Here is a 121,896-nt window from a genome sequence, read left to right as displayed (position 1 = left end):
CTGTAAGAAAATTCAGAATTTAGACTCAGGTGAAGATAATAAGATTTGAAAAATTAAATACACGAAGGGAAAAGAGAGTCTCTTCAGTCAATAAGTGGTTTGGGAAAACTGGACCACTTTCTTAAACCATATACCAAAATAAACTTAAAATGGATTAAAGACTTAGGTATAAGGCCTGAAACCATGAAACGCAGGCAGTAAGCTCTTCAACATTGGTCTTAGAAATTTTTTTTTTGGATCTGTGTCCTTAGGCAAGGGAAACAAAAGCAAAAATATTAAAATGGAACTACATAAAACTGAAATGGTTTTGTACAGCAAAAGAAACCATCAACAAAATGAAAAGGCAACCTACTGAATGGGAGAAGATATTTGCAAATGATATATCAGTAAGGGGTTGATATCCAAAATATATAAAGAGGGACTTCCCTGGTGGTCCAGTGGTTAAGACTCCACGCTCCCAATGCAGGGGGCACGGGTTCGATCCCTGGGCGGGGAACTAAGGTCCCACAAACCACCCGGTGCAGCCAAAAATAAATAAATAAATAAATAAACAAAAATAATCTAAATAATAATAATAAATAAATAAAAAGTATGAGCTATTTGCTGAAAAAAAGCAGTTACATTAAAAAAACCCCAAAAACCCCCAAAATATATAAAGGACTCATACAACTCAATATAAAAAAAAAAAACCTGATTAAAAAATGGGCAGAGGACCTGAATAGACATTTTTCCAAAGAAGACATACACACAGCCAGCAGGCACATGAAAAGGTGTTCAACATCTCTAATTATCAGGGAAATGCAAATCAAAACCACACTGAGATACCACCTCACACTTGTCAGAAAAGCTATTATCAAAAAGACTAGAAATAACAAGTGTCGGCCAGGATGTAGGGAAACGGCAACACTCGTGCCTGTTGGTGGGAATGTAAATTGGTGCAGCTAGTATGAAAAACAGTATGGAGGGTCCTCAAAAAGTAAAAAATAGAACTACCATGTGTTCCAATAATTTTATTTCTGGGTATTTATCTGAAGAAAATGAAAACACAATTCAAAAAGATATATGTACTTCTGTGTTCACTGCAGCATTATTTACAATAATCAAGCTATGGAAGCAACCCGTGTCCCTTGATAGATGAATGAATAAAGAAGATGGAATATTCCTCAGCCATAAAAAGGAATGAAATCTTGTCATTTGCAAAAACATGGATGGCCCTAGAGGGTATTATGCTAAGTGAAATAAGTCAGACAGAGAAAGACATATACCATATGATTTCAGTTATATGTAGAATCTAAAACACAAAATGCACAAACAGGACAAGACAGAAACAGACTCAGATACAGAGAACTGGTGGTTGCCAGAGAGGAGGAGAATGGGGAGATGGGCAAAATAGGTGAAGGGAGTGAAGAGGTACAAACTTCTAGTTATAAAATAAATAAGTCACAGGGATGTAATGTACAACATAGGGAATATAGTCAATAATATAGTAAATAATATTGTATGTGACAGATGGTAACTAGATTATTGCAATCATTTCATAATACATAAAAAAATATATATATATATATATATTTTTTGCGGTACGTGGGCCTCTCACTGTTGCGGCCTCTCCCGTTGCAGAGCACAGGCTGCGGACGCGCAGGCTCAGCGGCCATGGCTCACGGGCCTAGCCGCTCTGCAGCATGTGGGATCTTCCCGGACTGGGGCATGAACCCGTGTCCCCTGCATCGGCAGGCGGACTCTCAACCACTGCACCACCAGGTAAGCACTATTTTAATAACTTTTTATTTTATTTTATTTTTCTTTCTTTCTTTTTTTTCTTCCTTTTCTTCTGAGCTATATGGCTAAGAGGGTCATGGTGCTCTGGCTGGCTGTCAGGTCTGAGCCTCTGAGGTGAGAGAGCCAAATTCAGGACATTGGACCACCAGAGACCAACTGGCCCCACATAATATCAATTGGCGAGAGCTCTCCAGAGATCTCCGTCTCAACACTAAGACCCAGCTCTACTCAACAACCAGCACGCTCCAGTGCGGGACACCCCATGCCAAACAACTAGCAAGACAGGAACACAAACCCACCCAATAGCAGAGAGGCTGCCTAAAATCATAATAAGGTAAAGGACACCTCAAAACACACCACCAGACGTGGTTCTGCTCACCAAAAAGACAAGATCCAGACTCATCCAGCAGAACACAGGCACCAGTCCACTCCACCAGGAAGCCTACACAACCTGCTGAACCAACATTACCCACTGGGGGCAGACACCAAAAACAATGGGAACTATGACCCTGCAGCCTGCAAAAAGGAGATCCCAAACACAGTAAATTAAGCAAAGTGAGAAGACAGAGAAATACACAGCAGATGAAGGAGCAAGGTAAAAACCCACAAGACCAAACAAATGAAGAGGAAATAGACAGTCTACTTGAAAAAGAATTCAGAGAAATGGTACTAAATATGATCCAAAATCTTGGAAATAGAATGGAGAAAACACAAGAAAAGTTCAATAAGGACCTAGAAGAACTAAAGAGCAAACAAACATTGATGAACAACACAGTAAATGAAATTAAAAATTCTCTAGAAGGAATCAATAGCAGAACAACTGAGGCAGAAGAACGGGATAAGTGACCTGGAAGATAAAATAGTGGAAATAACTACCACAGAGCAGAATAAAGAAAAAAGAATGAAAAGAATTGAAGACAGCCTCAGAGACCTCTGGGACAACATTAAATGCACCAACATTCAAATTATAGGGGTCCCAAAAGAAGAAGAGAAAAAGAAAGGGACTGAAAATATTTGAAGAGATTATAGTTGAAAACTTCCCTAATATGGGAAAGGAAATAGTGAATCAAGTCCAGGAAGCACAGAGAGTCCCATACAGGATAAATCCAAGGAGAAACAAGCCAAGACATATTAATCAAACTATCAAAAATTAAACACAAAGAAAAAATATTAAAAGCAGCAAGGGAAAAGCAACAAATAACATACAAGGGAATCCCCATAAGGTTAACAGCTAATCTTTCAGCAAAAACTCTGCAATCCAGAAGGGAGTGGCAGGACATATTTAAAGTGATGAAAGGGAAAAACCTACAACCAAGATTACTCTACCCGGCAAGGATCTCATTCAGATTCGATAGAGAAATTAAAACCTTTACAGACAAGCAAAAGCTAGGAGAATTCAGCACCACCAAACCAGCTTTACAACAAATGCTAAAGGAACTTCTCTATGCAGCAAACACAAGAGAAGGAAAAGACCTACAATAATAAACCCAGAACAATTAAGAAAATGGTAACAGGAACATACATATCGATAATTACCTTAAATGTAAATGGATTAAATGCTCCAACCAAAAGACACAGACTGGCTGAATGGATACAAAAACAAGACCCATATATATGCTGTCTACAAGAGACCGACTTCAGACCTAGGGACACATACAGACTGAAAGTGAGGGGATGGAAAAAGATATTCCATGCAAATGGAAATCAAAAGAAAGCTGGAGTAGCAATTCTCATATCAGATAAAATAGACTTTAAAATAAAGACTATGACAGGAGACAAAGAAGGACACTACATAATGATCAAAGGATCAATCCAAGAAGAAGATATAACAATTATAAATATTTATGCACCCAACATACGAGCACCTCAACACATAAGGCAAATGATAACAGCCACAAAAGGGGAAATCAACAGTAACACAATAGCAGTAGGGGACCTTAACACCTCACTTTCACCAGTGGACAGAACAACCAAAATGAAAATAAATAAGGAAACACAAGCTTTAAATGACCCATTAAACAAGATGGACTTAATTGATATTTATAGGACATTCCATCTAAAAACAACAGAATACACTTTCTTCTCAAGTGCTCCTGGAACATTCTCCAGGATAGATTTGTGATTTGGGTCACAAATCAAGCCTTGGTAAATTTAAGAAAATTGAAATCATATCAAGTTTCTTTTCCGACCACAACACTATGAGTCTAGATATTAATTACAGGAAAACAACTGCAAAAAATACAAACACATGGAGGCTAAACAATACACTATTAAATAACCAAGAGATCACTGAAGAAATCAAAGAGGAAATCAAAAAATACCTAGAAACAAATGACAATTAAAACATGATGGCCCGAAACCTATGGGATGCAGCAAAAGCAGTTCTAAGAGAGAAGTTTACAGCAATAAAATCTTACCTCAAGAAACAAGAAAAAATCTCAAATAAACAACATAACCTTACACCTAAAGCAATTAGACAAAGAAGAACAAAAAACCCCCAAAGTTAGTAGAAGGAAAGAAATCATAAAGGTTAGATCAGAAATAAATGAAAAAGAAATGCAGGAAATGATAGCAAAGATCAATGAAACTAAAACCTGGTTCTTTGAGAAGATAAACAAAATTGATAAACCATTAGCCAGACTCATCACGAAAAAAAGGGAGATGACTCAAATCAACAGAATTAGAAATGAAAAGGGAGAAGTAACAACTGACACTGCAGAAATACAAAGGATCATGAGAGATTACTACAAGCAACTACATGTCAATAAAATGGACAACCTGGAAGAAATAGACAAATTCTTAGAAAAGCACAACCTTCTGAGACCGAACCAGGAATAAATAGAAAATAGAAACAGACCAATCACAAGCACTGAAATTGAAACTGTGATTAAAAATCTTCTAACAAACAAAAGCCCAGGACCAGATGGCTTCACAGGCAAATTCTATCAAACATTTAGAGAAGAGCTAACACCCATCCTTCTCAAACTCTTCCAAAATATAACAGAGGGAGGAACACTCCCAAACTCATTCTATGAGGCCACCATCACTCCGATACCAAAACCAGACAAAGATGTCACAAAAAAGAAAAATACAGGCTAATATCACTGATGAACATAGATGCAAAAATCCTCAACAAAATACTAGCAAACAAAATCCAACAGGAAATTAAAAGGATCATATGCCATGATCAAGTGGGGTTTATCCCAGGAATTCAAGGATTCTTCAATATATGCAAATCAATCAATGTGATACACCATATTAACAAATTGAAGGAGAAAAACCATATGATCACCTCAACAGATGCAGAAAAAGCTTTCAACAAAATTCAACACCCATTTATTTATTTATTTATTTTTTGCTGTACGCAGGCCTCTCACTGTTGTGGCCTCTCCAATTGCGGAGCACAGGCTCTGGACGCGCAGGCTCAGCGGCCATGGCTCACAGGCCCAGCCGCTCCGCGGCATGTGGGATCCTCCCGGACCGGGGCACGAACCCGTGTCCCCTGCATCGGCAGGCGGACTCTCAACCACTGCGCCATCAGGGAAGCCCTCAACACCCATTTATGATAAAAACTCTCCAGAAAGTAGGCATAGAGGGAGCTTACCTCAACATAATACAGGCCATATATGACAAACCCACAGCCAACATCATTCTCAATGGTGAAAAACTGAAACCCTTTCCTCTAAGATCAGGAACAAGACAAGGCTGCCCACTCTCACCACTATTATTCAACATAGTTTTGGAAGTGTTAGCCACAGCAATCAGAGAAGAAAAAGAAATAAAAGGAGTCCAAATCGGAAAAGAAGAAGTAAAACTGACTCAAAATAACTCAAAATTGAGTTATTTGTAATGAGGTGAATGGACCTAGAATCTGTCATACAGAGTGAAGTAAGTCACAGAGAGAAAAATAAATATCATATGCTAACACACATATATGGAATCTAAAAAAATAAATGGTTCTGAAGAACCTAGGGGCAGGATAGGAATAAAGAGGCAGATGTAGAGAATGGACTTAAGGACACTGGGAGGGGGAAGGGTAAGCTGGGACGAAGTGAGAGAGTGGCATGGACATATATACACTACCAAATGTAAAATAGATAGCTAGTGGGAAGCAGCCGCATAGCACAGGGAGTTCAGCACGATGCTCTTTGACCACCTAGAGGGGTGCGATAGGGAGGGTGGGAGGGAGATGCAAGAGGGAAGGATATGGGGATATAAGTATATGTATTGCTGATTCACTTTGTTACACAGCAGAAACTAACACAACAATGTAAAGCAATTATACTCCAATAAAGATGCTAAAAAAAAGTTAATGATTATGAAATGTGAAGATGTAAAAACAAAGAATAGCTATATGTTGGGCCAGGAAACTGGTAATAATTTAGACTACAAACCAGTCACATAACAGAGTCACTGAGCTCCCAGTTCCCTGAAGATATTGATAAAGGCCTAACACATATTCCTCAGTTGTTTTTACAGGAAGCAGACCCCCCTCAAATGAAAACTGCTATGCAAGCACAAAGAACCCAAACCAATTAAAGCCAGAGGATTGGTGTTGCCTGAAACTTTACCTTGATACCAACCAATCCGAGATTGTGCACAAGCCATTCACACACCCTGCAGCCCCCTCCCCCACACTGATTTTAAAACCTTTGTCTCCTAACCAACAACTTGGAGATGGTCCTAGGACATTGGTCCACCATCTTCCCAGGTTGCTGGCCTCCCAAATAAAACAACTTTTCCTTTTCCACCAACACTTGTCTCTTGAGTATTGGCCTTTCAATCAGCAAGAAGCCAAACTTGCTGGCCTCATCCGGTTACAGTCAATACATATTTGATCAATATAGAGTAATAATATATTAGATATTAATATTTTTCTATAGGATAGTCAAACAATCTGAGCTTTCTTTATATTTCCTAAATGTATATATTGGCATATCAATCAAATACAAGATACAAGGACAAATAAAGATTGATAGAAAATAAAACCATATATCTCTTAATTTTAGTATTTGGAATACTCACCATCAACTGTTGCTAATTTCAGTGCAGCTAGGAATTCGTCTTTTTTTAAATTAGTTTTCAAACTAGACAGAGTATTCCACAGGTCAGGAGCACTCATCTTCTCTTTGCTAAGATTGTGGAGGTTTTCAATAGCATCAGGCAATACTAAAGGGTACATAAAACACAAGTTTTACAACATACTTGTCCAAGAAGTTAATACAGTAAATTATTATCTGGAATAGTTAGGAATTGAGATTTTTATGGTTAAGAAGAATAACAAATACAGTATAAATTAATTGCCAATTTTCAAATATTAAAGCAGAATAAAATAACACAAAATTAAGTATATCTTTGAAGATTCTAAAATATTTCAAGAACTTATAGTGTCTGCACCCCTAAATAATCATTATAAAGAATAACTTTCATTGAACTATAGATTTACAAAAGGCTGAATTCACAAACATGTCCAACTGATAAAACCATGAATTAAATAGCTTTTGCTCTATATTTCCCCCCAAAATTCTTTCCTGGATAACTACTTCCTCTTTAATATACCACCGCAGACCATGGAAGGAAATTTTGTTTGATTAAAATTCCAATAGAAAACCTTTGGAAAGTTTTAACAGGGGAGTGAAGTTATCATATTACAAAAGTATAAAAGACCACTCTGGGGCTTCCCTGGTGGCGCAGTGGTTGAGGGTCCGCCTGTCGATGCAGGGAACATGGGTTCGTGCCCCGGTCTGGGAAGATCCCACATGCCATGGAGCGGCTAGGCCCATGAGCCATGGCCGCCGAGCCTGCGCATCCGGAGCCTGTGCTCCGCAACAGGAGACGCCACAACAATGAGAAGCCCGCGTACCGCAAAAAAAAAAAAAAAAAAAAAAATCACTCTGTTGCTATGTAGACATGAACTTTCTGTAGATCAAGCAGTTAGGAAGATATTGTCGTAGCTCACACACAAAAAAAAGGATAGTGGTTTCAACAAGGGTGAAAGTGATAGAGAAAAGGAGAACTGGACAAATACAGGATACATTTTGAGCATGAAGCGGAGAGTATTTAATGATGAATTGAATAACAGTCTAAGGGGGCGGGGGCCACGAAGAACTTATAGGTTTGAGACCTGAGCAACTGGGTGGAGAGTGGTATCAACAGCTGATACAGGAAGACCAGGGAAAGAATAAGAATTCTTTTTCATACACATTAAGTTTGAGATAAATAGGGTATCAAAAGGATACAGATATTATTTTAAAGCAATAAGATCACTCAGGAAAAGCCTTAGAGAATGGGACTCAGAATGGAATCTGGGGTCACACTAATATTTAAAAGTCATCCAGAAAAGAAGCAGCCAGCAAACAAGACCAAAAAGGAAGGGGTATATATACAATGGGATATTATTTAGCCACGAGAAAGAAGGAAATTCTGCCATTTGCAAACTTGAGGGTATTACTTTAAGTGAGATTAGTCAGACAGAGAAAGACAAATACTATAAGATCTCACTTATATGTGGAATCTAAAAAAGCAGAACTCATAGAAACAGAGAATAGAATGGTGGTTACCAGGGGTTGGGGAGTGGGGTAACTGGGGAGATGTTGGTCAAAGGATACTAACTTGCAATTAGAAGATTAATGAGCCCTGGGGATCTAATGCACAGCATTGTGATTATAGTTAATACTGTATTATACACTTGAAAGTTGCTAAGAGACTAAATCTTAAATGTTCTCACCACAAAAAAGAAATAATATTTATGTGATGTGATGGAGGTGTTAGTTAAACACTACGGTGGTAATCATACTGCAATGTATAAGTGTATCAAATCAACAGATTGCACACCTTAAACTTACACAATGTCAATTATATCTCATTTTTTTTTAAAAGGAAGAGCCAATAAGATGAGAGGGACATTAGGAGACTACAGTGTCACAGAAGACAGGAGAAGAGAAATTTTTAAGAAGAAACATATTAAAACCTGCTAGAGGTAAACAAGATGAAGACAGAAAATTGACCCTTGGATTTAGCAAGATGAGATTTAACTTTTCGTAAAAAGCTAGTATGAAGTGGCAAGGTCAAAAACCTGAATGAGTGCTTTTAAAGAGAGAACTGGCAATATGGTAGACTGAGAACAGCGAGATTCCCCTTCAACCTCAAAAATAAAACATATTCTAATGCTAAATTAAGAATATCAATAAATATAATATTTGCTGGTGCTTACGCAAGCAACACATCAGGAACAGTCCAGTTCTTTGAGGGTGGCCACTCTACCACAGCTCACCCCCAATACACCCTGAGAGTCCACACAGGCCCCGCCTGATGTGGCTCCACAACAGGGTGGGGGCAGTGGAGGCTGGGGGCAGTGATCGGATGTGAAGGACAAAGTAGACTTGCACCCAATACTGCATCTGAGTGGAGTGACGGAAACAATTGCTGGCCCCTGCACAGGTAGCATATTGGAGATACCTCAGACCTCTGTCTGCGACAGATACAAGCTGAGAACCTGCATGGACCCCACTTGCTTCAGCTCTCCTCCCCTTTCAGGCAAGGGTCCCGGAGCAGGAAGAAGGGAAAGCACACACTTAAAGGGAACAGAGCCAGGCCTGGCCCAACCCTCAGGGCTTCTGCTTCAGCAACTTGGGATCAAACCCCGCCCTGATAGGGCAGGGATGGCCACTGAGCAGAGAAGTCCTGCCTCACACCTCACTCCATCTCTAGCCCCACCCCTACCAGGTGATAGCTGCCAGCACACTCTGAGAAAAGATGTGACCTGTGTCCATGCCAAATCCAGCTCTCCCACCAAAGGTACTGTGCACACCCTGTCTGTATAGGGATGCCCCCACATAAGAAAACCCCTTCAAGACCACAGTAGGTAACTGTTTTACCTAAAAAGAGGCAGAGAAAGTTAAGCAAAATGAAAAGGCAGAGGAATTGCTCTCAATTGAAAGAGCCAAAGAAAACCCCTGAAAAAAATTAATAATGAAACAAATAAACAATTTACCAGATAAAGAATTCAAAGCATTGGTAATAAAAATGTTAACTGAATTAGGGAAAAGAATAGATGAACAGTGAAAATTTTAATAAGGAACTAGAAAATATAAAAAAGACTTAATCAAAAATGAAGAATTCAATAGTTGAAATTAAAAAAAATACTAGAAGGAATGATTGGCAGACTAAAGTGATACAGAAGGATACCATTTGGAAAGAAATGTAATAGCAACTGTAAGTACAATAAACAGTTGAGAGATAAACATGAAGGTGCAAAATATGACATCAAAAATACAAAATGTGGGGGAGGTGAGTAAAAACTGTAGACCTTTTAGAATGTGTTTGAACTTAAATGACTACCAGTTTAAAACAACCCAATCAAAAATTGGGCAGAAGCCCTGGATAGAGGTTTTTCCAAAGAAGACATACAGATGGCTAAAAGGTACGTGAAAGAAGCTCAACATCACTAATTATTAAAGAAATGCAAATCAAAACCACAGTGAGATATCACCTCACACCTATCAGAATGGCTATCATCAAAAAGTCCACAAATAACAAATATCGGCAAGGATATAGAGAAACTGGAACCCTTGTACACTGTTGGTGGGGATGTAATTTGTTGCAGCCACTGAGGAAAATAGCATGGAGGTTCCTCAAAAAGCTAAAATAGAACTACCATATGTCCAGCAATTTCACTCCTGGGTATGTATTTGGAAAAACAGAAAACACTAATTTCAAAAGATAGATGCACCCCAATGTTCATAGCAGCACTATTTACAATAGCCAAGATATGGAAGCAACCTAAGTGTCCATCAACAAATAAATGAATAAAGAGGAAACGGTATGTGTGTGTATACACGCACACACACACACACACACACACTGGAATATTACTCAGCCATAAAAAAGAACAAAATTCTGCCATTTGCAGCAATTTGGATGGATCTAGAGAATACGATGCTTAGTGAAATAAGTCAGACAGAGAAAAACAAATACTGTATGAAATCACTTTTGTGTGGAATCTGAAAAAATAAAACAAATGAATGTATACAGCAGAACAAAACCAGACTCACAGTTATCGAAAACAAACTAGCGGTTATCAGTGGGGAGAGGCAAGAGGGAAGAGGGGATGGGACAAGACAGCTGTATGGGATTAAGAGATACAAACTAGTATGTATAAAATAGATAAGCAACAAAGATATATTGTATAGCACAAGGAATTATAGTCATTATCTTGTAAACTACAAAAAATAAAATTAAGTAAATGATAAAAACCAAGATAGGGTCTCCCTGGTGGCGCAGTGGTTGAGAGTCCGCCTGCCGATGCAGGGGATACGGGTTCGTGCCCCGGTCTGGGAGGATCCCATATGCCGCGGAGCGGCTGGGCCCGTGAGCCATGGCCGCTGAGCCTGCGCATCCGGAGCCTGTGCTCCGCAACGGGAGAGGCCACAACAGTGAGAGGCCCGCGTACGGAAAAAAAAAAAAAAAAAAAAAACCAAGATAAAAGAATAAAAACTAAAATTCTATGACAGCCACATGGAATGATCAAGTGGCTTACATAAAATCTGAATGAGTTCACAATGTAAAAATATATGTCCAGTCATTGGATGTGCTTGAAATGGTTTTATTAAAATTATTTTCTATTGGCATTTACTTTAATTAAAAAAGTACTTGAAGAAAAAGAGTGAGAAAGGAAATATAACTACAGATATGAATAAGATATTATACAACCCTGTGCTAATAAAATTTTTTATCTCCATGAAACTGAAATTCCTAGGAAAAGTGCCTGACAATGCAAATAATCCTTTCATCCAATTAATCAATTGTGTTTCCTTGTATAGGAGACAAATTAAATTTATATATAAGGTAAAAATAGCTGTTACTTAAAGTGCACTATTACCTAATATGTGGCACAAAACAACGCAATCCTACTTTTAGCCCCAATCTTCAAAGTACTAATTTCACTCCAATATACATATATGACCTTACATTTTTTTTACAGTGAGCTTCTTAGTGACAAAGACTGTCTTCTTCATCTTAGCACTCTCACAGCTTAACATATAATCTGGTACATAGTAATGGCTCAATAAATGTTATTGAATAAAGTGGAAGATGAAAAAAAATATGAACAGCTGAAACCAGAAATTCTGCATTATAGTACTCAGCTATGGTCACTAGATGGCATCACTTTCCCAAAGTAAGAAAACATTTTAAACCTTCCCAAAATATGAATTTCATATATGTGGTTCTAGCTCTTTATAATAAAGTATGAGGTTGAACAGTAAGATTATGATAGCTTTCAATTCATTTGCATGTGGAAGTTCTAGATTTAGGAATCAGTAATGGAGAAGATTAAGATCAAACATAGCACAAAGCCAGGCATTTATTTGCCTGATGATCTTTAGGATGGCTAGCTCTTTTAATACATTATACTTTTCTAAAATCTGTCAAACCATTTAGTCCACAAAAAGCACAAGATACGATGTTCTAACATAATTTTTCAGAGAAGCATTCCGTGTTGCTCATCATAGTATCAACGAATTCTTTAAAATTCACTTTTTTTGTTTCTGAAGGGAAAAGAACACATTTTCTTCAGTATCTTCAAGTATTAAATTATTATGATAAATACTGAATTATATAAAACAAGTTATATATTCAGGGAGATAACATAATTATATCCAACAGCTAATACTAACCACTAAAGATATATGGGTATAAGGGGGAAAAGCAATTCAATTTACAGGCAAAAGCTAAACCCTGAAAATACCAAGAAAATTTATCAAAATCCTTCTAGCCACAAGTGTACATTTTTAACTTTAAACTTATATTATCTTGTCTTGGTCTTGTAACAACTCAGTAAAATATGTAGGTAAAGAATTAGTATGTTATTTTACATGTTAAAAAATACATACGTGGTGTGATTTTTTTTCTACGTTCACAGTAGGAAATGCAAGATCAGGAATTAGAAGCGAGCTCTCTTGACTCTCTGTTTCTTCTACATCAGGCTAACATTCACATTGATATCTTTAGTATACTGTTGAAAACATTAAACATCTTAATAGTAATTTTATACCTAGACAATGGCTTTCCTTGATTATGTATAACTCTTCATAATATCCCAATGTTAGAATGGATAAAATATTTCTAAGAATTTTCTAAGGCCAGATATAAAGGTTTTATATAAATATAATGAGCTTTTGATAACCCTAGTCCTTTGCTTACCCCACTGAGAAAAAAAATTCTAATGCACTGTAAAAAATACAGCACAGGGCTTCCCTGGTGGCGCAGTGGTTGAGGGTCCGCCTGCCGATGCGGGGCACACGGGTTCGTGCCCCGGACCGGGAGGATCCCACATGCCGCGGGAGCGGCTGGGCCCGTGAGCCATGGCCGCTGGGCCTGCGCATCCGGAGCCTGTGCTCCGCAGCGGGAGAGGCCACAACAGTGAGAAGCCCGCGTACCGCAAAAAAAAAAAAAAAAAATACAGCACAGTATACTTCCTATTCCCAGTATTAAATATCTTTGAGAATTTACTTCAAAGAGCACCAAATCACTTTGTATTCTTAGCCAAATTTTTGGAGACAAAAAAAGTGAGACCTTGAAAAATTCTGGGGGAATTATAGAGTTAGTTAAGATTTACATTCCCCAACAGGAACATACTACTCTCTAAATATTTGCAACATATATTCGTCATGAAGCGTGATTATACACCAAACCACTGGGAAGCCACCACCCAGCTGAAGAAGATTATTAATACCATTGCCTCTATGCTTTTCCCATTCCATTATCCTGCTTCCCCCACAAAGAGGATATTACTGAATTTTTAAAATGTATCAATCTTTTGCTCTTTTACATATAATTTGTAACTGGATAAATAAATTATTTTTAATTTTGTTTTGAAGCTTTTGTTACACTATAGCAATCTGAGACTTGCTTTTTTCATTCAATATTATATATCCAACAATCATCCATATGCTATATTGCTATGTTCATTTTCACTAATGTGTACACCATTAGTATTCCATTATACAACAAAGGTATATACCACAATTTATACATTCTGCCACTGATCATGTTGTTTCTTTTTTTGTTGTTATTATTAAGATCAGTGTTGCCATGAACATTCTTGAATATGTCTCCTTGTAAATCAGTGCAAGAGATTTCCTTGAATTTATAGCTAAAACTGGATTTTTCTAAGCCACAGGGATATGAAAACCTTACAAAATACTACACGTTTTTCAAAGTTGTTTTATCACTTTCACCATATTTACCAACACTTAGATTAACAGACATCTTAATTTTTACCAGTTTAGTGGGTATAAAAAGTTGTCTCACTGTGACCTAAATTTTGCATTTCCCTGATTACTAATGATGTTGAGAAGCTTTTCATATGATTATTAGCAATTTGTGTTTCTTCACCTGGAAATGGCTGTTCTTGAAATTTAGCCATTTTTCTATTGGGTTGTTAATTTATAGGGGTTCCCTATATATTCTCTACAACAATCCTTTGCTGTTATAAGTGTTGCAAATAATCTTTACTCCGTTTGTGGCTTGTTCTCCTTGTAGTATGTTTTAGTAAAGAGAAGATCTTAATTTTAACGTAACCAAATTTATCAATCTTTTCTCTTCTGCTTAGTGATTTTGTATTTTTTTTAAAAATCCCTCCGAACTCTAAGTCAGAAAATTTTTCTTCTTTTTTTCCTAAAACTTTTACTGTTCACATCTGGAAATTATTACTGAATATGGTATATAGATAAGGATCCAATTCCATTTTTTTCCATTTGAATAGTTAATTATTCCAGCACCATTTATTAAGTGGTGCTTCTTTTCCCTGCTGTGATCTAACACCTCATTATATATGTTGCCATATGTGTATGTAGATAGATTTGGAAGTTCCTTATCTTGTCCTATTGGTCAATTTCTCTATCCCTGTGCCATTCTCACACCGTTTAAATTACTATAGCTTTATAACGAGACTTGATATCCAGGAAAGCTGGTCTCCTTCAACACCACACACACACACACACACACACACACACACACTCTCACACACACACACCCCTACTTTTTATTATGAAAAATTGTAAATATATACAAAATAGAAAGTATATGGTGGACTTCCCTGGTGGCACAGCGGTTAAGAATCCACCTGCCAATGCAAGGGACACGGGTTCGAGCCCTGGTCTGGGAAGATCCCACATGCCACGGAGCAACCAAGCCCATGTGCCACAACTACTGAGCCTGTGCTCTAGAGCCTGCGCTCTAGAGCCTGCGTACCACAACTACTGAGGCCATGTTCCACAACTACTGAAGCCCACGCGCCTAGAGCCCGTGCTCCACAATAAGAGAAGCCACCGTAGTGAGAAGCCCGTGCACCACAACGAAGAGTAGCCCCTGCTCACCACAACTAGAGAAAGCCCACGCATAGCAACGAAGACCCAACAGAGCCAAAAATAAATAAATTGATTAATTAAAAAAAAAAGTAAAAGGCTGACCTGTATCTACTGACATGGAAAACTTTCCAAGACATATTACTTAGTTTAAAAAAATCATAGTAAAAAATAATGTATATATTATGATCCTTTTCTCTTAAAGTATAAGATATTTCTATTTTTTCCATTTTTGGAGGGTCTCTTGATTCCTAACTGTATGCTTGGTCTTTTTACTAGACTCTGTGAGATCTAGGTCCTCTGCCTAAAAATCAATGACTTATTTCATCTTATGAAACATATATATATTCACAATTGCATATAAATATGATTCTAAGGTCAACATTAAACTATAAAAATCTAGGAGAAATTAAAGAGTGTCTTCCACATCTTTATACACTTAAATATTGCTTGGATATTTTATAAAAATAACATATTCAAGAATTATGTGTATTGCTTTAAGAGGAAAAATAAAGAAACCTGGGACTTCCTGATTGGTCTCAGAACACATGGCCATAAACAGAAATAAGGTCAAAATAGGAAACCAGGACTTGAAAAACCAAGGAATGTAAGAGAGAAAATAAGCTGGTTCAACAAGTAGGCAGTACTTAGGAGTCCAAGCAAACATATAAATCTATAGTCAGGAAAAAGCTATAAGTCAAAAACCAAGTAGATAAAGGAGAATCCCAGTGTCACAGGAGTTAATCAAAATGCCAAGTAGGAAGTAAGGAATTAAAAAAGGAAAAGCAAACCAAGCATCATATCTATATTGTTCATTGCTGCATATGGTAGGCATTTAATAACATTTATTACATTAATGAATAAGTAAACATTAAAGAGTTTTTCTTGCCTCTTGTTTGCTTATTCAGGAATATTGACTATCACATTCATATATCCTTGATTCTAATATAGTCTGGTTGACAATAAATATATATAATCCCAAGGACTGAACATTGGAACTTGATCTTGCCTAATGGAAAACCCAACAAACTGCTAAAATTAGATCATGAACACTAGAGATCTCGGATTTTTGGAAGCACTGTTTCTATCTTTAACATGAATAGTCCAACCACTTTCTTTACAATTTATATGTAGTGTAAACTAAAAGTTACTAGGAGACCCTTCAGCACCTGAAATTTTTAGGGAGAAATTCAAGCAGATTCTAGACAGTGAAAAACGTACTGTTAAGGGTAGAGAAGAAAACGGATGTGAGTTTTCAATAGAGGAAAAAAAACATGAACAAAGGCATGGAAGTAAGAATGAAATTGGCATATATGGAGATTTATGATTCACTGGAGCATGGGGTTCTTGCCGGGGAAAGATTTATGGAGAAAGGAGGAGCAGCAAGCAAAATTATGAAGAAGTGAGGACGTCAAGCTTAAGAGTTTGGACTAAGAAGAGCAGCTAAATTTTTGAGATAATGACATGACAAAAACTTTGTTTTAAGAAAATTGGTCTATCAATTGTGTAAAGGAAAAAGTGGAGATTGAAGATAGAAAATTAGGACAGGACTTCCCTGGTGGCACAGTGGTTAAGAATCCGCCTGCCAATGCAGGGGACATGGCTTCAAGCTCTGGTCCGGGAAGATCCCACATGCTGCGGAGCAACTAAGCCCGTGCGCCACAACTACTAAGCCTGCACTCTAGAGACTGTGAACCACAACTACTGAGCCTGCGTGCCACAACTACTGAAGCCTGCGCACCTAGAGCCCATGCTCCACAACAAGAGAAGCCATAGCAAGAAGCCTGCACACCACAATGAAGAGTAGCCCCTGCTTGCTACGACTAGAGAAAGCTTGCATGCAGCAACGAAGACCCAACACAACCAAAAACAAACAAACAAATAAATAAATTCATTTTTAAAAAAACAAAAGAAAATTAGGATAACATGGCAGTGATCCAGGTTTTTTAGTGCTTTTTATAGAATAACTCGTGTCTAATTTTTCTCAACCTAGACTACTGGGGCAAAAAGGAGTTAAGAGATTCTGAAAAAGCATAAATTCATATAACCACCCCACCCTAAAATCAGTTACTATCAAAATCATTCTCTTCTATAATTTTGAAGAAACATCTTTTTACCTGGATCCTGAGAGACCAAATAACAAACTTCATTCACAGCCTTAAGGTAATTTGAAAAATCCATCATTCCATTAACTATAAGAATGATTGAGAAACAGAAAGAAAAAAACTCCATTAGCAAACTTATCAGCAAACTCACTGAGAATATAAAAGGGCAAAACAAAAAATGTAACTAGAATTAACTGATATTAGAATACCATGGTCTATATTACAAAAGCTGTCAAGGTTAACATTATAGAATGTAAAAAGAAAACTTACCAGAAAGTATTTACATATCATAATTATGTAGTAAATAGTGCTGCAGCAATAATAAGAATGATATATAGACTAGAACTGGAGATATTACACTTCTCTTTGCTCAAGGCTCTAATTTTTATATTTGTAATTAGGTGCAAAAAATACATGCAACATGCCAATTTTACATACACAGTGGTTTTATCTTAAAAGGATAGGACTGATTTCATCATGTTCTAGAAAAATCCTCTATACCTGTGGTTTGGGGGTAGATTATGGATCTTGTTGAGATTCTAATGAAAGCTTTGCCTCACACCATTCCACCTTTCTCTCTCTCTCTCATCACACACACACACACACACACACACACACAATGCATTAGAACAAATGTACACAATACTGCACAATATTAAAGTAATCCTTATCCCCAAAAAAGTCTCATTTTTCATGCAAAAAGTAATGGCTATTTCTTAAAAGAATAATATCTGAATTGTACAAATGAAAATTTCAGTAAGAATTTTTGTCTGGCTTGAATGAGAAGTTGAAATTATGTAGTGGGTTTTTGAATGATATTGCACAGGTCATCTCTGATAGCAACTAGAGCTGAAAATCCAGACTTACAAATTGTGCCAAACCACAGAATCAGGGTTCTTAAATCTCATTTTCTAGACAAGCATAGATCTGTGTTAAGGAACATCTGAATTTTTCAAAATTCTTCAAGTTAATTATCTATGAAGTTATTTTCCTCTGTCTTTAAATAAATGAGGCCAACTTTGAAAGGATTTACATCAATGTTATCTATGTCCAGAAGAAAATTATTATAAATCCACATTTCAATTTAATGTCATCTGAACAAAGTAACCTTTAGAACAATTCAGTGCTTCCAGTGGTCTGCAGGCTTCTACCTGCAGAGAAGTTGACAAGGCTTGGTTGTTCTCATTTCCAAACAACAGAAGCACTTTCTCCAATTTTGGAAAATTTATTAAGTTGTCTACCTCAAAAATTCTTTTTCAGTGTAACAACTTGAAAGTGGTTTCTCCTTTCCTTCAAAAACAATAAAATGTCTGTACAAATTTCAGTCAACTACTTTGACTTGTTTTCTGACTTCTATGTGACACTGGGTTAAGCAAAACTCCTTTAGATAAAACATCAAGAGTACAAACCACGAATAAAAAAATTGTAGACTAGATTTCATCAAAAGTATGAACTTATGGCTCACTTATAAATAAAATAAACAAATTTATTTAAAAAATAAAAAATAAAATTAGCCAGGCAGAGAAGTTTTAAAAAAAAAGAGGAAAAAAGAGTAAAGAAAACCTATGGAAGTTATAGGAAATAATCAAAAGAAACAATATCTGCATTACAGGAATTCCAGAAAGAGAAGAGAAAGAGAAAGGAACAGTAAGTATATTTAAAGCAATAATGGCTGAAAACATCCCAAACCTGGGAGAGAAATGGACATTCAGATCCACAAGCCCAAAAGGATCCCCAAATAGGTTGAACCCAAATAAGGCTACAGCAATACACTTTAAAATTGTCAAAAATCAAAAACAAAGAAAGAATTTTGAAAGCAGCAAGAGAAAAAAGACAAGAGAATCCCATAAAACCATAGGCAGATTTTTCAACAGAAACTTTTCAGACCAGGAGAGAATGCGACAATATATTCAAAATATTGACAGAAAAAAAAAAACTGTCAAGCAAGAATTCTATACCCAGGAAACCTGTATTTCAGAAAGGCATAAGAATTGGAAAGAAATAATTTAAATTGTCTCTTTGAGAACATAGGCAAAACATTCTCTGACATCAATTGTAGCAATGTTTTCTTAGGTCAATCTCCCAAGGCAATAGAAATAAAAGCAAAATTAGGGATTCCATGGTGGCGCAGTGGTTGAGAGTCCGCCTGCCGATGCAGGGGATGAGGGTTCGTGCCCCGGTCTGGGAAGATCCCGCATGCCGTGGAGTGGCTGGGCCCGTGAGCCATGGCCGCTGAGCCTGCGCGTCCGGAGCCTGTGCTCCGCAATGGGAGAGCCACGGCAGTGAGAGGCCCGCGTACCGCAAAAAAAAAAAAAGCAAAATTAAACAAATGGGACCTAAACAACCTTATAAGCTTTTGCACAGCAAAGGAAACCATAAACAAAACAAAAAGATAACCTATGGACTGGGAGAAAATATTTGCAAATGATGCAACCAACAAGGGCTTAATTTCCAAAATATACAAACAGCTCATACAGCTCAATAACAAAAAAAAAAACAACCCTATCAAAAAATGGGAAGAAGACATAAATAGAGATTTCCCCAAAGACATACAGATGGCCAATAAGCACATGAAAAGCTGCTCAACATCATTAACTATTAGAGAAACGCAAATCAAGACTACAATGAGGTGTCACCTCACAGCGGGCAGAATGGCCATCATTAAAAAGTCTACAAATAACAAATGCTGGAGAAGATGTGGAGAAAGGGAACCTTCCTACACTGTTGGTGGGAATGTAAATTGGTGCAGTCACTATGGAAAACAGAATAGAAGTTCCTTCAAAAACTAAAAATAGAGTTACCATATGATCCAGCAATCCCATTCCTGGGCATACATCCAGGAAAACTCTAATTCAAAGAGATACATGCACCCCAATGTTCATAGCAGCACTATTTACAATAGCCAAGACATGGAAGCAACCTAAATGTCCATCAACAGATGAATGGATAAAGAAGATGTGGTATACACACACACACACACACACACACACACACACACAATGGAATGCTACTCAGCCATAAAAAAGAATTAAATAATGCCATTTGCAGCAACATGGATGGACCTAGAGATTATCATACTAAGTGAAGTAAGCAGAGAAAGACAAATATCATATGATATCACTTATATGTGTAATCTAAAATATGATACAAATGAACTTATCTACATAACAGAAACAGACTCACAGAAATAGAAAACAAACTTATGGTTACCAAAGGGGAAAGGAGCAGGGGAAGGGGTTTAGCATTAGCAGGTAAAAACTACTGCATATAAAATAGATAAACAACAAGGTCCTAATGTATAGCACAGGGAACTATATTTAATATCCTGTAATAAACCATAATGGAAAAGAATATAAAAAAGAATATATTGTATATATAACTGAATCACTTTGCTATACACCAGAGACTAACACAACATTGTAAATCAACTATACTTCAATAAAAAAAAATTGTCTCTTTGCAGATGATATGATTTGAAAATTCTAAAGACTCCATCAAAAAACTGTTAGATCTAATCAATGAATTCTGTAAAGTATCAGGATACCAAATTAACATACGAAAGTCAGTAGCATTTCTATACAACAAATTACCTGAAAAAGAAATAAAGAAAGCACTCCCACTTACAATAGCATCAAAATGATAATGTACTTAGGAATAAATTTAACCAAGGAGTTGAAAGACCTCTATACTGAAAACTACAAAACATGATTTAAAAAAAAACAAAGAAGATACAAAGTATCCCATGTCCATAGATTAGAATAATTAATATTGTTAAAAGGTCAACACTACCCAAAGCCATCTATAGATTCAGTGCAATCCTTATCAAGATTCTAGTGACATTTTTCACAGAAATAGAAAAAATTTTTTAATCCATACGGAACCATGAAAGACTCCAAATAGCCAAAGAAATCCTAAGAAAGAACAAAAAAGCTGGAGGCATGGCATTTCTTGTTTTCAAACTATATTACAAAGATATAGTAATCAGAACAGTATGGTACTGGCAATAACAATACACATATAGACCAGTGGAACAGAATTGAGAGACCAGAAATAAACACATGTATATAGTCAACTAATATTTGGAAAGGAAGCCAAGAATAATCATGGAAAAAAGACAGTCTCTTCAATAAATGTTAATGGGAAAATTGGATATTCACATGTAATAGAATGAAATTAGACCCCTATCTTACACCACTCACAAAAACTAATTCGAATACAGTAGTCTGTGGCTATTGAGTTCTGTCTTTTAATTGGTGCATTTAGACCTTTGATGATCAAAATGATTATTGATATAGTTGAATTAATATCTATCTTATTTGTTGATGTTTTCTATTTGTTGCCCTTGTTCTTTGTTCTTATTTGTCTTTCACTCTTTTTCTGCCTATCCAAGGATATGGTATTGCTCATACCCATTTTGACTAATAAATGAGCTACTAATGCCAATACAATAAAACAAACAAACAAAACTAACTCGAAATGGATTAAAGGCTTAAATGTAAGACCAGAAACCATAAAACTTGTAGAAGAAAACACAGGAAAAAAGATCCTTGATGTGGGTCTTGGCAATGATTTTTTTCTCTATTACACCTAAAACATAAGCAACAAATATCAAACTAAAATGTTTCTGCAGAGCAAAAGAAACAATCAACAAAATGAAAAGATAGGGCTTCCCTAGTGGCGTAGTGGTTGAGAGTCCGCCTGCCGATGCAGGGGACGCGGGTTCGTGCCCCGGTCTGGGAAGATCCCACATGCCGCGGAGCGGCTGGGCCCGTGAGCCGTGGCCGCTGAGCCTGTGCGTTTGGAGCCTGTGCTCCGCAATGGGAAAGGCCACAACAGTGAGAGGCCCGCGTACCGCAAAAAAAAAAAGAAAAGATAAACTATGGAATGAGAAAAAATTTGCAAATCATTAACCTGATAAGGGATTAATATCCAAAATATATAAAGAGCTCATACAACTCAATAGCAAAAAAATAATAATAAAATAAAATAACCCAGTTTAAAAAATGGGCAAAGGACCTGAATAGACATTTTTCCAAAGAAGACATATGAATGATCAACAGGTACATGAAAAGCTGCTCAATATCACTCATCATCAGGGAAATGCAAATTGAAACCACAGTGAGGTATCACCTCACACCTGTTAGAATGGCTATCATCAAGAAGACAAGAGACGGGCTTCCCTGGTGGCGCACTGGTTGGGAGTCCACCTGCCGATGCAGGGGACATGGGTTCGTGTCCCGGTCTGGGAAGATCCCGCATGCCACGGCTGGGCCCATGGGCCATGGCCGCTGAGGCTGCGCGTCCGGAGCCTGTGCTCCGCAATGGGAGAGGCCACAACAGTGAGAGGCCCGCGTACCGCAAAAAAAAAAAAAAAAAAAAAAAAGAAGGCAAGAGATAACAAGTGTTGTCAAGAATGTGGAGAAAAGGGAACCCTTGTACACTGTTGGTGGGAATGTAAATTGGTGCAGTCACTATTGAAAACAGTAATGGAGAGGTTCCTCAAAAAAATTAAAAGTAGAACTACCATATAATCCAGCAATTCCATTTCCAGGTATAAATCTGAAGGAAATGAAAACACTACATCAATGAGATATCTGCACCCCCATGTTCATTGAAGTTTTATTTACAATAGCCAAGACATGGAAATAACTTAAGTGTCCATCTAAGGATGAACAGGTAAAGAAAAAGTAGTGTGTATAATTATATACAATATAATATTATTCAGTCATTAAAAAAGGAGAAAATCACGTCATTCATGACAACACGTGTGGACCTTGAGGGCATTATGCTGGTGAAATAAGTCAGATGGAGAGAGAAAATACTGTATGATCTCACTTACACATGGTATCTAAAAAAAGCAAACATAACTCATAGAAAAAGAGGTCAGATTTGTGGCTACCAGAGTTGGGGAGTGGGTGAATTAGATGAGGTGGTCAAAAGGTACAAACTTTCAGTTATAAAATAAATAAGTACAGTGGAGGTACAATATGACGACTATAGTTAACACTGTTATATGGTATATTTTAAAGTTGTTTAGAGAGCCGATCCTAAGAGTTCTCATCATAAGGAAAAAAATTTTTGTATCTGTATTAGATGATGGATGTTAACTAAACTTATTGTGTTAATCACTTCATAATATATGTAAGTCAAGTCATTACACTGTACATCTTTTTTTTTTTTTTTTTTTTTTTTTTTGCGGTACGCAGGCCTCTCACCGCTGTGGCCCCTCCCGTCGCGGAGCACAAGCTCTGGACGTGCAGGCCCAGCAGCCATGGCTCACGGGCCCAGCCGCTCCACGGCACGTGGGATCCTCCCAGACCGGGGCACAAACCCGCGTCCGCCGCACCGGCAAGCGGACTCCCAACCACTGCGCCACCAGGGAAGCCCTACACTGTACATCTTAAACTTACACTGTATGTCAATTATATCCCAATAAAACTGGGGATTAGGAGAGATGCCTAATACAATAACCAGAGTTAAAGTAGAGAGCAAAAATATGCCAAATGACTCCATAAATATAAAGGAGGAAAAAAACTACACACACACACACACACACACACACACACACACACACACACACACGAGAAGCCCAAGATATGGGAGAGCTCAGTGTCAAGAAGTGAAAGGTACTATAAGCCCTAATGTTAAGGTACCAAGGACTCGATTCCAATAAAATCAGTGCTTACTAATTCATTCATCATATGTAATATCCAAACCTTTTCCCCCAAAAAATTGAACTAGAATAAGCATATATATTTTGTCTATCTTACTAATGCAACCAAAGATATTTATGAATTAAATTACTTATGCTTGCTCACAGCATGCAGCATTTGCCATATCATGTAATATTAGCTGATAACTCCTCAGGAATAAAGAAAGAGACACTAACTACTGAAACAATTTTTAAAAAGCATACAATCAGGAAATTTATTCAAGAAATTCTGGAACCTATTATTACCACTTAATTCTTGTAAGTAAAATTGTCCTTCAGGTACTTCATCATATAATGTCTGGTAAAGGTTAGAAAGCTTTTCATCTTTGCTGTCAAAGAAACAGCCACATTAGAAAGCAGGAAAACAAAAATAAAAACAGAAAACCCATAAAACATTTTTGTCACTTTGCCATATATAATATTTTGTCATTAAAATTTAGCCTGAGATTCTCCAGTTCCTTACACTTCATAAGAACCTTTCTTAAAGAACTGTCCAAGTGATAATCAAGTACATACTCTTCACTCTAGAATTCCCACCTTGTTTCTTTTAGGCATCTCTCTATGGAGCAGATTTATCTTAGGCAGTAAGTAGTGCACATGACCCATTATCCTTTGGCTGTGGTCCAATTTTTCCTACTCCTAATTCAACTTACAGCAAATTTTACAGAAAGTTATTATAATAAGATAAACAAGAATATCTTTAAGTAGCCAAAGAATCTCAGATCCCATAACCTGTTAATAAAAACATCTTAAAAAGATGATTCATCTGATTCCATAACATGAAAATAACTGAAACCATAGAATGTTAATGTTGGAAGAAATTTTAAGAGTCCACCTAGTATAAGATTCTTGTACAGATGTGGAAACTGAGGCACAGAAATATAAATTGTACAAGAGCCTAAGCCAGCATGTGAAGTCAATCAGGACTCAACTCTAAGTCTTTCAATTCCACATGCAATGCTCTTAGCTCCACACCATCCTTCCTAAAAGCAGAGTCTCTTAGTTAGCACAAACTATGTGGCATACTTTCTGTAGAAGGGATAGATGAATCTTGAAGAAAAATCTCAAATCTGAATCCAACATTTAAAGAAGAGAATACAATGGTTTAAATACCGAATAACTGAGGAAGAGGTACCAAGAGGTGATAAACTCTTGTGAACGCTGTACTGACTTGACAACTCACATAAAGAGCTTTCTTTTCTAGTCATCTTGTCCTTCACAGAAGTAGAAGAAATCTAGAGCCAAGTGCAAGAATGTTCGTGCCTCAGATCACATTGGTAAACCAGCATTCTTGGACAATAAACCCCTTAAAAGATAATTAATCATAACAAGCCTCTGCACTTAGCTATGCTTCTAATGTAAAATTGCTTTTTATAATTAAATTACATTTTATATCTACTAAAATTTTAAATGAACACCATATTCTTTTGCAAAGCCACATTTTTCTTAAGTATGCAACTTATCATCTCCTAATTAATATTTTGTCAATTTATAGTAATGTGTCACTTTAGAAAATGAGAACTGAATTATAGGTGTCTTCAGTTTTACATGGCTCTATGGAATCTAGAGCCTTGACTTTTAAAGACCATGCAGGACGTAAAGAGGATTCTCAAGCTATACAAGATTGACAGGAATTGGTACTGAGGTCCCACACAGAGCCAAAAATCTTCAAAAGGCAATGTTCTCAGCAAGAGTAGGCTAGAAAAAATTGTATCCCCCAACAGAAGGAGTACATAGAGTAAAATCTGTCTTTGTCTCAGCTCCAGGTTGGAAAAAAAGAAAGAGAGAGAAAAGAGAGTACTCCTCTTGATTAGTTATAGCCTTAGCTCTACCCACACATGAGTTTAGAATTCAAATCTATACTAAATATATGGGCCCCAAAATTGAAACCAAAAATTCATTTAAAGTGATCCCATATTTATAACACCTCTGAAGTGCATGGCAGAAGCAAATTCAAACTCTCTTGGAAGAGGACTCTCTAAACCCAGACTCATCATAAGATTCCTACAGATTTAGATCAATAATACATGAAAGAATGAATAAAAAGTATAAGGCACACAAGGACATCAGTTAATATGAATTAATGAGTGAGAATCAGACAAAACAACAAACAGAAGATTTAGATTCCCCCAAGGACTTCATATATTAGATTTATCAGGTATCAATCATGAAATAACTATAGGACATGAGCAAATAACATGACATAAGGCAGATTTTAATTTCTAAATAAAACTTCAAGAAGTAAAATATATAAACACTGAAATAAAATTTCAATAGATAGGTTAAACTGCAGATTATATTCAGCTGGAGAAAGAAAAAGTAAACTAGAAAGTAGATGGGAGACATTACCCAGAACAAAATACAGAGAAAAAGATGAAAAATGTGAAGCAATGTTAAAGAACATCGAAAACAGAATGATAAGGTCTAACATACATCTAACAGAAGATCCAGAAGGACAGAATGAAGAGATTGAGAGAGAGGAAATACTCTAAAAGATAATGGATTAGAATTTTCCAGAATTGAAGAAAGACATGTATTCTCAGATTCAGGAAGCACACAAATATCAAAACAAAGGAATATATACTTAAGTATATCATATAGTGAATGTAGTAGGTTGCATAACCCCACCAAAAGAGATGTCCATATCCTAATCCCTGGAACCTATGAACATTATTTGGACCTTATTTGGAGAAATGGTCTTTGCAGATGTAATCAAGTTAAAGATCTCAAGATGAGATATGCAATGATGTGCTTATAAGAGAAAAGTAGAGGGAATCTTGAAATATAGATACAGGGGAGAAGGTCATATGAAGAGCAAGATGGAGGCCAAGATTGAAGTTACCCTGTCAAAAGCCAAGGATTGCCTAGAGTCATTGTTACAACAGCAGAAATTTAACAGAGAGCATAATAATAAAAATACTGGTCTAATGGAGAAAGAAGGGGAAAAATTCATATTCTTCTGAAAGGGTTCCATGTTCTATTTTTTTAAAACGAGGAGGAGGGCTTCCCTGGTGGCGCAGTGGTTAAGAATTCACCTGCCAATGCAGGGGACACAGGTTCGGATCCCACATGCCGTGGAGCAACTAAGCCCGTGCGCCACAACTACTGAGCCTGCGCTCTAGAGCCCATGAGGCACAACTACTGAGCCCACAACTACTGGAGCTTGCTTGCCTAGAGCCCGTGCTCCACGACAAGAGAAGCCATCGCAATGAGAAGCCTGCACACCACAATGAAGAGTAGCCCCCGCTCACTGCAACTAGAGAAAGCCTGCGCACAGCACAGCAATGAAGACCCAAACGTGGCCAAAAATAAATAAATAAATGTATAACAAAAAATAAATAAATAAAAGGAGGAGAAGGAAGAGGGGACGGCACAGGAAGAGTAGGGGAAAGGGGAAGAAGAAGAAGAAATATTTAAGATTGTGACATTTCAATACTTGGACTAAAATGGAATGGAATGTTTGAGGGCTAAAGACAACACTTGAAAGCAAAAATATTCCCAGATCTTTATTTACCTCAGTTCTTTTAGTATGCAATTGTACTTGTAAACTCTTCTTTCTCCTGAAAAATCAGAGGATTTTTCTTCTCCAAATAGGAACATTGATGTTTCATACATAAAGTGTACAGAAAATTGGAATAATTCCTGAATTGGTTTCTTCTTGATTCTTCTTCTTTTCGTCTTTTATTTATGGAAATTTTCAAACATAGACAAAAGTAGACAGAATAATGTGATGATCTCCCCATGTTTCTGTAATGACTCATCACCCAGCTTCAATAATGGACAATCTTATTTAATCTATATTCTTATCCCTGCTCTCAGTCCTTATTACTTTAAGGCAAATTCCAGTATCATATTACTTATGTGTAAGGATTTTAACATGCATTTCTACAAGGTGTTTTTCTTTTAAAAAACATATTTAAAACACAGTTATAACACCAAAAAACAATAATTTCTTAATGTCATCAAACACACTACCTATGTTCAAATTTCCAATTCTTTCATAAATGTCAAAATTTTTTAACACTTTACATCAGGATTCAATAAGGTCCCCACATTACAGTTGGTTGATATGTCTTTTAGAGCTCTTTTCACCTATAGGTTCTTCCTCCATGTCTTTTTATTATTATTATCATTATCATCATCACCACTATCATCATTACTGCCAGTTGTCCTATAGATTTTTCACAGTCTAGATTTTGCTGATTGTGTCACCAAGGTTGTAGGAGTCTAAAGACTTGATCAGATTAACATTCTACTTTTGGGGGGTGGGGGAGGGGTGGTTCAAAACCATGTAGGTGGTGGCATTTTCCCATCAGGAGGCATATAATGTCCAAGTGGCTCTCTATTTACGATATTAGCAGCTACTAATACATAATAACTAGATCCAGTAAATCATAAGGATCTGCAAAATGGCTGTGTTCTAAATCTATCATTCCTTCTTCACTCATAATATTTCCATAAAGAGAAAATTCCTCTAGTGTACCATTTGCTTACCCTTTGATATAGTTCATATAGAAAAGCAGGATAATTGCCTTATTCTTTCCCTTTTCATAACAATGACTTGGCTCACTTGTAACCTTCAACAGTGACAAAATAGTTTTTATATCATTTTGAACACATTGATTTAAATATATTAAATTCTTTTTTTTTTTTTTTTTTTGCGGTATGCGGGCCTCTCACTGCTGTGGCCTCTCCCGTTGGGGAGCACAGGCTCCGGACGCGCAGGCTCAGCGGCCATGGCTCACGGGCCCAGCCGCTCCGCGGCATGCGGGATCTTCCCAGACCGGGGCACGAACCCATGTCCCCTGCATCGGCAGGCGGACTCTCAACCACTGCACCACCAGGGAAGCCCTAAATTCATTTTTACTCCCTGCAATGATTATCCTTATTGATGCTCTAATTTTCTCGTGTGGGGTAGGAAGGGGTGGAAGCCTCTTCAAGTGGGCTCTTGATGTATCTCTGGTAGCAGTCTGAAGACAAGATGCTCCAGGCTCATCTGTACACTTCCTTTCCCAGACCTGCAATCAGCCATTTCTCCAAGGAAATGGTTCCTTTTAATAAGAAATGGTACTTTAAGACTAAAGTCTGGGCTAGATTCTGAACTGTTTTTTAACAATTATCCTGCTTTCTTATTTCTTGGTTTTCTCTTTTTATGCTTCTTTTCCCTCCTCTTCTTATTGGACTGTCAAGAACTTTTCTAACACAAACATTCCATAAACTATACAACAATGAGATCAGTACAATAAGCCTGAAATAAATTTGAAAAAGAAGATCTCTTGGAAATTTCATACTTTGTTTCAAGTAATCTAGGGTAGACCTAAATTTCAAGGAAAACCCTAAAATTATTTTGTGCTCTGAGATCCTGTAGACTAGGAATAATTCTGAGATAAACTAGATCCCAAACTTGTGTGCACACTGGAATCACCTGAGAGCTTGAAAAAATGCTGATGCCTGTGTCCCATCCCCCCAAATTGTGATTTAATTATTTTGGGGACTGAACTGATATTTGGAATTTTTTAAAGATAGCCAGGTGATTCTAACACACAAATTGAGGATCACTATGGCAATACCCCATAGACTTGATTCTACCCAGAACTCACATCAATTGGGCTGTGACTTAGTACTTTAGAAGTAACACCTTATTCTTCCTTGTATGTAAAACTAAAAGCTCTTTAGCAGAAATGGTTCCTTCCTCTTAGAATAACCTGCTATGCAAGGGCTGCTTAGGTGATACATTAAAAAAAAATGACTAGATTGAGTCTATAACATCTCTAGATAAACTTAGCCCTAAGCAAAATTGTGAAATAAGGGAAATTTTTATCATGCACCTCACTCCCCTTTCTTAGTAGGTACTTTGCCCTTTTGACATTATATCCCTTTAAATCCAACTCCCAAATTCCTACCCTGAGAGCCCTATTACCTTGTTCTTATCCCCCCTGAAGCTGCCCTATAGTCAGTCCCCTCTACAGTCCTCCCCTCACAAAGGCAATGGCTTTATTTTTATTATGTCACAGAGCATAAAATACATTTGAGATGTGGTACACATATACAAAGAGACAGAAAGAGAGAGAGACAGAGAGAGACAGAGAGACAGACACAGACCAAGAGACAGAGAGACAGAGAACTGAAACTATTTCACAAAATAATACTTATCCTTATTATATGAAAAGCACTATAATGTCTTCAATTCTATTCTAATTTCTTTTTTTAAAACAAAATACTAGTAGCTAGTTCAGTTGTGGGGTAGTTTAGTTATGTTTAGCTGTCCTGAAATTTTATGTTCAGATGCAGTTTTTACATACTCTTTTTTCCCGTTCATTTACTGAATGATGGCTAGAGAAGAGAAATAATCTTTTTTCTTTCCTCAGTGATATTAACTTCATTACATTCACTTTTTAAAATGTCATATACCTACTACTCTACACGTCTTATTTCTAAAATTTTGTTATATATATTACTTAAGACTGATTAGCATTTGCCCCTGCCTACTGCATACACATCCAGTGTTTTTGTTTTCTTTTCAAATCTTTCAGACTGGGAAAAAATGTACTATTTGTGAGCAGATGATTTAATTTCAATGAATGCCTTTTTATTTCTCTCAAAAAAAAATACTAGTAGCTACCTCTTAAGTTGATTTCATGACACATGAATGAATCACAACCTACAGTGTACTGCTACTTTATATCCCCTATCCCCCTCCATATATCCTCACTGAAATTGATCTTCATATTTCTAGAATAATTTTGACTTATACCTCATTACATCATTTTTTATCTTTTATCATTTTTAAAAGTATAATAGTGTTCACTTAATTATGAGATGCCTCAAATATTTTATGGAATAGGGATGATCTGATATAAATAACGAATAACTAAAAACATTTGTTTTGTATTCTATTCCTTTGGTGCATTGTGTCTCCGCAGGTGTTAACTATTTTAAAGAAACACTCCTACTACCTCCCATTTCTTCCTAGGTAACAAGCTTTATTGTGGTGGCCTAGAAATAATTGCCTTGCCTTTTGTCATATAACTCAAAGGAATAGTGGGAACCCCCACATGACTCTCAGCAGATTTGTCAACAGAAACCTTGCAAGCCAGGAGGGAGTGGGGTGATATATTCAGAGTGCTGAAAGGAAAAAAACCAAGAACCAATAATACTCTACCCTGCAAAGTTGTGATCAGAATTGAAGGAGAGATACAGAGTTTTCTAGACAAACAAAAGCTGAAGGAGTTCATCACCACTAGACTGACCTTATAAGAAACGTTAAAGGGAATTCTTCAAGCTAATATGAAAGTAAGCTAATTAGTAAGATGAAAACATATTAAAACATACATTTTACTGGTAAAGGTAAATATATAGTTAAATTCAGAATACTCTAATATTGTAATGGTGGTAGGTAAATCACACAGAACTCTAGTATAAAGATTAAAAGACAAAAGTATTAATAACTATAACAACAACAGTTTGTTAATGGATATACAATATAAAAAGATGTAAACTGTGACATCAAAAACAAAATGGGGTGGGGGGTGTTGAGAGATACCTCAAATAAGTAAAATTAGAAATGAAAGAGGAGACATTACAACTGATAACAGACAAATACTAAAGATCATAAGAACTACTATGAACAATTATATACCAACAAATTAGATAACCTAGAAGAAATGGATAAATTCCTAAAAACATATAGCCTACCAAGACTGAATCATGAAGAAGTACAAACTCTGAACAGACCAATTATTAGTAAGGAGACTGAATCAGTATTCAAAAAACCTTTCAACAAAGTCCAGAATCAGATAGCTTCACTGGCACATTCTACTAAAGATTTAAAGAAGAATTAATGCCAATCCTTCTCAAACTCTTTCCAAAAACTGAAGGGGACACTTCCAAACTCATTTTATGAGGACAGCATTACCCATACCAAAGCCAGACAAGGACACTACAAGAAAAGAATATCAGGCTAATATTCCTCGTGAACACAGATGCAAAAACTCTCAACGAAATATTAGCAAACCAAATTCAGCTGTACATTAAAAGGATCATATACCATGATCAAGTGGGATTTATTCCCAGGATACAAGGATGGTTCAACACAGGCAAATCAATAAATGTGATACACAACTATGTAGGGGAAAACCCAGTCTTCCTCCTGTTTCTCCTTTACTCTCACACTACAACCACACTCACATCTGACACCAGATGTGTGTGAGGTTTGCCCCCACAAAGCAACTCTCTGCAACACCAGCTGGGTATCCTACAATTTAACTCAATTCTGACACTGTCTACCTGGAGATACTTTCAGATTCCACAGGGTAAAGGCTCAGTTCCACAAGACTGCCCCACCCCACCTCAGATGTCAACTGCAAGCCCAGTTTGTCACCTGTGCTTCTGACCAATTGGCTATAAATCAGAGGTTCCCACAAGCCCCTACTTGGGTTTGATTATTTTGCTAGAGTGACTCACAGAACTCAGAACAGTTACTTATGCTTACCAGTTTATTAAAGGATGTGAAAAATGATACAGATGAACAGCCAGATGAAGAGATATATAAGGTGAGGTGTCGGAGGATCCTAGGTGCAGGAAATTATGTCCCCATGGAGTTAGGGTGCATTACCCTTCTGGTATGTGGATGTGTTCACCAACCTGAAAGATCTCTGAACCCCACAATATTGGGATTTTTTATAGAGGCTTCCTTATGTAGGCATGATCAATTATTAACTCCATTTCCAGCCCCTCTGCCCTCTCTGGAGAGCTTCTAGGTTGTATGAACATGTCCACATACTGGGAGGGTGATGCACCCCAACTCCATAAGGACAGAAGCTCCTGCACCTGAGACCCTCACAGGCCTCTCTCAATGTATCTCTTCATCTAGCTGTTCATCTATATCTTCTATCATGTTTTTTAATAAGCTGGTAACTATAAGTAAGTGTTTCCCTGAGCTCTGTGAGCCATTCTAGAAATTAATTGAACCTCAGTAGGGGTCATAGGAACCTCTGATTTGTAGCCAAGTCAGACAGAAGTAACCTGAGGACCTACCACTTGAGATTGGAAGATGAAGTAGGGGGGACAGTCTCATGGGTCTGAACCCTTAACCTGTAGGATCTGGCACTATCTCCAGGTAGATAGTGTCAGAATTGAGTTAAATTGTAGCTGGTGTCACAGAATTGCTTGGTGTGGGGAAAACACACATCTGGGGTCAGAAGTATGAGTGTGGTAGTAGTGTGAGAGTAAAGGAGATAAACAGGAGGAGAACTTAGGTTTTACCTAACACAATAATTAAATGAATTAAATAATTAAATTTCAATTAATAAAATGAAGGATAAAATTATATGGATCATCTCAATGGATGCAGAAAAGGAATCTGACAAAATTCAACATTTACTCATGATAAATACTCTCAACAAAGTGGGTATAGAAGGAATGTACCTCAACATAATAAAGGCCATATATGACAAGCCCAGAGCTAACATCATACTAATGAAAAGTTGAAAGCTTTTGCTCTAAGATCAGAAACAAGACAAGAGTGCCCACTCTCATTACTTTTATTCAGCATATTACTGGAAGTCCTAGCCAGAGCAATTAGGCAAGAAAAAAAAAGACATTCAAATCAGAAAAGAAAGTTAAATTGTCTGTTTCCAGATGGCATGATCTTATATACAGAAAACCTTAAAGACTCCACCAAAAAAACTGTTATAACTAATAAACAAATTCAGTAAAGTTGCAGAATACAAAACCAATATACAAAAATCAGTTGCATTTTTCTTCACTAATAATGAACTATCAGAAAGAGAAATTAAGAAAACAGTCCCATTTACAATATCATCAAAAGGAATAAAATACTTAGGAATAAATTTAGCCAAGGAGGTGAAAGATATGTACACTGAAAACTATAAAACATTGATGAAAGATATTGAAGAAGACACAAATAAGTGGTAAGATATTCTGTTTTCATGGTTTGGACGTATTAATATTCTTAAAATGTCCATATTACCTAAAGTGAACTATGGATTCAATGCAATCCCCAACCAAATTCCAATGGCATTTTTCACAAAAATAAAACAAACAATCCTAAAATTTGTATGGAACCACAAAAGACCTCAAAGAGCTGAAACAATCTTCATAAAGAAACCATAGAACTCCTAGAAGAAAACAAATGTCTTTGACATCAGTCTTAGCAATGATTTTTTCATGGACACCAAAAGCAAAGGCAAAAGAAACAAAAATAAACAAGTGGGACTATATCAAACCAAAAAGTTTCTCCTCAGCAAAGAAAACTATCAGCAAAATGAAAAGGTAACCTAGGGAATGAGACAAAATATTTGCAAACCTTATGTCTGATGAGTTAATGTTCAAAATATACAAGCAACTCATACAACCCAACAGCAAATAAAGAAATAACTCAATTAAAAATGGGTAAAGGACCTGAATAGACATTTCTCCAAAGGAGACATACCAATGGCCAACAAGTACATGAAAAGGCGCTCAACATCACTCATGACTGGGAAATGCAAAGCAAAATCACTGTGAGATACCATTTCACACCCGTTAGAACTGCTATCATCAGGAAGACAGGAGAGAGGGAGCTTCAAGATGGCGGAAGAGTAAGACGCGGAGATCACCTTCCTCCCCACAAATACATCAGAAATACATCTACATGTGGAACAACTCCTACAGAACACCTACTGAACTCTGGCAGAAGACCTCAGACCTCCCAAAAGGCAATAAACTTCCCACGTACCTGGGTAGGGCAAAAGAAAAAAGAAAAAACAGAGGCAAAAGGATAGGGACGGGACCTGCACCAGTGGGAGGGAGCTCTGAAGGAGGAAAGGTTTCCGCACACTAGGAAGCCCCTTCGTGGGCAGAGACTGCTGGTGGCAGAGGGGGGAAGTTTCGGAGCCACGGAGGAGAGCACAGCAACAGGGGCGCGGAGGGCAAAGTGGAGAGACGCCCGCACAGAGGATCGGTGCCGACCAGCACTCACCAGCCTGAGAGGCCTGTCTGCTCACCCGCCGGGGCAGGGGCTGGGAGCTGAGGCTCGGGCTTCGGAGGTCAGACCCCAGGGAGAGAACTGGGGTTGGCTGCGTGAACACAGCCTGAAGGGGACTAGTGCACCACAGCTAGCCGGGAGGGAGTCCGGAAAAACATCTGGAGCTGCTGAAGAGGCAAGAGGCTTTTTCTTGCCTCTTTGTCTCCTGGTGCCCGAGGAGAGGGGATTAAGAGTGCCGCTTAAAGGAGCTCCAAAAGGAGCTCCAGAGACGGGCGCGAGCCGTGGCTATCAGCGCAGACCCCAGAGACAGGCATGAGACGCTAAGACGGCCGCTGCAGCCACCAAGAGGCCTGTGTGCAAGCACATGTCACTATCCACACCTCCCCTCCCGGGAGCCTGTGCAGCCTGCCACTGCCAAGGTCCTGTGATCCAGGGACAACTTCCCTGGGAGAACACATGGTGCACCTCAGGCTGTTGCAACGTCACACTCACGCAGGCCTCTGCCACCACAGGCTCGCCCCGCATTCCGTACCCCTCCCTCCCCCCGGCCTTGGTGAGCCAGAGTACTCGAATCAGCTGCTCCTTTAACCCCGTCCTGTCTGGGCAAAGAACAGACGCCCTCAGGCAACGTACATGCAGAGGCAGGGCCAAATCCAAAGCTGAACCCCAGGAGCTGTGTGAACAAAGAAGAGAAAGGGAAATTTCTCCCAGTAGCCTCAGGAGCAGCGAACTAAATCTCCACAATCAACTTAATGTACCCTGCATCTGTGGAATACCTGAATAGACAATGAATCATCCCAAATTGAAGATGTGGACTTTGGGAGCAACGATATATATATTTTTTTCCCTTTTTCTCTTTTTGTGAGTATGTATGTATATGCTTCTGTGTGTGATTTTGTCTATAGATTTGCTTTTACCATTTGTCCTAGGGTTCTGTCTGTCCGGTTTTTTTTTGTTTCTGTTTTTTTTTTTAGTATAGTTTTTAGCACTTGTTATCATTGGTGGATTTGTTTTTTGGTTTGGTTGCTCTCTTCTTTCTTTCTTTCCTTCTTTATTTTTTATTACTTTAAAAAAGTTTTTTTAATAATTATTTTTTATTTTAATAACTTTTTTTTTTTTTTTTTTTTGTGGTACACAGGCCTCACTGTTGTGGCCTCTCCTGTTGCGGAGCACAGGCTCCGGACGTGCAGGCTCAGAGGCCATGGCTCACAGGCCTAGCTGCTCCGCGGCATGTGGGATCTTCCCGGACCAGGGCACGAACCTGTGTCCCCTGCATCGGTAGGCAGACTCTCAACCACTGTGCCACCAGGGAAGCCCTCTTTTAATAACTTTTTAATTTAATTTAATTTTACTTTATTTTATTTTCTTCTTTCTTTTGTTTTTTTTTTCTCCCTTCTATTCTGAGCCGTGTGGATGACAGGCTCTTGGTGCTCCAGCCAGGCATCAGGGCTGTGCCTCTGAGGTGGGAGAGCCAAGTTCAGGACATTGGTCCACAAGAGACCTCCCAGCTCCACATAATATCAAATGGTGAAAATCTCCCATAGATCTCCATCTCAATGCCAAGACCCAGCTCCACTCAATAACGAGCAAGCTACAGTGCTGGACACCCTATGCCAAACAACTAGCAAGGCAGAAACACAACCCCACCCATTAGCAGAGAGGATGCCTAAAATCATAATAAGGCCACAGACACTCCAAACACCACCAGACATGGACCTGCCCACCAAAAAGACAAGATCCAGCCTCATCCACCATAACACAGGCACTAGTCTGCTCCACAAGGAAACCTACACAACCCACTGAACCAACCTTAGCCACTGGGGGCAGACACCAAAAACAACGGGAACTACGAACCTGCAGCCTGTGAAAAGGAGACCCCAAACACAGTTAAGTTAAGCAAAATGAGAAGACAGAGAAACACACAGCAGATGAAGGAGCAAGGTAAAAACTCACCAGACTTAACAAATGAATAGGAAATAGGCAGTCTACCTGAAAATGAATTCAGAATAATGACAGTAAAGATGATCCAAAATCTTGGAAATAGAATGGAGAAAATACAAGAAACGTTTAACAAGGACCTAGCAGAACTAAAGAGCAAACAAACACTGATGAACAACACAGTAAATGAAATTAAAAATTCTCTAGAAGGAATCAATAGCAGAATAACTGAGGCAGAAGAACGGATAAGTTACCTGGAAGACAAAATATTGGAAATAACTACTGCAGAGCAGAATAAAGAAAAAAGAATGAAAAGAATTGAGGACAGTCTCAGAGACCTCTGGGACAACATTAAACACACCGACATTCGAATTATTGGGGTCCCAGAAGAAGAAGAGAAAAAGAAAGGGACTGAGAAAATATTTGAAGAGATTATAGTTGAAAACTTCCCTAATATGGGAAAGGAAATAGTGAATCAAGTCCAGGAAGCACAGAGAGTCCCATACAGGATAAATCCAAGGAGAAACATGCCAAGACACATATTAATCAAAGTATCAAAAATTAAATACAAAGAAAAAACATTAAAAGCAACAAGGGAAAAACAACAAATAACACACAAGGGAATCCCCATAAGGTTAACAGCTGATCTTTCAGCAGAAACTTTGCAAGCCAGAAGGGAGTGGGAGGACATATTTAAAGTGATGAAGGGGAAAAACCTACAACCAACATTACTCTACCCAGCAAGAATCTCATTCAGATTTGACAGAGAAATTAAAACCTTTACAGACAAGCAAAAGCTAAGAGAATTCAGCACCATCAAACCAGCTTTACAACAAATGCTAAAGGAACTTCTCTAGGCAGGAAACACAAGGGAAGGAAAAGACCTAGAATAACAAACCCAAAATAATTAAGAAAATGGTAATAGGAACATACATATCGATAATTACCTTAAATATAAATGGATTAAATGCTCCAACCAAAAGACACAGACTGGCTGAATGGATACAAAAACAAGACCCATATATATGCTGTCTACAAGAGACCCACCTTAGACCTAGGGACACATACAGACTGAAAGTGAGGGGATGGAGAAAGATATTCCATGCAAATGGAAATCAAAAGAAAGCTGGAGTAGCAATTCTCATATCAGACAAAATAGACTTTAAAACAAAGACTATTACAAGAGACAAAGAAGGACACTACATAATGATCAAAGGATCAATCCAAGAAGAAGATATAACAATTGTAAATATTTATGCACGCAACATAGGAGGACCTTAATACATAAGGCAAATGCTAACAGCAATAAAAGGGGAAATCGACAGTAACACAATCATAGTAGGGGACTTTAACACCCCACTTTCACCAATGGACAGATCATCCAAAATGAAAATAAATAAGGAAACACAAGCTTTAAATGACACATTAAAAAAGATGGACTTAATTGATATTTATAGGACATTCCGTCCAAAAACAACAGAATACACTTTCTTCTCAAGTGCTCATGGAACATTCTCCAGGATAGATCATATCTTGGGTCACAAATCAAGCCTTGGTAAATTTAAGAAAATTGAAATCATATCAAGTATCTTTTCCGACCACAACACTATGAGAATAGATATCAATTACAGGAAAACATCTGTAAAAAATACAAACGCATGGAGGCTAAACAATACACTACTTAATAACCAAGAGATCACTGAAGAAATCAAAGAGGAAATCAAAAAATACCTAGAAACAAATGACTATGAAAACACGACGACCCAAAACCTATGGGAGGCAGCAAAAGCAGTTCTAAGAGGGAAGTTTATAGCAATACAATCCTACCTTAAGAAACAAGAAACACCTCAAATAAACAACCTAACCTTACACCTAAAACAATTAAAGAAAGAACAAAAAAACCCAAAAGTTAGCAGAAGGAAAAAAATCATAAAGGTCAGATCAAAAATAAATGAAAAAGAAATGAAGAAAACGATAGCAAAGGTTAATAAAACTAAAACTGAGAAGATAAACAAAATTGATAAACCATTAGCCAGACTCATCAAGAAAAAAAGGGAGATGACTTTTAGAAATGAAAAGGGAGAAGTAACAACTGACACTGCAGAAATACAAAGGATCATGAGAGATTACTACAAGCAACTATATGCCAATAAAATGGACAACCTGGAAGAAATGGACAAATTCTTAGAAAAGCTCAACCTTCCAAGACTGAACCAGGAAGAAATAGAAAATAGAAACAGACCAATCACAAGCACTGAAATTGAAACTGTGATTAAAAATCTTCTAACAAACAAAAGCCCAGGACCAGATGGCTTCACAGGCAAATTCTATCAAACATTTAGAGAAGAGCTAACACCCAACCTTCTCAAACTCTTCCAAAATAAAACAGAGGGAGGAACACTCCCAAACTCATTCTATGAGGCCACCATCACCCTGATACCAAAACCAGACAAAGATGTCACAAAAAAAGAAAAATACAGGCCAATATCACTGATGAACATAGATGCAAAAATCCTCAACAAAATACTAGCAAACAGAATCCAACAGGAAATTAAAAGGATCATATGCCATGATCAAGTGGGGTTTATCCCAGGAATGCAAGGATTCTTCAATATATGCAAATCAATCAATGTGATACACCATATTAACAAATTGAAGGAGAAAAACCATATGATCATCTCAATAGATGCAGAGAAAGCTTTTGACAAAATTCAACACCCATTTATGATAAAAACCCTCCAGAAAGTAGGCATAGAGGGAACTCACCTCAACATAATAAAGACCATATATGACAAACCCACAGCCAACATTGTGCTCAATGGTGAAAAACTGAAACCATTTCCACTAAGGTCAGGAACAAGACAAGGTTGCCCACTCTCACCACTATTATTCAACATAGTTTTGGAAGTGTTAGCCACAGCAATCAGAGAAGAAAAAGAAATAAAAGGAATCCAAATCGGAAAAGAGTAAAGCTGTCACTGTTTGCAGATGACATGATACTATTCATAGAGAATCCTAAATATGCTACCAGAAAACTACTAGAGCTAATCAATGAATTTGGTAAAGTTGCAGGATACAAAATTAATGCACAGAAATCTCTTGCATTCCTATACACTAATGATGAAAAACCTGAAAGTGAAATTAAGAAAACACTCCCATTTACCATTGCAAAAAATAAAATATCTAGGAATAAACCTACCTAAGGAGACAAAAGACCTGTAGAAAATTATAAGACACTGATGAAAGAAATTAAAGATGATACAAACAGATGGAGAGATATACCATGTTCTTGGATTGGAAGAATCAACATTGTGAAAATGACTCTATTGCCCAAAGCAATCTACAGATTCAATGCAACCCCTATGAAACTACCACTGGCATTTTTCACAGAACTAGAACAAAAAATTTCATGAAACACAAAAGACCCCGAATAGCCAAAGCAATCTTGAAAAAGAAAAACGGAGCTTGAGGAATCAGGCTCCCTGACTTCAGACAATAGTACAAAGCTACAGTCATCAAGACAGTATGGTACTGGCACAAGAACAGAAATATAGATCAGTGGAACAGGACAGAAAGCCCAGAGATAAACCCACACACATATGGTCACCTTAATTTTGATAAAGGGGGCAAGAATATACAGTGAAGAAAAGACAGCCTCTTCAATAAGTGGTGCTGGGAAAACTGGACAGCTACATATAAAAGAATGAAATTAGAACACTCCTTAACACCATACACAAAAATAAACTCAAAATGGATGAAAGACCTAAATGTAAGACCAGACACTATCAAACTCTCAGAGGAAAACATAGGCAGAACACTCTATGACATAAATCACAGCAAGATCCTTTTGGACCCACCTCTTAGAGAAATGGAAATAAAAACAAAAATAAACAAATGGGACCTAATGAAACTTAAAAGCTTTTGCACAGCAAAGGAAACCATAAACAAGACAAAAAGACAACCCTCAGAATGGGAGAAAATATTTGCAAATGAAGCAACTGACAAAGGATTAATCTCCAAAATTTACAAGCAGCTCATGCGGCTCAATATCAAAAAACAAACAACCCAATCCAAAATTGGGCAGAAGACCCGAATAGACATTTCTCCAAAGAAGATATATAGATTGCCAACAAACACATGAAAGAATGCTCAACATCATTAATCATTAGAGAAATGCAAATCAAAACTACAATGAGATATCATCTCACACCAGTCAGAATGGCCATCATCAAAAAATCTACAAACAATAAATGCTGGAGAGGGTGTGGAGAAAAGGCACTGTTGCACTGTTGGTGGGAATGTAAATTGATACAGCCATTATGGAGGACAGTATGGAGGTTCCTTAAAAAACTAAAAATAGAACTACCATACGACCCAGCAATCCCACTACTGGGCATATACTCTGAGAAAACCATAATTCAAAAAGAGTCAAGTACCACAATGTTCATTGCAGCTCTATTTACAATAGCCAGGACATGGAAGCAATCTAAGTGTCCATCAGCAGATGAATGGATAAAGAAGATGTGGCACATATATACAATGGAATATTACTCAGCCATAAAAAGAAACGAAATTGAGTTATTTGTAGTGAGGTGGATGGACCTAGAGTCTGTCATACAGAGCAAAGTAAGTCAGGAAGAGAAAAACAAATACCATATGCGAACACATATGTATGGAATCTAAAAAACAAAAAAAAATGATCATGAAGAACCTAGGGGCAAGACGGGAATAAAGACACAGACCTACTAGAGAATGGACTTGAGGATATGGGGAGGGGGAAGGGTAAGCTGGGACAAAGTGAGAGAGTGGCATGGACATATATACACTACCAAATGTAAAATAGATAGCTAGTGGGAAACAGCCGCATAGCACAAGGAGATCAGCTCGGTGCTTTGTGACCACTTAGAGGGATGGGATAGGGAGGGTGGGAGGGAGGGAGATGCAAGAGGGAAGAGATATGGGGATATATGTATATGTACAACTGATTCACTTTGTTATAAAGCAGAAACTAACACACCATTGTAAAGCAATTATACTCTAATAAAGATGTTAAAAAAAAAAAGAAGACAGGAGGTAACAAGTGTTGGCAAGAATGTGGAGAAACGAGAACCCTTATACACTGTTGGTGGGAATATAAATTGGTACAGTCACCATGGAAAACAGTATGGAGAGGTTCCTGAAAACAATTAAAAACAGAACTACCATATGATCCAGGAATTCCACTTCTGGGTATATATCCAAGGAAACGAAAACAGGATCTCAGAGAGGTATCTGCACTCCCATGTTCATTGCAGCATTATTCACAATAGCCAAGATATGGAAACTATATAAGTGTCTGTCAACAGATGAACAGTTAAAGAAGATGTGGTATATACAATGGAATACAATATATTTAGCCATGACAAAGAAGGGAACAACATGGATGGACCTTGATGGCATTATGTAAAGTGAAATAAGTCAAACAGAGAAAGACAAATACTATAGGACATCACTTATACATGATTTTTTTAAAAAAGCCAAGTCACAAGGTGACTATAGTTAGTAATCCTGTATTGTATAACTGAAATTTGCTGAGTAGAACTTGTGTTCTGACCAAAAGAATAATAATAATGATGATGATGATGTAAATATGTGAGGTGATGAATATGTTACTTAACTCGATGGTGGTAATCATTTCCCAATGAATATATACATCAAATCACCACATTGTACATTTAAATAAATTACAATTTTATTTGTCAAAGAAAAAAAGGACAAACAGACATATGGATAATGACTTTCTTATAACTGGAAACCTATGATAACTTATAGGCTTCCACATGGCTGTGAGAGAAGTGAGAAAAATATTAGAATGGCTATCTAGGGATTAAAACCACGCCCCTAAAAGAATGGCCACCAATATGCGTGATCCACTATACTTAGTATATTATGAGAACACATGAGTTACATTTTTGGTTCTCTTAAACTGGCAAAAGCATAATTCAATTAAGTAACCTCACAGTTTAACTTACTTTTTTGTGTGATCTGGGCTCAAACCCCTAACTTCAGGTGAAATTCTCTTCTCTGTTGTTTTAGAAAACTTGATGTATTTCTTGCTGTCAATATTTCCTGATGGCAAGTCAGTTGCAAAAAAATTATAGCCATCATCTGATAAATCAGTATTTACTTCTCCCTGGGGAGCAATCAAAAGCCATAGTCAGCCATGTTCTCTTTGCACACATAAATTAAATATGACATTCTGGGTCAAATCATTCATTTTAGATCAATATTCTCTCTAAGATGGTGCTATCGAAAAGAATTTCGTTGAAAAGAGTTAGTTAATGCATTAGTCTGGATTAAGTATATATTCTAAATGACTCCAACTTTCCTTAGTGCATTATGCAGCTACAAATGCACAGCATTCGTGAATGTATCTAACACTTATTAAATCTAGTTCTTAAGGCATCATTAAACTTAACTTCATTAATTAAAAATTTCTGTTTTGTGAAAGACACTGTCAAGCAGATGAGAGGACAACTCATAGACTGGGAGAAAATATTTGCAAAAGACATATCTGATAAGGGACTGTAATCAAAGTATCTTTATTTTGTATATTCAAAACTATACAAAGAACTCTTAAAACTCAACAATAAGAAAAAGAACAACCCAATTAAAAAATGGGCAAAAGATCTTAACAAACACCTCACCAAAGAAGATTTACGAATGGCAAACAAGCACATGAAAAGATGTTCAACATCATGTCACTAAGGAATTACAAATTAAAATATCAAGATACCACCACACATTTATTAGAATAGCCGGAATCCAAAACACAGACAACACCAAATGCTGGCAAGAATGTGAAGCAAGAGGAACTCTCATTCATTGCTGGGAATGCAAAATGGTATAGCTGTTTTGAAAGACAATTTCACAGCCTCTTACAAAACTAAACATACTTTTACCATACAATCCAGCAATTGCACTTCTCCATGTTTACCCAAAGGAGTTGAAAAAGTATATCCACACAAAAATCTGAACACAGACGTTTATAGCTTTATTCATGAATGCCAAAACTTGTAAAAAACCAAGATGTTCTTCAGTAGATCAGGGGATAAACTGTGATACATTCAGACCATGGAATACTATTCAGTGCTAAAAAGAAATAAGCTATCAAGCCATGAAAAGACATGGAGGAAACTTAAATGTATACTGCTAAGTGAAAGCAGCCAATCTGTAAAAGCTACATACTGTATGATTCCAACTACATGACATTCTGGAAAAGGCAAAACTATGGAGGCAATAAAAAGATCAGTGGTTACTAGTGGTGGGTGGGGGCTGAGAAGAGATGAATAGGCAGAGGACAGAGGATTTTAGGGCAGTGAAACTATTCTATGTAACATTTTAATAGTGGCTACATGTCAGCACACATTCGTCCAAACCCATAGAATGTACAACATCAAGAGTCAACTCTAATACAAACTATGGACTTTGGGTGATAATGATGTGTCAGTACAGGTTCATCAGTTATAACAAATGGACCACAGTGATGAAGGGTATTGATAGTGGAGGAGGCTGTGGGCCACAGGGTATATAGGAACTCTCTGTACTATGCACTCAATTTTGCTGTGAATCTAAAACTGCTCTTAAAAAATAAAGTCTATTAAAAAAAATCTATATTCCTTCCTAATAGAACCCCCCCAAAAAACAAACAAACAAACAACTAGAGCCCAAGAGCAATTAACATGTTTAGAAAAAGAGGAATGAAGTTGGAAATATTCTCTTTCTTGAAATACGGCAGTTTGCAGTTTGGACTGCATCTAGTTGATCAAAGGTACATTAGTTTTTAATCCCTGAACAGATTACACAGGCAACTTATAATGCAGATTACCATGGGAGTTTAGAGAGACCTTTATTTCCTCATTAGATAGAAATTAAGAGAATTATTTCAGTGACTTTTAGAATTTGCACACATTTATCTTACAACAGAAACACACCTTTAAAAACTTGTTTCAAAAAGGCAATCTGATTTGCTGCCCTGATGAGATGTTTATTACAAATGATGAAAGGATTAGCAGAGAGGTTAAGAAAAATGACCCAAAATCGAAACCATTAAAAAAAAAGAAGGGGATCTAAAAAGACTGAGGGGCACAAAAACCTGTTATCAAAGGCCTGATGAATAGAAACAAATAGTGAATAGAAACTTTAACAACACAGAAAAGGAAGAAAAGAATTTCTAAAACTCTACGGATAAAGGTGAACCATCTGTAAAATACAAACTATGTAGTTTAAAGGAATAAATTGGTATGCTATATTAATATTGTTAACTTTTTTAATATTTAAGAATTCATCTTCAAAATCAGTTTATAAGGGTACAATCAATAAAGTATTACATATAAAAGGATGGAACAGGTTAATATATACATATATATTACATGTCTCAGTACTTAGCAAGAAGCCCCTGAAATTGTTTTTTCGAATTACAGTATAGGTACATGTCTCATATGGTGGCACCAGATCCACTGAAAGAATAAATTTAAAAGACTAAGACTCTCATGGAATATTACTCAGCCATAAAAAGAAACGAAATTGAGTTACTTGTAGTGAGGTGGATGGACCTAGAATCTGTCATACAGAATGAAGTAAGTCAGAAAGAGAAAAATAAATACCGTATGCTAACACATACATATGGAATCTGAAAAAAAAAAAAGGTTCTGAAGAGCCTAGGGGCAGGACAGGAATAAAGACGCAGATGTAGAGAATGGACTTGAGGACACGGGGAGGGGGAAGGGTAAGCTGGGACAAAGTGAGAGAGTGGTATGGACTTACATATACTACCAAATGTAAAATAGATAGCTAGTGGGAAGCAGATGCATAGCACAGGGAGATCAGCTCAGTGCTTTGTGTCTACCTAGACGGGTGGGATAGGGAGGGTGAGAGGGAGATGCAAGAGGGAGGAGATATGGGGATATATGTATATGTATAGCTGATTCACTTTGTTATAAAGCAGAAACTAACACACCATTGTAAAGCAATTATGCTCCAATAAAGATGTTAAAAAATAAAATAATTTTGAAAGTCCATATTCAGATATGAAAAAAGAAAATTAAGACTCTCAACTGACAATGTTAAATTCTACCTGAGTCTTGTGCTCCTGAAAAACAGTGAAAGAAGAATTCCCTCACTCTTTTGTGTTCTGGATAATGGCTGACTGCAAAGAACCACCCCTCCTCAAATGATTTAGATAAGACTTACCACATACCCCTCTTGTTTACCTATGACAAGGCCAAACACCTTCAAATTTTCCTTTCTTTGCCTCATAAATAGTTAGCTGAACTGTTTTATCCTCACCAATTAATCAGGACAAAATGCTTATTAACTAGGCTTTGGTTAAGCTTCTCTCCTTCTCCAAGCCCCTGAACTTTGGCCCACCCTCAGCCTGAGCCAGTCAGCATGCAGCCCCTCCAGAAAGTAGGGCTGGCCTCTCAGTAAAATATTCTCTGATCTATTTATCCGATCATACCACTCTAACATCCCATTTCCCCATATCCAGTTCTTCCTAGCCTTGTTTACTCTTCTCTATAAAAGAAAACCCTTTTAATCACTTTGCTGTACACCTGAAACTAACACGACATTGTTAATCAACTATACTCCAATATAAAATAAAAATTTAAAAATAAAAATAAAATTAAATTAAAAAAAAAACAAAAAAGAAAGAAAAGAAAACACTTTTTCCCTAAACCTTGGAGATGCTTGCAGATCTTATGGTCACAGTGTTCTCCCTATTGCAATAGTCCCCCCCTCCTCCTATTTCAATAGTCTCTTTCCTCCCTTACAATAATCCTTCTGAATAAAGTCTCTCCATACTAAGTCCAGATTTGTTTTTATTGACACAATACTGGCCAATACATAAGAATATCCCCTGAATCACAGATAAGAGGGCTAGAGAAACTTGGTATCTTTTAAATTACCTTTTGATTAGACTGTCATGTTATTAATTATATTGTCTACAACCTCTCATGTAGGTTTAAATCCTTTGGTCTCCTGGAAAATTGTCCCTGTCCCTTTCCCAAAAAATACTCTCATCACACATCACAGATCTCTTGATACTACATGGGTTGCTGGGATGAGAGTTCAACATATATCCACTAAAAGAGTTCAAAGGTCACCTCAGTTATTAAGCAAGATCATATGACTATGTTGCTATGAATCTGCTTACTGATTATGGGTGTGAGGTAATGTAAACTAATTTTTAAGAAAGAAAAGGAAGGCATCTTTAGAAACTGTTTTGAAAAATACCTGGCAAAATAAATGTACTTTAGTTTCCATCTTTCTGTTTAGAGGTAAATTCTGCCCTTAAGGCCTCAAAGAACTTGATGAACAAGTGTGAATGAATGGTAGCACAAAATGATTTCCTGCAGGGACTTCCCTGGTGGCGCAGTGGTTAAGAATCTGCCTACCAATGCAGGGGACATGGGTTTGAGCCCTGGTCCCGGAAGATCACACATGCTGCGGAGCAGCTAAGCCCGTGTGCCACAACTACTGAGTCTGCACTCTATAGCCCGCCTGCCACAACTATTGAAGCCTGCACACTTAGAGCTCGTGCTCCGCAACAAGAGAAGCCACTGCAATGAGAAGCCCACGCACAGCAAAAAAGAGTAGCCCCCGCTCGCCGCAACTAGAGAAAGCCCGCGCAGCAATGAAGACCCAACGCAGCCAAAAATAAATAAATAAACAAACACATAAATAAATTTATTTTAAAAAATGATTTCCTGCAAAAAAGAGAAAAATAAAAAATCATATCCCTGTTTAGGAGACATAAGTAATTATATTTAACTATCTTAAGTTATTCTTTCAATGTAACACTCACTTATAGTACGATACCTAATAGACATTTCCCAACTCAGATATCTATACAAAAGCTAGAAAAGGCAGTTAATAGACCATAAATCACAGGAGATCATCCAGTCCCTTAACTTTACCTTTGTAGTATAAGGAGGAGAATAGAAACCCAAATTCAAATGTCGCGAAAAGCAGAAAGTTGTTATATGTATTTATTCAAATAAGCCCAGTTAAGCAGAACTACTAACATAGCCAGTAATTGCTAATGCTATTAAATACTTACTGTGAGACATTATGATAAACACTCTGACCTGCATTATTTCATTTATTCCTGAAAACTACCTTTCAAGGAATTATCATTCTCTCTATTTTACAGATGAGGAAAATAAAAACTTAGATCAAATTGCCCAAGATTCCACAGCCCACAAACAGTGGAGTCAGATTTTGAATTCAGGCAGCCTAACTCAAGAGCCTGTGGTCTTCAGCACCACACAACACTGCCTCTCAAAACAATACTATTGCAAACAAAAAATGATTTAGCCAGTTCTACACTATGTAAATGTGATAACCAACTTTAGAAATTTAGAATTTCCCAAATTTTTCACAGTATCTTTTACTTATATCTGAGTTACATTTGATGAGTGGTTTATTACATTGGTTGTGACATTACATTGTTAGTTGCAATTATTAGTATCTCTTTAATATTGTGAAGTTTAACTGCAAATATTAATATTCTGTCTAATAGATAGTACTTTAAAATAATTTATTTCTGTAAATGTTATTGTAATTACTGTTGAATGTGGTATGCCCAACATTCCTGGAATTCAAAACATGTTAAAAATAAAATGAAACCACATTAAAAATACCTGTCTCAGAAGACATTAGAAGGCTGCACAGGTTTCCCCAGCAACCCACTCTATGTAACCTCTTCTAAAGCTTCTCTAACCAGTTCAATTTTCACCTCTAAACTTCTTGGCATAGCACTTACTGTCTTCATTTTTCTTATTGTCTTCATTATTCAACTGGCATTAATCATTTGCCTTGTATTTTTATTTAATTATCACATGTATAGCTCTTACACCAATTAAAGCCTAAATTTCTAAGGAATGGGCTGGTATCTCATCATTCTTTGAATTATTTCTCACAGAACCAAGCACAGTGCTATAGACATATTGTAAAAGAAGGAAAGAAAGAAGGGAGGGAAGAAGAGAGGCAGAGAAGGAGGGAGGGAGGGGGAGGGAAGAGGGAGGGAGGGAGGAAGGAATTCTGTCCCTACTGAGCTTACTCACCAAGAGTTCTTAGGTCATCAAAGTACTTAATTAAGCTGAGTAAGCACGATTTAAATAAACTTTGAAAGGAAGAACTGTTTCATAATTATTGATCAGATTATCAAAAAGTTGGCAGGGCTCAATCTGCTGGATAAATCAGATACCACATAAGTCTCTCCAAGCTAAGAGAAAAAATAGCACAGGAAGTCTCTTTCCCATAACTCTGACAACAGAATTGTTTCTTAACTCTTAATCCTATGACATATATGTGAACTTGCAAGGGCAAACCAAGGAAAGTAAAAAGAGCCGTATCCCTTTTCTCCAATCCATTCATCCCTCCATCCATGAATTCAACACATATATATTGCAACATGGAGGACACCAACTACCCTAAGAGGAGCCACTTGGGTGTTATGATATGAAAATAATGTCCTTGGAGTGAGTTCAAGAGAGAATGGGGGACAGAAATTGGAGACAGCCAGAAGAGATGACTCAAGGAGTTATTCTATAAAGGGAAAGAGAAGTGAGGTAGTAGCTGAGGGGTCAGAGCGGTTATGAGGTTTTAAGATGGGGAAAGATAAAGAAATGTTCATATGCTGATAGAAATAATCTAGTGGAGGAGCAAAAATGGATCATATAGGAGGGGAGAGTTACTGGAACAATATTCTCAAGTAGGAGAAAGGAAATGAGATTTAGAGCAGAAGGGGAGGCTCTGGCCTTAGCTTAGCACATATTCACAGTAGTAGGAGACATGGCGGAGTAACTGGGCATAATTACATGTAGAGTAGGTGAGTAGGTATGGTCGTGGGAGCTTGTGAAAATCACCTCTGATTGCTTTAGTCTCCTTAGTGAAACAGGAAGCAAAGTAATCAACAGAGAATGAGGATGTGAGAGGAAGAGCTGGAGGTTTGAGGAGAGAGGCATTGTTATAAAACAGTCATCTAGGAGAGTGGAAGAAGTAATAGTCCAATCAACTCACACCTGTCGGAATGGCTATCATCAAAAAGTCTACAAATAACAAACGTTGGCAAGGATGTAGAGAAAAGGGAACCCAAGTACACTGTTGGTAGGATTGTAAATCGGTGCAGCCGCTATGGAAAACAGTATGGAGGTTCCTAAAAAAAGTTAAAAATAGAACATGATCCAGCAATTCCACTGCTGGGTACGTATCCTAAGAAAATGAAAACACTAATTCAAAAAGATACGCACCCCAATGTTCACAGCAGCACTACTTACAATAGCCAAGACATGGAAGCAACCTAAGTGCCCATCAAAAGACGAATGGATAGGGTTTCCCTGGTGGTGCGGTGGTTAAGAATCCGCCTGCCCATGCAGGGGAGACGGGTTCGATCCCTGGTCCAGGAAGATCCCACATGCCGCAGAGCAACTAAGCCCATATGCTACAACTACTGAGCCTGTGCTCTAGAGCCTGTGAACCACAACTACTGAAGCCAGCAAGCCACAACTACTGAAGCCCATGTGCCTAGAGCCTGTGCTCCGCAACAAGAGAAGCCACCACAAGGAGAAGCCTGTGCGCAGCACAAAGACCCAATGCAGCCAAAAATAAATAAATAAATAAATGTATTTTTTTTTAAAAAGACGAATGGATGAAGATGATGTGATGTGTGTGTGTGTGTGTGTGTGTGTGTGTGTGTGATGGAATATTACTGAGCCATAAAAAGGAATGATATTCTGACATTTGCAACAACATGGATGAACCTAGAGGGTATTATGCTTACTGAAACAGGTCAGACAGAGAAACACAAATACTTTATATTATCACCTATATGTGGAATCTAAAAAGAAAACAAATGAATGTATGTAACAAAACAGAGAACAAACTCCTGGTTACCAGTAGGGAGAGGGAATTAGGGAGGGGTAAAATAGAGTTATGGGATTAAGAGACACAAACAACTATGTATAAAATAAATAAGCAACAAGGATATATTGTGCAGTACAGGGAAATATAGCCATTATTTTGTAGTAACTTTAAATGGAGTATAACCTATAAAAATATTGAATTGCTATGTTGTACACTTGAAACTAATATAATATTGTCATATAATCAACTATACTTCAACAAATAAAATAATAAAATTTAAAAATTTAAAGAATGGGCAAAACTAATAAATGGTAATATAAATTTAAAAAAATAGAATTAATAGCCCAGGGAAATCTGATATGATCGCTGGACAGCTTAAAGGGTCCCTTTTGGTAAGTGATCATGAATTTAAAGTGAACAGTAATCATGGCTTTGTGTTTTCCTCCAACCATGTTCATTGCAAAAATGCTGAAACTCAGTAGGCAGAGATCTAGATTAAATCAAGGGTTATGATTTAGCCAAGCAAGTAAAATGAACTGAAAAGGTGGTAAGGGAACTGGGGGGAAATGCAAGGGAGTGGTTTTAATTACTGACCATGAAACAAACTGAGTAGGTGGGTGGGAAGTAAGGACAAGAGAGAATGGGTGACATTTAAAAAAAATTTTTTTAAATAAAGGTAGGCATGTGATGGCTGGAGAGTGCGGCATATTGAGATAACAGAGTTGCAGTTATTGGTAATATAAGACAGAAGCTATGAAGGGAGCACGTGACTGAGGAAAGGTGAAATTATCGTAGGAGAGGGGGGCAAGAACTGAGAGACCAGATATTCAAAGGATCATCTATGTGAATACTAAAATCACAAGAATTATGACAGAAGTATTGCTAGAGTGGTAGAAAGCCTGGAGCTGAAATTTGACTGCATTAAGGAGTAGTAGTGCATGGTATAATCTGATGTGAGGTGCAAAACTGAAAGTTTTGAGAATGGGAGGAAGAAAGGTCTAGAAAGACTATGAGAAGCACGAAGGGCATCTAATCTGGCAAAGGTCCCAGTGGTACTAGGAGAGTAAGAGACAAAAGAACCACCAGCAGCCATATCCTGTATTCTCCCACCACACTCCCACACACACACCACCCTGTCTCATTTTCCTTGGCTTCTTGGTTGTCATCATCGGACTCATCAAAAACTACCAAAAAGAAGTGAAAAAACTCAAAACTCTCTGATACATCAAAGGTATTTTTTTAATATCATGATTGATTCATTCCCTATGTAGATCAAGCTGTTGTATTGTTACTAAATGGTTTTCCAGTCCTTGGCAAAGTATAGAATTTTCAAAATGTTGTAACTTAAAAGATATATGTTAGGGACTTCCCTGGTGGTCCAGTGGCAAAGAATCCGCCTTACAATGCAGGGGACGGGGGTTCGATTCCTGGTCAGGGAACTAAGATCCCACATGCCCCGGGTCAACTAAGCCTGCAACTACTGAGTACTGTCACAACTACTGAGTTCACGTACCTCAATTAGAGAGCCCGCATGCCGCAAACTACAGAGCCCACGCGACCTGGAGCCCACGCGCCACAACTAGAGAGAGAAACCCCACAGGCCACAAATAGAGAGAAGCCCGCGTGCGGCAACTAGAGGGAAGCCCACGCATCACGGCGAAGAGCCCGCATGCCCCAACGAAGATCCCGAGTGCTGCAACTAAGACCCGACGCAACCAAAAATAAATAAATTAATAATAATAAATCTTTAAAAAAAGATATATGTTAAGGGCTGGGGGGTGGGACTCCTTGTTTGATGTTACATGACATCACAGAATCCATAACAGAGCTAGAATGACCTTAGAAATCTTTCCAGTCTAACCCCTTAATTATTAATGACACATGAGGAAACTGATGCACAAAGAGACTGTGATTTGCGCACACAAAGTACACAAGAAAATACATAGTAGCAAAATTCAGGTCTCTGACTCCTGAATTCAGGGATAGTTCAGTAAAACTCCATTGCTTCCTAGTAAACCGAGAGGCAGAACTGAGGCAGAAAACAAAGAGCTTCTGACTCCAAAAGCCCAAAATAAGACTTAATTTTGTTTAGGGCCTTAAGGCTTACATTGCGCTTCCACAGCTGTACCTTCTCCCTGGGTGAGTTATCATCACCTCCACAGAATAAATGACTGCTTCGCAGAGTGACATCCCCTCACAAAGTACCTTCCACTCTTCCCTTTCACACCGCTTCCCTCACGAGCTGCCTCACTCACTCACTCTTCTCCACTTTTGTTGACGGCACACGTCCATTAAATGCAACTGTATAACCACGTCACTGCATCTTCTGATCACCCCCAATCACCACCTTTGTTAAACAAACTTTTTTTTTCTTTTTGCGGTACACGGGCCTCTCACTGCTGTGGCCTCTCCCGTTGCGGAGCACAGGCTCCGGATGCGCAGGCGCAGCGGCCATGGCTCACGGGCCCAGCCGCTCCGCAGCATGTGGGATCCCCCCAGACCGGGGCACGAACCCGCGTCCCCTGCATCGGCAGGCGGACTCTCAACCACTGCGCCACCAGGGAAGCCCTGTTTAACAAATATTAAGTAAACATCCACTTCACACAAAACCCCGCGCTGTGGAGGATTCCAAGGGGCCCTGCTCTTGTGAAGCTTATGACTTCTTTGGGAAGAAAAGCAAGTAGACAAATAGACAAGAAAACCACCCGCGAAGGTGGCAACAAGTGCTGTAACGGAGGTCTAACTGTATGCGAAGGGGCAGGGAAGTCTCCCCGCCACAGTGACCGCCACCCTCGGAGAACCACCACCATTTCTGAGGGACTGCCGGCTCCGGCCCAGTCATCCCTCACTCTGCCCCTTGACTGTCCGCCTCGTCACCTCACTGCCCTTTCTGGAACCTTCACTCACCTCCGGAACTGTTCTACTTTGTACCTCACACCGCGTGGCCGTCTTCTCTCTCTCAGCCTCGGAGGCTGTTCCTCCCCATCGCCTTAGCAGGTCTCCCCTCCCCACCTCTGTCTCCTGAAGGTCCCACCGTCGGCCCCCTACGGCTCCCAAATCCGTCCCTCGCTCCCTCAGGTGTCTGCAGGTCCTCACGCAGGTGCTTCAGTCCCTCGGCCCCTCGCTCGGCGCGACGCTCTCACTCCGCCTCCTTCCCGGGCTCCGGCGCAACGAGGCCCCGCCCCCGGGTCACCTGACCGCCCTGATGCTCCGCCCACTGAGCACCCGGCGCTGGGTGATCGCGGGACTCAGGCTTCCTCGGATGCCGCCGCCACGGCCGCCTTGCAGGGGCTCCGGGCAGCGGCTGAGGTCGCCGCCGCCTCCGCCCGGACTAGACAGCGCTGCGGCCGCACCCGTCTGCCCCACCTTCTAAGGGCCTGTGACCTCACCCGGCCGGGGGTCGACGGCCTGGACACGAGTGGCGGGGCTCATCTCCGAGCTTTCCCTCCTGCACCCTGGACCTCGATTTCTCCCTCCATCCTACACGCTCTCTGCTCTTCTGGTATCTGTGTTCATTCTCTGGTCCGCTGTCCTTCCCCATCTGATCCCATTTCAATGTTATCTTCTATCCATCCTTTGAATACCTCCCGCCCTCCCTTTCTTCTAAAGCATTTCATCCTGCTTCGCTTCTATTACTTAGTAATGGACAGTGGCTCCAAGCCGTTTGTCCCACAACCTTACTGAGATTTGTTCTAGGCTGCCCTTCAGAGGACTAACTCTACTTTTGGAACAGATACTTTGTTTTTTTGCTGAAAATCAACTTTTCTTTTCATGCATCATGCAGATGAAATGATATTGGTGAAAGAAAATACACAAAGCAATTGTTCATGGCTTTCAGCAGGAGTCCCTAAAACGTCATATAAATCCAATTCGATGAAATTAATCGTCTTTAAGGTTTGTTAAACTAAAGTTGTAAATGCTCTGTCAAGCAGAGTGTTTTGAAAATAGACCACGATTTAAAGTACTGTCAGAAACACTGCCAGCTCGGCCTCAAAGAGACAGAGAGAGTACAGAAAGAAAAGAGGCCTTTGGACCCTCATGTTCTATGAGCAGGGAGCAGGCTGAGAAAACTATTTAGGTGCAAACACAGGCTACCTTTCATGAAAAACGGATGACTTAGAGGGTGTAACAAAGAGCCTACAGGGTAGAACCTAGAGCCATGGAGAATTATTCTGAGGTGGAACATTATTGAAGGTGGAACTGCAAACCTATACCTGAGTGAATTTGAGAATTGCAATGGATCAGGAACTTCTGTGCACCTCCTGTTTTCTGTCTGTTGGAACAGGAGTGTCTGTAATAGTTATCCCATCTATCCCACCATTTTACATTGGTTGTTGTAGGAAGGAAGCATATAGCTTTTTTCTTTAGTTCACAGTACTTCAGATTGAGAGGTACTCAAGTAGGTATATATAAGGAATTCACCCAAGAAGCCTATCTACCCCTGGATGTATTTAGAGGATAAGATCCTGGACTTTGAGCTGATGCTTGTTAGTTTGTGACCTTGGGAGCTTCCCGGGGTGAAATCTGAAACCAGCCCCCGACACGGAGGGCAGGGAGAGACCAAAGAAAGAAAGAGGCAGACCACTCCACATTGGTAGGTGGCAGGTTTAATAAGCAAGGGAACTTACATACGAGGCTTGTCTTGGGAGGCTGCAAGACAAGTAGATCTCTGCACCCACCCACCAGAACCCTGAAAGTTTATATAGAGGATCTGGGAAGCAGGGAGGGGCAGTATAGCAGTAGAGGATTAAGAAGTACAAACTATTATGTATAGAGTAAGCTAAAAGTACAGCACAGGGAATATAGCCAATATTTTAAAATAACTATAAATGGAGTATAACCTTTAAAAATTGTGACTCACTCTATTATAACTTATATAATATTGTACATCAACTATACTTCAATAAAATTTTTTTAAAAATTTTAAGTTTATATAGAGGCTTTAACTAGGTTCAGTCATATATAACATCCGGACAGTCTCAACAACACCTTACTGTCTCAAGGCTACGTCCTTGAACAAGTTCCCACTGTGGAAACAGTAGGCAAAATGTACATTCCAAGGACAGGCGAGGAAGTGAGGAAGCTCCAGTTGGCCAGGTTCAGCTTGCGGGTCATCCAGCAATCTCATCTTCTTGACTACCTCCTCCAACAATGCTGTAATAGGGTAAGACTTGGGGGGCTTGGGAGGGGTGAGTTTATTTTGCATGTGGGAGGACTATAAATTTGTGACCATGGGACTTCCCTGGTGGTCCAGTGTGTAAGACTCTGCGCTCCCAAAGCTGGGGGCCCGGGTTTGATCCCTGGTCGGGGAACTAGATCCCACAGGCATGCCACAACTAAGAGACCACATGCCACAACTGAGTCCACATGCTGCAACTAAGAAGTCCGCATGAACAACTAAGAAGTCTGCATGCTGCTGCAGCAAAGAGCCCGAATGCTGCAGCTAAGACCCGGCACAGCCATAATAAATAAATGTTTTAAAAAAATAATAATTTGTGACCAGAGGGTGGACTGTGATGATTTTAAAATATGTCCACAAATACTTTGATGCTTGTATTACTTTTCCATTGCTACTGTAGCAAATTACCACAAACATCATGGTTTGTGGTAAAAAACAGCAATTTTTTACCTTACATTTATGGAGGTCAGAAGTCCTAAATGGGTCTTACACGGCTAAAATCAAAGGCTGAATTCCTTCTGGAGGCTGTAGAGGAAAATCCATTCTTACTTTTGCCAGCATCTAAAGGCTGTGTTCATTCCTTGACACATGGCCATATCACTCTGACCTGCTTCCATCATTACATTTACTACTCTCATTCTGATCCTCTTGCTTCCTCTTATAAGGACTCTTGTGATTAAATTAATCCTACCCAGATAATCCATGATAATTTCCCTATCTCAAGATACTTAATTACATCAACAAAGTTCTTTATTCCATGTAAGGTAGCATATTCACTGGTTCTGGGGATTAAGATATGGATATTTTTGGCCGGGGGTGGGAGTGGTCACAGGCAATGATTTTGTCTACCACAAAGTTCTTCTTTTCAAGAAGTGGCATCTAGTTCCCTCCCCTTGAATGTGGGCTAGATTTAGTGAGCTATTTATAATAAAGAGTATGGCAGAAGTGATGATGTGACACTTAAAAAAACTAAGTAATAAAAGACCTTGCAGCTTTCTCCTTGCTCTCTCTTGGATTACTCACTTGTGGAAAAGCCAGATAACACGCCACGTCAACACTCAAGCAGTCCTATGGAAATGTCCTATTGTCAATAGCCAGCATGGAACTGATGCCTCCTGCCAACAGCCATGTGAATAAACCATCCTGGGAGAGGATCCTCCAGCCCCTTTGAACCTTCCGTTGACTGCAGCTCTGGCCAACAGCTTGACTACAACCTCTCGAGAGACTCTAAGAGAGAACCACCCAGCTAAGCCATTCTTGAATTCCTGACCACAGAAACTGCAAGATAGTGTTTGTTGTTTCAAGCTGCTAAAATTGTGTGGTAATTTGTTATACAGTAGTAATCCCCTAGGTCACATCTTGATCCATGATGTCTGCTTATAGTCTAGCCATCATCTCTACATTCCAGCCTGCAAGAAGAAGGAAGGGGAGAAGAAAGGCATGCTCCCTCCCTTAAGGGGCACTTACTGGAAGTTGTGTGCACCTCTTTCATTAACATCTGTCAACAGACGGCCATCACACACCTAGCTTCAAGAGAGGCTAGGAAACAGTATTTACTCTGAGCAGCCATGTGTCCAGCTAAAAATTAGGAGTTCTAGTACTATGTGAGAAGGTGAGAACAGATACTGGAGCACAATTAGCAATCTCTGTCACAGTGGGTGATTATAAGGGTACAGAAAAGTAAAATCTGGCATAGATCCATCAACATTTTTCCTTTTTCTTAACAAAATATTTCCATTGGCCATCACATGATATTTATACAGGCATCACTCTGACCTCTCCAAAGAATCATGCCTATTGTGCTTGAGTCACAAAAAAAAAACTATTAGGTAAAACACAATGAATTGTGAAACTTTTTCCTTTCAAAGGTATTTTCAGGGACACTGTTAAAGAATAATTAACAATGGAGGTTTTGCCTAAAGTCTCTTAAATTTCCTAAATTTTGCTTTCTAGATACTTACATTCCATGTGCATTCTTTGGTGTACTGTCAGAAAATACACAGCTAATGAAAAATATTTCCTCTATGCAAGAGGTTGGAGAGACATCACTATGACATTAGCAGCTGCAAGGAACACAGTCATGTTCCTGATCTATAATTTTCCTTTCACACACAATCCGTTCTTGGATACCCACAGTAAGTGGATTTTTAAAATTTTATTTAACAGTGTGGTTAACCCCAATCAAAATGTTTAAAACTGCCTCCTTGTGTGCTTTAATCGAACTAAAACAAATTAGGAAAATGTATTTCCAGAATATATTATATTACAAAACCAAGTAGAAATTATTTTTCAACAACTATTAAATAGCTTTTTGCAAAGCATATATTATTGTTTCCTTACATCATTGTGAAAAATGAGGGCATTGTAATTCCAGGAGAATCTGCTTATAATTGGTCCCAGTGGTCATTAGATGTCTATTATAATAGAATTCAAACTACAGAGGTCAAGAGTTAAAGGATTACACATATACTTGACATATTGCTTTCCATTTCATTTTCACATAAAGTCCTCCATTTTCATCCAGACATTTAGTCATCAGTTACCATGACGTAAATAAAACACCGAATCCTACAAAATTTCACCATATAAGGACTCAGTCTAGGTTCACATAATTTTTTTATGATGTCATGTACTGTATTGTTTTTAAAAATGTACATTACGTAAGGAATGTAAGACTCAAAGGCAAAGATAATAAAATGTTCTAAAAAGTACTTCAATGCCACACTGTCAGTGCTTAATAAATTTTAAATAGCAAAAAGTGAAGTTACAAATTCTAAAGTCTTATTCTGGCATCCTATTGGATGATACTGTTAATAATTAAGATTTTGATCCTATCTCCTGTGAATTAATGCAGTAAGAGTATTTTCTTGCTTCAGCTTGGTACACACAAAAGGTTTTCTTCTATGCCAGCCAAGTATCCTGTTAGCGGTTTTTTTTCCCTGTGATTCTGATCTATTACTTCTTTTAGTTTTTCATGGGAATTTGTGGCTGTGAGTGAACCCAATAAGCCTGTGATTACTTAACTTGGAAAATGGATTGAAAGTAGACTTTCATTTTGTGTGGGCAGATATTTGGTTTTCTTAATCTATCAGCCAAGGTATGTTCTTAATCTTTTAGTAACTGAGCTGACTTATTGTAAACTTCTTTCTAAGCCAGAAAGGATAGGTATGTGATTCCTTAAATCAGTGGTTCTCAAACTTGAGCATGCAAAAAAATCACCAGGGGGACTTAGATCATCTGGTCCTAGGGCCGACACTTTGAAACCCACTGCCTTAAATAAAAGTGGGGCATTTAAATGGTCCTGTAAGTAATTTGCCATTAAGCCTTTATTTTACTAATTTATGCTTCCTGCAAACAAAACCTAGCCTAAATTGACAGTCTGTTCTGTTGAGATTATACAAGTTCCTAAAAAATCTCCAATTAAAAAAACAAAACTCTGACTCTCATAACAGTAAAAATGTACTCATTTTGTTACTAAAGTCTAAAGAAAAGCTCTAGGTTCCAAAACTAACTTCAGTTCCCGAAATGGTCATCATTCTGTTATATTTGGAAGCAGGCTTGTTCTAAAATAATCATTTGTGAGGCAATGACACTTACTCTTATTCACCCAAAGAAAACAGAAATAACAACACAGGAAGCACTGGGCAGCCTTAAGCCAATTCTTTTTGGAAAGCACATTTAATTCACCGTTGCACAACTCAAACAGAGGAGGTGGTTAGGAAGTCAGGAAGTCAGGTAGGTAATTTCAACCAGGAATATTTAACAAAGAGAAGTATCTTGAAATCATGGATGGTCTAGGAATATCTGAGAGGTAAAGAACTGACTTCTTATGTGACAACTTGTCAGGAATGTTCAGAATTTCCCATTATTGTCCACAGACCCTGAGATTGAACGTAAAATATCTCCCAAAAAGCTAGGCACAAATAACTTCTTCAGGCTGTTTTGTCTGAGGCTAAAATACTATTTTGATGTTCACCCTACACAATGCCAAAACTGACTGCTGTTTGCTATCTCGGGAACACAGCTACAGCTTCTCCCCACATACAAACAGTACTGATCTTCAAAGACTATGAGCCTCTTTCCAGAAACTCAGACAAGATTCTTACTGTTTTTTTCATCCTTTGAATACATGTTCCTCCTCCTTTGATACAGTTTCTTCATATAAACCATTTTATCTAAAGAAAGTGACCAACTGTTACTCCAGTGGAGTCTCTTCTCAGTAGCCAAAGGTTATAGTTAGAGTCTAAACTTCTTGGATTCATGATCATCCCTCCCCATTTATCCCTCTACAACATTACCATCCTCAACAGGAAGGTGTAATCCACGAGTGAGGCAGGCCTCGGTCATCTGTCCTGTTCCTAACCCCAAGGCTTATTCTCAGTGTTAACACATGGATACAGAAGACGCATTTCAGCTAGTTATTATGGAGTCCTCTTCCCCGATTCGTGGATGAAACCATGTGCAAAGTGAACAAAGAAATAATAACTAAGTGGAGCTTAAGTGCTACATCAGAAGATGTAACTACCAACAACAGTTGGAAAAGGGGTTCTGTGAGACGACAGAATGAAGCTTCTTCATTGAGAAAGGTGATATGGGATGACATCTGCTCTTGCCAGAGCCACGTCTCCCAACTGAAAAAACAAACAGTATCAACATCCCACAGAATCCTGACTGCATGTTTGATGCCACAGTAAGTCCCAGCATCACAGACTGTTGATAGAGTCCAAACCCATCATTTTTCAAACTAGAAAACTGAGCCCAGGAAAAAGAAAGTAACTTGCCTTAATTAAAGTTCCTTAGCTGCAACACTGAGGCCAGGACTTAGATTTTCTGACCATCAGACCACTGTTTTTAGGCCCTTCCCTTTTTCTTGGGGAGTGGTGGTGGTGGTGAACGTTGAACAAATGTAAACACCAATGGAGTTTTTCTGCTTTTGCTAGAAAACAAGAACAGCTCATTTACCTCCTCCTGCTTGGGAAAGGTCCAGCATGTCTATGTGTCCATCCCCGCAGGCTTCAGGGATGAGACAGCCCTTACAGACCCAGCAACTGAGCAGCAACTTGCTATGAATGATGCCAAGTGGGAGTGTCTGCATCCAGCCCAGGTCTGTGTGGCTTTTCACCCTTTTCTTCTTCATCATCAAATAAAATTACAAATATAATGCAAGTGTGTTTATATCTATGTTCCTTTAGATTAAACAAGCCTCATCATGGTTTCAGGTGCCCCAATGAGAAAAATAAAACAAAATTGCACTTGTGGCCTCTCAGATTAAAGACTGAGTTAAAATGAGGTTGCCCGGCCCATAGGAGAATGGGCCACACACGCTGATATGACTGGCCCATCATTCCACCCTGGCACTTATGCCCAGCAGACTCAAAGACCCATGGGAATGACTCCTTCACAAGACACCCAAGAGGTAGATAAATGCAATCAGCCCCATGGGTGGATGTAGCACACAGAAGCACAGGGTTGGGTGTGTGGAGGTGCCTTGGACACGAGACAGAAGGCCTGAAGGGTGAGGCCAGACCTCTGGCTCTAACCATAGCACTCTCCCTGGAAGGAAAAGCTTCTGGTCATGAGAGAAATTCCCAGTATGTAGCAAATGTCTATAGTAGTGAGAGGGTGGAATAGGAGGTAAAGAGGTGTTGCTGGGCTAGGGGTGACACACTTTTTCTACACGAATCACTAGCGCAGAGCTGTCAATGAGGCAAATCTGAAGGGTTATGATTATGAACTGGGGAACTCGGGCACCTTAACCCCAGGCCAGGCATGACCCGTGGGTGACCCTGCCATCCTCACTCCCAACAGACTGAAGAATAGGTAGCAAGGACTTCCTTTAGGAGAGAACCACGCTGGATTGAGGTGATGGCAAAGACAGGCAGCTCTGATGGTTCAGTTCTCCCCGGATTTCTCCTTCTGCCTGAGGGAAGGGAGAGGAGCTAGGGGCATGGATGACACAGCAAGGCTGCAAAGCCTGGCAGTTCCTACCAGAGCTGCTGAGAGTCAGGCCCAAGACCCATAAACACAGGGTAAACCAAGGTCCCTTTCTCTGAAATGAGAGGGCTTGGCCCTGCCCTCCTCTTTAAGAGAATGGCCTGAGAAGGAAAGCTGGCTTCCCACTGAGGTAATGAAGAATACCTGCTCAGCTACGTAGGTCACCCTCAGGTTAAGCAGGTAGACCCCCTGAAGGAGGCCTTCTGAGGACAAAGGCTGAGGAGCTCTGCTGATCTGGGACACATCACAAGTTTTAAGTTACACACTCCCACACGCAGCACACTCACACGCACACACACACAGAGACCCCCATTCTTCCAACCCACCCCACTCCAAGCCCCCAATTCCGCCCCACAGGTATTGCCCCTGTAAACACAACAGCAGAGACACCCACAATCCTGGGACAGTCTGATGGTGATCTGAGGATGACTGCCTGTCATTAAGTGCCCCGATAGGTGATGTTGGTGAAGGTGGACGTGGCCTCTTTATACAGTGGGTTGTTGGCCTGCGGAGAGAACAGAAAAGTGTCTTACAGCGAATTCCTCAATTCTTCCCTACCCTCAGGGTTTACATGTCATCTGAGATGTTTACCCAAGACACTCTTCTCTGGGATACACCATCAATGGACAGCTTGATGCTCACAGAACTCACACATTTGCTCTTAAGGAGGGAATGGATAGGAAATCAGAGGAGAGATAAAGTGGGATGCTATCCTGCCACCATGCCTAAGGGGTTAAATTCAGCCCATCACTTTTGGTGATCCCAGAACACTTCAAGATAGCTTTTAGCCAATATTTCCTATTTCCTCCCTCCCTATGAACTCTCTCTTTTGCCTTTCTCCCTTTTTTTCTTTGTTGTGACTGTGACTGGGAGTGTGGGCAGAGAAGAGAAATGTAGCAGGTGGTGGTTGGAACATATAGGACCACATTTGCTCAAATAATTCTGAATCTGTTTTCATCTCATCCCTCAAGCACTACCCACAAACTGTCATGTTATCAGGAAAAAGGCCCTCACAATAACTTGGTTTCCCAAATTATTTTCTAACAAAAAGTGACAAATCCCATTAGGTCTAGTAGTCCTTAGTGGTAGCCTCAAGAAACAGAGCACATTCTCATGTGCCTCAGAGAGGCAGGATTTCTACATCATCCGAACAGAAACATCTCAGTTTCTTGGGACCCTTGAGTACAATGGCCTGAGGTCACCATCAGATGGGGACAAACTTTTAGCCTAACCTCAGATATTCAGGGAGTCGGTCATTTGGAAGGTCCAGAAAAAAGTTAAAATGTGGAACATGAGCCAAAGGAGAATAGAGTAAACTTAAGTATATAGAAGGTTCTCAATAAATGCTTGTTTGATTGGATTCAATCAGGATAAACTTCAGGGAGCATACTTTTAAGAGGCTGACCCAAAATAATTCCTATCATAACCTAATCCCCCCCCCACAATCAGGAAAGCTGCTTAACTTCTCTATACTCAGTTTCTTGGTCTATAAAATGGGAATAATAATGTTACCTACCACATAGGGCTGTTATAGAGATGAAATAAATTAATACGTAAAAAGCATTTAGAACAGTTCCTGGTACATGGTAAATCCTCAGTAAATGTTAGTTATTATTATCTGTCTCTGTTTGTGTTTAGTGCTTTCATCAGTAGTATATAATGTATTACTATATGTCCTCAGTGTAGGATTCTCAAGTTTGTCTTCTCTCCCTCATTCAGAGAATAAGTTTCCTTTTCATCACTTCGCAGTGTCCCGAGCAGAGCTGAGCCCTATCTGTGCTCAGTTGGTACTCACTGATGCGGTAGAGAGAGAATCAGGTGGTTTCCAAGAAGCATATGGACAACAGGACAGTTAGACCATCTCTCAATTTCCAGAACAGAGGCTAACTGGGAAACTATGGTGCTGGCTGAAGCTGGCCACCCTAAATAAGCATCTGCTGCTTCCTCTTGAGACTCTTGAACCAGTGACTTAAGAAAATGCCCAGCTCAGCCCAGCCTCTTACTGTGTCCCATTTGGCTCTGGCTCTCTCTTCCTCAAATTTAGCAAACTCCTTCCGGTCATGGATGGTGATGAGGAGCTTCCAGATGAGCAGAGTAGCAAGGCCGATGAGCAGAATGGCCCCCATCACTGAAAGCAGGACCACCAGGATGTCAGGGCCCTTGGGACACTCTGTCAGGAGAGAGCACAGAGCAGGGTGGTTGGCAATGGAACAGGAATCATTCGAATTGGCTATAAATAAGGTCTTCTTGACAAAGTAACAAAGTATTGGGTTGGCCAAAAAGTTCGTTCGGGGTTTTCTGGCCAATGTTATGAAAAACCCGAACGAACTTTTTGGCCAACTCACCCTAGAAAGTTATCTAAAGGGAACAGGACTTATAAAATACGCCAATTAATTTTTTAAAGGGGGAGTACAAGCTTTAGAGCAGTAATAATCCGTCCTGATTGTTTTAAATGAGAGGTTGTTAGTTGGTCACCCACAGGCGTAATCTAGCCTACTCTGTGTGAGTTCACACAATTGGTTTTTGTTTTTTAATTTTTTAAAATAAATGTATTTATTTTTGGCTGCGTGGGGTCTTTGTTGCTGTGCGCGGGCTTTCTCCATTTGCACAAGTGGGGGCTACTCTTCGTTGTGGCGCGCGGACTTCTCATTGCGGTGGCTTCTCTTGTTGCGGAACATGGGCTCTAGAGCGCAGGCTCAGTAGTTCTGGCGCACGGACTTAGTTGCTCCGCAGCATGTGGGATCTTCCTGGACCAGGTCTCGAACCCGTGTCCCCTGCATTGGCAGGCGGATTCTTAACCACTGCGCCACCAGGGAAGACCCACACAATTGTTAATTAAAAATTTGATTTTGTGGGCAACATTGAATAATCAGGAGATTCTCCCCTTAGAATTTCAGATTCTTCTTCTCTTTAAAAAAAAAAAGTCAAAAGACCTAGAACCACTGAACCTATATTTTTATAGGGTTGTAAATGGCTAGGGCTGAGGAGCAGCTGCCCCTTTTAGATGGGACATGTTTTTTAGTTTGCCAGACTCCTCACTACTCTCTCTTTTCTCCACTAAACAGAGGCAAAGTGTGACTTGTCATTGAGTCTGTGCCACTGTGGGCTTTGGAGCCAGACTGCCTGGGTGTGAATCCTGGCTTTCCACTTACTCTGCTATGTGACCTTTGATAAATTATTTAACCTTTCTGGTGTCTGTTTCCCATTTCTCCATCTCTAACAGTAATAGCCCTGACTTTAAAATTTTATTATGAGGAATAATTAAGTTAAATATATTGAAAGAACTCAGAACAGTGCCTGGCAGAGTCAGTGCTCAATAAATATCAGCTACCATTATTACTGGTGTCCCTGTTACACGTGGCTGTTTTCCCTAATTCACTTACCCAGCTCCTACTGTAGGCATTTGAGTTAGTTGCCCTAGTTCAGATATTTAACATCTCCGAGGGCTGAGAACCAATGACCACTTTAGCATACTTTGAGACTAGGAGGTCTGCCAGCCAAGATAATATTTTGGGTTTCTTCCCAAAATATTTAGTCATCCAAAATCCTAACCCTATTGAGAACCGACTTCCTGTTCAATCCCAGTCAACAACCAACGTAAACAGAGGTACGTCACCCCTCTGAGGGCCAAGATGAGTATGCTCTGAACAGCTCTGCTTCCCATCAACCACAGACGTCTGATGAGTGACCTCGCTCCAGTAACTTCTCAGGTGTTATTTAATTGGGTGTTTGTATATGTGAGTATTGATGGGCCTGGACAGGAGTCACACCTACTTCCCACACTGTCTCCCACCTTCTTCTCTAAACATATACACTATGCTCACCACACACTACCCAAAAACAGCCACCACCAGAATCCAAGCTGGCTATTTCCCATCCCACCAAATTACCACCTGTCTATAATTAAAGAAATGTCTGGAGAGAGACTGTGAGGTTCCAGTGTCCGAGGTCCTAGGAGTGAAGGGCCCCCATTCTTCTGGGAAAAGCAGTTACAAATTCTCTGGAAGACTAAGGTAGGGCTGACCCTCAAACCTCAAAGTGGACTCTCTTCAATTTTACATGTCAGTACAGGCAGGACAGGTAGAATGCCAGATCTTCAGGGGAGAAAATAAATCTCTTAACCGTCTGTCCTGAAAGGGGTGGATGGCAGGCTTCCTGGAAGCAGACACAAGATCAGGTGGCCTCTGGAGAGCCCTCCCAGCCACGGTAATGACGACCCACGGCGGGTGATGACCCAAGGTCAGGGAAGACAGGGTAGGGTTAGCAGACTTGACAAACAAAAGTACAGGAAGTCCAGTTAAATTTGAACTTCAGATAAACAACAAATAACTTTTTAAGTATGTACCACATATTGCATGGGACATATTATATTTTATCAGGCAACACTATCTGGAAGTGATGAGGGCTCAGCTCAGGGGAGCTCATACCCTGAGGGCTGAACACCACTTGGCCAATGTCAAACTCCGGTGGTGCCCTCTTCACTGCCCTCCAGTGGCTCAGCCCTTCAAAAAGGACATCTGCAAGGGCATGAGCTAGGAAAGAGAATGAGAATAATCTCCTCCTACACTCAGGGCCCCAGATGCTACCTTCTACTAAAAGCCAGAGACCCTAAAAATGATTGGAGGTTGGGGTGAGAGGAGAGGCAGAACTTGGAACTCCAGGACTACAAGGTAGGAAACGTAGGTCTAGGGTCCCATCTCCTAATGTGGAGGAAGGGGTCTACTGGCAGTAAGCCTAAAAAGTTACCCTCCACTCTGTTAACTAGTTATGTGTGTTACCATCCCAGTTATCATCATCTTCATTCCTCACAACTCCAGCCAGTAGATTCCAGTCTCAGAATACCAGGTCAAATGATTTTGGTAAGTGATACAGCAGGAGCACCAGCCGGATTGTTATAACAAAGAGATGAAGTAACGTTAAACCCCAAAGCAAGAACACACTGCCCTTCTGTAATGAGAAGGGACAATGGTACAGATCGGGAGGGTGTGGAAAAATCCATTTAAAGTGTTAACACAGGTGGATGGGAAAGTGTGAGGAAGTCCTGGCCCAACTAACCTACATCTGCTCCCCCGGAGAGATATACCCAGACTCCTCCCTCTCCACTTCCCCACGTCAGCCTTCCCTGAGTCACAAAATAAAACAGGTGATGCCCTTTCCTTACCTTCCTTCTCCCTTATAAAGGATGAGAGTTCTGGAAAGGCTGATGAACAATATCACAAATGGGGACCCCATGCTTTCCTCTACCCACGGGGACAGCAACACCCTGGGTGACATAGATGTAGCCCTCTTCCCACCTTCAACCCCTCCCTTCTTTAAGCAGCTAAAATTCTCCCAACAGATATTAAGATGTATATAAGTCTGTCTGTCTCCTAGGAATAATCAGTCCTATTAATTCATTCAAGAACTGTGTATTAAGTATCTTCTCTGTAAATGACTGAGCCAAGTATGGGGATATAACAGTAGATAAGACAGACACCATTCCTGTGTTCATGGAACTTATGATCAGCTGAGGGAGACAGGTGATTAAAGAAGCAATTTGGGCTTCCCTGGTATCGCAGTGGTTGAGAGTCCGCCTGCCGATGCAGGGGACATGGGTTTGTGCCCCAGTCTGGAAAGATCCCACATGCTGTGGAGCGGCTGGGCCCGTGAGCCATGGCCGCTGAGCCTGCGCGTCTGGAGCCTGTGCTCCGCAATGGGAGAGGCCACAACAGTGAGAGGCCCGCGTACAGCAAAAAAAAAAAAAAAAAAAAGAAGAAGCAATTTGATAGTGTGATGAAGGCCCATCTAAAGGGAAGCACAGCTGCTGTGAGAATCAAACAGGTCACCAAATCTAGTCATCGGAATGGAGGCTGGAGGAGGTCTGAGATGGCTCATCAAGGGACATGATATATCTAAAGCAGAGGCATTCAAACATTGGGGAATATGTCACAATTACCAGGAGCATTAACAAAGAACACAGAGGCATAGGCTTGTGGAAGTAAGGCAGGGCTCAGGACTCTGGATTTTTGAACAAGGGAACATACAAAAGTTTCAGAACCACTGCCCTAAAGCAGGGGTCAGCAAACGGGCCACCTGTTTTTGTAAACGCAGCCAGACCCCTTCATTTGCCTATAGTCTATGGCTGCTTTCCTGCTACTGTGTCAGAGTTGAGTAGTCACAGCAGAGACCATCTGGCCCACAAAGCCTAAAATTTTTTTTTTTTTTTTTTTTTTTTTTTTGTGGTACGTAGACCTCTCACTGTTGCGGCCTCTCCCGTTGCGGAGCACAGGCTCCGGATGCGCAGGCTCAGCGGCCATGGCTCACGGGCCCAGCCGCTCCGCGGCACGTGGGATCTTCCCAGACCGGGGCACGAACCCGTGTCCCCTGCATCGGCAGGCGGACTCCCAACCACTGCGCCACCAGGGAAGCCCACCTAAAATATTTAATATCTGGCCCTTTACAGAAAAAAGTTTGCTGGCCCCTGGTCTAAAGGATGATTTGAAGAAATTCCCACGGCTGTAAAGAATGTCCAGCGACCAACTGATCTACCCTCTGCCTTCAGAAATTGTTCCTTCACTCCCGAAAGTTCTTGTTCACCCCTCCCACCCCCAACGCCCGCCCTACTGTAGCCTTTATCCCTCTGCAGTGTCATGACCGATTTACATGCCTCTCTCCCCCATGGTCTGTGAGTACCACATCTGCCTTATTTACTGTTATATCCCCAGCACCTAGCCCACTGCCTGATATATAATAAGTACTCAAAAATATTGTCAAATGATTCATTACTTAGTCCGTTGTTTAAGGGAAAGAAAGGAGATGAAGGAAATAAGGGGAAGCGAGCAAATCTACCATGCTGGATGGTGACAAATCTGTGGTGGGTCTGTGTATGCCGGGATGAGCTCCCCTGCTTCCAGAGGGTCTTGAGAACAAGAGGTAACTTTTCAGCGTTCAAGGCAGCCTTGGGCCGGTGCCTCAAACCCTTAACCACAACTCGTGGTGAAGCTGGCAAGGGCAGCTCAAACCTCAAGGCCCTCAAACCTCAAACCTCAGGCCTTCCTCTGAAGTGGCAAGCAGGTTGCTCTTGGCAACCATTTAACTTTTAGAAGAGCAGATGCCTTGTGCTGGAAAGTGCTAGAATTGAAATTCCTTACTTCTTAACATTATCAACCTCAAAAGACGCCATGCTATATATACTCTGTTCCTTGATAAGCTCCATACCTCCCTTCTTCCTCTCCTTACCCACCTTCTTATTTTTCTATCCCCTAAATTAGCAGGTAATTTCTTGCTAATATTTGTATTTATATACCCCACACCCAGATAACAGGCCCTGACTTATCACTTGTAAGGTCAGGTTTAACCTGGCTGCTCTGTTTTTTGTTTTGTTTGCGGTACGAGGGCCTCTCACTGTTGTGGCCTCTCCCGTTGCGGAGCACAGGCTCCGGACGCACAGGCTCAGCGGCCATGGCTCACGGGCCCAGCCGCTCCGCAGCATGTGGGATCTTCCCGGACCGGGGCACGAACCCGTGTCCCCTGCATCGGCAGGCGGACTCTCAACCACTGCGCCACCAGGGAAGCCCTGGCTGCTCTGTTTAAGAGGAGTGATGGGTGGAAATAACTGCTTAATATTGGTCTCCCTCTCCCTGCGGGGCAGGGTTGGGACCCTCAGGGTTCACTCACCGGGCTCTTCTACCACATACAGGATGGACTTTCCACTGGAATCTTCATAGTACTGGAATCTGACGACACAGTCCTCCTCATTCTTGTAGGTACAATTCACAGCATCCTTTCCAGTGTCCTCTGGGGGAGGGGGAAAGATGGGAGGATGAAAAACAAGTCAATTCCGGAAAGATGGAGCCACCTCCAAAGCCAGTCATGGGACGTCTGGGAAAGCACGTGACAGGAAACCGTATGCCTGACATTAGGCAAGATGCCTAGATTTGCGAGGGCTGTGGTGCCTGGCAATTGCCTCTCGATGACCCTCGCTGATGTACTTTGTCCCTCACAGGCCCCTTTCGGTTTTTATTCTTTCCTCTGGAAGGGACGTGACATAAAAGTATTACATAATCTGATTCAAAACCTGGCTCTATCACCTACCAGCTATGTGATCTTGGCTAAGTTACTTGACCTCGCCGAATCTCTCTCTTCTTCTAATCGAAGAAAAGATACCCTCACTCACAGGGGTGGTTGAGAATCAAACAGCATGAAGTAAACTACCTAACACACAGTGGGCGTTCCCTTCCCCCTCTTTCCTTTCTCTGCTTGCTCAATGATTCTCAATCGTTTGTTTACTCAGCCCTTATATTTCTTCTATTTCTGCTTCCAGTCCAGCGTTCCTCTCCAGGGGAGACATCTCCTTTTCTCTGACTCCCATCATGTTTTGTTGGCTTCATCCCTTCTAATTCTAAAACCTGTTATTCTGACTGTGAAACTATGGGTTACCCTCCACCAGCTGCACTATGCCCCTACAAGGTTAAGCAAATGTGCCGAGGTCACACAGCAAATAAGAGATGGAGTAGGACTAGGACATGAGTCTCAAAGCACATCCTATGGACTTTAACTCAATATGCCTTCAGTAAACCAGTAGTGTTATAGGACAGTGGAAAGAGTAAGGATTTCAGGATTTAGTTCTGGTCTTAACTCACCACTAATGTGCTTGGGCAAGTTACTTAACTTTCTTGAGATTCAATTTCCTTATCCTCAAAATGAAGATAACAATAGTACTAAGTTCTACTTTACTAGGTTGTTGGGAGAAGAATAAGATAATGTGCATGAAAAGATACTTTTATAATTTGTATGAGTTATAAAATTCCATACAAAGAAGCATTTATTTTTATGGTTATCATGGTGGGGGGCTGGGGTACTTATCGACTAACTTGGAATACCCATCTGGTCCAGGTGATAAAAATACCTCCTATCTCAGCAGCCTGCTCCACCTAAGCTAATCATAGGAAGCCTGGTCTCCTCCAGAGGAAAAACTGTCTCTCCAAACTCAATCCCCAAATCACTACCCTCACTCCAGCCCCACTTTTGATATTAGCCAAAGGGTCCAGAGATCTAACTCTTTCCCATAACACCCCACCCAGAAGCTGGCTGGCTAGCTGTGTCTTACTGTGGCTCTCACTGAAAATGTGTTTCCTGCCTTCATGGGAGATCACCATCTCCAGAGAGATTGCCATCTCCTGGCACCACCCAATGCCTAGCTGGCCCAGATAACCACGTCAGGTATGTGATAGCAGCAAAGATCATCTCCTTTTAAGTCAAGATGAAATACAAACCCGAATAATTGCAGGCAAGAGTTTTGCTCTCCATCATGTTTCTATCTGTCTTACTCCAGGAGGGGCTCTGGAGAGCCAAAAGGGCTTCAGGCTAATGGTTTTGGCTACAAATCCATAAGGGCGAAGGTTTCCCTCTAAACCAGCAAAGCTGTATGCCTGGGCATTGCTTAACACTCTTAGATAAACTTAGTAAATGATTACTAGCCTACTAAGCTAAGATTATCATGGGTAACCACTTCCTCACTCTGTGCCTCAGTTTCTTCATCTGTAAAATGGGGTACATTATCTTCCTTTCCTTGGGGTGGTAAAGTTAGGGTTGCCTGATTTAGACATACTTTAAAGGTTATTTGCAGGATTTTGCTGAGCCCGTGGGCTCTGGGAAGCAGAAGGGGAAGGGACTGCTGAACAGATTAGTAAAGATGCAGGAGGACCAGCTTTTAAGTGCCTACTGTACATCAGGCCTGCACAACATGCCTTTGAGGTAGGAATTACTCTTCTGTTTTACAGATGAGACTTGGATAGGTTATGGGATTAAATTGGAAAAATTTAGAACATGGGTGCGTGCAACTGTATGACATGCCGAACTTACTAAGCTCCTTCACAGGCTCAATCTCATCACGACAGTAACGGTTGCAGGTATTCTCCTCGAATAGGGCTCCTCGGTTAAACTTCTTACACTCCACACACTCCCTAAAGGAGAGAGGACATAGGGATGAAGGCAGGGAAAGAACAGACCTAAATGTGTTTCAGTCTGGCTCTGCCTGCCATACACCAGGAAAACTGTTCCACCCCAGAAAACAAACACAAACCAAAACATCTGTAAGACAATCCTGGGGTCCCAGATAGTCACGTCTGGAGTTCGGGGTGGGAGTGCCCTCCTCACCTATAGGTAAGGCCAGGTAGGCAGAGGCCCCCAGTAACTTCATTAAACTTCTTTATGTCCCATCCAAGACTGTGACAGGAGGGCGAACCCTACGCCACTTCTGGGAGCCTTAAAGTCAGAAATGGTCTCATAATTTGGGGGCCCGGTGCAAAATGAAAATGTCAGGTTCCTCATTCAAAACTTAGTAGGAATTTCAAAACAGTGAGAGCAGAACATTAAACGAAGTGTAGAGCCCTTCCAAGCACGGGTTCTGTACAAATGTGCAGGTTGCACGCCCATGAATCCAGCTCTGCTTGAAGTAGTAAGAGAAACAGCCGTGCCACAGGCCTGGGCTAGCAGGGACTTCCTCTGACGCCCAGATGAGGGACATTTGCAGCGGTGAACTTCTCCTGTTTCACACAGTGTCCTCCGGAACCCCAGCCCCGCATCCCGCACAGATTCAGAACATCAGCACTGGAACACTCCCCAGGAGTCAGCTGGTTTAGCCTTCCTCCCAACTCAGGGATTCAGGATCCAGCCTAAAAGAGAGGTTTCTCCAACAGCAGTCCAGCTGGTACTACTCTGTCCCCTTCACGCTTGGCTCTACCTCCAGTTTTCCCCCAAGTTTTCAATGGAAAGAGGAAAGCTAGTCATTTGCTGTAACAGACTCCTCTCCCTAAAGCTTTGGTGAGTAAGGGAGAACCTGCATAGCCTGGGGGACCCCCAGACACTCAACTCTCTCCAACTCACGCCTCCGCCCACTCACTTCTTAAAGGTGCAGGCATCAGGGCAGGTGGGACACTTCTCACAGGTGTCCCCGTAGGAGCCCGGCTGGATGCAGACGCAGCTGCCGCATTCACACTTGCCCCGCCCGCTGCACAGCAGCCCATTGCTGGACATGCAGGTGTCCGTGCGTGTGGTACAGTTGCAGTAGTAGCCGGTCCAGTCGGAGTCACACAGGCAGTCCCCACAGCTGCACTGGCCATGGCCTGAAAACACACAGCCCAAGGGGGCAGACCAGCCAGTGAGGCCCCACCCCAGGACAGCATCCTGGCTTTACCCCTCCTCACATTGCCACACTTTCACCCCCACACTGAGCCATTAATCATCTTCTACACTGTCCTCATAGCCTCGTGCTTCTCTGCATGCTGTTCCCTATGCCTAGATGCCCTTTCATCCTGTGACCACTACCAAACTCCTACTCACCCTTTAAAGCCCAACCCAAATGTTCCTTTCCCTCCGTAACTTTTCCTGACCTCCCCAGGCCAAATCAACTGTCTGCCCATGTGCTCTCCCAGCACTTATAAATACCTCTATTTCAACCCTGATGTTCAACCCATTTGCTTGCTTATCTGTTTCTCTTTCTGGATTGTGAGCTCCCTGATGGGGGAGCACATATCATATTCATTTTTCCAACAATAGTGATTAGCATAACATCTGGTACAGAGTAGGCATGCCATTAATGTTTATTTATCCATCCATTCAACAAATATTTACTGAGCTCATACCACAACCTGCGCACTGGAGACTCAGCAGCGAACAAGACAGGCAAGGTCCCTACTATCATGGGGCTTACATCCTAGTTAAATTCCTGGAAATTCACACAAACCTCCACCAACATGTGCCCTGGGTTATATTATCATAGTATTGCAAAGGGCCGTCAGTAGGAAAGACCTATTCACTTTCCTACATGAGTATAGGAACGGGACAGAGAGACTAGGGTGGGGGGTTGGACTGCTTAAATGTAGGCATTAACTCTCAACACTATATTCCCCTAATATTCATTTACCAAGGCTTTAAAACTTGGCTCCTAAACCCTACAGAAAGGTGACTCATTCTGCAGGATTTTGAATCAGGAAGAAGTGGGTGAATCATAGAAATCTGATTGTTAATCAGAGGAAAGGCAGGGAGCAAGGGGGAAGTAACCTGAGCTGGTCTGAAAACCATGCCATTGTGTGAGCAGATGGGCCCCAAGATGGTGGAGGAGAGGGTGGTACACAGCCAAGCTCAAATAGCAACTAGCTGGCAGCCCTGTCCCCGGTGACCCCAGTGGGTCTGATAGATGTCCCTTGGCCACTATGGGTCCCTCTGGACGGGTATCACCCACTAAGGATGAGTGATACCAGCATAATCCTCTAGGAACCACACTGGCATTCAAGACTCAGACACACCTTCACTGTGTGTGTGTCTGCTTCCCGAGAAGGAAGGGAAATACAACCTCCTCTGCCCCAGCTGCCAAGGACATCTAGAGAGTAGAACTACCGGGCTGGCAGGAGGGTGGAGAAGGAAGAAAGACTGCATTCTGAGGTGGGGTTCCCTGGTAGTATAGCTTGTGGTGAGGATTCTTGCTCCAGGGACTTCCTGGGGAAGCAGAAGGGAAGGAGGGAAGCAGGACAGGGCAGGGGGCAAAGGCTGGCAGGAATGCGGTCTCATCCGGAGACTCCCCTCCGCCTGATCCCACGGTGGGCTCAGGAACGTGAACGGCACCACAGTAACCTTGAAGCAAAGGGACTGGCTTTGTGTAACCCCACTGTCCATCAGTCATTAGCCAAGCCCTGAGAGCAATCCAGCTCCTGTCAGCTGAATGTAATTCTCCAGAGAACGGGCAGCTGTGAGGTGTTATCAGTAGCCCTACCAGCCGCTGGGGGATGGGTGGGCCAGCCAGCAGAGTGGGACCCCACAGTGTCCACTACACCCAGCTTTTGGCCACACCTCCCGGATAGGGAAAAGACATCACAGAGGCCTGACAGCACTCAGAGGCCTCAGTCTCCTCTGAAACGCTTGTCCCATAGTGTTTCCTTTGTGAGGCTAAACAAAGCGATCTTTGAGAAGACGTGTGCAGGCCAGCCAGGGAGTGAGGCTGGGAGTGGAAGTGGCAGGCTGACTCCAAGGCCCCGGCAGGGTCAACCCTTAAAAGGAAGCCACAGTGTGGTAATGTCACAGGACTGGCACCCTTCCAGCAAAAGGGGTTCACAGGAAAGTCAGGGGAGGAGGGTGGGAAATGAAGAGAAAGTGTAAGAAGGAAGAGGGAGGTAGGGAAGAAGGCAGCAGGGGAGGGGCGGGGGAGGGAGGAGGAAAGGGAGGGGCGGGTGTTCCAGGTCAGAAGGAATGAAGTCACCCTCCCTATATAGCTTGACCTTCTGGGCTGGCGCCTCACTGCACCGCCCTCCTTTATAAGCCAGCCCTTCTTCTGACTTCCCACCTCCTCCAGGAAGCCGCCCAGGCCTCCCCTGTCCACAGTGAGTCTCTCTCCGGAGGACTCCTATAACACCCACTTCCGGGATCTGGGAGGTTCTGCCTCGTGCTGTGAATTCTCCTTAAGTAAGTTAATCGAGAGCAAAATTGTCTTATTCCTGCCTCTTTATCCCACAACACTACGGCACACAGCACAGAACCTGGCTCACGTGGGTGCCTGATCAATCTATGTTCATGGAGGTGGCAGGTGGAAGAGTCCCTTGAGGACAAGGACGCATGCCCTGACGTTTGAGGGGTGCTGATACCGTGCGACCACGAAGACCATGCCTCCGGTGGGGAGGAGAGGACAGGGATGTCCAGGGGCTGGAACAATGGCTGAGGCAAGTGCTCCTGCCTCATGAGCCCCTGCTTGAGCAAAGAACAGACCAGGCCAGCAGCTCTGGGCAGGGACACTGGCGAGCTGGGCTATAAGCCTGGCCAGGTCAGGAATCATGCATGAGCCCCGTTCACCCATATGGACCGAGTGCCTGGCACAGAGCAGGTACCCAAGGAGCATGTGTTCCTGAGTATCTGTCAATGGAGAATGTGATGATGGCACCACAGGGTGCAGACCTGAGGCCGGTGGGCACCCAACACCCTGGCAGGAAGGGAGAGGGAGGCCTCTGAGAAGCTGCAGCGGCTGTCCGGGGTCCCCTCATGGAATTGGCAGGAGCACACTGAGCACGGGCTGTTCTTGCACTGCTGGGAGGCAGGAACCAGCGCTGCTGACCCCGGCAGCTTTGTTTTGTGGTTTCAGTGTGGCCCGCAGCCAAAGGAAACACGCTCTGGCCAGGGTCCCTCCCACATGCCTCAATCAGACCAGGAACAATCAGGCCACAGAGGAGGAGAGGACCTCCCTCCACCCCTGGTGCCCCCGTAGGCTATGTGTAGGCCTCTCCTAGGGTAACCCTCTTCCCCTCAACCCCAAACTTCTCCTCATGGGTCTCCCATGTCAAACGTAACCATTCCCTTTGGAAACTAGAATATGATGTAAATACTATTAAATATTAGAAGGGACTGGAATTTCTGCCTCACACCCTAATTCAGATTGATCTGTGTGTATGTGTGTGTGTGTCTGTGCATATCTGATCTCTCTTTTCCATAATCTCTCTGATACCATTTTTCTCCAATCTCTCTCTCAAATTTTGTTGGCGTGAGTAAAGGAAACAACTGTATAGCACAGGGAGCTCTACCTAATGCACTGTGGTAACCTAAATGGGAGGGAGTCCAAAAGGGAGGGGATATCTGTATGTGTATCGCTGATTCATTTTGCTGTGCAGTGGAGGCTAACACTACACTGTAAAGCAACCACACTCCAATAAAAATTAATTTTAAAAAATGAGTAAATGGGCTTCCCTAGTGGCGCAGTGGTTGAGAGTCCGCCTGCCGATGCAGGGGACACGGGTTTGTGCCCCGGTCTGGGAAGATCCCACATGCCGCGGAGCAGCTGGGCCCGTGAGCCATGGCCGCTGAGCCTGTGTGTCCGGAGCCTGTGCTCCGCAAAGGGAGAGGCCACAACAGTGAGAGGCCCGCGTACCGCAAAAAAAAAACAAAAAAAAAAACGAGTAAAGGAAACAATGTTGTAGATAATAAATAGCCATTTTTGTATTACTTGGGCATGCTTTAGTATGATACACATTTACATTCCTCATCACGCTTTCTGAAAGGCTGATGTTAAAGTGAACATCTGGGTAAATTAGCTCAGCTGGTTAGAACCCCAATGCAAGTGAAGCCAATCTGGGTCATGGATTTGATCACCTCAGAAGCTGATTATAATCTCTCTTTGATTGGCCACACAATACACCCACAAACCGGTCCCAACCAATTTGCAAATATCTCCAATCTATCTCTCACAAGAGGGATTAAGCCACAGTGACTACAGCCCAGCAGAAATGTATCCCCAGTGCCCAGGAACAACTCAGACTGCCTAACTGCCTCTGGGAGTGTTGTCAGTGTGTCTGCAGATAAAGATTACATTCACATTAGCTGGACTTCTTCTAGCTGGCGAAGTACCCCAGGAGTGGGCTTTGGGGCAATGTGAAACCAGCTTCAGGTTACCAGTGGGCCTCAAGATTTTACTGAATTTTGTAATGAGAAGGGCAAAACTCAGTACCCTGCAGGTAGAAGGACTCAAATTCATAACCCCCAATCTGCAGGCTGGGACTCTCTATGGCAGTGCTATCCAATAAACATCTGTGCTGTCCAAAAGGGCAGCCGCTAGCCACATGTGGCTCCTGAGCGACAGAGAAATGAAATTTTTTATTTTTTATTGGATTTGATTTAGATTTAAATGTACTTAAACTTTCCTCTTGATTAATTTAAATTTAAATAACCACCATATTGGACAATAGCGATCTAGAGTACAAAAAGTAATAGTGTATCAATAGTGATAACAAAATAGTACCAACATTTAATAAGAGCTCACTGTTTTCCAGTCATTGTCCTAAGTATACTGGCACATTAAATGTGCTCCAATATCTTGCATATACACTACTATTTTCCACGTCTTTTGTGATGAAAAAATAAATTCAAGTAAAATAATTGTTTGAAAATAAATAAATAACGGTTACTAACTTCACTGCATATTCTGACATCATGTAGTTTCCAAACCTATATATACTAAAAATTTAATTACCATCTGTCAGTGATTTTTTTTTTTTAAGGAAACTCCATACTGTTCTCCATAGTGGCTGTATCAATTTACATTTCCACGAACAGTGCAAGAAGGTTCCCTTTTCTCCACACCCTCTCCACCATTTGTTGTTTGTAGATTTTCTGATGATGCCCATTCTAACTGGTGTGAGGTGATACCTCACTGTAGTTTTTTGTTTTTTTTTTTTAGTTTCTGCTTTATAACAAATTTAATCAGTTATACATATACATATGTTCCCATATCCCCTCCCTTTTGCGTCTCCCTCCCACCCTCCTTATCCCACCCCTCAAGGCGGTCACAAAGCACCGAGCTGATCTCCCTGTGCTATGCGGCTGCTTCCCACTAGCTAGCTACCTTACGTTTGGTAGTGTATATATGTCCATGCCGCTCTTCCGCTCTGTCACAGCTTACCCTTCCCCCTCCCCATATCCTCAAGTCCATTCTCTAGTAGGTCTGTGTCTTTATTCCTGTCTTACCCCTATGTTCTTCATGACATTTTTTTTCTTAAATTCCATATATATGTGTCAGCATACAGTATTTGTCTTTCTCTTTCTGACTTACTTCACTCTGTATGACAGACTCTAGGTCCATCTACCTCATTACAAATAGCTCAATTTCGTTTCTTTTTATGGCTGAGTAATATTCCATTGTATATATGTGCCACATCTCCTTTATCCATTCATCCGATGTCAGTGATTTTTTTTAAACTTAAAAAGGGGTTGGTCCATACCCTCGAAAAGATTAGGAACCAGTGACAAAATACTAGCAGAAGGGCAGATGAAGGAAAAGAAAAAAACGATCTTCACTTTCAAGTTTCCCCACGTCTCCCTACCCTCTTCTAGGAGAGAAGCCCCTGGAAGCAGATGCTCATTTTTCTTCCTTGCGCCCCTCGAGCAAGGGCAGAGGGAGCTGAGAGGATTAAAGAGAAACTCATTTCTGTTTCCTGCCATTGGAGTGGCACACCATCTACCCGCTCTGCCCCCGGGCCTTCCTGTGCCCACCTCAAGCCCTGGCCTGCATCCATTTCCAGAGGCTGCAGATGTGTGAGTGTGGGGGGGTACCAGGACGGGAGGGGTGTGCAGTTCTACTCACCTGAGCACATCTCCCCCTTGTAGCGGACACAGGAGAAGTCATCACACTCGCAGTACTTGCCCGTGATCTTGCCAAAGTCACTGCTATGGCAGACGCACTGGCCACAGAGACACTCGCCCCGCTGGCTGCAGATGGGCTGGCCTTCCCGGGGGCTACACTCGTCCTGCTGGGAGGGACGGTAGTCCTCTTCTGAGCACTCACACTGGGACCCCAGCCAGCCAGGCCCGCAGCGGCACACCCCACACTCAAAGGTCCCGTTGCCGTTGTTGCAGTGGTGGCTGTGAGGTTCAGCCTGGGCCTGGCAGGCACAGTCACAGTCGAAGGTGACCTGGATGGTGAGGCTGTCTTTGAAGCCCACAGGCTTGATGGTGAAGGACTTCTCCTTCTCCTGGGGGCAGCCACGCACCTTGGCCTCAATGCTGAAGCTCACCTGGATGGAAAGTAAGATCGCATTCAGACACAGGTGGACCCTGTTGACACTCCAGCCCTGGAGGGAAAGAAGCTCTTCCCTGCCCTGCCCAGGAATACCCAAACTGGGGGTCCTGTCCCCCAGCAAGCTGGAGTTCCTCAGCCTTCCCACCACCACGGTCTGCAAAGCCAAAGCAAGAGCCTGGGGATAGTTGTGCAGTTGGGGCATATCTGGCTGGGTGTAGACATGGTTTACAATCACGAGATCGCTTTTTTCTAAAATTCCATACGTGAAAATAAACCAGCTCAAGCAGAAAAGAACCTTTGATCTTGCAAATGCTCTGCCGTGGCCAAATAAGCTAGCGGGACTGATTACATAATATCCTCAAGATATACAAAGCACTATTTCACACCAACAGTGGCCAACCACAGGCTCAGTCTACTGTGCAATTTCCACAAAACATTTCATCACTTATGCAATCAAACATGTTCCAGGCCAGTATTTTTTACACAGGGTATGTGCACATGTGCTTAGAAGATAGAGAGATGGATGGATGGAAACAGATATATAGACAGAGATGATGTAGATACAGATGATATAGCTATAGATAGCCCCTCTTTTTTTCCACTCCTTTCACCAACCCCTCTCCCCTAAGGCAGAAGCAGAGAAGAACCAGCCACTAAGGAAGGAAAACTACAGACGGACTGGAGAGGCAAAATGAACATTTGCATTCTGACGTTCCAGGAGGGTGGGTATTTTGTGTGTGTATGTGTTTTTTTTCCTTTTAATTTTTATTGGGGTATAATTGATTTAAAATGTTGTGTTCGTTTCGAGGGTGGCTATTTTTGCCTATTCTGTTTGCTGCCAAATCTTCAGCAGCTGGAACAATGCCTGGCACAAAGTCGGTGGTCAATGAATATTTATAGATGACACTGCCATTTTACCTTGTGAAGCAAAGAAAGGCATTACCTTAGGGGAGGCTGGAGAGCCGTTAGGGGCTGAAGGTGGAAATATTTTCATTTGCAATCAACTGTGCATAAACAGAGGTAACCTAAATGCAAGTTTTTAAAAATCCTGATGGTGAAGTTACTTAATGGATAGAGAAGGTTTAGGCAACAGAAGCCTCAGAGGAAAAGGCTGGCAGCTCCATTACACCTAACTTGTAAGGACATTCAGAAAGAAGGTACAGGGAAGGAAGGGGTGGGTGCCCACAGACGCTCTGGGGCAGAGGCTAAGGTCAGAGCTGCAGCCTCAGCCCCTGCCCAGCCCACCTCACCGTGTCTCCAATCTTGAGTCCGACACAAGACTTAAGGCCTGGGATGACCTCGTTGTTGAGACAGGTGGCGTTGAAGGATAAGGACAACTCCTCAGGGAGGTCACGCACTTCCAGCTCTACTTTAGAGCGGATTTTCTGAGCAGAAAAGGGCAAGAGAAGATAAGAAAATGGGCTGCGAGGAAATGAGTAGGAGCCAGTTACATCCCAAGCAAAACCTCCCAGATGGTCCTGGACTCACCTGCAGTGCCAGATGCTGAGGTCCACCTGCAAACTGCCAGAGCATCCCTAGGAGCCTGTTTCCTGCTATATTTCCAGCCCAAGAACTGCTCTCTCTCTTTCTCCACTTGCTTCTAGGTGAGTCTGGGTAAAATCTAAACCAGCTACGCCCTCCTGCAGGCCTCACGGAAGTGCAAGAAGGGAGCACTAATACTGGTCACCTTGGCTAGTAGCACTTTCTACCTGATTTTTCATCAACCTCACATTCCCCATGGTTCAGCTCCCTCTTTGCTCTATTGTTGGGGCCCAGATCTCCATCACTCTGCACCCGCCCCCCTCAATTTCAGAGCCCTGCTCTTCCTCATCACCATCCCCACCCTCTCTTTCTCTTCCACCTTCTCTAAGCTCTTCCCCCATTGTTCCTAAGCCTCCTTAGCATTCCTTTCTGAGCCGTTTCTATCTCAGAAGGCTGCCGTCCTCCCAGCGCTGGCTATCACTTCCTGGCCTCTGGAAGAATAAGAGGAAGGCAGTGAAAGCTGCATGGTGGATGTGCAGCCAGGACTCCCAAATCTGAGCGCTCCTGGGTAATGCCAAGTGAAGTGGTCTCTTAGGCCCATTCCCAGTGTAAGACACTTACCCCGTAAGCATCAACAATGAGCTGGAGGACATTGCTGGAATCAGTAGACAGAACCCCCACTGTGGTCCCTGGGATGAGCTCACTATAGTTCTAGAAAGGAAGACAAAGATGTCCGGGGATGACTGATGAAGCTGGTGGTCTCCAAAAGCCCTCCCCAAATCAGATTGAGGGTCTTGAAATGAAACTTGAGGGAAGGATGGGATATTTTACTTGTCACTGCCAGGAATATATGTAGCAGTTTTTCAGCACTGAGCAAAATTATAGACAACCTCTCACACCCCTATCTCCCCCTGAATTACTCACACCCCTCTCCCCACTGAATTACTCCCCTCCACCACTGCAAACATCAACACCCCTATCCTGCTAGGTTCAAAGTTGGAGGAGAGAGACCGTCGAGAGGAATCATGAGCTCCTGGGTCTTTCCCAGTTAGGGAGCATGGCCAGAGCTGGTGTGGGCTGGTTCCCTGAGACAAGTCCACCCATCACAGGCCCCACTCCCACTCCAGGAAGCCCCAAAGGCATAGTCACCTGGTAGAGATTCACTACATTTTCAGTCACTGCAAAGATCAAATTGATGTTTTTCTGGGACAGCTTCTCGGTCATCAGCCCCAGAGAGGGATAATCCTATGAAAAGAGAGGATGTGGAGGTTAGTTAAGAAGTCTATTCACATACATCCATGGATTCTAAGCCTTAGGACTTGGGTGATTTGGGCCATGGCTCTGACAGTGGTGGGACTTAGACCTTTTCACCCCATGACAATGTGAGGCAAACACAAACCCAGTTGTGAGCTCTAAGGATAGACAAAGAGGTACAGGCTGGTAGTGCCAAAACTAAGCACCTCTGTTTTCCTACTCAAATTCAGTGTATTCGTACCAAGGAGCAGCTTCCCTGGGTCAGGTACTGCCAGACCTCATTGTTTTGAAGCTTCCTCCCATTTTGCAGCTACTGACAAATGCCTTGGGTTGTTGCTTGCAATCCTTCACCATGTGGTCTCAACCTTCCTTTCCAATCATTCACCTCTCTCCCCCTTCTACTTACCACTGAGCTGGCCCACTGTCTTTCTCCCACCTCGAGTGGCCTTCTTTTTGGTAATCCTCCTCCTTCCTTAGGATCCAGCTCAGGTCCCACCTTCTCGAGGAGGCCTTCCCTGATCATCCCAGTTCATGATGAGCTTTCCTCTTTTGAATACCTAAAATCCTCATCAACTATTCTAGCCAGTTAGCAGTAATCATGCATCTTCTGTTACTGGTACCACATCTCCTCGACTAAACCAAAATCTCCCTAAGGATGGGACCTTCTATAGTCTTGTTATCTCCCTTGGCCCCTGGTAAGGCCCTGCATAGACTAGGTGTCAATCGTTACAGACTTGCCCATTGCCTGGTAGTGCTCAACCTGTATATGGCTGACACCAAAGAATTCAAGTCAAAATGGGGGTGCTGGTAAATTATGAACATGTCCCTGGGATCCTAGACCTTTCAGGGAGCTCATAAGATCATGCAACTCAGGTTCCTTTTCACAAATATACCTTTAAGCCACCTAGATGAGGTAGTTGCTATATTGTGTTTCAGAAATGAAAAGTTCACACCTCCCTCTAGATACTCAGAGTATCAGCATCCTGCAGGGCTCTACGTTTTCTTTATGGCTTACTGCAATTTCTCCTGTTTCAATGTAAACTCCTCTCCTCTTACTTAACCTTCTATGGTTAAATAAAAACAAGTTATACAGAAAACAACTTGTAAGAAGTCTTCTCATACAGAGCAGTGATTACCAGAGGGGAAGGGGTTGTGGGGAGGGAGAAATAGGTAAAGGGGATCAACTGTATGGTGACAGATGGAAACTAAATTTTTGGTGGTGAGCACACTGTAGCATACACCAAAGTAGAAATATAATGTTGTACCCATGAGACATATAATGTTATAAACCAATGTTACCTCAATAAAAAATAAATTTTAAAAAAAAGTCTTCTCATGTATCAGCTAAACCATCCTTTAGCCTTCTTTTATTCCAGCTAAATGACTCTGAGCCCTTTAATGTTTCCTCACAGGACTGGCTTTCTATGCTTTTGATGATCTTTGTCTCTTTTTCCTCTGTCTTCTTCCAATAACCACAAGTGAGCATGATATTCCAAGAAGGGGCTAATCCATGCACAGTCGACAGGATGGCCTGCTTTCCAGCTGGACCTGCAAAAGTCCTCTGGGTCCATTCTGGATGCCATGATGATGATGCTGGTGCTGGAGGCAGTGGTAACACCGACCACAGTCAGGACCATCTCTAATGGCTGTACGGGTGGTACCCTGGATGAGGGTGTCCAGTAGGTGGGAAAGGTGAGGACGAGCTGAAAAGAGCCCTGAGCCTTGCCCAGAGGAAGGGCTGCCATTTTCATATTCACACAAAGACTCTGCCTGGGTAAGGGCAGTCCTGGCCATAGTGAATAGGAACCATAGGTGGTACCGAGAATCTCACCATGGTAGTAGAGGCAGCATAATGGTTGTCACTGCCCACATGACACTGCCCATCATTGGGCTGGACAATGCCAGCCAGCCTTCCATCCAGCGCTATATGGGTCTTGGCATCAGTGGTAAACACCAGCAAGTGGGAGGCATCATTCCTCCAGCCAATCTTCTCCTGTTAAAAAAAAAAAAAAGGCAAAAGAGAGACAGCGACTTTAGCCATGTCACTGGTACAAAACAAAGACCCAAGAAGCTCCCCATCTGAAGGGCTAGACAAGTTGTCTTGGAGAAGCACCTCAGTCCTAGTCCTTGGAACATAAGCTGGAGTTTTCCAACTCAGGGGTTTCTGTTCTCTTAGGAAAACAGTCTCAGGGCTCATTAGTTCAAGCAGCTGAAAGACACCTACTTCAACTCCAAATAGAACTTCTTCAATGATAATCACATGGCCCATCTAGAAACCCATCTGCATCTGCAGACCTGGGTTGGGTTAGAAGAAATCCGATCTGGACATCTGCCCACTTTGCTGAGGTTAAGTGAACCCAGCCTTGACTCTGATACACTTCCAGAGAAGATCCTCTCCCCAGAAAACATCTGGGACCACTGAGGTTCAAAAAAGTATCAGCTCATGGGCTTCCCTGGTGGCGCAGTGGTTGAGAGTCCGCCTGCCGATGCAGGGGACGCGGGTTCGTGCCCCGGTCCGGGAAGATCCCACATGCCGCAGAGCGGCTGGGCCCGTGAGCCATGGCCGCTGAGCCTGCGCGTCCGGAGCCTGTGCTCCGCAACGGGAGAGGCCACAGCAGTGAGAGGCCCGCGTACCGCAAAAAAAAAAAAAAAAAGAAAGAAAAAAGTATCAGCTCTGGCCAGGGAGCGGATACAAGCAGAGGCTGCTGATCAGGAGCAACTTGCTGCTCAAATTGTACAAAGCTCTATTTAGTTCCTGTCTCGTATTTCACATAGAAATCCCCACAGTTGAGCCACCTCCTTCCCCGTTTTGATCTGCACCACCCACACCTGGCACTCCATGCCCTCCAAACTCACATCACAGACGGTAGCCTGCATAATGGCATCAAAGCCACCCTCTGGGGCATCTCGGTTTCGTGACACACTCTGCTTCTTCACCTCCTCATTAAAACGGGTCACCTGGTCCGTTAGCGTCAGCACATGTTTGTAGCCAAACATGGGCAAACAGGTGGTCTTCATACTGGGGAGGGAAGGAATGATTTAAGCAGACATCTGATGGAAAAGGCTGCATGGGGAGTGGGAGGGAAAAGAGGGGGACAGATATAGACAGTGGAATGCCCAGGCGAGTTCTATACAACTACCATTACCCAGACAGTTTAGACTCCAAATCCTTCAAATTACCTAGGCATCACATTGACCTAATCTCCAGCTAGATCAGAGGATAAGGGAGTGAACTGTGGAACCAGACTCCCTGGGTTCAAATCCCAGCTCCTTGACTTACTAGTCATGGAACCCTAGGCAAGCTTCTCTACACCTAACCTATAAAGAAATGGGGACATGATAACACATATCTCATAAGAGTTGTGAGGCTTAAATGAGTTAATAGATGTAAAGCTTTGAAATCACAGTGAGGCTCTAGTTGTTGTTGCTATCACTTTATACTTCACACTTCTCTCAAGTAACATTAACACAACAACAAAGCAAAAGTTCATCAATAACTTAATGTCCCTGAACTATCAATAAATTGATAGATCTGTGCCGAACAGGAGCATTTCTGTCCCCAGTCCAATGGTTTGTTGAATTGATGGCTGACACAATTTCTGGGGAACCTTACAATCCAGACAGAAGGTTAAAAAGGCACATCATATAACTCTCGAATCTAAAAAGTAAATTCATACCTTGTCAGGCTTGGTAACCCTCATTTTAAATTATAATCCATGGATTTGCATAGTCTCCAACAAATAAATAAGCCATTCAGTCGTAAGTCAAACTCTCAACAGAGGGACACATCAACTTATGCTATTAGGGGGTTCAACAAATATCATTTCCACTCTTTCCTATTTCTCTAGGACTTAATTCCTTGCATTTTAACCCTGCAGGACTCATAGTCTGGATAACGAGGACAATGATGACAATAGCAATGGAATCAATCATTCTGAAATCATAACTCCTCTATCTACTTATACTATTTATTCGTGGCCTAGACCAAGAAGCTGATGGATTTCCTTTCTACATCTCCAAACAGCCTTGGACTCTATTAATACAACACTCCAGATCAATGGGTTGGCCCACTTGCCAGACAGGGAGACCATGGTAGAGAGGAGATATGATTTGGCCAGAAGGCAGCCAACAAAGCTACCCTAGACTAGAAAGAGGAAGCAGGACTTGGATTTGTCTGGGGCAATGGGGAGAGATGCTGCCCTGGCTTCTAGAAGAGAGACTTACTCATAGCAGGGGTTTCTGAGGGCCTCTGGTGGGGAGATGTACATGTATGGTGAAACGGGCTTGTCCACAAAGGCCCCGAAGCCAATCCGCAGGTTACTGGTGAGCTTACGCATCTGGGAGGCCAGCTTGGTTCCCAGGTTCTGGATGCTCCACAGATCATCCTTCATGGAATAAGACAGGTCCATTAAGTAGTAGATGTCCACAGGGTAATCCTCCACCTGCCGAACTTGGACGGAGAAATTCTTCGAATCATCTGCAAGGCAGAAGGACGTTAATTCTTCCCCTCTTCTCCCTCTAAGACTTAAGTAGATCTGGACACAGCTGGGATGAAGTACCTTTTTTTTTTTTTTTTTTTTTTGCCGCACCACTTGTCTTGCGGGATCTTAGTTCCGCGACCAGGGATTGAACCCGGGACCTGGCAGTGAAAGCGCCAAGCCTTAACCACTGGACCTCCAGGGAATTCCCTGAAGTAACTTTTTAATCAAACCAAACTTGAAAGCCCTGGTCCCTTTTCCTCTCCCCTTGCAATTCTATTCCTCTTCCAATCTCTTGACCCTCCTATTTTTAACCTCTTCTTTTCCATTCTAAAAGTCTCCACCCTCTCTAAATCCTCATCTGTCTAGTCCTCTGGGTCCCAAGGGTCTACCACCCTGAATCACAGAAGTGTTGGCAGTTATTACACTTCAGACTCTGTAAAAGGTAGGAACTATGTCCCACCCTTCTCTGAATCCCATAGTTACCAATATACGCCTTGCACGTAGAAGGTACTTTCTTAAATTCTTGACTTAATTGAAAAGTCAAAATGAGTGCTTCAGAAAAGCCTGTCTCTGGACTTCCCTGGTGGCACAGTGGTTAAAAATCCACCTGTCTGGGAGGCGGCCGCAGAGCACAAGGGAGATCGGCTCGGTGCTTTGTGACCGCCTGGAGGGGTGGGATGGGGAGGGTGGGAGGGAGAGAGATGCATGAGGGAAGGGATGTGGGAACAGATGTATATGTATGACTGATTCACTTTGTTATAAAGCAGAAACTAATAAAAAAAATCCACCTGTCAATGCAGGGGACATGGATTCAATCCCTGGTCCAGGCAGATCCCACATGCCACGGAGCAACTAAGCCCGTGAGCCACAACTACTGGGCCTGCGTTCTAGATCTGGCAAGCCACAACTACTGAGCCCACGTGCCACAACTACTGAAGCCCACATGCCGAGAACCCATGCTCTGCAACAAGAAAAGCCACCGCAATGAGAAGCCTGCGCGCTGCAACAAAGAGTAGCCCCCGCTCACTGCAACTAGAGAAAGCCCGCACACAGCACAAAGACCCGACGGAGCCAAAAAAAAAAAATTTTTTTTAAAAGCCTGTCTCAAAAAAAAAAAAAAATCCTGTCTCTTAGCCTAATCCTTCCTCCCTCTGAAGGTCTCCTGCCTCTACTTTCTCTGCCCCCATGCATGCCCTGCCCCAATCTTACATGGAGAACGAGCTTACAAGTTGCTTTCTCATCTTAGACTCACTTGAGCCTCAATAAAAAGCTGTATGCTGGGTAAAACAGGCATTGGGGGAAAGAGAAACAAACATATTTTGTGTACCTACTAAGTTAGAAGGGTTAAGTAACTTGCCCAAAGTCAAACAGCTAATATATGGAAGAGTCAAGATTCAAACTCAGATCTCCTGACTTCAAGTCCCCAAACCTTGCACTTTCTTCCATTGTCCTGCCCACACTTCCCTCCACATCCTTCTCTTCCCACCCCAATTCCACGGTGAGCTACTTCTGCAGGACCCCTACCTGGCCGTAGCCGGAGCGCAATCCGCTGGGGACTGACTTGAGTGATCTGAGAGCTGTCTCCAGAGCCCTTGTCACTGAGGGGCCTGGCCTCCAGGATTCTGGCCTCGCTGATGGGGAACTCGATGGACTCCAGGGAGCAGTCATCCTTCAGCAGATTCTCCTTCAGGTTACAGCGGGGCGAGCCCGGAGGCAGAGCCTGTAAGACGAGAGGAAGCCCTGTGATCAGAGCTGCGGTGGTTCCCTGCTTCCTGCAGGCTCTGCCACACCCCAGCAGCCTAGAGCTTACCCAGCACTTTGGAGCTAAACCAACATAAATGAACTCGTGTGGTCCTTCCTAAGATAGTCCCTAGGCCTGTTGTACAGAAGGGGGAGACAGAGGCATCAGAAAGGTTGGGTGAGTGCCTGTTCATGGATGGGTAGGTAGGAAGAGGAACAGTACAATAAGAGGCCTGTTGGACCAGTGTTTTTCAAACTGTAAAACGCAACCCACCTGTGGGTCTCAAAAATCAATGTAGTAGGTCTCAACCACCAATTTATTAAAATGCAACATAATAGAATAGAAAGTATCAAAGTATGTAAGTGGTAAAAGTAAATATTGTTTTGGGAAAGGTTTATTTATTTATTTTTTAAGTTTTTAAGTTTCAATCTTTTTTAAGCTTCTTTTTTTTAATATTTAGTTTTTATTTATTTTATTCATTTGTTTTGGCTGTGTCAGGTCTTAGTTGTGGCACAAGGGATCTTCATTGCGGCAGGCGGGCTTCTTAGTTGTAACATGTGGGATCTAGTTCCCCTACCATGGATCAAACCCCGGGCCCCCTGCGTTGGGAGCATGGAGTCTTACCCACTGGACCACCAGGGAAGTCCCGGGAAAGGTTTATATGTTGGGGAGTAGGGTATAATATGTATAATAAATAATGATACACAATGTATGTCTTTCTGTAGGTCAGGGTTAAAACAGTTTGGAAGGCACTGTGTTAAAACACTGGCTGGGGTGTGAGATCCACGAGGGCAGGGACTATGTGTGTCTCATTTCCCCTCTATTCCCAGCACACAATGTGAGACTGACGACTAAGTGCTTGGGGGAGGATATGGGGAAGCAGCAGAGAGTAGGGGCTAAGAGCACAGATTGGCTGAGGCTATATCCCAGCATTGCCTCTTACTAGCTGGTTACTAGGGTGAGTCACCTAAACTCTCCAGGCTTCGTTTCCTCATCTATAACACGAAATAATAATAGCCCCAGCTTCACAGGGATGTTCTGCAAGACCATATAAGACAGTGAGGGTAAAACACATAGCACGGTGCCTGCCATAGGGTAAGGGTTCAATAAATCTTAGCTATTATTGTAACATGTTCTATAAATAGTTCCTGGATAAATTAATTTTGAATAAACTTCACAAGCTTAGGCAAATCCCATGATGTCAAGCCACTGACCAGAGCCTGTCTTAGCACTTTCAGCTTCCTCCCTCACCCTGGCCAAATGGCAGACTGAGTGCCCTTCCAAACACCCCGGTGTGTATCCCACAGCCCTCTGGGGTTCAGTGTGTGTTTCCACCTGAGTATCGAACGGGGGACATGCTGCATTGGAATGAACACTAGAAATCAGGAAATGGGTTCAATCCTAGGTCTGCCACTAACCAGCCTGTGACCTCAGATAAGTCATTTCACTCCACTGAACCTCAGTTTCCTCATCTGTTCACCCCTGTTAAAGAGGTTAGATGACATGGTGTTTTCAGTTCCTTCCTGCTCTGACATTCAGCAAACTTAGCCAGCACCGTGTGGGCACAAGCCCATAAGGGCTTCTTGCCAGGCTGGGGGAACTGCCTGGAAAGCTAGAAAAACCCTCCTTGGACCTATTTCAAAATACCTAGGCCTTCAACCCCACAATCCCCCGCATCCCTACCCACCCCCTCTCACAACCACTTCCAGAAGTCAGCTGAATAACCCATACCAACATCCCAAAACAACTAGTGTTAACATGTATGGAGTACTCACTGCATGTCAGGTACCAAAAGAAGCACTTTACATGGATTATTGCAATCCTCCTGATTACAGTCCTGTAATGCTGGAATTATTATTATTTTACAAATTACAAACCTGAGGCTTGGAGGCTTCACAAACGAGGAACCCAATCTTACAAGTAAGAAATCGAAGGTTTGGAGAAATTAAGTATTTTGCCCAAAGCTACAGAGCTAAGAAGTGGCAGAAGTGAGATGCTGACTGGATTGTCTGACTGTAATTATCCTCATAAAACGGTAAGTTGTATTGCATTCTGTGTAGAGTGGGAATCAAGGCAGAGAAGCAGGAATGTAGAAGAAACAGTCCCGGGAAGAGCCACACCTGAGAATGCACCAGGTAGGGAACAGGATGCAAGATGGGGATACGGGAGGTGTGGGAAGGATAGATAACATTCTGCCTCCTCAGCTCCTCAGGTGACTGGAAGCCATGTTTCCAGGAGAGGGATTGGGCCACAAGGAGACATCCATACTCAAAAAATCAGGACTCTGTAGCTTAAACCCCTCCCGATGCTCGACGTCCCTCTCCCACTCCTGCCCAGCCCTCCTCTGATAGGCGGAAAGGCTTCCCCATGTGGATGGGACCATGAACACCACCAAGAGTACTGCAGACTGAATGTGTGTCCCCCCCAGAATTCATATATTAAACCCTAATCTCCAAGGTGGTGGTATTAGGAGGTGGGGTCTTGGGAGGTGACAGGTCATGAGGTGGAGCCCTCGTAAATGGGATTGTGCCTTTATTTTAAACAAAGGTCCCAGACACCTCCCTGGCCCCTTCCACCATGGGAGGACACGGTGAGGAGTTGGCCATCTATGACACTGAATTTGCTGCTACCTTGATCTTGGACTTTCTAGCCTCCAGGACTGTGAGAAATAAATGTTTGTTGTTTAGCCACCGTCTGTGGTATTTTTGCTACAGCAGCCTGAACGGATGAAGACAAATGACATGAGGACCGCCCTAGCCCAGGCAAAATGTGGAAGGAGCTTCCAGAAGCCAGCAGCTTCCTTCTTCCTCGTCACGGGTCTGAGGTAGAGAAACGGCATCAGCAATGGAAAATGGTACATGAGACTTAAACTTCCTGGTTCAAAAGATCCCAACAGGACATCAGAGCTCCTCAGAGAGATGAAAATCCCCTCCCCTCACCCAGCCAGGTCCCTCTGCCAGGGACAGAATGGCAGAAGGGAGAACTCACGAACACTTAACGTTTTTGTGCCCCAATTCTTGCTGCTTCCGTCCGTCTCTCCCAACCCTTCTCTCTCAGGAAGCAGTCTCTTTCTTGCTCAAAAAAACTCTCTACTGTATCTCTGATTCCAGGGTCCCACAAAACCCCAGAGAGAAAACCTTCCAAAAAAGGCAATGATTGGATGGACCGAGATGCCCTGAGTTGCTGATCCTTTCCAGGACTAAGACAGATGCTGAAGGAGAGAGAGGGAAGGGGGAGCCCAGGAAACACTGAGAACAGCAAGGCCATCATGTATCTTCAGGCTACATCGGTGAAGGGAGAGAATATCTTGGAGGGGGTTTCCTGACCCCCATTTCCTAACGTGGCAGTGTTTATTAGAAGAAAGTTTGAAGTGCCAAGCCTTGCTGACAGTGCTTATGGTTTGTTATGAATTTCGGAAGAAATCTAAACACTAAGAAACAAAAACTGTCTCCTTCCCTCCCTCTCTGGTCACTGACCTCAGGGGTCAGGAACATAACAGGCCTGCTCCTCAGCCACGCTCTCCCTGAGAGCCTGCTGTCCCAGAAGGACACCAAGGCACTGACCTCAACACATCTGGGCCACATTCCTTTCTTAATAACCCAGGCTGAGAAGGTAAAAGGAATGTGTCCAGGTTACTCAGAGAGAAAGCTGGAAGGAGGGGGGGAGCAGTGTTCAAGTTCCAGTTCCCAGTGAAACCAGATGTTACACAAAAAGGGCAAAGATAACCAAGACCCAGGGGAAGAGCCAGAGCACAGCAGTGGGAGGTCCCAGCCCTGTAGCAAGCCCTCTCCTGGCGGGAATTCAGCTCCTAGTCCCATTCTCCATTAATCCCATTTTAGAAACTGGGAAAGTACAGCATGAATAACTGTCATTATTCTACTTATTTCACAGGGTTGGACAGGGGATAAAACTGTGAATGGGAAATGCTTTCAAAATATAAAAATCTCAACGAAAGTCAAATAGACTCAAATCCTTTTGATCTGATATAAACGAATAAATTCAAATAGGTGACTCCTTTTTACTATTACCATTCTAACTACTGCTATTATTGCATAATCTTTCTTGGAGGACAGGAACAATAGGTCGTGGTACATTGTTTTCCCCAGAGTGCTAACAAATGCCTCCAATCCAAAAAAATTAACATTGTTCTCCTGACATCTGGTAAGGACAAGAAATCACTTGAACATACAGAGAGAGGTGTGGAGGAGACAGAAAGGAGAGGAAAAGGAAAGCATTTTAGTTTATGGTTATTGATACTCACACCCCACTGTTTACAGAAGGAGGAGCACTTTTAATATTATACCTTTTTTTTTTTTTTTTTGCGGTACGCGGGCCTCTCACTGTTGTGGCCTCTCCCATTGTGGAGCACAGGCTCCGGACGTGCAGGCTCAGCGCCCATGGCTCACAGGCCCAGCCGCTCCGCGGCATGTGGGATCTTCCTGGACCGGGGCACGAACCCGTGTCCCCTGCATCAGCAGGTGGACTCTCAACCACTGCGCCACCAGGGAAGCCCTATACCTTTTTTTTATGATAAAAAATTGGGGCAAAACACTCAAGATGAGAGTTTGCCCTCCAGATTAAGAAAAAAAATAGGAAGAAAGAAAAAGCAGCAGAGAAGTGAGAATGAAATTATATTAGTGACTAAAAAGGAATTAAACAGCGGCCTAAACCTCCCCCCACCAAAAAGGCAGAGAAGAAAATGAGAAGTAAGTCCTATTAGAGTCTTCTTTGTGAGATCCAAACCCATTCTTCTTGTTTTATCCGTGGATGTCAGGCTGAGTGTGAGCAGGTCTACTGCCTTCTGATGTGCACTCAGGACTATAGAAGAATTCCTAGTATTTCTCTCCACATTAGGGTTGCCAAATTTGGTAAATATTTGGGATATACTTATGCTAAAAGTATTTGTTGTTTGATTCCAATTTAACTGGGGTGTCCTGTATTTTATCTGGCAACCTTAACTCCAGCTCCACCCATCATGACCCCAATGATCAGCCCCTTCCATTAGCAATATTTGCCAAACTTGCTATTGTAACAACCCATTCTGATGCAATAGGTTCAGGGTCCATCCTGGAAACCTTTATATTTAACAAGCACCCTAGGTGATTCTTACCAGCAGGCAAATTTGGAAGGTTCTAGATCCCAACACGATGCCACCAAGGCCAAGACCACAAGTTGAACCTCTCTGTGAAGCCAGCCTCTCTGCTAGATTCACAGTCCAGAGACAGCACACCACCCCAACCCGTATCAGTGTCCAGTCCCCCAGGAACACACCCTATGCAGATGAGCACAAAACTCTGCACTCATCCACGTTGGCTATGTTTTCCTATTACCCAGCCAAGGGCTTGCTATCCACACCCAGAGCTGCTGTCCTCCAGGACCAGGGAAAGCTGAGCCCAACCAGTTGTTTGTCCAGGCACTGCCAACTCTGCCTGTAACAGCCAAGGTAGGAGAGGCAGGGGCAGAGAGCTCTCCAGGGTTGATTATTCAACAAATCACATGCAAAATGGCCCAGATGGTTCACTTTTGGTTTTTAAAATCAACAGCCAAGACACTTTCAGCATTTAAACTGGGTCAGCAGAGGGGAAGCCCTCAGGAAACAAACAGCAGTCCTGTTCAAGTTACAGTCCGGGATTCCCACCTCCCATTTCTCCCTGGTTGACAAATGTTAACCCACACTGGTCTCTGCTCCCCCTCCTCCCCTCTTAGAGAGATAATGGTAGTCATTCACTAAGCCCTTGGCCCTCCCACTTCCCCAGGGTGCTGAGAACTCAGCAAAGGCCAGGAGGATGCTTCACTAACTTCCTGTGTCCCCCTCCCCCTCCCTAGGTCCTGTCCAGGGATTCAATCCGGAGCAATAAATCTGACTTTATCACTCAAAAAAAAAACAAAAACAAAAAAAACAAAAAACACTTTCCTTTTTAAATTCCATCCTCCTAGAAAATATCTTATTGGACCATCTATCTCCTCTCATTAGTTTTCTTTGGTCCTGGATACACCCGTCTTCTCTCTGACTCCATCCCCCATCCCTAGGCTAGTCCTACATTATATTTTGATCCTACCTGGTGCCTTTCCCACCCTCCTTCTTCCCTCCCCCCACCTTGGTATGCCCCATGGGAAAAAATTCACCACGGCCATCAATAAATATTCTACATATATCTCCAAATTCTGGTCACATGACCTAAGGGCTTTGTCTGGTCAGGTCTCAGCATGGCCTCAGCAGGCCAGTTACCTGGCTTGTTCCTATGCAGATCAAGACAGGTGACAGACATTCCAAGAATCCCAGACTCCTCTGAACCACAGTTTCTCCAATTTTGTCTTGCTTTGGGTTGAAGAGAGGGCAGCATCTTTTGAGTGATGCTAGGGCTTCTGCCCTGGCTACCCCACTGCTCCAACCAGCTACAGGCCATCCAATCCAATGAGGCGCCCTCCCCATCCAGCTCTTCCTTCTTCGAGGATTCAGCTGCAGAATTCCAACTTCCTCATAAAAGAAGCTTAATAATATCATGATGGTGACCCAGGGAAGGAGCCTACGGCAGATGAGAAGGGAGGAGGCCACATCACACTTGAGCAGCCAGTTCAGCCCAGAGGGGTGGAGAACCTACGGGGGTGGCGGGGAAGGGCTCCCTCAACCCAGCCCCACCCCCAACTCCCAGCCCCAGGGAATATTTCGTTTGCTAAATGAAGTCAGTGTGGCCCAGATGTTGGGCAGCTGCCTCTGGAAGCAGTTCTCGTGCTGAACTGCTCAGAGGCCAAAGCAGTGTGCTGGGCTGGCCTCTGTCGTTCTGGCTGTCCTCTCGTTCAGGGATAAACACAGCCTCTCGACTCCCACCCCCCACCAGCCTTCCAGGGAGGTTGCCTTTTTAGGAAACTCAGCAGATTGGGAAGAGAAGCAGAGAGAATGAGGGCCTGAGTTAGAGCAGTCACAGAGCTGCAGAGGGCAGGGACAGAGAGGGCGCCTCAGGTGGCTGACACGCAGCCAGGCCAGGAGTTCAGGTAACCAACTGCCGGGGACCAGGCCCATGACTCAGCCCCAGACTCTGTAATCACTGGACCTTCTCCAGCCACACTCACCCCCCAGCTCTTGCCAGCTCCAAATTCCCATCCCAGCCACAAACACAGCCATTCCCTCAGACACACTCATTCCCTAGGGCCCCAGACACAACAAATCCTCTGCCTAGACACAGCTAACCCTTTCCTGTCACCCTCCTAGCCTCACCAAATAGGCCCAGCTCTTTCTTTCATTGACACCTTCCCAAGAGAAGGAAGGAAGGAGAGGAAGAGGAGAAAGAAAGGGGAAAATGTAAAGCCATGGGGGTCCAGTCATCAGACAGGAAAAGGGAAGAGAAAAGATCCTCTGTCTAAACAGCCCCCCACACAAGTGCAAGACCCCTCTCTTACTTGCCTTTTAAAAGTTCTGGAATGTTCATAAGCCAACATCCCCTTTGTACCTATAACCCTCTCATGCCTCCCTTTTTGAGACCCAAGGCCCTGCTTCTCGGGATGTTGCACCCCAACAAAAATCAAGCAAAGTGTGGTAAAGGATGGCAATGGCTACAGAGAGGCCAGCAGGCCTAATCACTCTGCCTAAGGCCGGGGCCACGCGATACACTCTGGATGGCATTCCCAGCAACAGCCCATGACAGCTCCCTTTGACACCCATCAATGGGAAGGCTTCTTCCTAGTTTTGCTCAGCAGGGACAAGGGGCTTGTATACTTAGGAGGAAGGAGATATCCCCATGGGTCTGTCTCTACACAAAAGCAGCTAAGTCTGGGGAAGAAATAAAGTCGGATATCTGCTCCTTACCTCATCTGAGCACCAGGCACACATGGGACTCACAGCCAGACATTGCTGGCAGGAGGTCACACCTCGTGTGACACAGATGTTGGGCCCTGCAACAGAGAGACAGAGGCATTAGTATCTCATTTGACATGACAAAGTACCTGGTCTTCCCCCATCCTTTCCCAGCTTTCCCAAATGCCCAGGTTTACAGCTCTCAGATGCACACAAATACACCTTAACCATCCCATAGACATTTACCAAACACAGGCTGTTTGGTAAGGGAGAAGGAGAATGAGGAAGGTCAGGAGAAACTCATCACAGCCCTCAACTGATGAGGTCACTGTGGTGGCAAGTGATGGAGCAAGTGTCAGATCATAAATGATGGAAAGGCTTTAATTAACAACTGATTTGACACCTACATTGTACAAATGAAAATCTCAGGCCCAGAGCCATGGCAACGTACCCTCTCTCCAATTATTCTAGTGACTTAGTCACAGCCGCTGCACAGGGAATTCAGAGCCCGGATGCACTAACATTAACACACAGTCTAAATATGGGGGTGGGGGGTGACTGCCATGGCAGTGTCCTACTGGCCTGCCAGGGGAAAGCAAATCTTCTCAAGCTTCCCAATACATATATCTTGGGATCCAAGTATATAGAATGCTTTAGGGAAAACCGCAGAAATATTAGAAAAAGTTGACTGATATAAGCTGGAAGTGCATGGAAGTTTGGAGTTGGAAGACCTGTATTTGAATTCTGAATGCTCTTCTTACTAGGTGTCATGACCTTGGTCAAGTTAGTTAACCTCCATGAAGTGATAATATCCGTCTCATAGGATTTGTGCAAAGAAGTCAGTGAGGTAAAGGAGAAGCACTGGGTACACTACAAAATGCCACTCAAGTGTGAACAGTCTTCATACTGTCAAAGGACAGAGAAAAAGCTGCAGGGAGGAGCAGAGACAACCAGAGGCAAGAAAAGAGCCTTGAGAAGCCCAACCAGGAAGCAAACCCCAGACATTTGCCTGGACAGAAGTCCCCATCCTCCCTCCTTCCCCCAGCTTAGCCTTCCTGGCCTCAGTCAGGTAAACCTCCAGGGCCCCAGGAAGGCCTTTTGCAGTACAGTCAGCCCTCCATATCCGTGGGTTCTGCATCCGCAGATTCAAACAACCACGAGTTGGAAATATTCAGGAAAAAAAATTCCAGAAAGTTCCAAAAAGCAAAAGTTGAATTTGCCACGTGCCAGCAACTATTTACATAGCATTTACACTGGATTTACAACTATTTACATAGCATTCACATTGTATTGTAAGTAATCTAGAGATGATTTACAGAATACAGGAGGATGTGCAAAGGTTATATGCAAACACTAAACTATTCCTGTAAGGGACTTGAGCATCCTTGGAGTTTGGTTGTCAGGGGAGCCTGGAATCCATCTCCCACAGATCCCGAGGGACGACTGTGCAAAGAGCAGAATGAGGGAGACCCATTCCTACTATGACCCAATTATCTTGACAATTACTTTATCCAATCTTCTAAAGTGGTCCCTTGCCCCCAGTTCGTAAGACCAGCAAATATATTTGGGGGAAATCAACCTCATCACTGTGATGTTTTCCCAGTGTCCCTGAAACTTTTTATGGAGCTGTCTCAGTCCCTTTTAAAACAGCGTGGCTGAACTCCCTTTCAACATCTGGGGAAAAAAAAAAAAACACCCAGCAAATGTGTGTGTACACACATACACAAAATATTGTTAAGAAAAATTATCCAAAATGTGGAAATAGGCAAAGGGAGTACTGGGTGTCCTTTCAAGGTAATGCAAAGGGTTGACTAGTAGACCCACCATGCTTAGGGATTATCTGATTTTCCAGGGATGTGTACATTTGTTTGACTTCTATCTTATGATTCTGTAAGAATAGAGGTTGGCCTGTAGAAAACCAACAACAATGGAGAGCAACGTATATGATTCTTATCCAACAGCAACGTAAATGATTTCTGTCATAAAAATCCAGAAAAGGTAACCCCCAAAGGTTAAGGTTTATTGCCTTGTAGAACATTAACCAATTTTGAATCTGTTAGGTAACTGATTTCAGCATTCCTTTGACTGACCGACTATAACTCCCTTACTTGAATTCTCTTTTGAACTAGTCAACATCTTATTGGTTCCCTCATTATGTTGGATGAAATCTTTGACACATGTTCATTTTATAGTTGTATGAGAATCATACTTTTAACTCTTTGAAAACTGTACTTTAACAGTATCCATCTCAGGGCAGAGTGACCTAACAGAAAAGGTACACACACAGTCAGTAGACTGTGGTCCTAACTGAGTCACCCACTAATAATATAGCCTTGGATGAGTCATTTAATTCCTCTCAGCCTCAGTTTCTTCACTCCAGTATTCCCAACTTATAATTATTTATGTATCTGCCTTAACAGCACTGCCACTCAGTAGATTTTAAGCCTCTTGAGGCCTGTCCTGCCCAGCCCAGCCTCAGTCCTTGCTCAAAGGAGACACTCAATAAATATATATTAGAGCAAATTGAGAGGTATTGGACTAGATCAGTTTTGTTTTGTTTTTTAAGCAACTGAGCTCATTTCTCCAAATTATGCATAGAATTCCAATATAAAACAGGCAAATGGGTTGAAACTGTTCCTTGGGCAATTTAAATTTTCATTGTTCTCCACAAAACACTAGATTATATGTGGAGTCCTTGAAGTGCCTTCTGGAAGCCCTACATTTCCTCAGAGCCCTGAGTCTGTCTAACTTCAAAGACCTTTCCCAGGACTTCCCTGGTGGCACAGTGGTTAAGAATCCACCTGCCAATGCAGGGGACATGGGTTTGATCCCTGGTCCGGGAAGATCCCACATGCCACGGAGCAACTAAGCCCATGTGCCACAACTACTGGAGCCCGCGCACCTAGAGCCCGTGTCCTGCAACGAGAGAATACACCGCATTGAGAAGCCCGTGCACCGCAACGAAGAGTACCCCTGCTCGCCACAACTAGAGAAAGCCCAGGCGCAGCAACAAAGACCCAATGCAGCCAAAAATAAATAAATAAATAAATTTATTTTTAAAAAGGCCTTTCCCAACCCTAAAATTCTGCAAGTGATAGGCTACTGTGAGCCCCTGAGTAACCTCTGGGGCTCCAGCCTCTGACTGACTCCAACCTAAGCGTGTGATACAAGGACTGCGAGGTGGAAATTACGGGTGGTTCCAGACCTGGCCCTAAGGCACCAATGCCACCTCTGAGTTGGCGTGGCCCTCAGCCATGTACTGTCTCTAATGGAAGAAAAGTAGCCAATCTTCCCAGAGCTGCCAGATTCAGAATGCCTGAATGTTCAGAACCAGCAATGCATCCAGAAGGCCTCTCCCTACATGGGCTGCCCGGCCGTCTGTTAGCTCACAACTGCTCTTTTCTCAGCCAGATGGGAACTCATCCCCCCTTTACTGCCTTATTGGAAGAGTTCTGAGAGAAGCATAGCCTGCACTATTTTAGGCATCCCTTTTTGAAGTTTCCATGAGAATCTACATCCATGGGAGTAATTCTGGACATAAGTGACATGGATTTTCGGTAGGGAGAGAAGCACAAGATCGCGGGCACAGTCAGAAGAGAGAAGAGGGCCGTGGGAGGTGTGGGCGCTGTCTAATTATTTTTTGAAAACTTTTCCCAGTCTATCCATTTAGCCATCCATTCATTCTCAAATTAGCATTTCCCCATGAGTCCTTGACTCATAGCCACAAAAGAAAGCCTTACCAGATGTGAAATAAACAACAGCAGGCCCCCCTGCAGTGAATGGGCAGTCCCTGACCCCAGAGGATGATATAAGCTGCTGGGACTTATTCTTTAGGAAGTCATGGCTGGGGAGTCACGGTTACCCAGCTCCCCTTACCTCTCCTTTTTAATGAATCACAGGTTGATTTCATGAGAATCAATGATGCCCCCCCCCAACCCGTTTCCTGGGATGCCCCCCACCAAGACCTGCAACCAAAGGCAGGTTCCCCAGAATGCAGTGGCTGAAAGTGACTGACTCATCAGAAGTCTCTGCGCCTGGGCCATGCTGATTCAATGAGCCGTTGCTCTGAGGCCACCCCTTCCCCCAAACATGTGGAAGGAGTTTGGGCCTCTGTTTCCAGTCATTCATAAGGCCTATGTTCCTGCCCAGCCTCGGAGGCCCAGACTCGGCTCTGCTGGAGAATCAAGGATCTTCATCAGAACTTTGTCACTGGAACAAATTAACAACCCCTAGCACCCATTTTCTTGGACAGCTTAGCCACAGCGAGGCAACAGGAGGACGGGCCCTGGTCCTCCCGGTGTAGTTATAAAGCAGCCAATCCCGGTCGCACTCTGAGCACAACAGCTGGCAAGACAGAAAGTTCTCAGTAAAGGCTGCTGCTGCTACGGTTTCTATTGTTTTCATTGTTGCTGTTTTTATCCTGAGGCCCACGCAGTTGAAGGCAGGGGATCAAAAATATAATCTAGGAGGGATGGCCAAGAAGAGAAGGCCAATTAGAAAACATAGGCAAGACCAGCAAAGAACTTTGCCTGGAACGTAGAAGTAGAAGGCTGTGGTTTGACACATCAGCCCAATTCACAGAATCAGAAGAGAGACAGAGGGTGGGGAAAATGGAGGAAAAAAAGGGAACAAGGAAGGGAGTTGGAACCAGCGGAAGTCATAATGAGTCAATGAGAGATATTTTGAGGATATGCTGTCCAATTAGACAGGATGTCAGAACACAGGAACGGGCCACCCCAGTGAGGCCAGGGGACTCCAGGAGAGGGCTCAGTCAGCAGGAGAGGTGTTCAGTGGAAGGGAGGACTGTCCATACCGCAGACACCATGGACATCTCTCTTACTATCTGCAGGGAGGAGTTCTGGCCTGGGTCTCCAGCCCCGCCACTGACCTTTGACTAGTGACTTCTCAGATAGGTCCGTGGGGACACTGGGTGACTCAGGCAGTGCCTGATCTTCCATTGCAGTCACCTGGCTGGGTGAGTCATCCAAGAACAAAACATAGGCTAACGGTGCGATGGATGCAACGAGTGGTTTCTCTAGAACACGCTGTTAAGAAAGTTGATCTTATTTTTGTTCTTTCATTTACATGCAGCAGCAGCTCAGTAATCCCAGGAAGGGGAAGAAGACAGGAAGGTGGGATTCAAGGTAACACGTACCTCTGTGCTCTGAGCAGAAAGCTTCAGTAAGCATCGCCCAAAGCAGTAGGGAGTCCAAACTACCGAACAGAAGGCATGCTGATTTCAGGGATTTTCAAATGTTTAAAAACAAAGTGCATCAGAGCCAATTAAATATGGTACTTAACATCAGAAGCCGTTTGTGTACAATTTGCCTCGACCAATATTAAAACGTGTTACGGGTTGAACTGCGTCCCCCAGAAAGACTTGCTGAAGTCCTAACCCCCAGTACCTCCAGCTGTGACCTTATTTGGAAATAGGGTCTTTGCAGATGTGATCAAGATGGGGTCATTAGGGTGGGCGCTAATCCAACATGATTGATGTCCTCACAAGAGGAAAACACCACGTGAAGACACACAGCGAGAACTCTGCCGTATAAAGACAGAGGCAGAGATTGGAGTGATGCAGCTGGAAGCCAAGGAACGCCAAGAGTTGCCAGCTACCACCAGAAGCTAGGAAGATATGAGGAAGGGGTCCATCCAGCATCTCAGAGGGAGCATGGCCCTGTTGACACCCTGATTTCAGATTTCTAGCTTCCAGAGAGAATAAATTTCTGTTGTTTTAAGCCACCCAGTTACAGCAGCCCTAAGAAGCTAATAATACAAAATGCATTTGCATTTCCATAGCATATATGACATGATTTTGAGGAACACTGCTCTGAAATACTCTGCATGATTAAAAAAAGCTGGCCTAACCATTTTGTAATGGTTAACCCACCTATGGATAACAGAAAAGTGTTTACTTTTCTTTTATACTTTTCTGCTAACATATACCAATGGTGTTGGCATTCATTCATCCACTCACTTAACAAATATTCACTGAGTACCTACCTGTGTCTGGCACTCTGCTAAGCACTGGAGACACACTGATGAAATAAACAACCCCCTTACTCTTGTGGAGCTTAGAGTTTAGTGAAAATCAAACATGCTCAACAGAAAGCCAAAACATACACAACGAAAAAGTACAATTTCAAACAGGGGCAAAGACACTAAGAAAATAAAGCAGGACAAAGTGTCAGTAAGGGGAGTGTGTCTCCTTTAAAGAAAGGCCTCTCTGAGTGATATTTCAAAATGATATGAAGGAGTGAGTCATGGGAAGATCTAGGGGACGAGTATTCCAGAAAGAACCCACAGCAGCTAGATGGTCCTCAGCCTCTTAATGAAACAGCAGGAAGAGAGAGGGAAGAGGATAGAGATAGAGAGGCGGTTGGAAACGCAGTCAGAGACCACAATACTGGGAAGCAGTAGCCATGGTGGGGAGTGTGGCTGTCATTCTCCATGTGGTGGGAAGCCGCTGGTGGGCTGTGAGCAGAGGTGAGCCCAAGAAGATCATCCTGGCCACGAAAGGAGGGCAGGCAGTAGGGGAACAAGACCAGACAGAGACCAATTAGGAAGCATTACAACCATCCAGGCAGCAGATGGCAGGGGGTTGGATTTGGATGGTAGTGGTATCCATGGCATGGTTAGACCCTAGATGTTCTCTGAGGACTTGCTGACCCACTGGCATGAGGGACACGACCGAAAGACAGGAAGGATTTCTCCCTGAGCACGTGGGTCCCCTCGGACAAAGTTCAAAGGTACTGACCACTGGCCATGCCCTTTCACTGACCTTTCTTCAGCCAGTAGGCACTGCCCTTGTAAGCGAAGCCATATCATGTCTTGTTATCATCTCCAACTGGGATAATTAAGTCACCATGTTTTATGCTGAACACTGCATAAAAAGGACAGAGTCCTGTCTTCTGTGTAGTTATTATCTAAAATTAACACCCAGCCCCTGGAAAACACCCTGAGGGCAGGGGGAGTAAAACGATGAACAGTGTAAGGGTGGATGTGGTGGGGGAAGCATGGTGGTGGGACAGCACACAGGAGGCCTCAGGTCTAAAACCACTTTTACCGCTCCACTGGCTGTGTGACCTCAGGCACGTCCCTTCATCTCTCTGGTGCTCTCTCTAAGCTCCAGTGACTCTTTGAGTCTCTGTCACATCCCTATTCGAGAACTTATCATTGTTCCCTCCTATTTAACAGGTGCAACCCAGCCACATCAGCCAAGCACTGGAGACCTTCCTTTCCCCCATGCTCCCAAATATGGGCGGAACACTTACCTCAGGAGTTGTTAGGATTAAATGAGATAACATAGATGAAAGAACCACGGATAGCATAGTGGATGCTCAGTAAATGCTGGTTTCCTTCCTACTTACCTTCATGCAAATCACTTCCTGCACTAGGAACGCCCATCCCCCCCACACCCCTACCCGCCTCAGGGTCAGATGAGAGAGGGTCCTTGGTCTCTACAGGATACAGTGAAGAATCACTGGCCAGGAGACAGGAGCCCCCAGGGCTAGACCCCACCAATGCCACTAAACTAGTTGTGTTATCTTGGGCAAGTCACTTCACCTCTCAGGACCTCCTTTTTTGCTTCTCTGTAAAACAAACGGTATTACATTAGATGATTTTCAAGCTGCCCAGCCCTGGACGTATATATATTCCAAGCAGAAAGCATCAACAAGCTGACTAATACTCTAGGAAGCCTAACATCCCAGGGCCCAAGACCCCTCAATTATTGCACACATGTCCATTTCTTCCTAACGGACTAACTAATATTTGATTCAAATGTTGCATCTCAAGTTCTGGAAAATGTTATCAGCACAGGCCCCACCTCCCATCTGACTCATTCAGTATAGAAAAGAGGCAAGCCCATACCAAGCTCTGTTTGAGGCCCAGCCCAGCAGCACCCTTTTGGTGACCTCCTTGGCATTCAACTGTCCAATTCTGCTACTTTTCCTCCTGCGGCTCATATCTTGTGGGTATAAACAGCAGGCGGTGGTGTTGTCACCAGCCCTTGCTTCCAGCCTGTCTTGGTAGGAAGGCAAATCGGTCCCACCATTTTGGAGGACAATTTAGAAAACCTATTAAAATTAAAATTTTAAATATTCGTGTCCTTTGACCCAGCAGCTTTCGTTTAAGAAATTCAGCCTGCAGAAACACTTGAACAAAGGTGCATAATAATGAACAAGGATGTCCCCTGCAGATAATTGGGGGTGATCCCAATGTCTATCAACAGGGAATTGGTGAAGAAAATTCAGGTATATCCATATAGCAATATGCCTTCTGGCTAGAGTTACAGCTCTTGGCATAAGTAGTAATGGAAGGCCATGCACTGATATAAAAAGATGCCCACGGTATATTATTAAGTGACAATGATCCTACTGTGGATGATTCTGCTTGAGAAACAACAATAATGATAAATCATTATATACGGTGACATATACATAGGAAAAAAATTCTGGAGTAACTGTCAACAGTGGTTATCTTTATGTACAAGACTACAAGGGACTTGTACTTTCTACATTATTCTATTTCTGTACTGCTTGACTTTTTTTTTTTTTTTTCCAGCCGTGCCATGCAGCTTGTGGCATCTTAGTTCCCTGACCAGGGATTGAACCTTGGCCACTGCAGTGAAAGCGCTGAGTCCTAACCACTGGATGGCCAGGGAATGTCCTTGATTTTTTTTTCCCCCACAAAAAGCTGAATTCGTTTTATAAGCTAAAAAAAAAAAATTAAAGCTAATTTTAAATGTCTTCTCTTCTGCCTCAGTCTCCACATTTGCATTCATTTAAATGTAGGCTCCCCAGGGCATGCCAGGCTCTCTACAAGCAAGCACCCTCAGCACCAAAACCCGGTAACCTCTTGGAATCCCAAAGCTCAAGGGGAACTCCAGAAGAAACTTGGTCCGGCCCACTCCCACAGCCTTCAGGAATCTCCCAGGAGAGTGTGGTCTATTCTCAATTTGTAGGAGCCCCAGAATGAAGGCACCACACTCCCTCCTCTTCCACCTTCCCAGGGAGTTGGTCAAACCTGCCCCTTGCAGGTGGCTCCAGCCCAGGTTGAACCTGGAGGAGTTTATCACGTGCAGTGGCTAAAGCAGGGGTTTGGAATCATCAGCGGTTCTCACAGACCTGGGTTCCCTCTATCCAAGAATCCCATCAGCAAACAGATTTAGGGTTGACGACAGGGACTTTCAAAGTGGCTACTGAGTGTGCCTTTTGCCAAACTTCTGGAGCTTTCTTCCAGGGCGAAGTTTTTCAAGCTTGCTTTTAACTGCAGACCTCCCTTTTTTCCCCCCACAAAGAAATCCTTACACGGACTTCCTCATTATTAATCAGCTAAAGGAAAAACTTCTCCAATTGGTGGTGGGGAAGGGCAAGAGCAAACCGACGTCTCTCCCTTTGACACATTCACCCGTTTGCAGCCCTTGAGACCCCAAGAGCCTGAGGCGCAGAGGTAAGATGACTTGTTCAAAATCACCCAGCAAATTGACAGAAAAGCCTGTAGAGCCATGAATTGCACATTGGTTTCTCAATTTCAGACCCACAGTGCTTTTCACCCTGAGGGGTTTTTCTCTATATGAACAAAAAAAGTGGCTTTTGTAAGTTGAAATAAATGTAACACAAGTTTAGGTAAAAGAATAGACATACACATGAGAATTATTACATACATACATACCCATGAGAATTATTACATATACATATTACATATGCAAGTTTAGGTAAAGGAATACACATACCCATGAGAATTATTACATGCATTATTACATATGCAAGAATTATTACAAATGCAAGATTTTACAAAAATATGAATAGAACACACCATGTAATTAATAGTGAACATTAGGGGGGAACAGAATTAGAGGGGAACCAGCCATTTACTCTCCAATATGTGGCTTTCATATAATGAGCATATATCACCTCATTCGCCCCATGAATGTTTAAATAGCTTTACTAGTTGAACTAAGAAATGCTGGCAGGGAGGAAGAGGAGTCTTTTTATGGGAACATGAAAGAAAACCAGAAAGGAAGACTTATGGTGGGTTGTTTTTTTCAGAGATGCTACCCCAAATTTTAAAAGGTAGAATAGCCCCAGTTTACTTAGCTTCTAGCTCCAAAGATTGTGACATACCATATTTGACCATATTTGCTTTTAGGACCAAGGATAATAAGAGTGCTGGTTGCAAATGCATCTATCCAATTTCAAAATTTAGAAACTGAAAGCTGGATCTGGGTTTAACAGATATAGCCCCCTGCTTTCAGGGTAACTGTCTCAGAACCTGAGGAAGACAGAGTAGCCTGGGATAACCTCTTAGCATTCTGATATACGCAACAACATGGATGAGTCTTGAACACATTATGCTAAGTGAAAAAAGCCAGACTTGGGCTTCCCTGGTGGCGCAGTGGTTGAGAGTCCGCCTGCCAATGCAGGGGACACAGGTTCGTGCCCTGGTCCGGGAAGATCCCACATGCCGCGGAGCGGCTGGGCCCATGAGCCATGGCCGCTGAGCCTGCGCGTCCGGAGCCTGTGCTCCGCAACGGGAGAGGCCATAACAGTGAGAGGCCCATGTACCGCAAAAAAAAAAAAAAAAGCCAGACTTGAAAGGCTACACACTGTATGATTTCATTGATATGACATTCTGTAAAAGGAAGAATTGTAGGGACAGGAAACAGATCTGCCAGGAAATAAAGGTGGGGAAAGAAAATTGCTGACAAGGAGCTCAAGACAACTCTTTAGGGTGATGTATCTTGATTATGCTGATGGTTACTTGACTGTGAGCATTTGTCAAAATTCATAGAACTGTACACCTAAAAAGGATGAATTTTACAGTACATAAATTATACCTAAATAAACTAACTATAAAGAAAAGAGTGTTCCTGGCGATACTGTGTGCATGCAGAGAAAGGCAGATTTTATAAATATTTGCTGCAGAGTCTCCTATTTAAATAAACACCAGCAATTCACACAGGGAGAACAGGCAGTGTCATTTCCCTGCTTCCACCTGCATTTCCACTTGTGACCTGAGCTCCATCAGTCACAATGATTGTCGCACTCAGAAAGGGCCAGGGGTCAGGAGAAGAGAGAAGAGGCGATGGGGTAAAGCACCAGGCCAGCTCTGTGGGCAGCAGAGGGGGCTGGGTCAAGCCAAATGGTTGATCCCTGAAGCCGCTCAGTCATTCCCCCAGTTAATTATCTGTCTGCTGATTCATGAGTTGTGGTTTCTGTGGGCATGCTTCCTGGCTATCCCTGCCAAAAAGGGCAGAAGGAGTCTTAGGGCTGGGAAGGGATGATAACCAGAGATCCTGAGTGGGGTGGGGAGTTGTAGAGGGGGAATTTCTACTAGGAAATTCCAGGGTCATATCCAGACTCCCCCTCCTCACTGTTACCTCCTTGCCCCAATTATGTTGTGCCCAGGATACCTCAGCCACTCACACTCACAATTTTGAAGGTGGTAAAGAAGAATGCTGCCCTCCTGTGTATATTCTCCCAGGAGGTGGGGGGAAAAGCAAACACTTCACAGAGGATCCCCTGAGTTTCCAGCACCCTCAGAGCAGAGGTCTAAATGGTGCAAAAGTATAGAGGTCCAAATGCCCAAAGAACTCGTGGTCTTGACTGTATTCTAATATCCTCCAGAATGTCCAGATGGAGCACTTGAGGATCGTCTATGAATGAATACAGATATTCAAATATTGGGTATCTTAAGGCGAGGCACATCTCCTCTAGATGCCTTTTCATAGCTTTCCATAGGTACGTATTTTGCCACCTATGTGTCAGCCACTGGGCATAGAGTGTCAAACAAAATAGACATGTCCTTCTTCTCAAAACCTGTGAATGTATTTTACTTTCTTCTTTTCCCAGGGACAGGACTTAAGGTTTTCTCATGGATAAAGCAAATGTATGGGCCTCTCTTCCTCTTGGACTCTTCTGTGAATTCTTATTGCGACGGAGAGGCTGAGATATGCCAAGCCACAAATGCAGAATGGGTTGAAATAAGGAGGAGTCCCCTGTCACATAGGCATGGGAAAAGGGATCCCATGGGTCTCATTTAGGAACCTGGATTGTATTCATGCATGAAGCAGTAGCAGCCTTACCTCCAATACATTGTAGTTGCTAAGGATAGGAAGAATAATGCCATTTATTGAAAACTTTTTTTCTGCCTTTATCTCATTTAATTGGCACAATCATAGAAGTATTATTTCCTCCACTTTACAGATGAGGAAACTGAGGACCCAAGAGATTAAGTCACTTGCCCAAAGTAAGACACATAATAAGAGGCAAAATCAAGAGTTAAACCCACATCTAATTGGCTTTAAATCATAGCTGTCCCCTTCCCTAGCCAACAAGGCTTCCTCCTATGTCTATCCAGGCTCTGAGGGTTCCTGCAGAGGGTTTCAGTTGGAGAGTTTCCAGGATATAAATCAGGAGGAGAAATCAGCACCTCAGCTCAGAACTAATCAATTTAGATGGTGATAGCAAACAAAACTTGTTACTCAGTAGCTCTCAGGTTAGAATAAAGAACCATATTTGGGGGATTCCCTGGTGTCTCAGTGGTTGAGAATCCGCCTGCCAATGCAGGGGACACGGGTTCGAGCCCTGGTCCGGGAAGATCCCACATGCTGCATTGCAACTAAGCCCGTGCACTACAACTACTGAGCCTGTGCTCTAGAGCCCGCGAGCCACAACTACTGAGCCCGCGTGCTGCAACTACTGAAACCCGTGCCTAGAGCCCGTGTTTTGCAACAAGAGAAGCCACCACAGTAAGAAGCCCCCACACCGCGACAAAGAGTAGGCCCTGCTCGCTGCAACTACAGAAAGCCCGTGTGCAGCAACGAAGACCCAATGCAGCCAAAAATAAATAAATAAAATTAATAAATTTATATTAAAAAAAGAACCATATTTGGGGAAGCCACAAGACCCAAGAGCTCTTGAGTGAAGCTAAAAAGATCACCTTTGCACATAAATTCCAAAACTCAAGTCTACGCTGAAACAACCTCTCTATTCCCCATATGAGATTCTCCCACTCTGGGGCGGCCCCTCTGTGCCACCCCCACCCAGTTCTGTCTCTGTCTCTTCCACACTGTATCCCAATATAGCTCTCCAACTCTTATCCTGTGTCTGCTTCCCAGGGATCTGATGTTACCTGCAAGCCAGCCCCCAACACTGAGATGGGGGATTTAACTACAATTGCAACTGCTTTTACTGGGGGCTTATTACTCTGGAGGTCTTCTCTAGAGCCCATGCTCTTAAATATGACTCTACCCTGCCTCTCAGAGGGAGTCTGAGGCTAGCTCAGTACAACCTATCACCACTTCTGGAATCACCCCAATCACAACAATGAATCTGTGAACAGATCCCCAAGAGGATATTTCATGCAAACTTAGGTATGTCAATGCAGTGGAATCCTCTACGGATTATTGAAAAAAAAACAGATCGACAAAAGGCATACTCAGGGGTGGAGAGAGAGACACCAAAATAACAAATAACAAATACGTTCTTCATTTTCACTAATTGATCCAAGCACCATGCTAGGCTCTATCTTGTGTTACCTTACTTACTTCTAAAACTGTAAGAAAATATAATGATTAGATTCAGAAATCATTACAAAATTCAGGAAGCTGTAGATGTGGAAAAAAAAAAAAGCAAAAATGTTTTAAGTTCATGGAAGCAGGCATCTCCGTGGGAGACAGCTGAATTGCCTCTGGATTTCTCCATTCAGACAGCATCTGAACCAAGGCTCTAACCTCTCCCAGGGCTGAATGCTGGATATTCATAATTCCATGCCATGGTCATCAGGGTGCTCACTGCAGGCTAAAGACATCAGCTGACCTGTCTGAGCATCTGTCACATGGGAAGCTTCAGCAGTAATAACTTAAACAGCCCCCTATATATTATCTCTAACTCCTTCATCAAGTTATGGGTCATAAATTGTGGTGATGATTTCATGAGTGTATACTTATCTCCAAATTCAAGTCATATACGTTAAATATATACAGCGTTTTGTACGTCAATCATACCTCAATAAAGTGTTTTTTTAAAATGATGCTGTTGCCCTCTCCTGCACAGTCTCTTATACATGCACGAGTCTTGAAGGAAGTCATCAAGTATTTCTGAATAGCTATCTTCCAAATGGCCTTAGCAATAAATCTTACTTTTTTAAAAATATCTTCTGCAGGAACTAAATTGCCTTACGATGAGTACTACTCTTTTCACTAAAAGTAGGTGTATGCACACTTGTGCGTCCTCTGCAGAGAAACACAGCGGACCAGGAGCCAGAGTTCTCCCTGGGAAGGTCACCCAGGCTCCGGAAAGATCACGGGCAGCACCCGTGGGCTGTGCTCTGCTCTGCCCCTCCCAGCACCAAGGAGGCCGAATGCCAACTGCCTTGGCAGCTGATAGTGTGTGCAGCAGTAGGAGAGACAAAGCCAGGGAGCCAAGCCAGCTCCAGGGACCCCTGGCGTAGCAGCTCGCATACAGTAGAGATTTTTCGGATGCTGGGTCTGTCCCGGAAGCTGAGGCACCGCTGCCACCCGAGGACACTGTAGGAGGCAGAGCCCTCATCCTCCTCCGAATCGTTCTCGCGGGGAGCCGCCAAGCAAAAGCCAAACAGAAACTTGGGAGAAAGTGTACACAAAGAGAAAGGGGAATGTCGAGTAACCGGCAAACCCGGGGGCGCACACACTCTCATCCGAGAAGCTACAACCGCATCCCTCTGCCAACGCGCGGGAACAGCCCCGGGAAGCCCCAGCTCGCCTTGGCTTCCAGAGCCAGTCTGCCTTCGGAGGGACGGGACCACCTGCGATGCGCGCAGCCGGGGCTGAACTCGGGGCTCAGAGATGCGCCCACCTCACCGCGCACGTTGAGACCGCCCGGAGCAGGCGCCTAATCTGGCTAAGGGCTTCGGTGTCCCGGAGGACCCGCCCCTAGGTAGCCTCTCGCGTTTCCCACAGCGGGGCCCGGAAGGTCCCCAGCTCCGGGCTCCGACAGCCCCAGGCTGGCCCCGCGCACTCGGAGCGCAGCCGCGCAGGACCCGCCCGCCAGGTTTCCCCGCTCGAAGTCTGCACACTTGACTGCGTCCCCGCCGCGCGGGAGCCTCACTCACCTCCGACGCCGACGCCCGCCAACGCCCCCAGCACCAGCACAGCGGCCCACAGCGGCCGCGCTCGCATCTCGTCCGCTGGCCGCCGCGCTCCGTCTCGGCCGCGTCCTCCTACCCCACAGCTAGCAGCGGCGCCCGCGGCCGCTTTTCCCGTGGCCGAAGGGGAGGGGACGCAGGGGGTGGGACGCAACGGGGCGGGCCGTGGACTTGGCGCTTCCTCCCCTCTGGCACTTTTCTGGACCCTCCACCGCATGAGGGGAAGTGAGAAACCGCCGCTCGTTTCTCGACACTTCGGCTCAGCCGGCGAGGACCGGCCGGTACGCAAGGCAAGACTGGGACCGGAGGTGGGGGTCGAGGTCGCGTCTTCCGCAGACATCCTGGTCCCAGGGTGCGCGCTGGGCACTTGGAATACTTAGAAAAGCCAGGAGCCGCTGGCACTTTCCCCCTGGAGACACCCACGCAGCTTTCTCTTTCCCCTGAATTCCTTGGGCACTTGCCCTCTGTACCTTGAGTTCTGGTCATTCACACATTCCTTTAATTGACAAACCTGTTGAATGCCTACTCTGTGCCAGGCACCGGTTTAGTCCTTTATTATTCACTAATTTTTATCTTGGGTTGGTTCGGTTTTCAGGTAAACTGTAAACCTCTTGAGCACAGGACCACATCTCAAGCTGTGTAAGCACTTAATGTCCAGAAAGGGCCTTTCTCTACAAATACTTGCTTGCACAGGGTAAGTATCTGATAAACATTTCAAGACACAGTCAATATACTACCTCCACTCAAACTCACAGGCTTTGGAGCTTTATCTTACTCTCTTCAAAGGCCTCCTGCCTCTGCCGAATCCTACCTATTGCTCTCTGGGTCCTCCCCAAACTAGAAACATCAGGAGGCTCAAAGGGGCAAAATGCTAGGGCTGTGAGCAGGAGGCCACCAGTGGCAGGGGCTGGTTCAGGCCGCCTCAATGGGACACTCTAAGCATGATTAAAAGCAAGGCCTGAGGACTTCCCTGGTGGCGCAGCAGTTAAGAATCCGCCTGCCAGTGCAGGGGACACGGGTTCAAGCCCTGGTCGCACATGCCACAGAGCAACTAAGCCCGTGCGCCACAACTACCGAGCCCATGTGCCACAGCTACTGAAGCCCATGCGCCTAGAGCCTGTGTTCCGCAACAAGAGAAGCCACCGCAATGAGAAGCCTGTGCACTGCAACGAAGAGTAGTTCCTGGTCGCCACAACTAGAGAAAGCCCGTGCACAGCAACAAAGACCCAACACAGCCAAAAATAAATAAATGAATAAATAAATTTATAAAAAAAAAAAAATAAGGCCTGAGGCGTCAGGCAGGATTTGGACATCTCTCCAGCTCTTGGGCTCCCCTAAAGGCTTTCAGGCTGCCCCTGGACTTCCCTAAGCCCTCTCCTGAGACACACAAGATACCTGAAAACTGGCCCTGCCTCAGATGTCCAGCCTCATCTCCCATCCTAGCCCAAGAAGATACTTAGCATTCCCGAACACGCCATGCCTCTCTGTCTGACTGATCTTACTTCCTTTTTCCACCTGGAAAATTCCACTTCTCTCTCAAAACATCTCAGAGGTCACTTCTTCCATGTAATCTTATCTGATATCCCCCTTCCTTCTGCCCTACCCTCAGCAGAGATGGGCATTCCCTCCTCAGACCTCCCAAACACTAGGCTGCACCAAAAGAATAGCGCACATCAGCAGAAGTGTCACTAGCAATTTGCAAGGAGGCAGGGGAGGAGCCAGCCCACAGTGGGTAGATGGGCTTCCCGACCTGAGGACAATATACCTCTCCTGGCTGCTGGAAGGCCTCTAGGTCAGAAGCCACTTCAACAGTGTTGCCATTGCCCTGGTGCAAAATCCAGATCACACAGCCTGGTTACATCTCTGCCTCGATATTTACTTATGTGTTTAATTCCCATATAGATATATAACCAGTCTCCCACTCACCTAGGTGTCTCCTCAGCCTAGCTCTGCTGGTGCCAACCACTTGGGGTGGACACTGGCCCAGAAAACGTGCCATCCAAATTTCCAGCCCCTTCAGGATGAAGAACTTTCTTTAGCAGATCTTGTAATTAAGGTTCACCAGCAACAGATGTGCTCAACTTCCATTGGTTTCATCATTTTTAGTGATATTTCTTATGTAGAGATTTCTAGGTTAACAGGTTTTTTTTTTCTTTCAGTACTTTAAAGATGTTGTCCCACTGTTATCTGGCCGCCACTGTTTCTGATAAGAAGCCAGCCATCATTTATTGTATTTTATTTATTTATTTATTTATTTTTGGCTGTGACACGCGGCTTTTGGTATCTTAGTTCCCTGACCAGGGATCGAACCCTGGCCCTCGGCAGTAAAAGCACAGGGTCCTAACCATTGGACTGCCAGGGAATTCCCATCATTTACATTCTTGTTCCCTTGTCTTTTCCCTCTGACTTTTTTTTTTAATCATTTACACTTACAGAAAAGTTTAAAAATATTAGAAAGAGTTCCCTTTTATTCTTCACTGTTTCCCCTACTATTAACATTTTGGATTACCATATTGTAATGATTGAACACAGGAAGTTAACATCGATATGATACTATTAACTAATCTAGACACAATATTTGAATTTTGCCAGTATTCTACTAATGTCCATTTTGGTGTAAGATCCAATCCAGGATCCCATATTGTATTGTCATCATGTCTCCTTAGTCTCCTTCAATCTATGACATTTTCTCAGTCTTCCTTTTCTTCTCATCAGCTTGACACTTTTGTGTCAATTGTTAGGCCAGTTATGGTATAGTATGACCCTCAGTTTGGGTTTGTCTGATGTTTTCTCATGATTGTATTGAGGCATTCTATACAAGAATATCACAAAAAGTATGTGCCTTGTCATTACATTATATCAAGGGGTACGTGATGACAATACATCTTATTATTTACAGTGTTAACTTTGGTCACATGGTTAAGGTGGTGCCTGCCAGGTTTCTTCACTGTAAAATAACTATTTTGCTCTTGCTCTTTGTAATTAGTAAATACTTTATGAGAATATAATACTGCAACTCTATGCAAATATCCTGTTTCTCTTCATACTTTCACCCACTAATTTTAGCATCCATCAACGGTTCTTGATTGCAATTAGTTAGTGTGCTGTTTGGTTAATAGTGATTTTCCACTTCCATTTTTCTTTCTACAGCTATTAATTGGTATTCCAGAGTAAAGAAGCCCTGCCCCCTTCTTCCTCATTTTTAAAATTCAGTTATTTATTTATATCAGTATGAATTCATGGATATTTATTTTATTCTATGAGTTATAATCCAATACTATGATTTATTTTGTTGCTCAAGTTGTCTCAGTTTGACTCTAGCTGCTTTTAATTTACTCTTTATCTTTGGTTTTTTACTAGCTTGACTGTAAGATGAATAGGTGGTTTTCTTCATATTTATCCTGCTTGAGATTGGTGAGACTCTTGGATATATAAGTGGTTTATTTTTCACCAAATATAGGAACTCCTTAGCCATTATTTCTTCCAATATTTTTTCTGCCCATTCTCTCTCTCCTTACCTTCTGAAACTCCAATTACCCATATTTTAGATGTTATCTAAAATAAATTGTCCCACAGGCCACTGAGGCTCCAGGTTTTTTAAATCATTTTTTTGTTTGTTTTTCAGTTAAATAGTAATCTCTCTTTAAGTTTCCAAACCCTTTCTTTGGCAGTCTCTAATATGCTGTTAAGCCTAGCCATGAAATTTTTCAGACATTGTGTTTTAAGTTCTAGAATTTCCCTTTGCTTGTCTTTCATAGTTTCAGTTTCTCTGCAGAGATTCCCCATATCTTCAATAATTATGTCTATATTTTCCTTTAAGCCCTTAAACATGTTTACAACCACTATTCTAAAATTTCAGTCTGCTAATTCTGACTCATCTCAGGAACTGTATCTCTTTACTGCTTTTTTTTTAAATGGTGGGTCCCAATTTCCTACTTCTTCATATGTATAGTAATATTAGATTACATACTAAACATTGTGCATTATTCATTTCAGAGTGTATATTGTCTTCCCTTGAAGATTATTGAGTTTTGTTCTATTAGGCAATTAACTTACTGGCAGTTATCTTGACAGGTTGGTTTTATTCTTTTTGAGGGCTGGTCATTTAAAATTTTATCCTTAGTCTTAGGGTGTGTTTTTTTTTTTACTGTAGAACATGGTCCTTACTCCTAAGGTATGGACTTTCTGTGTCACCTAAGTACCCAAGTTGTTTAGTGAGATCTTTTCATTCTGACTGGGCTAAAACTCCAACATCTCTAAGCCATGTGCAACCTCTAGTGTTCTCGTCAGCTCTCAGCTGCTCTCTGCTAAGCCTTATAGAGTCTCATCATGTGCATGTGCAGCTCATCCCCTATCCAAAGACCATGGAGATCACCCATGCAGATTTCTGGGGGAACCTCTCTGTTCAACTCCCTCCTCTCTAAAAGCCTTTCCCACAAATTACAGCTTCCTCAGCAGCCCTGAACTGTAATCTATGCACTTCACCTCAGTGACACCATCATGCACTTATTAGGCTACACCTTCTTGCACTGCAGTCCAGAAAGTTCCCCCAGGCAGAAAGCTCGGCAGATGTAGGGCTCATCTCATGTGTTTCCTTTCCCTCAAGGATTATAATTCTGCTTTGCCATATTCAATTTCTAAAGCAGTTTCTCAAATATTTTATCTAAATGTATTGTTGTTTACTGTGGAAGAGCAAGTCCCATACCAGTCATTTTGTCACAGTCAGAAGCAGAAGTTCTGTGATTATTTATTTTTCCACTCCACCTCTACCACCATCACCTCTCTGTGGTAGACAGTGAGATCCTTGAGTGCTTATTATCTTTATATTCCCCAGTAGGCTCTCAGTAAAAAAAAGAATTTCTTCCTATTTTTGCCTTCTTAGCAGCCCTTGATAGTTAATTTTAATAAAATATTAATTGAACAACGATGTTGGGGGATCTGAGTGTCTATTCTGTGATTTGCCCAAGTACCATACTCCCCAGGTGATAGGACTATGGAGGGGTATCCAATGCATGACAGATAGATCTTCTCCAAGATCCATTTAAGATGCAAGAGGGAATTCCCTAGTGGCCCAGTGGTTGGGACTTGGTGCTTTCACTGACAGGGCCCGGGTTTGTCCCTGGCTGGGAAACTACGATCCCGCAAGCCGCACAGTGTGGCCAAAAAATAAAAAATAAAAATAAATGTCTATGATGAGACAGTGGAAAGAGGAAAATTTAAAAAAAAAAAAAAGATGCAAGAGTCACAGTATCTGGCTCCTTGATTGACCTTGGCCAGGCTGACCCCAAGATAAGAATCCTTTCCCTGTGCTCTCATCAATAGTCTGCCCTCTTGGGGAAGCCTCACTTTTATCCGGTTCCTCATTGTCACCACTATAAGTTGGAGGAAACACTTTTGTAGCCATTTCCTGGACCTCTTGCCTTCAAGGTCATGCTTATTTCCCCTTTGTACTAAGAGTCAGAAGGTCCCTGGATTCAGGTCCCTGCCCCACCTCTTACTAGTTAAGTGATCTTGAAAAAGTCTCCAAGAAGGGAACCCTCCTACACTGTTGGTGGGAATGTAAATTGGTACAGCTACTGTGGAGAACCGTATGGAGGTTCCTTAAAAAACTAAAAATAGAGCTACCATATGATCCTTCAATCCCACTCCTGGCCATATATATCTGGAGAAATACACGGTCTGAAAGGACACATGCACCCCAATGTTCATTGCAGCACTATTTACAATAGCCAAGATATGGAAGCAACCTAAATGTCCATCAACAGAGGAATGGATAAAGAAGATATGGTATATATATACAAGGGAATACTACTCAGCCATTAAAAAGAATGAAATAATGCCATTTGCAGCAACATGGATGGACTTAGAGATTGTCATACTGAGTGAAGTCAGACAAAGGAAGAGAAAATCATATGATATCGTTTATCTGTGGAATCTAAAAAAATGATACAAATGAACTTATTTACAAACAGAAACAGACTCACAGACTTAGAGAATGAACTTATGGGTACCGGGGGGAAGGGAGAGTTAGGGAGTTTGGGACTGACATGTACACACTGCTATATTAAAAATGGATAACCAACAAGGACCTACTGTATAGCACAGAGAACTCTGCTGAATATTACATAACAACCTAAATGGGAAAAGAATTTGAAAAAGAATAGATACATGTATATGTATAACTGAATCACTTTGCTGTACACCTGAAACTAATACAACATTGTTAATCAACTATACTCCAATATAAAGTAAAAAGTTAAAAAAAAAAACACGACCATCTTGTTTAAAAAAAAAAATTATCCAAATCCTCCCTATATACATTTTCCTTATCTGTAAAAATAATTATCCGTTCCCTGCCCTTTTCCTCACCCCCAAACCCACTCTACCCCTCCCAAAACACACACAGACACACACACACACATACATACACACGTTTATGAGGTTCTAGAAACCAGGGATATGAAAGCCTTTGGAATCTGAAAAACACAGAGGAATGTGTTCTTATTATTGTTATTATTTGTGGAGCGATTTTAGGTCTATCAATGCAAATTCATTCTTCTAGTGAAGGAGACTGAGTGTAGAGTAAGTATATTGGCTCAGAATCTTCTCCTCCTACACATTTGTCAGCGGCTCCGTTGAGAGAGAGAGAGAGATGATAGAGCAGTTCCTTTGGCTTAAAGGAAATGGGCTTTTCAGAGTCCACACTGACTTAACAATGATATAGCTTGGAATTTCTGGGCTCTGGGGAGCTGTCTGAGAAAGTACCCCTAGATTTTTATCAACGTTATGGAGGGATGAGCTCAGCCTTGGCATTTCACATTCATTCACAAGTATGTATTAGGCGCCTGCTGTGTGCCAGGTGATTCTCAGCAGACTGAGGAAGTGGTAGTGAAGAGCCCCGGGCCCTGCCCTCCTAGAGCTTGAGCCCAGTTGGGCCTGAGACAGTCAAGTTCTGTCTGGGAGTGCATCCTCAAGTGAGTCAGACCTTTCTCTGCTGAGAAGAAAATGTAAGAGCCCGTGGACTCTCCATCCCACCTCAGCATACAAAGTACTGCCTGGCCAAGGCTGGATTCAAGCTCTGTGCCCACAGAAGGCATCACATGACTGCTCACACCCCATCTCAGACCAATCCAGACACCCTCCCCATCCAACCCCCAAGCCATGGTGATGCCTCATTCTAATAACAGAGCTGCTGCTTGGCTTCTGGACCCAAATACCTGCTCTGGCATCTTTCTAAATTCCCAGTCACCCTCTTGGGGCCCTGCTTCAGTGAATCCAAACTTGCAGCTGGGCTCCACACGTTTTTTTGTTTGTTTGTTGTTTGTTTGGGGGGGGCGGTGTGGCGCACCGCATGGCTTGCAGGATTTTAGTTCCCCAACCAGGGACTGAACCCAGGCCACGGCGGTGAAAGCTCAGAGTCCTAACCACTGAACCACCAGGGAATTCCCCCTCCAGACATGTATTTTAGACTTCTCAGACCCTCCTTGCCTTCCTAAGAGACAGAGTAAAGTAAGGATTGCCTGTACAAGAGTCAGGTGGCCAAGAATTGAATCCTAGCCCCACTATTCATTAGCTCAGTGACCCTTGGCAAGTTGCTTAACTGCACTGAGCCTCAGTTTCCCCATCTGTAAAATCGGGGTTCACTGGAAAGAATTAATGCAAACCACTTAGCACAGTGACCGGCATGCAATAAGTATTCAATAAATGTGAACTTTTTTTTCCCCCCTTAGGATCAACTCATCTATGCTGGATTCCTAGTATATCCCCACATTCTGCCTGCAAGTCAAGATACCCACTGCTTCATAGTTGCTGCCTATGACTAGCCCCCTGGGCTAGTTGAGGTGAGCTGAATTGAGGCAGGAGGATGTTATAGGCTATGGGCATGGTCCTTGCTGGTCAAACTGACCATCCTCTGCTATAGCTCCTGGGTCAGGTCCCCTGCCCCTGTACCAAACCATGGCTGATCCTTGGCATAATCAGTGCTGCTGGGACAAGTACCAGATTGTCCCAAGCTCATGGACCCCTCTTCTTGCCAACCCCTAAAGCATCAGGGCTCTTCTGAAGCCAGGGACAGAGTTTCTTCACCCCAAGACCTTGGAAAAGTTTCAAGGGATCTGTGAACCCCCTTTAATAGGCAAAAGTTTGTGTGATATATGTTTTCTACAGAAATAGTCCTTAGTTTTCACTAGCTTCTTAAACTGGTCTGTGATTCCACATGTTAAGAACCATCGCTTTGGGGGAATCCTAGAGTCTAGAACCCCATGAGGCTGGGAGGCCTTCTTCTGGGCCTCTGAGGACTCAGAGGGGCCCCCAGTGCAGCCAGTGTCAACAGTATCCACAGTTCCCTGCCACCACTCCAGCTTCTCTGTAGAAACAGGGGCCAGTCAATGGGCCCCCAAATCTGCCTGAATCCATTCCCCAATCCCTCAACAGGGAGGGTTAGCTCCCCAGGTCTCCTCCAGCCAGAAAATGGCCTCCCTTCCTCCTCACCCCCACTTCCCCTCACCGTGATGAGCCTCTGATCCAGGTCCTTTTCCCCCGAGTGTGATTTCCTTCTGAGGGAGAGAACTAGGATTTGAGAGCGCCTTCTCTGCCCCTGATCTGTATCCAGAGCTTCTTCCAGCCACGGCTTGGCGAGACAGGTTCTGACAGAAATAAAGTTCACAGAAGTCGTGTTCTGGGAGGAGCTTCAAGATGGCGGAAGAGTGAGACGTGGAGATCACCTTCCTCCCTTCTTTAAAATAAATACCCTTCTTTTCGTATACCGCCTCCTTTACGAATATTGATCATCTCCCTTAATCCTCATAATAACTCATTTTACAGAGGTAGGAACTGAGGTTAGATGGGGTCATGGGACAGTTATTATCTTTGTTGTTGTTATATTAGCTGCCGTTTATTTTGTAATTTTTATATACAAAATACTATGTTAAGAATGTTTTCATACTTTATTTAGTCAGCACAAAATAGGCATAGGAATCCTGATTTTACAAGTGAAGAAACAGAGGCTCCGAGAAATGCGATAATTAGCTCAAGAGCACCTAGGTAGTAAGTGGCAAAGCAGGGATTGAGAAACAGGTCGGTCAGACTTTACAACCCACTGTCTCCCTTGCTATAAGTGGGGCTATAGGTTGCCAGGCACCCCCAAATGTTTCAAGTGGGCACTGCTATGTTCGTGGGAGAAATTCCTATTGGAATAAAGCAAGAGATTAAATTGGGAAGTCCATAAAGAAGTTTTCCCTAGGGTCCCTGCAGCCCAGGCCAAATCCAGGAATTCTGCACACATAGCCCAAGAATGCACACAGAGCCTTTCCTCCAGAAAAAGCCTTCTCCCCGCTCTCCTACACCCTAGCGCTGCTCTGTTTCCAGGTCCTGACCACTTCCTGTCTTAACGATTACAAGAAGTTACCAGCCATGACCAGCTGACTCCTGAGATATGACAACTACACCGGAAGAACCTGGTCATTAGACCAAGGTCTGGGGCAAACAGAGGGCCCCTGGGATTCAGCTTTTCCCTGAAAGGATGACACAGAGTGGGGTGACTGTGAGCTCGAGTATGATCCGCAGCGTGCCTCACTTCCCCAAGGCTCTGGCTGCTTCCAACCCAGTAAGGCCTGCAATCCCCAGCCCGGACTTGGAAGCCCCAAGGTCTGAGGAAGGAGTGGAAGTGGAGAGCCCAGAACCCCTGGCAGGAGAGCAGCTCGACCTCTCAGGCTCCCCACCCTTCTCCCGTCTTGCTCCAGTCTCCTCCCCTCAGGAGCTCAGTCACCTGTGACTACCCCAAGGGTTGCGTTCCCCATCCCCGGATAGTTACCTGCAACCACCTCTCACCTGTCTTCCTGGCCCTGTATCTTTGGTCCTTCCCTGGGAGCTCTGCACTCTAGCCATCCCCTAAATGTTCAGAGGATTTCGCCTGTGGTACAACCTTCAGACTGGGACCATCCTAGCTAAGGAATGCCCTGTTTCCTGTGCCCAGATCACAGAATGCACCTCTATTTCCCACTGCCTCAGAACTCTACTGGGCACTCCATTAAGCTCAGGTGACAGAGTGGTGACAAACCCATAGCTAACATTTATCGAGGGTTTATTATGTGCCAGGCGCTGTACTAAATGCTTCATAGATATTAGCTCGTAAAATCCCCACAATACCCCTGAATGAAATGGGTGTTGTTTTTATCCCCATTTTACAGATGAAGGCACTGAGGTGCAGAGAGGGAGACTCCTTTGCCCAAGGTCACTCACTGGTGTACTGTAGTCTTCAGTTCCAAACCCTGGCATTCTGGTTTCAGAGCCCAAACCCTCAATAATCAGGAGCCTGGTGGTTAATAATGGACATTTGGGACACTGTGGCAGGTGACCGTGAGTGTCCTTTAAGGCAGGGGGACAGAACTCTCAAAGTCCTTCAAAAACTAATTATAGCATGGCAGAAGATGGAGGAGAAGCACATGGTAGAACTGCCAAAGGTACATGAAATTAGTTACATGGGTTAAAATGCATTAAGTCCCTGGGCTTCCCTGGTGG

The 121,896-nt window shown here is 42.6% G+C and overlaps 2 protein-coding genes across 2 annotated transcripts; both read right to left on the bottom strand.

The window, feature by feature from the left end:
- Positions 1-1,274: 1,274 nt before the first annotated feature.
- EFCAB13 (EF-hand calcium binding domain 13) lies at positions 1,275-47,193 on the bottom strand (the record flags this gene model as incomplete). Its single annotated transcript, XM_082603831.1, is given in 10 exon segments — positions 1,275-1,291; positions 6,805-6,948; positions 12,252-12,326; positions 24,210-24,292; positions 25,077-25,198; positions 27,478-27,518; positions 27,521-27,641; positions 28,534-28,540; positions 42,900-43,060; positions 47,164-47,193. Coding segments are annotated over 10 exon segments (801 nt in total).
- Positions 47,194-59,634: 12,441 nt separating this feature from the next.
- On the bottom strand, positions 59,635-111,718 carry ITGB3 (integrin subunit beta 3; the record flags this gene model as incomplete). The annotated part of the gene is given in 19 exon segments (XM_082604956.1): positions 59,635-62,474; positions 63,973-64,139; positions 69,626-69,745; positions 71,813-71,913; positions 72,852-73,074; positions 79,065-79,494; positions 80,750-80,884; positions 81,603-81,692; positions 82,131-82,226; positions 84,067-84,228; positions 85,092-85,254; positions 86,460-86,712; positions 88,241-88,436; positions 96,262-96,347; positions 111,346-111,550; positions 111,552-111,629; positions 111,631-111,662; positions 111,665-111,689; positions 111,692-111,718. Coding segments are annotated over 19 exon segments (2,655 nt in total). The 3' UTR covers positions 59,635-62,408.
- Between the last annotated feature and the right edge of the window lie 10,178 nt (positions 111,719-121,896).

Source organism: Mesoplodon mirus, assembly GCF_964341445.2.
Source record: "Mesoplodon mirus genome assembly, chromosome: 18".
NCBI classification, from domain to species: domain Eukaryota; kingdom Metazoa; phylum Chordata; class Mammalia; order Artiodactyla; family Ziphiidae; genus Mesoplodon; species Mesoplodon mirus.
Note: the sequence above shows the minus strand (reverse complement) of the source record. Positions and strands in the feature narration are given on the sequence as shown.